The sequence below is a fragment of the Chiloscyllium punctatum genome, chromosome 14 (genome assembly GCF_047496795.1).
Source record: "Chiloscyllium punctatum isolate Juve2018m chromosome 14, sChiPun1.3, whole genome shotgun sequence".
NCBI classification, from domain to species: Eukaryota; Metazoa; Chordata; class Chondrichthyes; order Orectolobiformes; family Hemiscylliidae; genus Chiloscyllium; species Chiloscyllium punctatum.
In genome coordinates this window covers 17,457,726-17,597,216 of record NC_092752.1, presented here as the reverse complement: position 1 = coordinate 17,597,216, position 139,491 = coordinate 17,457,726, and the positions used below count along the sequence as shown (strand labels likewise).

General features: G+C 41.3%; 3 protein-coding genes across 5 annotated transcripts; 2 read left to right on the top strand and 1 right to left on the bottom strand.

The window, feature by feature from the left end:
- The first annotated feature begins 18,405 nt into the window (after nt 1-18,405).
- On the top strand, nt 18,406-23,617 carry hopx (HOP homeobox). 2 transcript variants are annotated; one of them, XM_072583989.1, is made up of 3 exons: nt 18,406-18,426; nt 18,844-19,026; nt 22,646-23,617. In XM_072583989.1, exons 1-3 carry the CDS (start codon nt 18,421-18,423, stop codon nt 22,721-22,723), a joined length of 267 nt encoding a protein of 88 aa, XP_072440090.1. In that variant the 5' UTR covers nt 18,406-18,420; the 3' UTR covers nt 22,724-23,617. The 2 variants fall into 2 exon arrangements, with proteins under 2 accessions (XP_072440090.1, XP_072440091.1); XM_072583990.1 differs by lacking the exon at nt 18,406-18,426 and adding an exon at nt 18,471-18,571.
- Nucleotides 23,618-34,309: 10,692 nt separating this feature from the next.
- Nucleotides 34,310-111,654, top strand: LOC140485634 (rod cGMP-specific 3',5'-cyclic phosphodiesterase subunit beta-like). 2 transcript variants are annotated; one of them, XM_072583988.1, is made up of 22 exons: nt 34,310-35,037; nt 49,354-49,506; nt 49,601-49,690; nt 57,785-57,925; nt 61,939-62,013; nt 63,120-63,184; nt 63,280-63,346; nt 64,736-64,783; nt 66,807-66,956; nt 67,067-67,210; nt 72,746-72,811; nt 73,587-73,733; nt 74,495-74,602; nt 76,002-76,111; nt 79,975-80,062; nt 82,675-82,775; nt 91,761-91,868; nt 96,434-96,497; nt 99,112-99,186; nt 101,821-101,904; nt 104,201-104,357; nt 106,663-111,654. In XM_072583988.1, exons 1-22 carry the CDS (start codon nt 34,573-34,575, stop codon nt 106,725-106,727), a joined length of 2,571 nt encoding a protein of 856 aa, XP_072440089.1. In that variant the 5' UTR covers nt 34,310-34,572; the 3' UTR covers nt 106,728-111,654. The 2 variants fall into 2 exon arrangements, with proteins under 2 accessions (XP_072440089.1, XP_072440088.1); XM_072583987.1 differs by having other exon boundaries at nt 34,311-35,037; nt 106,660-111,654.
- Nucleotides 111,655-118,219: 6,565 nt separating this feature from the next.
- Nucleotides 118,220-126,283, bottom strand: LOC140485633 (ATP synthase subunit e, mitochondrial-like). Its single transcript, XM_072583985.1, has 4 exons — nt 126,160-126,283; nt 121,016-121,070; nt 120,339-120,437; nt 118,220-118,652 (listed from the first exon to the last, which is right to left on the bottom strand). Exons 1-4 carry the CDS (start codon nt 126,193-126,195, stop codon nt 118,627-118,629), a joined length of 216 nt encoding a protein of 71 aa, XP_072440086.1. The 5' UTR covers nt 126,196-126,283; the 3' UTR covers nt 118,220-118,626.
- Nucleotides 126,284-139,491: the final 13,208 nt, after the last annotated feature.

The window sequence follows — 139,491 nt, the reverse complement described above, 5'->3', positions numbered from 1 at the left end:
GAAACTTCTCAATCTATGAATACTATCCAAATTGGAAATGTTCCCAACAAGCTTTATTCTTTAATTTGTAATGTGTTTTTTTGTTCTTCTGCTGGCAGACATTCCAATGTAAATTTTCCCAGTGGCATTCACCTCTTTTCATTATCACCATTAATTACCCACTTACCCTTGCTAAATGCCCAATTACAGTTTCTCAGTTTTGCAGTATTTTATTAAGTGGAGTTGATATATAGAAAAGATTGCCTGGGGAGGTCGAGGAGGTGGCTGGCATAAGCAAATTCTTGTTCAATTGATTAATTTTGGTACAATCATAGCAGAAGACCAATGTACTGGAAGTAATATCGTGGTGAATCTTGCGTAACATATCACCCACTTAATTGCTTAATCGGATGGTTTTAAATCTTTATCTGTTCCAGGATTGCATTAAGTAAAATAAAGCCATCGTACAGTGAGTTCAGCTTTAAGTGGGCAAGTTGCAATTCATAATTTTAAAATATTGAAGGTTGTGATCTTATGCTCATAACCCATGGAGCTGATGTGCATTGGGCCCTGATAACGTGGACCATCAGGTGCTAAGGCAAGCTAGGCAATCATTTAATTGGCACTGCGATGGGAATGTGCCTCTTCACCAGGGATTACGCTTACCAAGGCCCCAGACAAAATTTATAAATAAGACATCGTATTCACACAACGTAATCTGGATGTGGAAGGCACTGCTGTAGCTGAGAACCCACATAAAACAAATATTGCATGGTTGCCTCATTCATCTATATTTCAGCTCTTTATAGAGGAGTCCAGTTCCAGTGATTTATTGCAGGTTGATCCTGGCATTTCACTGCTTATTTCCTTGGGTTTCCACACTGTGCTATCCACACTCTCTTAGAGGTGGTCACCACTTGTAAGGTGTGAGCCAGTAGATTTCTGATTGAGCACTGCATCAGTTAAATTGATAACCAATCTGATGGACATGTTACTTTCACTTCAGGAATGATGGGATCAGAACAAACCGTGGAGGCTAGCTTAGATTTCCAAGTATGTTGCAAACTTAGTGTGGAGCTGCAGGAGATAGGGCAGACACTAAACAAGTATTTTGCCTCAGTATTTACTGTGGAAAAGGACATGGAAGATATAGAGTGTAGGGAAATAGACAGTGATATCTTGAAAAATGCCCATATTGCAGAGGAGAAAGTGCTGGATATCTTGAAACGCATAAAAGTAGATAAATCCCCAGGACCTGATCAGGTGTACCCTAGAACTCTGTGGGAAGCTAGAGAAGTGATTGCTGGGCCTCTTACTGAGATATTTATATCATCGATAGTCACAGGTGAGGTGCCAGAAGACTGGAGGTTGGCTAACATGGTGCCACTGTTTTAGTAAAGTGGTACGGTCAAGCCAGGAACTATAGACCGGTGAGCCTGACGTCAGTGGTGGACAAATTGTTGGAGGGAACCCTGAGGGATAGGATGTACATGTGTTTGGAAAGGCAAGGACTGATTAGGGATAGTCAACATGGCTTTATGCGTGGGAAATCACGTCTCACAAACTTGATTGAGTTTTTTGAAGAAGTAACAAAGAGGATTGATGAGGGCCGAGCGGTAGATGTGATCCATATGGACTTCAGCAAGGCGTTCAACAAGGTTCCCCATGGGAGAGAGGCAAGCAAGGTTAGATATAGTGGAATACAGGGAGAACTAGCCATTTGGATACAGAACTGACTCAAAGGTGGAAGACAGAGGGTGGTGGTGGAGGGTTGTTTTTCAGCCTGTGACCAATGGAGTGCCACAAGGATCAGTGTTGTGTCCACTACTTTTCATCATTTATATAAATGACTTGGATGTGAGCATAAAAGATAGATTAGTAAATTTGCTGATAACACCAAAATTGGAGATGTAGTGGACAGCGAAGAAGGTTACCTCAGATTACAATGGGATCTTGATCAGATGGGCCAATGGACTGAGAAGTGACAGATAACGTATAATGAAGATAAATGTGAGGTGATGCATTTTGGGAAACCAAACTTTAGTTTGCTTAATTAAACACTTAATGGTAAGATCCTAGGGAGTATTGCTGAACAAAGAGACCTTGAAGTGCAGGTTCATAGTTCCTTGAAAGTGGAGTCGCAGATAGATAACATAATGAAGAAGGCATTTGGTATGCTTCCAGAGTTGGGAGGTCATGTTGTGGCTCTACAGAACATTGGTTAGGCCACTGTTGGAATATTGCATGCAATTCTGATTTACAAGGATGTTGCCAGGGTTGGAGGATTTGAGCTATAGGGAGAGGCTGAACAGGCTGGGGCTGTTTCCCCTGGAGCGTCGGAGGCTGAGGGGTGACCTTAAAGAAGTTTACAAAATCATGAAGGGCATGGATAGGGTAAATAGACAAAGTCTGTTCCCTGGGGTCGGGGAGTCAGAACTAGAGGGCATAGGTTTAGGGTTAGAGGGGAAAGATATAAAAGAGACCTAAGGGGCAACCTTTTCATGCAGAGGGTGGTACATGTATGGAATGAGCTGCCAGAGGAAGTGTTGGAGACTAGTACAATTGCAACATTTAAAAGGCATCTGGATGGGTATAGGAATAGGAAGGGGTTGGAGGGATATGGGCCGGGTGCTGGCAGGTGGGACTAGATTGGGTTGGGATATCTGGTCGGCAGGGACGGGTTGGACCAAAGGGTCTGTTTCCGTGCTGTACATCCCTATGACTTGTTGACTCTATGATGCATGATGATGCCATTCAGCAGGGCATTGGAATAGAGGAGTGTAAGAAGAAAAATTGGCTTCAGTTTGAATCCCAGATGGACACAGCTATCATCCACCTCATGAGAACCTGTGAACATGCAGTAAACAAGGTGACGTAGATGTAAAGAGGAGAAACTAGTGAAGCTCAAGGTCAGCATGAAATAAACAATGTGCATTGCTGGCACAGGCCTCTGACCTGCTGTGTGAGTGCTTCCAGTATTTTCTGTTTTGTTTATAGCTACTTTTGTTGTTGACTGTGCTGTTTGTTTTCTGCTACGTTGCATGGCCACAATGAAAACTGAGTTGACACAGCAGAAAAACAGAATACAATGCTAAAGCTTAGTACATCTGCAGATTTGGTATACAATTAGACAGCTGTCAGAGAGCTAAGTGATCACCCCCTGCATTGCTGTGTCAAACTATCAATGAAGTGTGGTTAGGAGGCATTGCAAGGCAACACAGTAGTGCTAACCAAAGTTTGATTCCATATATATTGGTGACCTTCCAGAGATCAGTAAGTTTGTTCCACACCTACTCTTAGGATCAGTGCTAGGCATTCACTCTTTCTGCTCACCCCATCTATTCTAGACACACTCCAAAGAGGGACCCACTCTAGTTCAAAACACCATCCCTCCTACTACACTTCTTCCAGAAAAAAAAACAGCTTTGAAAGGTTCATTGTTCTGACATTGTTGCAACCATTTCTACCACTCAGCAGAGGCACCATGTTGCAGACTGCAAGTCACGTAGCTCTTTGTTTCATGTACAATATACAATTTAAATATTGTTAAGGCAGTCATAGATAGATTCTGATTACCAAGGGGATGGAACATTGTCAGGGATATAGAGTTGAGGTTAAGATCAGATCAGCCACAATCTTATTGAATGGTGGAGCGGGCTTAAGGGTCAAGTGACCTAGTTTTGTTCCTTGTTTGTTTTTATGTCAGGGGTGCTATAACAGGATGCAAAATTGTTGCTGTCATATTTTTTACACGAGGACAGCTCATAATATGACAGGTGCATACAACAATGTCCCATAAAAGGGTAACTTGGCTCTCTAACAATTAGAATCCATCCAAGTGAAAATTAAAATATGGCGTTGACATTATGTCATATCACTGGGATGCAAGTGGTGAAGGGCACTTAAAATGTTCTGGACAGTGCATCGATTTTGCATAGATGACATGATGGTGACTTTTCTGTGAAAATTCATTGGCATAAGCCTGAAACAAAATCTGGAATTTATCAAAAAGGGCTAGTCTAATGCTGGATAAAGAGTGGAGCTGGAAAAAAACACACAGCAGGTCAAGCGGCACCAAAGGAGAAGGAGAGGCAATGTTTCAGGTCAGAATCTTTCATTAGGACTGGGAGAGAGGAAAGGGGGGCTGAAAAATAATTAGAGGGAGGAGGGTAGGGCTGGGAGAAAGGTAAGCAGGATGGTGATTGGTGGATGCAGGTAGGAGGTGGCTGTGATTGGTCAGTGGGAAGGGTGAAGCTGACAGGTGGGAAGGAAGATGGACAGGTTAGGTCAGGTCAAGAGGGTGTGGTGAAGAGGGAGGGCTGGGCCTGGGATGAGGTGAAGGGTGGTGGAGATTTGGAAGCTTGTGAATTCTATATTAAGGTCATATGATTATAAGCTCTCAAGACAGAAGGTGAAGTATTCTGCCTCCACTTTGGGTGTAGCCTTGTGTTAATGGTGGAGCAGGCCCAGGATGGACATGTTGTCGGGGGAGTTGAAATAGCTGACAACCAGAAGGTGGGATTGATTGGAGTGTACGGGCCATAATGTTCCCTGAACCAGTTCCTGAGTTTGCGCTCCAGTGTAGTGTACATTGGGAGCAACGGATATAGTAAATCAGGTTAGAGGAAATGCCGGACTTGGAATGATCCTTTGGCGCCTTGGACGGAGGTGAGGTGGGGGGTGTGGGGTTGGTTTTGCACCTCCTGCAGTCGCAGGGGAAGGTGCCAGGGGTGGAGGAGGGGTTGGTGGGGAGTGTTGATCTAACAATGGAGTTGCCGAGGGAACGGTCCCTGCGAATTGCAGGTAAGGGTGTGGAGGGAAATATCATTTTGGTGGTAGGATCAGACTGCAGGTGGTGGAAATGGTGGAGGATGATGCTTTGGACTTGAGGGGAGATTAGTGGGGTGGAATGTGAGTACTAGTGGGACTCTATCCTTGTTGTAATTGTGGGGGGGGGGGGGGGGGGGGGTGGTGTTTGGTTGGAGGGCAGAGGTGCAGGAAATGGAGGAGAGGCAGTTGAGGGCATTGTTGATCACAGGAGAGGCAAAATTGCAGTCCTCAAAGTAGAAGGACATTTAGGATGTCCTGGAGTGGAATCGCTCATCCTGGGAGCAGATATGGCGGAGGTTTAGGACAAGGAGAGGGGCTGATGCTGCTTGGCCTGCTGTGCTTTCTCCAGCTCCACTCTTTATCCACTCTGACATCTCTAACATCTGCAGTTCCCACTATCTCCTAGTCTAATGCTGATCATGTAATCATTGTTGATTGTCGTTTAAAAAAATCTGTCTATTTCACTAATATTCTTTATGAAAGGAAACTTGTAATCATTCCCTGGCCTAATCTACATATGACTCCTGGCACATAGCAATATGGTTGACTCTTAAATACTCTCTGGGAAACTAGGGTTGGACAACAAATGCTGATCTAGCAAGTGATGCTCTCAGCCTATGAATGAATTTCGAATGTAGAATGAATTAAGATCTCTCAATGATCATGAATTTGTGACTGGACCTGGGCCAATGAGACCTCACAATGCTGGGCAATGTCCACTGTAAGACAAATGATGCACGCACAGTTCCTCCGACATTCTGCACATGGCGATTAGCGTGTTAATGCAAATCACGGCTTTGATCGCGGTTCTGGAGGTTGCTGCCTTGTATAGAGAGAGGAAGTCCATAAAGAAGAAAAGATTGAGGTGGAAAGCTGGGGCTGGGTAGAAATGTACATAAGAACACAAGAAGTAGGAGGTGGGGTAGGCCATTTGGCCTATCGAGCCTGTTCCACCATTCAATAAGATCCTGACTGATCTTTTCATGGCCTCAGCTCCACTTACCTGCCCACTCACCATAACCCTTAATTCCTTCATTGTTCAAAAATCTATCTTTTACTTCAAAACATTCAATGAGGTAGCCTCAACTGCTTCACTGTGCAGGGAATTTGACAGACTTGCCACCTTTTGGATGAAGAATTCCTCCTCAACTCAATCCTAAATCTGTTCCCCCTTATTTTGAGGCCATGCCCCCAAGTCCTACTTAAACCTGCCAGTAGAAACAGTCTCCCTCCTACATATGGTGGCATTGTTGATTAAACCCATAATGCAATGTTATTGGAACTGTAGGCTGAGCAATCTGTTGTTAGATGTGATTCTGTAACAAGGCAGCACTAGCTGAACAAGCCTGAGTGTTCTCATAACTACATTGTAACCAATTTAAAATAATTATTTAACCTCCTAATATGGCTCATTTACAATTGTGATATATGTTCATATGTGAGGACCCATTCTTGGCAAATAAAAGGAATATATTACCAATTTGTATATCTTTTTTAAAAAAATAATCTTTGAGTTTGGGAAGCCTACAGCTAACAACGGTTTCTCCACAGCAAAGCTTCAGTTAACTAAATTAACCAGGCGAGAGTGAGCACTGCAGATACTGGAGAGGAGAGTCGAGAGAGTGGTTCTGGAAAAGCACAGCAGGTCAGGCAGCATCTGAGGAGCAAGAAAATCGACGCTTCGGGCAAAAGCCCTTTATCAGGAATTGAGTTAACTGAGTTAATTGAGTTAACCTGCCAACCAATCAACACTCTTTTCTTTTGCACTGTAAACTGTTATTATCATTAGAAATTTGGCATTCATGTAATTGTCGCAGTGTGTGCAAAGTTAAAAGCTTCGTAACATTTCTCTCTTTGCAGCAATATTCAGAGTTGTTACAAGGTATTGGTATTGAAACATTTTATACAATAAAGATAAGATGCAATCAAAATTAAGTCCTTTCTTTCTGTTATAATCATTAGTATTAGGGGTGAAGTTGTTTTGGTTTTCACTGTGACATCTCATCAATATTCCTTGCAGAACCATATCTACCTCATCACGTAGAGCCAATCAAAGACATCAAGGTGTGGAGTTTTCACTTGGCCGCAACTCTGCACCAAACCAAGTCCTGCAGGCGTGATGTTATGTGAAAGCTTCTGTGAGGATTCACCGTCCTAAACCTGCATGTACGATTTCTCATGATTCAAGCAACTGTGACTGGATGTGGGCCAATAGGGCCTCATGTGCTGAGTCAGGTTGAACATAAGGGAAAGGAAAAAGAATATTTCCTTCAGAGGTTTATAAAATAAGATGCTTACAATCGACTGCTAGTCACTGCTGCCTTCAATTAAGTAATTACTGCAGCAGGGTGGACTCACTAGTGTGGCTCCAAGAGGCTGGTGGACATAAGGTTGTGATGTACTAAGGGAAGATCAATTTACTGAACTTAAACTAAACCAAGGGAAGTTTAAGTAATTTGAAGATATTGCTACAGCAATGGGAGAACAGGCCTATTGCAGAACAGCACAAGAGCCTGAGTAACTTATTCCTATGTTTCCAGGTTCAATTGACTGCTTGTCACTGCAGCCCAGATGTTTGATGTGACCACTAGGAGAAAGTGAGGATGCAGGTGCTGGAGATCAGAATCGAGAGTGTGGTGCTGGAAAAGCACAGCAGGTTTCACTCCTGATGAACGGCTTATGCCTGAAACGTCGATTCTCCTGCTGCTCGGATGCTGCACACACACCCACACCACATGCTCGACTCTTACCACTGGGACCCTTGTTCACCCAAGGATCTGCGTACAGTGTGCAAAAATCACTAAAATCAGTAAAAATGTGTCATCCTTATTCAATAACGTGGGACAGTTTTAGGCATGAGGACTACGTCTGGTGAACGGACTTTTACAAGCCAATGGAAAAGAACATGGTGATTCCGTGAGGTGGTGGTATGGTTATACCTCACTTGCACTTAGAGGGCTAAAACCTTCAGTGTCATTTATTTGGGTTACACCTAGATTGAGAAGATATCCTGAAGGGAATCACAAGGTAACTTCAGGTCCAGCTGAGATAACAAAGTGCTAGTCTGAAAACCATCTTCCTCTTGGATTGAGTAAAGTTAAGTTGCTCAAGTTGTCTAATCATCACATTTATTATTTATTCCAATGTACATAGTTGAGAATATGTGGTTCCATTCATTCCGCTCATGAGAAAATGCAGCCAGGTATGGAAACGGGTCTGAGACTTCCAGTGTTAACCATCAGGTTCTTAAATGGAAAAAGAAAATGATGAGTGAGCGAACTTCCGGCAAATATATTCTCCTGTCGGCAACCCCATTATACCTGTGATTTATAAATCTTCCTGTGAATCAGTATTGTGCTGAGTCTGTACACGCTGCAGCCCCACCCAAGTCTGTACCTCACCCAATTCATCATAAGTCTTGATTTTTCAATCAGCACATCCCAATTATCCACCCTTGGTGTTTTGTACCGTCAAGAGGCACATCTGCTCCTTGTTAACGTGTTAACCTTAATTATAACTTCCTACTATGAGGTCTGCAGCTGTGATCCCAGGAGCCCAGTACTTGAAGATAATTATAGGCACATTCTTGGCTAAGAAGCCTTAATGATCAACCAGTCAAAAATTACTCCCCCAATATTAATTATTCTGTAGAACTCAATAGGGGTGCACCAATTCATATACACAAAAATACACTCCACAGCAGGGAGATGTTGGAAGTATTACAAGGAACCACTGAGAAATGAAAGAACTTACATTTATATAGCATCTTTCTTAACCTCAGAATGTCTCAAGTGCTTCACAGCCTTTGAGGTGGTTGCTGTTGTAACAAAAGGAAACTTATCAGCCAATTTATGGACCATAAGGCCCCAACAGCAATAAGATAAATGTATTGAAGTGTCAACTTAGATCATGTGTCAATTCTCCAGAGTGGAATTTGAGTCCATGACCCTTAGGCTCAGAGATAAGAGGTTACCCATGCTGGGTCAAGGTTGGGTCCTCATGAACCAAGTGCTTATGAAAAGATGAGAAATGTGCTGGAGAAAGGGGATTCAAGGAAGGACAAGCAAGTATAGAGAAATTAAAGCCAAAAGCTGCAAAGACAAGAATCAAGATTGATAGAAAGATAAATTTTAAAAACGTGACATAGGGACAAGAAATCAAGGAAACAAAGGACTAAAGCAGACAGTGCCTGTGTGTGTATTTGAAGTAGGCATCTTTATCGATATAGGGAGCAATGTTGATTTGTGTGATGTTGATCCACTGCATCAGTTCAAAAAGGAGTTGGATAAGTTGCTTATGTGGCTAATGGCACTGTCCACAAAAGCTCAATGCTGATGGAATTCAACGTGAACAAGTGCGAGGTCTTGCATTTTGGCAAAAAGAATAAAAGCATAGACTACTTTCTAAACGGTGAGAAAATTCGTAAAGCCAAAGTACAAAGGGATCTGGGAGTGCTAGTCGAGGATTCTCTAAAGGTCAACATGCAGGTTGAGTCCGTGATTAAGAAAGCGAATGCAATGTTGTCACTTATCTCAAGAGGGTTGGAATATAAAAGCACCGTTGTGCTACTGAGACTTTATAAAGCTCTGGTTAGGCCCCATTTGGAGTACTGTGTCCAGTTTTGGTCCCCACACCTCAGGAAGGACATACTGGCACTGGAACGTGTCCAGCGGAGATTCACATGGATGATCCCTGGAATGGTTGGTCTAACATATGAGGATCCTGGGATTGTATTCATTGGAGTTTAGAAGATTAAGGGGAGACTTAATAGAGACGTACAAGATAATACATGGCTTGGAAAGGGTGAACGCTAGGAAATTGTTTCTGTTAGGTGAGGGTACTAGGACCCGTGGACACAGCCTTAAAATTAGAGGTGGTCAATTCAGAACAGAAATGCGGAGACATTTCTTCAGCCAGAGAGTGGTGGGCCTGTGGAATTCATTGCCGCAGAGTGCAGTGGAGGCCAGGACGCTAAATGTCTTCAAGGCAGAGATTGATAGATTCTTGTTGTCTCAAGGAATTAAGGGCTACGGGGAGAATGCGGGTAAGTGGAGTTGAAATGCCCATCAGCCATGACGAATGGCGGAGTGGACTCGATGGGCTGAATGGCCTTACTTCCACTCCTATGTCTTATGGTCTTATGGGAAGTTGGTTATGTACATTCTGCTCACTACAATCTCTAGAGCTTGTTCTGTTTGTTTTAAAGAGATGGAAATTATTACCCAGACATTTTCTTCCCTTGAGTTGCTCTAGGCTAGGATGTTTCTCAACTGCCTTTGTTTCGCCTCTCCCAGGAGATCACAGTATATTAGTATGGATGGAATGAAACTGAAGGGTGTTGGTACACTTAGATGTGTTGTGACAGTCTGGGATAAGCCCAATGGAACACCCAAACTCATCCTGTACATGTCTTTGGTGTGTTTAATTCATCATATCAACGTGGTGCAAATAATTGCCTAAAGCTATATTATTCACAAGAGTTCTTTGCAATGAAGATTTGTAATACATTATTACTTGGAAACCAGAATGTGAAAGTGGAAGAAAAATAGACTTTACTTTTCAGTTCTGTGAAGGTAACTTTGTTAGAAAGAAAGGATCAGAAAGTAATTTGGAACAGTAACCCAAAAACATAATTTCCAAGAAAGCCCATGACTGAATCTAAATGGCTAGCAAACTACCAGTGGAGTTTAATTAAGTGTTATGAAACTTATGAACTATCACTGGGATCTAGCTTTTCCAGTATTACCATCAGCTGTGATCATGCACCTAGCTAATATCGATCCCTCAGTCAACATTGTTTGAACAGAATACTTGGTTTGTGGAAGTTTGCTGTGTATAAATTGGCTGCAATTATGATGGTACATTTAAAATGAAAGAACTTGCATTTCTATAGCATCTTTCATGACCTCAGGATGTCTTAAAGACTACTTTCCAACTGGTTTAACTGGTTGTAACCTGCTTGTGAAATCAGAGAGGTGATAGAAAAATTCCAGCTCTTTTATTTATTGCAATCCAATTACATTAAGAGTCCAAGTTAATATTTTCCCCTTGGTTTCAATTTACCTCCTACCTCAACTCTTCATCAGAATATCAGCAGAGTCACCAGACTCAAACCATTGACTCTGCTTACTTCCCACAGATGCTGCCAGGTCCACCAAATGTCTCCAGCAATTTCTGTTTTTGTTTGAGAATATTGTTAGGTTTGTAGTTGCTAATCTGAGATGATATTCCAGAGCATCTTGAAGGGTTGGCTGAAGTGGCATATTTTGTCCTTCAAAGAGATAATAAATTGGGGTAGCACAGTGGCTCAGTGGTTAGCACTGCTGCCACACAGTGCCAGGGACCCAGGTTCGATTCCAACCTCAGGTGACTGTCTGTGTGGAGTCTGCACATTCTCCCTGTGTCTGCATGGGTTTCCTCTGGGTGCTCTGCTTTCCTCCCATTATCCAAAAATATGCAGTTTAGGTGAATTAAACATGCTAAATTGTCCATACTGTTTAGGTGCATTAGTCAGGGGTTAATATAGGGGAATGAGTCTGGGTGGGTTACTCTTTAGAGGGTCAGTGTGGCCTTGCTGGGCTGAAGGGCCTGTTTCCACACGACAGGGATTCTATGTTTCAAGTTCCATTTGCCTATTCAGATTAGGATTGCTGGATGTCCTGGTGTTCTCAAGAATTAAAGATTAATCTTCTGCCTTTTGCTACAAGCAGAATAAGCAAAACTAAAAACAACTGGGGCATTGAAAAACATGAGCCCCTTTTCATTTTCTCTCATTGCTTGTGTACAGAAATATTGGCAAAGGGGGAAAATGCTGTTTTAGTGCTTCGGGTAATTGACCGAGAGATAAAATCACCAAAGAATACACTCAACTAAAGTTGGAAACAGTGATTCAGGTAAACCAAAATGGCACAGGGAAATCATGTGACTCCTGTTGTCTCAGCAATTTCCTGCTGAAAATTACCGGGTAAATTTGGAAGGATCCGCAGGGAAGATCAGTCCCTACTCTTCCTGTGAAAAGTGACCTTGTGGAACAATAAATAAAAATGCTTTGCACTGTTTTCCTGAGGGTTTACAAGTAGTGGATGAATACACAACTCAGTCAAAGAAGGTAGAACATAATTATTTCACAAACACAGCTGGGGAATGTCAATGTGCAAACATTTTTTAATTGCAATTTACGAGTCTAAACAAGGCAGAAATAGGTTTTCACCATCTCCGTCAACAAAAGGTTCTTTTGGAGATAAGAAATTCAGAGCAGATTTTGGCAGAATCATGAGAACCAAGAAGTTGCTGAAATTCATCTAGCTTTTGCACAATCTGGAACAACAATTCAATATATTTATACACCGATCAAATGGCATTCCAACTGAGAGCTTTCAATGCAAATTCCTGGCAGGAATAATGGCTTATCTACTATATATAAATAGAAGGCACAGTGAGTGGACGACCACCTGCTTCTCACAGAAGAAAGTCATTTGCAGCTTGATTCTGGCCTTATCTGAATAATTTAGTCTTGCTATTTAGGCAATCAAGATTCCTAGAATTTCACTCTATAAAAGGTCCTACCACTACTAGCTATATGTTTCTTGCTTGCTGTTTTCAGTGTGCATTCAGCTGCATTGCATATCTTAACCTGGAAATTGGAGCACTAGGCATTGCTGTTAGTTTTCTGCCAAGTGTGTGATGCAGCAGGATCTGCAATCGTAGATTACCTCACTCTGTGATCACCACCCATCAAATAAATCCCAAGCAGCGTTCACTGCTATAAATTAGATGAATGCCAAGGCACTGAAACTCTACACACGTGCAATGCACTGGAAACAGAATTTCTGCCTTGGATTTCCATGATTTGAGTGGATCAGGAATTGGAAGGAGTAGGGAGATTGTTTTATAATTATCTACCATAACTTCCTTGGAAGATCAGCAGAACTGGTCGTGGAGCTAGGAAAGAGCTCTTGGTAACTTGAACCTGGTCAGACACTTTGGGCCTCGGTTCATTATCGATCTTGCAACGTAAAATGTGCAGCAATGCAGTGGTTATATGAGTAACTGAAACCAGGGTCAAGACTGCTGCATAAGCAGCCCACCTAAAGGAAGGTGAGAGCTACAGGTACTTTCACTGCCACCTGTAAAGTTCGAGGCATGGAGGTTCCAGTCACAACAATGGAGAACAAGAAGCAACAGGGGATTAAAGAGACGTGTAAGGGTAGCATTTGAGGAGAATTATCCCTTCAAGTTTGAGTAGGAATTTATCTACTTACTTGAGTAGGGATTACTGCTCCCTACTCCTTGCCCCCCCTCCCCAACCCAAAAAAACATCATTTGGATTTCTTCTCTGACATTATCAGATCCTGAATGCCTTGAAAGACAGTGCATTTTGGACACATCTAAAAGCTTTCAAATTGTCCCTTTATTTTGTTCTTTCATTGAAAATGAGCATAGCTGGCTAGGACCACATTTATTACTCATTCCCAAATTCCCTTGAGAAGGTGATGGTAAGTTATATATAATGTTAGCCATTTTTGAGAAGATCTGTAGCCCAGGTTGTTATATACGATGTAGCTACCCTTCCAATGCCTTTAAGGAGTGTGTTCCAGGATTTTGTCCCAGCAACAATAAGGGAATGACAATATAGTTCTGAGTCAAGATGGTGGGGAGACTTTGCATCTGGTGGACATAGTAGTGCTCCCATATATCTGCTGCCCTTCAAGGGTGAGGTGCTAAGAGGTCATGGGTTTGTAAGGTGTAGCTGAAGGAGCCCTGATGAGTTGCTGCATTGTATCTTGTAGATGGTATAAAATACTGCCACTGTGTGTCAGTGCTGAAGGAAGGGAAAGTTAGTGGATGAAGTGCCATTCAACTGGGTTGCTTTGCCATGGATTGCCTCAAGAGCTGGACTCTATACTTGCACTGACTGGCCTTTGGCATCTTCTTCAGCATGAGCTGATGGAGATCCCAACAACCTCCATAAGTTCCAGTCTTGGCTCAATCATAGCACTTAGGCAACACTGCACAGAGCCAAGCACATAATCTATTCTGAATTCAGTGCATTAACATTGAAGGTGTTGTATTTCAGATGGCTAATGAAACCCAAACTCTATCTGTGTTTGCAGATGGACGTAAAAGGTCACATGAGACTATTTTTTAAAAAAGCAGGCAAACTACCCCAGTTCCCAGCCAATATTTATTATTCAAGTAATATCACTATCTGCTATTATGGTAGTTTGCTGTGTTACAAATGGTAGAAAGTGCTTCACTGCCTTGAAGATGTCCTGCAATTGTGAAAAGTATTTATTTCATTACAAGGTTGGTCTTCAGTCCAATGCAATGCCCACATTGGTTCCGACAGCTATGTTAAAGTTCTCTGACATTTCCACCTCACTGGGTGTGAACGCCAGGTGTCACAGCTGACATTTAATTGGCTTATACTTCAACTTGTGCAATCACTTTTAAAATGTTCACCACTTCGATTATTGACCAGCCACAAAACATTTGATTGTCACCACACCCAGTTCCTGAAATGGAGTCTCTGAACCTTCCTTTAAGTGCTTAACTTTTCTAGATATTTTCTATTTGTGACAAGATCCACGATCAGCCTGTACTGCAGGTTTTTCCACATAGCAACTTATTTGAACTATCAGACTTTGCATTTCACTGTTGGCACACCCTGAAACAAGAGAAGCAGAATAACTGGGTCGCATTTCTAACACTGCAGATTTCTGAAACATTTCCCAAGTACAATGGGTTTGATTTTCTTGTAAACATTCACTGAAAGTATGTCTTGGGAAAACTAAATGATCTAATGGCTATTCATTCATTGGATTCCGGAAGCTTTATGTAAAAACTAGACAGTTACAACACCATTGGCAGCAGATTTGTTCAATTGAAAGGATAATGCAGTCTTTCAAAGAATGAGAAAGTTGAAGAAAAACTTGTGATACGACTCAATGTTTGCAGGTTCTATTTCATATGCTTTAGATTCAATCAGCTGGACATCATCTCTCTCCCTCTCTCCGGCTCTCCAGAAATGCTTTTCAACTCAGAGAAACAGCCAAATGCATGAGGTATCCCATGGTCACAGTTTATACTTGAAAAATATCCCATGTCTTCGGAACTGAAGGCATTGTAGACCCGTGATGATGTGGGATGATGATTCTTCCACTAAAGACAACTTCTTTCAGTAAGTATGGGGAGACAGCTTCTGAACATTCACTTTATGGTTTCTATAGCAACTGTGGAATCTGCTGGGCCTTTACATAATAAATCCTGGGCACAAAGTCATAGAATGACCCAGAATAAAAAAAGTGTTTATTCAACCAGCCAAAGCAAGGAAGGTAAATGGATGATGTCCATGAAACCCAATCTTCTGCTGGATATTCATATCCCTTGAAATTCTTTATAACGCGACTTTCTAATTCCCTTTCAAAAGGTAACAGAAACATCTATTAACCTACATTCATTGCAAATAACACCACAATCTAACCTTGCTTTGTAAAAACAAATGGGAAAAAAAATGATATCAAGGTTGCTTTTCCAAAAGGAGGATCATACAAGTTTGTATTTAAACCCAAAGGGCAATCCTAGTCAACTAGTTACCTGACGAAAGAGCAGCGCTCTGAAAGCTTGTATTTCCAAATGAACCTATTGGACTATAAACTGGTGTTGTGTTTTCTTTAAACCCTGCTTCTCTCTTAACTATTCCCTTCATAACTTTATGTTTCTATAAGATCCCCCATCATTCTTCTAAATTCCAATGCGTATAGTCCCAGTCGACTCAATCTCCCCTCATAAGCCAAGCCTCTCAATTCCAATATCAACCTAGTGAACCTCCTCTGCATCCCCCTCCAGTGCAAGTACCTTCTTTCTCAAGTGAGGAGATCAAAACTGTACACAATACTCTGGGGGGGACTTCGCCAGCAACCTATACAGCTAGAAGATAACCTCCCTGTCTGCATTCTGCTCCTATGTGCTATTCTGGATTCGTGGTGCTGGAAGGGCACAGCAGTTCAGGCAGCATCCAAGTAGCTTCGAAATCGACGTTTCGGGCAAAAGCCCTTCATCAGGAATAAAGGCAGTGAGCCTGAAGCATGGAGAGATAAGCTAGAGGAGAGCTTCAGGCTCACTGCCTTTATTCCTGATGAAGGGCTTTTGCCCGAAACGTCGATTTCGAACCTACTTGGATGCTGCCTGAACTGCTGTGCTCTTCCAGCACCACGAATCCAGAATCTGGTTTCCAGCATCTGCAGTCATTGTTTTTACCTCCTATGTGCTATTGTCTATGAGCACAGGTCAGCCTCAACATCCAGCTTCTCCAAAAGTCTCGCTCTCTAAATATCTCCATATCTTCAGCAATTCTTGTAACCTCTCAATCCCGTTTGTAGGGACAGAACTGCTTGTTCTATGGCTGGGCCCGCTATATCACAACTCAAAGGCGGAAAGGCCAAACTAGAACCTTCATGGTCTTGCCACCGCTTGTGCTTACAACCATCTCAAGCTCACCTAGTTTTATCTCTTGAGGAGGCCACTCAGTGGATCAGTGAACAAGAGATTATTAACAAAAGTGACAGCTCACGTAGTTGGAGATGATTTTGTGCCTTGGTTTGGTTGTCGGGTATCAGAGACAGGGGGTGGAGATAAAGAATCATAGAATCCATACAATGTGGAAACAGGCCCTTTGACCCTACAATCCACACCGACCCTCCAAAGAGTAACCCACACAGACACATTCCCCTATTCTATATTAACCCTTTACTAATGCACTAAACCTACATATTCCTGAACATATGGGCAATTTAGCATGGCCAATTCACCCAACCTGCGCATCTTTGGACTGTGGGAGGAAACCAGGGCGCCTGGAGGAAACCCACGCAGACACAGGGAGATAAAGGGTTCATTATCTAATTGGCAGGTATGAAGTGATATACCGAGTAAACTGAGTAGTGCTCTCAGGAATTCATCATGCTTATTAATGGCTTAGATGAAGCAATAGAAATAAGATAGCACTGTACGTTGTGCAGAGCAGGAAGTAACAGAGCCAAAGACAAAATAAGTGAGTGGGCAAAACTGTAGTGATCGGAGTTCAATGTGGGGAAGTGGGAAATTGTCCAGCTTGATTCTGAGAATGGCATTTGGCATTATTTCTTCATGATGGAAGTTTGGGAAGTAAAAGGATTTCATACCAATGTACGGAACTTAACTCATCACTAAGATGCACATATAAAGGGGAAGGATAAATGAATCTAATTTCAGTCTATGGATATACTAGATGCGAAGTATCCAGCAGGTTCATTAATACTGTCGGAGCAAGTCAGCAGGTGGTAAGGTTTTCAGACCCTGCAAAGTATTCAGTAAATACTTCCAGCCTTTTAAAATCATTTTTGTTTTTTTCCAAATTATTTTCCTTCCATTTCTGTGCATGACATTTCCAATTGTTTGTCCGTGAACATCACTGTTCTAGAAAGGTACTGCGAAAGCTTTTCTTGAAAAGTTCTTAAGATGTGGGCTTGGACAGCTCACAGGGCCAATTCTGAACAGTCAAGACTAAATCACATTGCTGGGGGTCTGAAGTCACCCATAGGCCAGGCAAGGCAAGGTTGGCTGATTTCACTCGAAGGTCTACGAGGTGAACAAGATGGATATTTCCAAATATTTACAAGAATCTGGTTCACTAATGTGTTTTAGGGAGGAAAACTGCCATGCCTACTTGATATGACATACATTTGACTCCAGACCCACAGCAATGTGGTTAGGGTGGCATGGTGGTTAGCACTGCTGCCTCACAGCATCAGGGACCCAAGTTTGATTTTACCCTTGGGCATCTGTGTTGCGTTTGGACATTTTCCCTGTGTCTGCACAGGTTTCCTCCCACAGTCCAAAGATGTGCAACTGAGGTGGGTTGGCCAAACTAAATTGTCCATGGTGTCCAGTGACACAGGCTGGGTGGATTAGCCATGGAAAAGTTTACAGGGTGGGAGGTTGTTTGGAGGGTATAGGTGTGGGCCTGTTTCCACACTGTAGGGATTCTAAGACTCTGAACCACCCTCTTGACAATTAAATATGGGTAATAAATGCTGGCCTGCCCAGTGACATTCACATTAATAAAAAAACAAAGTTTTCATTCTAGGTCTATTAAATTTTGCCCTGTTGCCTCGTGGGATTTGAAGCCTGGTCTTCAGAATATTTATCCAGATCTAAGCAGTATCATTATTCCAGTGTAGTTTCCTTTCAGCAACTCAAAATGAAACACTGGTATTCTGGCCACTTTGGAACCTCCTATCGTCTTGAAAGGCGCTACATAAATGCAAGTCTGTCTTTTCACTTCAGGTCACTCATCGTTCAGCCACTGGGAGGAGAATCAAGGGCCTGGTGGAACGAATTGTATAATTTCTAATGGATGAGGTCCAATCTCTGATGAACCTGACTTCGCTCTCAAATTTGCTACCTGTGGTGCCGAGTTGTGCTCTAAGCTAGCTCCCCCTCACCCCATTCAATGTTGTATTGAAGCTTTGCAACAAACAAAAAAGTTTTGCCTGGTAACCGGAACGATCTGGGAATAGCTGAGGGAACTGTAGTCCTCTGCTATTGGCTTCTCTCGTGCTCTAGCAACGTGAAATGAAGGCAGTCGGTTTTTGTTTAATTGGGATGCAAATTTTGAACCAATTAACTTGTTCCGTGTCTGGACACTCTACAATATAGATTCCCACTCTGCTTGTTGTTATTATTGGGAAGGGTGGTTAACTGCGGAATTAAGCGGCAGAGCCAGGTAGCTGTAATTTAATATGTGCCTGTGAGATTCCGCCAGTAGTTTCTGGGTGGGTTTCAGGTTGGCTTCCCATGTCTCTCAATAAACACACACACACACACACACACACACACACACACGATATGAAGTATTTCGCCAGGTTGTGATAATTGTTAGTGTGGAGACTTGTCGCCAGACAGAGGCAGTCGGTGCTTTTGCTTTTAGGGCGGTGTCATCTGCTCAGTAAATACTCATCAGGGTGCAACCTTCCCCCTCTCTGTTCCCGTTCACAGACAGCCCCGATGGAGCAGCAAGGAGCAGGCACTGGTTCTGGACCCGCTTCCGCGGGAACTATGGACCTGAAAGAGGATCAGGTTCAACTGCTGGAGGAGACCTTCACCCGAATGAGGCAGCCAGACTCCTCGACCGTGATGCTGATTTCGGCGGAGACTGGCCTATCGGAGAAGGAGACAGCGGTAAGTGAACAGTCACTTCAAAATCCCATGGAGGGGGAGTGCTGGAAGTTCCCAATTAATCCAAGTCGAATACAGTTGGCTGTCTGTCCACCAACTTTTCTAGTAAACCTTTTCTAGCCTGAATTTTCATATTCAGTATTTAATTGGTCGATTAGATTATTGGTTGGCCAGTTTTAATTATTGGTCTTTAGAATCAACTTTTTTTTAAAAATCAACTATTTTCTTTCCCCAGTGAGTTTGAGTTTGGGATCTCGCACATTTTAAAGGATATTAGTGAACCATATTGGGGATGGGGGATCTTAAGATAACAGAAGTGGTCACAGAGCTTCCCCTAGGGAATCTTTTATATTCCAGATGGTTTATATAATCTGCCCTAGTGCATATCGAACCCATGTCCCCAGAACAAATCTAATGCTGATCGTGCTTTTTGTCTAACTTTGCATTCCTCGCTCTGTTCTATCGCTCTATAATCTCTATATGATATGCCTGTGCAAAACAGAACTTTTCACTGTGTACCTAGGTACAAGTGACAATAATATCCAATCCAATCAAAACAAAGCATTAGCTTCGGCTTCTAGATAGCTATTCCAGGGACTTTACCCATTTCACCACAACCTCTCCATTCCTTTTGAATTGTCAGATTTTTTTTTTACAGGAAGTTAAGCTTTAGCTCAGAATTGGTGGATACCAGGAACAATAAAATATCATGTTAAGTTTATTAAAACTCTCTTTCTAATATTCGAAAAAAATATTGGAGGTGAGGGAGAACTGACCAGGTCAGAGGTGGATAGTTTTGTGGTGATCTCAAGGAATGTGTCTTAGCCACATTTGGCTCAATGAAGTGGTCCCATTCTGCAAGACTCTAGCAAGACCAGCATTTGTTGCCTGTTTTTTTTTGCAAAAACATACTTGATTCACTTTTTTGGAAAAAAAGCATGCACAGTTACTAAAGATTTTTGTATAGTCGTTGCACATGAATATTCAGCAAACATTTGAGATTTGGTATTTCCTGCAGTTGAGGGGAAAAAAAACAAGGCACTTCTAATTATCCATTGAACTGAGTGACTTGCTAGGATTCAGGAGGCAGTTGCAAATCCATCACGTTGATATGGTTTTGGAGTCATTTGCAGGCCAGATCAGGTAAAGATGGCAGATATGCTTTCTTAAAATATGTTAGTAAATCAGATTTTTTTTAACAGCAATCAATAAGTGTTTATTGCTGAGGCAACTTTAAATCTGAGTTGTGAATCAATTGCTTTAGTGGGATTTGAACCCATAGGCCTTTACCACTCAGAACATCAGATGATGAATTCAGTGGCATTGTTCTATGCCACCTTTTTTTTTGTTCTAGCTGGTGTTCTTAAAACCATTGCTTACTATTAAGGTAAACTATTGCCCACAGTCTACAAAACCTGCATGGCATTTATGATTTGTAGCATCAAAGGAAGCCACCTTACTCAGAGGCCACTGTCAGTCCTCCAGTCAATCCCATTCCCTGTAACCCTGAAAGTTCACTTTTCTTTTGACTTAATTGATTGTCTATTTCCACCACCTTTTTTGAAAGGCATCAAGTTCAATAGATTTGCTACACTAGACAAAGACACTTTCTCATTCCCCTGCAACTTCTAATCAAAACATTAAATCTGTAACTTAGTCCTTGAACCAATAGCTAATGGGAACAGTCCACCTCCATGCTGTCCCAGCCATCACCTAGGTCCCTTGAATGAACAAAAAAAAGCTGTAATTATCCAGCCATTGAATTTTAATACATCACTTTTTTAGTGGACAGGAAACTATAGATTGCAGGCCTGATGTTTACCAAAGTAGGTGTTCCAAGTAACTGAATCACCCCATAGGTGGCACCAGAGGCTTTATTGTGCATATACCTACCAGGATAAAATATCTTCAAATATCCATGAGAATAAAGTTCAGAAACCTTCATGAAAGTTGAGAGAATCAAGTTGTTTAGAAAGTCTTAATGGCATCAGTATTAGATCTGAGGAACAGAGAAGGAAACTCTTCCTTTTAGATAAATTGGCAGTGAGTTAGGCTAGTAAACAGACACCAGAAGTGATGCAGGGAAGTGGTTTATCCAAAGTGCCTCTGTGGTTCACCATAACAGCCAGGCTACCATAGTATATTATTTAATGGTAAACTATAGGGTATGCCCAGCTATTATTGATTCCTGTTTAAACAAATCAATGCCTTATTCATTCATGTTTTTAATTCCTGTTTAAACCAGTAAGTACCAGAATATATACCCTATATGGGAGTACTGTTCAGTCTTCACAAGGAATTGTCTGAACTGGGTTACAATATATTGTTCAATTTTAATTTTTGACATGCAAACAAATTAAGTCAATGGGCATTGATTGGATTAATGATTTTAAAATATATTTGAGAGATTTCACTATCAGATTTGTAATACCTATAGATGGATTCAACCATGCAATATTGTCAGAGACCAAGTGTGAACTATCCAATGACTCCGTTAAACCTGAATCTAACAGTAACATGAGCTGTCAATTGATCATAAATCATTTAATCCTCCTCCTGCAACACTTCTTCTCCACTGTTATCTAACTCTAAGGGATTGCACTCACCTGGTTCCATTTTTTTCTTTAATTTTTAACTACAAAATGAACCACAAAGGCTTATTTTCTGCTTCAGCACTGTTCTATCTGGTGTCTCTACAAAGGTCAATACTTGGCTCCCTCCAGTTTCACATCTACTGCACTTGTACAACATGATCCAAAAGCATAACATCCACTAGACAGGTGACAGCCAACTCTGCCTCACTGCCACCACCTTCCCTCCACTATCGATAAGTAGTTTGACTGCTTGTCTGACACCTAGTCCTACTTTGGGAGAAATTTCCCAAACTAAATATTAGCATGACTGAATCCTTACTTTTAATGATTATTTGAAGGTAATTATTTGATGCTAAACCAGATTGTTCTAAAACTTGATGTCATATTTGAGATCTTGATCATCTATTTGCACCATCACACCATATTCGCCAATTCTGCTGCCAGCTAAGATCATTTGATGCTGAAATCTTGATTCATACCTTTTTGGCTACTTCTGGACATATCTCTTTGCCGTGTTCCTGCCTAACTTCCTCCCTAGCCTATGTAGATAAGGACAGCTAAATCACTGCTACCCACTTCATAATTCTCACCATTCCCCATTCACCTATTGGACCTGCTGCTGACCTAACTAAATAATGCTTCCCTTTTTGCAATTTTCTGCCTTGTTTTCAAACCTCTGAAATTTAAAATGCCCTTTCTCCAATACCCTAATGACCTACAGTCCTCTGATCTAATTTCCTCTAATTCTTGGCACTTGAGCATCTTTTGACTTTTAAATGCTCCACTGTTTGATAGTTGAGTTTTCAGCTACATGGCACTATAAAAGCCCCTCCCACACTGTTTGCCTTGCTACTGCTTTGTTATTTCAGGGCATGCCTTAAAACTCCCCTCCAATAAGTCATTTGCCCTAAGATATCCTTCAATGGTTCAGTGTTAAATTTTGTTAGCTAATGCCCCTTGGATTGTTTTACTGTGTTAATGGTGCTTATGCTGTTTAGAGAGTAACTGTTTTGTTTGTGCCTCTTCAGCAATGGTTTAAGGAGCGCTATGCAAAGTGGAGACAGGCAGAAGGATTACCTCCAGAGTGTGGATCTGTCAAAGACTAAAGACTGGTAAACACTGCCATCACCATGGAGTCAATTCCACTATGCTGCAGGCTACTTTCATTTCACTGGCTATATCCAGCAGAAATGCCTCCTTGGTTAGGTTCTGAGCTTAATACCTCCTGTCAGTGACTTTGGTTTACTTTTGTGAATTCAAAGTATGTTTTGATTTAATTTTTGCATAGTTTGAGTCTCATTATTGTGGATGTACTCACTTACATTATATGCTAACTTCAATTTATTAATGTGATTAGAGAAGTAAATTTGTTTATTGGGTTTAAGTGCAATTATCAAATCATTTTATCTGAGACATTAAATAATATATAAATTGAAGACAAACATGCACTCCTTTTGTGCCCTTTAAATAAAAAGCTTATGTTTTCATTTGCCAAGTCTACTTTGTTCAGCAACAGATTATTTGTCACCAAAGACCTACCTCTGGAAGAGTGGTGGAATTGGAAAGGAATGGATCCATGAGGTTAACACTCGAACAGTTCTAAATGAATGATTTGTCAAAGCCTGTGTAAAATGAGTGCTTCATCTATATATTTCTGGCTGGAAAGGCAGGGGATGCATGCTCTATTAATGACATTTGAGTTGTTAATTTATAAGTCTCTTCTGTGTACTAAAACTTGGCTGGCATATCCAGCAGGCTGTGAAGTGTGTGTTTTAAGGGGACATTGGGCCTGGTGAATGAGTTTGTTCTGTCTCAACAGTTGGATTCAGTAGTAGGATCAGAACTATTTGGGAGCTTGTCCCATCTTTGCCAGTGTTTGGTAAATGTGGCACAAACTAATCCTGTAGAACGTAGATGTTCTATCTTGGTGTGACCGCTTGAAGAATTCTTCAACTTTGCCTCTTCAAATGTATTCCATTAAACTTTTCAAGGAAAACTAAGTTTGAGTGCTGATCCCTTCCTGCCGTCTGATATTTGTAGGATGTTGCTGCAGGAATTGACTGCTATGCTGTAATGAGACTGTGTGCTCAGCAGATTCCCTACAAAAAATGCATATTAGAACTCAAGGTACACTATTTAACTCCCAGTAATTACTTTGTGTGGTTCTAATGGCATTGAATTGTACCCACAATGGGGAAATGGAAGTCACTGCTTTTGACCACACTGTTGAAATACTTAGCTATTTCCTGCAGTGAACTTGCTGGAAGTCCCTTCGGGCCCTTAGACATCTACCCTAACACCCGCAAATGAGCGAGTACATCAAATAACAATGGTAAGTACAGACAAACTGATGTTTCTCTTCTGTTGCCTCTTGAGATTGAAGAGTGTTTATCAAAGGAAGCAGTAATTTAGAACAGGACTTCCATATGCACTTGTTGTAAATCATTGAATCCCTCCAATGCAGATAAGACCATCTGGCCTATCAAGTCTGCACTGACCCTTTGAAGAGAATCCAACCCAATCCCTGCATTAATCATGACCAATCCACCTAATCTGCCCATCCTTGGACTGTGGGAGGAAACTAGAGCACCCAGTGCAAACCCTGCAGATGTGGGGAGAACGTGCAAATTCTGCACAGTCAGTCACCCAAGATTGAAACTGATCCTGGGTCTCTGGTGCTGTAAAGCAGCTGTGCTAACCACTGTGCCACCTTGTTAATGAATCCTTACTGAATATACAACAAAATTATCCATTTTGGTGACAGAGGTTCTGAACCAGATGTAAGCCTTCAGAAAAGAGTTAACTGACACACACCTGCCCAATTGCACCTACTGCTGCGCCTTCCCCAAAGATTTCAACTGAAGTAAGAAGGACCAGATGTCTCAGGAAAGGTTGTCTACCTTCCATTGTTTGCTGTTTTTTATTGTGAACTCTTATAAAAGACAGAGGCATTGAAAAGCATGGAATCTATGGTACAGTGCATGTTGGTTAATAAGTGGAAGAAAGAATTATGGTGCTCACTCAAAATCCAAGCCAAATTCTGCTGGTAAGTATTCAGATAAAATGATGCCCAAATGTTGGGATTTTGTTTGAATTTGACAGGAAGTAAATGAGATTTGGAACTTAAAGCAGGAGAAACCTCTGTTAAGGAGTTTGTGAAATCCCCATTTTTATGGAAAGTGATAGAGGCACAGAATTCTTAACATTGAGGCTTTATGGTCCATTTCAGAACACAGGAGTTGGCCATGTTGTTGAGAGTCTGGAGTCATTATGTAGGCCAAGCCAGGAATGATGGTTCATTCATTTATTTGTGGGAAGAAAATCAAAGTCTTTGTCAGAAACAAGAGAAACTCAGCAGGTCTTATAGGGAGAAAACTGTTAAATGTTTGTCAATGGATCACTGAACTTGAAACATTATGTATTTGCAAGTGTTGGGTTAGGATAGAGGATGTGACCCCGAGATTCTTTTTAGTGAATTCATAGCAGGAACAACTGAGTGTTTCACCAAGCATCGCTGAGGCATTAGTGTGTGAGTATAACTTGATGCATTCTGTACAACTCTGAAGGTAATTACTGAGAGTTAAGTAGTTCTGAAGAAGGGTCACTAGACTCAATGTGTTCTCTCCACAGATGCTCTCACACCTGCTGATTTTCACCAGCACTGTTTCAGATTTCTGGGATCTGTAGTCCTATTTTTATCTCTTTACCTGAATCTGTTAGCTTCATATTCCTGACAAGCTTTTACTTCCAGATTTATTTGGTTAATTTAGTTAAATTCCTTTGCTTCCACTGTGGGCTGTGAACTCTTATATCCAGATCATTACTCCCAGTTAGTAACTCAGTAACATAACCATCATGTGGTCATATCCCTGAGCTGTTACCATTGAATATTATATTGGATATTGGGACTGAAAGAAGCGGTGATGAATGGATATGGAAGTTGGGTGTTAAGGATGATAACTATTTTGCTTGCATGGTGACAGTTTGCTTCTAAGTATTTCTAATCACTTTAAGGAGTGAATTGCATTAATCTGGATTGAACACAACAAAATGCTTTCAAGCAGGTATGGATGTGCATTCCAGGTAATGGAGCACCTTATGATAATGAAGGTGTGATTAGTGTTCAGTGAAAGTGGAATCTACAGTCATGTATCCTGTTCAGCTCTACCTGGCTGTCACAATTGATTGGTAAGCTTCTGAGGCCTCAACATTTATTAAGCTTAAGGTATCATCTCAGTCTTTCACCACCCAAACCTCACCCTCCAGAGGGAAACCATCCTAAAACTAGAGGGGAAAGTAATTGAAAATGGGCCAGGGTTTGCGAATGACCAAAAACAGCCCTAGGAAATCTCAGGACAACATCACAGCTGAAGAACTTCAAAAGTGGCATTACCTTTTTGATGCAGAGGAATGAATGGCAGAGATGAAAGAAAGCTAGGTGTTTGATTACTTATTAAATATTAAAAGTAATAAGTTGATTAAGGAGAAACTGCAAAAGCAAAGTTAAGTCAGTAATCAAACCACAAACCCTCAGCTTTAAATAACTAGACAAGGTGATATATTGAGCAAAGGATTTAATGCAGTTCAAATTCAATCCATTCAATAACCATACACTTGAATCTGCACGAATGCTTAGTTTATTTTGTAAGTTATCACTGTATATCATATCGAAGTAAAATGGATACTAGTAACAGCGTTGGTTTGCTGGCTGGTATGTGGTTCAAAATGAGTGTAGGTTCAATTCCTGTTCCATCTGAGGTCGACTTGAGATACTGACTACTCACTCTGCCCGGAGTATGGGAGCAAAGTGCCAGTGACAAAAACTTAAAATAAAATTATGCAATCTTTGGTAGTAAAATGCATTTGCTATTTTTAAAAAATCTCTTTCACTTATTAGTGTGAACACCTTCTTGAACTTCCTCCATTCCTACATCCCAACTTTTGTGTAGATAGCCCATCACTTAAGGAACAGTTGGTTGATATTTTCTAATCAACTTCTTCAGAGATATTATAGGTCTCTAAACTGGGCCATCTACCTGAGATAGGGACACTACCACGGTGCTACAAGAGCACTAGGAACAGTTTACTTTCTCTTACTTTTGAGTCTTAGTCTTTTTAGCTTTCTTATTTATATTTTAATGTTTTGGAAAAGTTTAAAAAAAAACTTAAATACTGAAAAGTAGTAATATTGTACTATTATATTTCAGTAATGTTAATGATAAACTATCTACTAATCTCTGAGATACAATCCTCTCATTTAACCCAGATTAAAACAAACTCTAATTAAATGAAATAGTATTAAATTAAATTACAATCCAATTTAAATTTATCTTGACATTACATTACTCCACTTGCTGCACCTCCACCGAAGCAGAAGCAACAAGTTATTATGCCTGTATTTACTGGGCCTCATCCTCTGTGGGTCCCCAGACCACCACATATGGCCCTCAACTCTAAAGTCCCTAATTAGTACTGTTGATAGGTCCATGTCTATGTAATTTTGAAATGGCTGCCATGTCTTATAAAGTTGCTCTGTTCCATGGTGTACCATACTTGTCAAGTATTCTTGGGGGACATGCTGCATTACAAGTCTGTACCACCCTAAGACCTGGAGGTTTTTCTGATAATCCAGTTCATTAGAATGTTCTCTCTCTCGCACACTGTGTAAGAATGTTAAGTAACCTCTTCCTGTGCTTGCCCTAAGAGGGCAGATTTCAGTAGTCCCAAAAGAGATACAGGATCTTCCTTAACTTCAATTCCCAGGATCTTCTCCAGCTCATTCACTATGGCAACCCAGTATCCACAAATCTTGTAGCAGGTCCAAAAGCAATGTCAGGGTGCCTATGCTGATTTTTACATTTGGGACATTTCTTAAACTTTGCTAATCTCTCTGGTGCCATAAGGGCCCCAAGAAGGATCTTCAATTGCATAGCTTGTGCTTTATTGCATGTTGAAACTTTCTTTACATACCCTGCATACATCCTTCCATGTTTCTGATGCAATTTCTTCCCCTAACTCCTGATGTCATGAAGTCTGTCCATATTCCCCAAGGCACTATCTCTCTCTGCAGATGGTATATAGTACTAATTGATGAGAGCACTCTTCTCTCTATATATCTGACTCATAGGGCTGCTCCAAGACTGTGGTTGTCTTCTGTGTATATAATCCCTAACATTGGAAGTGTAGGAGAAGGTCCCTATTAGGAATCTTGTATTTCTGACTTAACTGGTTGGAAAAACATCAAGACTGCTCTCTCAAATCTCCGAACAGGAGATTCCCTTACCCTCCCAAGCTCTGAAGCTGGAGTCCATTGCCCCAGGTCTAAATCCTGGGGCTCCTACTAATGGGTTAAATGGCAAAGTCTTAAGCAAATTGCCCTCTCCTTACTGCATTATCCTCCATACTTTCACCATATTTATGATGATTGGGCTCTTACCGTATATAGCCTCAGCTCTTACCCTCCCCTTCACTGTTTTGCTCACACAGCATTGCCCTTTGATGAGAAGGGCAGTGCTTGTCACTGGCCACTCGGGTGTTTTTCCTATCTTCCTGGTGGTGGCAATTGAATAAAGAGTCGTGCACTTTGTGTCTTTCACTGTGTCTTACACACTGCACTTAGGCGGTAGTGTGGGAGTTTAATAAATAAATAAATAAATAAATAATAATAAAAAAATATAGCCTCAGCTCTCATCTTGTCCATAAAGGTAATGAGGGGATATTGTGCCTGTAAGGCCTCAACATCAAGCCATATCAACCTCAAGTTGTTACGCACCCAGTCACCTGTATATGACAGCAGGGTGCCTATGTGGTATCTCTTCAGATCTGGGAGGTCCACTACCCCACCCCCCCCAAGCCCACATATTCCGCGGAAGTTGCAGCTTGGTAAATTGAATGAGGGGTGTCTGGTACCAAATAAAGGATCCAAGCCAACCGATAAACCTCCATAGCACCTTTCTGGGGAACAACTACAGGAGCATCCTTATAGGATATAATAACCAAGGAAGAGCATTTATCTTAATCAAGACCATATGGCTGATATGGGTACCCCCTCCCACGGCTGCAAGTCATGCTTTATTCTCAAACAATTGTACAAAGTTAGCTCTGTACAGCTGACAGAAGGTAGGGAGGAATAAAAACTCCCAGATTGAGAAGACCTTTGTGACCACTGAAAAGAAAACTGCATTCTGTCCTCCAGCTTCAGTACTTCCACCAATTCCCCCCACGTGCATGACTTCTGACTTTGCAAAATTTATCCTGTATATTGAAAAACCACCAAATAATTTTTTGTATTGGCTGGGTATGGACTTTTCTGGATTATGCAGATGATGTCCTTCGGTTTCTGGCAAAAGAGTAATTTTTGTGTTTCCCCAATTCCCACCTTTGGTGCCACTATTTAAGGATCCTTTCAGATGGCTCAATTGCCAAGGTAAATAATAGTGGCAAGGGGGGACATTCCTGTAGGCTGCCTCTCCCCACAGTAAAATTGCTCAATTTGACACCATTTGTGATAACCACTGCCTTGGGGTCTCTCTATAACACTGCCACCCGCCTGGCCAAGGTCTGTCTAAGCCAAAGTGATCTAGAACAGCAGAGATGTGACCATTCCACCCAATCAAAAGTCTTTTCTGCAGCTAGGGACACCACCAAGCCTGGCATCTATCTCTGCTGCCATACTTGCACTATATTCAATACCCTCCTGATATTATTGGAAGACCTCCAGCCCTTGATGAAACGTGTCTGTCATCTTTTATAATAAAGGGCAACACCTTTTCCAAGTCTACACTCAACAATGAAATGGGTTGGTATGATGCACAATCCTTGGAGTTTTTCCCTTTCATTAAAATAAGGGCAATATTGGCCTCCCTAAGAGAGTGCATAAGGTGGTCCTGGAAACGGTTCAGCTAACCTGTATAAACTCCTTGTAAAACTCACTTGGAACCTGTCTAGACCAGGTGCCTTGCCACCACTCATACATCCTGTATCATCAGAAATGCATTTAAAAGGAAGGCCTGATTTGCATTTATACCAGGGAGGTCCAGGTTTTCAAAAAAGAATTCCATTCTCACGACTCCATCCCCGCAGCCCTCCGACCATATAACTCTGCAGAGAATTCCCAAAATCTGGCATTTATCTTTTTCAGCTTGCGAGTGATGTTGCCAGTTCTCTCCCTAACGGACACAATGGACCGTGGAGCACTTTTCGTCCTAACCGGATAAGCCAATCCATGTATTTGAACAGCCTTTGCAAAGGAGGCCCCTCTCTTTGCCGCTTGTGTGAGCCCTGAGTTCAGAGCAGTCCAGAGAGCCATACCCATTGTAACTTGACCACAGACGGTCTGTTTTAATATACCAACCTCAAGCCTCTGCTGCTGCTCTCCTCTCTGTGTCTTTCTCGTTGTTGAGTATGAAATAATCAGACCCCTTAAATATACCTTGGTGGTCTCCCAAAGCACCGCTGGATTACTGGCCGTACCCCAATTGATGCCCCAAAGAACCCTGAACTCCATTGTAATGTACTGTACAAAGGTGCCATCCTTCAACAGAAATGGATCCATGTGCCAATGCCATGTGTCTGTTCCACTACCCTTGGTCTTACCATCCAAGTACACTGTCGCATGGTCTGAAATAGTTATGTTCCCAATCCTGCAGGCCAAGTCCAACGAACCAACGGAACAAAGAACGTATCAATTCTTGTGTGGGTTAAAGTATAAGGTAAAATCCCTCCCATTAGGGGGAGACACCTCCACACATCCACTAGCCCAACTCCTTACACAAGTCCACTAACTGTCTAGATTGCAGAGGTGTACCCAGCAGACCCCTTGGCATCTTGTCTACCTCAGGGTACATGGATTAAAGTCTCCTCCTATAATCGTACAATGCACCTCAAGCGCCATAACTTTAGAAACAGCATCAATTAAAAGTTTGAGAGGATGCGCCGGGGACAGTAAACGTTCAGGATGCCATAATCGTCTCTGTGTATCAGAGCCTTGAGAATGATGAACCATCCATATTCATCCTTCATTTGATCTATAACATGAAATGGGAAGTTCCTCTGCTTTTGGAGTTGAAGGAGGAGAAGAATACTGTATTGTAGCCCCCCCCCCCCGCTGTAACTTCAGATGTTCCCTATCAGTTAAATGTGTCTCTTGCAACAGGGCGATATCAACCCTTCTTAAAATTTGAAAGTACCTTTTTCCTTTTAATGGGGGAGTGGCTCCCCCTTATATTCCAGGTGCACCACCTGAGCAGATCGCTTGCCATGACCGCACACTAAAGCCTGTGGTTCCCGAGCGGAAGAAGCCTATTCAATGTACGACAAGTGGAAAAAAAACCAGACTTTATCAAATCTAAAAACAATTCCGACAAACACTACTAGAACTCAGAAACTAACCACTACTCCTAACTTGAACAAATAACCACAAAAACCACAAATCTCCAGAGATCTCCCCCATCGCCCATAGGGGGCATTCACTCCCAACCTTATGGCCGTCCTGGCACCTTCCAGTTAAGGCCGTGCCCCAAACCCAGGCAATGGGAAAAAAAACGTTATTCACACTCTTGCAAGTTAACAATGGACGCCCTCTCCTCCCCCTCCATATTTCAATCCCACACATCTTTACACCAAAGAAGTAACCATCCTTCACAGAGAAAAACAGAACTGAAAAATAACAGGTAACTACCAAATGGATATAATGTGAAACAAACCAGATTTTACACCAAAGCAATGCGAAGCCGATAAGATCCAAGACCATGAAAGGGAAAAGAACAAAGAAAGCGAAGGTAACAAAAAATTATGCAATTGTCTGCACACATCTTTTCCTCTTTCCCCCTTGGTCCAAGTCTATTATTTCAGTGAGTTCACAAATTCGTTTGCTTTTTCCACCGATTCGAAGTTATAGACAGATCCACCATAATTAAAACATAGTATTGCCGGGGTCCTCAGAGAATATTGAATATTTAAGTTTCCTAATTTTTTTTCTGAACATCATCAAAAGTTGTCTTCTTATTATGGCCCAGAAATGTCTTGAAAAGACATTATCCATGAACCTTTATATACCAGAGCCTGTAGATCTTTTCCCAGTCTTCTAGATGTTTCTATTATTAATTGCTTTTCTTTATAGTGCTGAAATCACACTAGGACCTGGTGGGGCCGCTGATCTGTGCATCGTGATCCGGTTGGCCTGCTCCACACTCACTAGGCCTGACTCGATCTCCAGCCCCAGCAACTCTGGGAGCCACCTCTCAAGGAACTCAGCCAGGTTCTCGCCCTCCTCACGTTCTGGAAGACCCATGGCACGATAGATTTTTTTCTCCAACCTCGATTTTCGAGGTTGTCGACTGTTCCAGCAAGGCCTGAACCTGGCCTTCCAAGGTTTGGACCCACCCCTCGGAGTTCTCCATTGGGGTCTCCAAGGCCGCAGTCCTTTACTCAACTGCTTCCATGCATCAATGCCCAAAACTCCTGCTGATGCTTTGTCAGCACGGCAGTAATTGGTTCGAGCACCGGTTAGATTTTTTTCACGGAGCTTTGCAAACTCCATGAGTAGGTGCTGCTGCTCCACCGAGCTTAAAGACGCCACCACAGGAATCGAAGCGTCAGCTGTGCCAGACACAGCAGGGAATGCTGTGCCTGTCGCTCCCTTTCTTTTAGTCATCTTCATTTCGACTCCAGAGCTTCCAAATCCAAGTTTAAAGGGTGTGAGGTGCTCTGCCTGCTTTAAACTGAAAATTTTCCTTATGGGTGGCTAATGGAGGGAAAGGGGTAGGAGTCCACCTTGTCTGGGGTATGACACAGAGCCCAACACAGCAGACTTTTCAGACTGCCGTCATCTTGAATCTCCAGTCTTTTTCGCTTAACACCCGCTCACTGTAGTCTGAGGAAAATATGGAAGAACATAATTGCGAAGCAATTAGAGAACTGCAAGTATTATGGACTAGTTATAATGTGGAACATTTACTTAAACAATTATAGACTGGAATAGTCATGGAAAGGGCAAAGAGGGGCAAGAATTTCTATGTTGTGTTAAGGAGAATATTTCCAGTCCAATGAAAGCAAACGCGTTGCTAGACTTAGTTCTTGGGAATATGGTGGACAGTGGTCATTGTTGCAAATGATTTGGGTTGGTTATAAAAAAGCACAAGGAACAATCTAGGATCAGAATAACTAGCTCAGGCAAAGCCAACTTCAATGGGGGAAAGCATGGAGCATGGATCTTGCCTCGATTTAAATTGTAATCAAAGGGGGAGGATCAAAACTATAAATGAATACTGGTTGGCTTTAAAGAAGGGAGTTCAAGTACAGTCAAGACATATTTCCAAAAAGGGGAAGATAAACAATTCCAGAACTCACTGCATGGTGAAATTAGTAAAAACTGAACTGAAGCATGGCAGAATAGTGGTTCAGTGGTTAGCAATGCTGCCTCACAGTGCCAAGGACCCAGGTTCGATTCCACAGATGACTGTCTGTGTGGACTCCCCATGTCTGTGTGGGTTTCCTCCCAGAGTCCAATGATATGTGTTAGGTGGATTGGCTGTACTAAATTGCCCTGTAGGGTGTGGAGGCTAGGTGGGTTAGCCTTGGAAAATGTAGTTTATAGAGACAGAGTAGGGGATTGGGCCAAGTTGGAATGCTCTTCAGAGAGTTAGTATGGGCCAAATGGCCTGCTTCCACAGTGCAGGAATTCTAAGCTTGTTTTGGTTAGATGTAGGTGGATGATAGAACCAGGCTAATTATAGATAGTTCAGAGGGGAATGGAGAAAGCAAGTATGTGAAGAAACTAACATTTAACCTAAAAAAGGGGAATCCAACATCTTCTATGGCTATCTAAGGATACTGAGGAATGGGCTAATTAGGGATTTCAAGGCAATTTGTACCTTTTTGAAGTAGGTGGTACAGCTGAGATATTTAATGAGTACATTTCATCTCTCTTTACTAAGGAGGAAAATGCTGTCTCTGTCATGGTAAAAGAGGAGTTAATTCAGACAATTTGAAGGGATTAAAATTGACTGGGGGTTATATCTATTTTTGAATCAATGTGTTTAGATTATACACCTCTGGAACAGGTGGGACTTGAACCCAGGCCCTCTGGCTCAAAGGCAAGAATTCTACCACTGCATCACAAGAGCTCTATTAGGAGATTGTAATAGCCTGTCAATACTCGACAAGATACTTCTGGCTGAAGCACATGCGGCCATGTTAGTAAATTAGACAAACAGGAGGGTTACACCTGAAACGTTGACGTCTCCACCTCCTGATGCTGCCTGGCTTGCTGTGTTCTTCCAGCCTCCTGCTTGTCTCCTTTGGATTCCAGCATCTGCAGTTTCTTTTGTTTCTTACCATGTTAGTGAGTTAACAGGGCAATTTCCAATTTAATAAACAATGCTGAGCATTAGCTCTCCAATCTGGTAAAGCTAGAACTAAATGTCTAAATGCTCTGGTTTTTTTTTAACTATAGAAAAATGGTTTCTCTGCAAATGGAAGATTCAAACACCAATACACATTTAATACTCACTTTAAAACAAGGTTTTATATGTCCTATCAATGGAAATGCCAACAGACACAATAACAGGATTATGGAGATCGATTAATAGTTAAGATTTACCTCCACTGTCACAGTATAAAGGCTGGTCAGAATTAGTCATCCAGAAAAGGATCTTCTCTACTTAGAAATCTGGTAAGAGACACTAAAGAGAGACTAGGACTGGCTGTTACTGTGTCACATGACACTTGATCAGGTTTCTCTGAGACAATCTACACGCACAGCAGTTCACCTTCAACAGTATTAGGAAAATACTTTGCTGATGACTGTAGGACAGGAGCAAAGCAGTCTTCATAGTTGCAGATGCCGTACAATGAGCTAGCTCCAGTGTAGACACAGCAAACCTGGTGTGTAATATTTACCACAGTCAATTGAATTTATCAGAAATAGTGCAACGGTGCTTGAATAGTCATCAAAATGAATAGGGAAACTGCAGAAAATTTTCTGGACTCCAATCCGGAGTTTGCCAAGCAGTACTTTGAGAAAACACTTCGTCCAGAAACCGTGGCACAAGTGATGTCAAGGACTGACATTGGTGCTGATATCTCAACTTTCAGGGAGATTGGTCAGGTGGAGGAAAGTGAAATTCTCTTTGAGCTTATCCGAGATATGCAGGAGAGCATAAACATGGAAAAGGTGGTGTTTAAAACTTTACGGAGGCTTAGTTTCCTGATCCATGCCGACCGAATGAGTCTGTTTATGTATCGGCAAAGAAATGGCACAGGAGAGTTGGCCACCAGGCTGTTCAATATTCACAAGGATGCTGCCATGGAAGATTGCTTTGTGCATCCAGACCATGAGATCGTTTTCCCATTGGACATGGGAATTGTAGGAAGTGTTGCACAGACCAAGAAAACTGTAAATATCCACAATGTCGCTGAGGTAAGTTTGTGAACATGTTCACAAGGTAGATAATCAAAAGATCTTCAATTTCATAAAATATGGTTCAAAAGGTTGCTTGCTTTTGAAGGTTTTATTTTATACTTTCCAAGATTTTACTTGCCAGAGCCAATTGATTTAATAGGATTATCCTGTTCAATGTGACAGGTGGAGTTAAGGTTTAACTTCACTAATTGTATATTTAAATTGTAGATTCTATGTTTGAAGAGAATGAAATATCTTTAGAGACAGAATTCTATATATGTATTTGCATGTAAAGGTGGAAGTGAAGTGTTTAACACTAAAGATGGGAAATTATTATACGAGGATAGTTTAAATGTGCTGGCTCTAGTTTTAATACAAACTGTGGATGCTTAGCAACAGCTTCAATGTGAAAATGTATCCTAATGCACTTCATGGAATATGGTTAGATAAAACAAAACTGTCACTGGGCTAAAGATGGACATATTAGGACAGGGTGACCAAAAGCATTGTCAAAGTATAGATTGTAAGTAGCAGCAAAGAGTGAGAGAGTCTTTTGAAGGGTATTTGTCATATTCATTTGCGGGATACGGAAGTCACTAGTAAGGCTAACATTTATTACCCATCCTTAACTGTTGTTGAAGAAATGTATCACTTTACTGAATTTGACTGAAGTAGCTTGTTATGTAACTTACCCGAGCAGTTGAGAACCATGCAGGTCAGAAGTCACATATAAGGACATTAGCAAGCAAGACGAGTTAATAACGCTGTGGTACTTCCCTGGTTATTAGCATTAATACTGGCTTTATATTCTATATTTAACAAATTGTAATAGGAAGGCCACAGTTCTGTGGTGATTGTTTTTGTCTCCCTTGTCAGTTTGAGAGTCTCTCCACCAATGTTGCCAGACTTGCTGAGTTTCTCCAGCATTCTGCGTTGATTGCTGACACAACCCAACCATCCAAGAGCATAGGATGTAGACCACTGAAGGGCCACCTCCACTGGTGAGAGAAGAAAAAATTGGATTTACAAGAAGCTATGGTTGGTGGAACATAGAATTCTTGTAGTTTGCAAAGTGGAGGAGGAGAGAGGGGCAGGTGGATTTGAATATGAGGATGTGACAGTGATGCAATGGCAGCCAAAGCAGGTCAGCAAGGAAGAATGGATGAACAGGACTTGGTGTGCTGGATGAGTTAGTACCACCTAAATGCCAAAGTAAAATTCAAAAAAACTTTAGCACATCATTCACTCGTTAGTGACTTGCAGTTGCTTCGGATATATCTACATTTGGGGTTAGCCATGACCTGACAAACAATAGTCATTTTTAGTTCACTTTAACCTGTCAATTGCCATCTCACAGCCACTCTCTGCTGTTTTTCACATATCTGATAACTAAGCCAATAGTAGAATGCAAAGTTTGAGATGATATTCCAACTCTTGTTTTCAAAGATGTGCTTGAAGATGATTTAAATCCTCTTGATGTAATCCTGTGACCTGGTTATCATATCTGAGATTACCTTTTCAGGTTAAATCTTATTAATTCAATTCAACTTGGGTATCTAAGCTTGACTCCTCTGAAGCAGCACACTTGTGAATGTGTGTAACAGTATACTGTGTGAACAACAGGAAAGAAAGACTTGCGTTTATTTGGCTTTTCACAAACACCAACCATATCAAATGACTTTTACAGCTGATTAAGGAATATTTAAGGAAGACTTTTTGTGGACTCGCAGTTAACATAATTTGGAACTTGACTGTGAGGATGTGCAAGTTGAGTTAATTCATGATTTCAAAAGAAAGTTGGATAAACACTTGAGGGGAAATTGATTTTCAGGTCTTTGGAAATAGCATAGGGAAATGGGGCTGTCGGGATTACCTTACAGAAAGTTGGCATGCAGTTGATGGGTCGAAGTGCCTCCTGTGTTGTAATGACTTAAAGACTATGACAACATTGCTTCAATTTGTTACAATCATCATCTAGCCATTGACATTTAATTACAATACATAGTACATGTTGTGGCAAATTTTGGTCTCAATCAAATGAGAGCATGTTCCTTCATGATTTGCTACAATATAGATAAGGCCGAGAATAATAATTTGATAAGATTTGATTTGATTATCTCATTCAATTTTACATAAGTGAAGATAATTTTCACTTCTAGTAAGTGGCACAAAATAATCAGTAACAGATTGTAGAGTCACAGAATGTTATCACAGAGAAATGACCTTTTAGCTAATTGTATCTGTGCCAGATCTTTGAAAGAGTGATAGATGGTAGTGAAAAGGTAAATCTAGCCTCAGTGTATAATAGATGGCAGCAGATTTACCATCACCTTGTGTATGCTTCAGCTGCAAATGAAAGTTACCTTCTGGTAATAACCCTATAGAAAATATTCTGTATAGTCTAATCGTCCTGTTAAAGCGAATGATTTGGAGAGCTGCTTCATCTTTCAACAGATGAGTAAATTTTGAAGTTATTGTCCGTAGTGTGATTTTTTGTCCAGGTATTAACATGAAAAATTTCTAGAGGCAGTGAAAATACCAGACTCTAAATGAATGAGTAATGACTGAGCATTGTCAGTAAGATCGTTTGTTGCAATCACATTGGCTGTGCTGTATTCCAGTGTACAGTTGCCATTAATTGTCTGAAGATTTGATGAATATTCTCACATCAAATCAAGCTTTTGTATATTTTTACAGTCAATACAACTGTGATACAAATATGTGTACACATAATTATCAATGCCTTTAATCCATGTAGACTTTTTTCAGATCCTAATATAATTCATGCACTGTCAACAAGAGTTTCATCTGTAGGGATGAATATTGGATTAATTTAGAATTTAATTTCCAAAAATTGAAGGCCCAAACTTTGCATCTATAATGAAAAATTGAAATCAGAATAGCAAATGGGAAAGTGGCAGATTTTGAGACGCAAGCTTGCTTATTATTAGCTGCCTACACAAAATGACCATAAATGCTTACACACTCAGCACAAGATTCCATTATTTCTGTTAATTACTTAGGAGATAGCACATAGGTCATAATTATCTTCATTGCCCTTCTCTAGCTATCTTCTGAAAGCCATAAGTGTCCTTATTAGGATCAAATGGTAAATACTTCAGGCAAGGCATTAGCAAGGTCTTAAAACCCAATTGGGATCTTTTACAATAAATATGACTCAGGAGCAAGTTCACTTTGACATAGCATTCTGTTACTTCACTTGGAGCTTTCAGAAGTGGGCAGTACTGACTCCTAAGACTCCCTTCCTGTCACATTAACCTGTGTCTATCCATGTTATAGTATTTCCCTGGACAGTATGCTGACAGCATAGATTCAGTTCCCACATTGGCTGATGTTACCATGAAGGTCCCACCTTCTCAAGCTCATCCCTCGCCAAAGGTATAGAGGCCCTCAGGTTAACCACCAGCAGTTGTCTCTCTGTCTCTACTAAGACAGCAGCCTATAGTCTGGCAAAACCATAACAACTTTACCTTTATATCCCTGAATGCTGCATAACTGTGTGTGTAACTGTAACTGGAATGTGAAGGAATGCAAAAAGAGAAGCAACATAAATAGCCATATTTGTCTTCAAATAGTGCCATAATACTTTACACAGATCCTTTAATGCTTCTTAAATTGTATTAAACTGACACCTACTGCTTGATTAGCTTTGGCCTGCAGAATCCTAATGACTTAATCTGCATCTTGTGTTACCCTGTTCAACATAGAATAAATTTGTAATGTCCAGACATTAGCACTGACCTCTGGCTTTTCCAAATTTTTCCTCTGAATAACAAATAATGTCCACACATCCTCCTTGACTTTAGCTCTCAGAACAAACTGCTCGTCTAATTTTTCTGCCATGCTTTGTCCATCTATATTTCTGACCAAATCACTGTACAAGTCCCATGTGTTTTTTTTTAATTTTAGTGGACAGAAGCACATTCACAATATTCCAGCTGTGTTCAGATATATTGTTCTTTCTAAATTCACTTCAGGTTGTCTAATATTTGGTTTTAATTAGTGTAGCTGCTTTCCCTCCCACTTTTCCCAGTTGAAATAACCTTTGTGTCTTAAATAAAGCAATAGTAACATTTTAAAGAAACTCTGTGCTTCCTGTCTTGCTTTGTTGAATTCTGCCTTAATGAGCAGAACAGGCTTGTAGCCAAATATTGAAATCCATGATTCTGCTGTTTCACCTGGCAGCACTCTCTTCATCATAAAGTCACAGAGATGTACAACACGGAAACAGACCCTTTGGTCCAACTTGTTCATGCCAACCAGATATCCTAACACTTTAGTCCCATTTGCCAGCACTTGGCTCATATCTCTCTAAACCCTTCCTATTCATATACCCATCCAGATGTCTTTTAAATGCTGCAATTGTACCAGCCTCCACCACTTCCTCTGGCAGCTCATTCCATATACGCACCACACTCTGTGTGAAAAAGTTGTCCCTTGGGTTCCTTTTACATCTTTCCCCTCTTACCCTAAACTATGCCCTCTAGTTATAGATTCCTCCCCCCCTCCTCCCCGGCCAGGGAAAAGCCCTTATCTATTGACCCTATCCATGCCCCTCATGATTTTATAACCCTCTATAAGGTCACCCCTCGGCCTCCGATGCTCCGGGAAAACAGCCCCAGCACATTCAGCCTCAACCCGAACAAATGTTCTGGGTAGCACACCCTCTCAGTTTAGAGAACCTGACTTTTGATTCTTTTCTTTTTCATTCATTGATGGCATTAGTGGCTGTCCCAAACTCCCCTTGAGAAAATGAAGGTAAGCTGTTTGCTTGAATCACTCGTCACCTTCCTCAATCAGTTGCTTAGAAATATGATTGTCCACCTCGGAAATTCTGTGTCACTGGTTCTGTAGGTCTTTGTGTGGCTGATGAGTCTGAGCTTGGAACCATAATTCCAATCCCTTATTTGGGAAGACTTTCTGTGAAGTGGAATTGAACCTTGGCCTCAAGATCACTGGCATTCCTTTCTCCAGTACCTTTTCTGTACTTCCTCTTCCTGATGGGTGTTCTCAAAGAACTGTGTCCCTTCATACCAGAGTTTCCTCCAGGTGGGTTTCTTCTGAATGAGGGTCTCCTACGCATTGATATCAAGGTTGCATTTCTTGAGAGAAGCCTTCACATGGTCTTTGAAATGCTTCCATTATCCTCCTTATTTGAGTGCCTTCCTTGAGCTAGGCATAGGTGATCAGATTTGTTCACTGTTACATGTCTACAAATACAGCGAAATGTCTTGATTTGTGATGCCATGCACCAGCCCCAATTTAAAATACAGAAAATAAAGCAGTCAGAACTCGGGTATCCTACGCAAAGGGTAGCCTCAAGGAGTTGGTTTTGCATGATAGTGTCCTTGATGTTGGAGCTATTGGCTCCATTAAGGATGCTGATGTTCATATACCTGTCCTCTCAGCTGATGTAGAGAATCCATCTCAAACAGCGTTGAAGATACTTGTTCAGATGGCATCTATACATAGTCCAAGTTTCAGAGCCATATAGAAGAAATCCAAGAGGTAACACCGACAATGCTTGTGAAACTTCAGTATGCCGATAATGTCATCTCTGTTCTCTCGCAAGAGAATCTTCGAACTTCACTTAACACTTTTGCAGAAGCATACCAAAGAATTGATCTCAGCCTCAACCACATGAAGATTCAAATCCTTCACCATTCTGTCCTAGATCAAATTTGGGTCCTTGCCTCTCTTTAAATCAAAGGAGAAATCCTCCCAAATATGGAACATGTTCCCCACCTGGGAAGCTACCTCTCATCTAAGGCTGGCATCAATGCGGACATCCAACATTGCATCAGATCTGCAAGAACTAGCTGATGAATCCTAGATCTTTGATGATCGTGATATCTGTGCTGATACCAAGATCCTTGTGTATAAGGCAGTCATCCTTCCAAATCTTCTATTTTGAACCACTGCAGTAAACAGGGAATAGGTACACACATAGTGCTATTTGAAGGGAGTCCCAGGATTTTAATGTAGTGACAGTAGAGTCACAGCAATATAGCTTCAATTCAAGATGATATGTTTCTTGGAGGGGCCTTGCAGGTGGAGATACTGCTGTGGCCTTTACTATTCTTGACAATCTAGGTGGTAGAGACTGAGGGTTTGGAAGGTACTGTTGAAGAAGCCTTGGTGAGTTGCTGTAGTACATCTTGAGGGTGATACACACTGTTCTCACTGAGCTCTGGTGGTGGAGGGAGTCGGTGTTGGTGGATGGGGTGGCAATCAGGTGGGCTGCCTTGACTAAGGTAGTGTTGAGCTTCTTGAGTATTGTTGAAGCAGTACTCATCCAGACATAGAGAGTATTCCATCACCCTCCTTATTTGTACCTCATAGGCGGTGAACTTTGGGGAGTGAGGAAGTGAATTACTTCCTTTGGTGGTTGTAGTATTTTGTAAGTCTGGTCCACTTCATTTTCTCATCCCAGGATGTTGATAGTGGTGTTAATGCTATTTAATTATTTGTTTTCTTAAGACATGGGTGTCTCTGATAAGGTTATTTTACTTGGTCAGTCCTAGATGCTTGTTTACTAAGTCTTCTCCTGCATCCTTGCTGTTCTTCTCTGATTAAGCTCTTAAATGTAGTGAGTTCCAGTGTATTTGTTTAGTGATGATGTGTCACATGGGGGTGATGATATTCTCATTGCATGACTCCCCTTATTCTGCCTAATGGTAGAGATCATAGAGGAAAGAGGAACCCTCAAAGTGAGTTTTCTCAGTAGATCCTGTACATTGTAGGTACTGTAGCCACAGTGCATCAATAATCAGTCCAAAGGCAGGGGCATTAGAACATGGAACTGTATGTTGGAGATTAAAGTTGAGAGTGTGGTGCTGGGAAAGCACAGCAGGTCAGGCAACATCCAAGGAGCAGGAAAATCGATGTTTCGGGCCAAAGCCCTTCATCAGACCATTGACCCTCGATGTTGACCAGACCTTTTATACTATCTAGGATCAAACTAACCGATATACCCTTCATTTTACTATCATTCACGTGCCTAACCAAGAGTCACTTAAATGTCCCTAATGTATCTGATTCTACTACCACTGCTGGCAGTGCACTCCGTGCATCCTTACTCTCCGTGTAATGAACCAACCTCTGACATCTCCCCTAAACCTTCCTCCAATTACCTTAAAATTATGTCCCCTCATGATAGCCATTTCCATCCTGAGAAATAGTCTCTGGCTATCTACTCTGTCTATGCCTCATCATCTTGTACACCTCTATCAAATCATCTCTCATCCTTCTTCACTCCATTGAGAAAATCCCTAGTTCCCTCAACCTTTCTTCATAACACATGTCCTCCAGTCCAAACAGCATCCTGATAGGTCTCCTCTGCACCCTCTCTAAAGCTTCCGCATCCTTCCTATAATGAGGCGACCAGAGCTGAACACAATATGCCAAGTGTTGTCGAACCAGAGCAATATAAAGCTGCAGCAAGCCTTATGACTCTTAAACTCAATCCCCCTGCTAATGAAAGCCAGCACACCAAATGCCTTCTAACAACCCTATCAACTTGGGTGGCATCTTTGAAGGATCTATGGAAGTGGACCCCAAGATCCCTCTGTTTCTCCACACTGCCAAGAATCTTGCCTTTAACCCTGTAATCTGCATCCAAATTCAACCTTCCAAAATGAATCACTTCACACTTTTCCAGGTTGAACTCTGTCTGCCAATTCTCAGCCCAGTTCTGCATCCTGTCAATGTTCCTTTGCAACCTACAACAGCCCTCCACACGATCCACAACTCCACCAACCATTGTGTCATCAGCAAACTTACTAACCCACCCTTCCACTTCCTCATCTAAATCATTTATAAAAATCACAGAGCAAATGTCCCAGAACAGATCCCTGCGGAAGACCACTGGTCACCGAGTTCCAGGTTGAATACATTCCATCCACTACCACCCTATGTCTTCTATAGGCCAGCCAATTCTGTATCCAGACAGACAAATTTCTCTGTTTCCCATACCTCCTTATTTTTTCAATGAGGCTACCATGGGGAGCCTTATTAAACACCTTGTTGAAATCCATATGCACCACATCCACTGCTCTACCTTCATCAATGTGTTTTGTTATATCCTCAAAGAATTCAATCAGGCTTGTGAGGCCTGACCTGCCCCTCAGAAAGCCATGCTGACTATCTTGAATCTAGCTATGCTTTTCCAACTAATCATAATCAAGTTAATTTTAAGTTGTAGGCAGTGAAGTATTTCATGAGTGTTGGATGGAGTGGTGAATATTCCACCACCCATTCCAGCTTGAATCTTATAGATAGTCGGGGGGGGGGGGGGGGGGGGGGGGGGGGGTTGAGGGTTTAGGAGGCAAACCACTGACCAAATATTAGCTTTTGCACTGCTCCTGTGGGAACAGTGTTCGTACCTTGATCCAGTTAAGCCCCAATTCAATACTCAAGGTATTGACAGTGGGACACTTGCCGACCATTGAAGAACAATAGGACATGGGCGGCTTTACCTTTGTTTGAGCTGATTGCCATTTTCAAGCTGGATATCAGAAATTCTACCTGTCACATGTCAGGAGAAATGGAATGATGGGTTGAAGTTTACAGAGGAACCCATTAATTTGTAAAGTGTCAGCAAACTTGTAATTACCAATGTACAAAAGAGATCAATTTCTGTATTTGGATTTTAACAAAGATCAATATGGGCTATTTCATTATAGGAATATCCTATTTCCATAAATCACTTTTTCCCATGTGAATATAGTAGTATATCCTTTAAATAACCTTTTAAACTTTTCCCTTATTATCTGTTCATTTTTTCTTATCTGTACTAAAATGTTTTCTCATTTCAGTTTTTAGTTTTGATGACCAGCGATAATCTCTATTATTTGTGTTCTCAGTGCAGAGGTATTAAGTGTTCTAAGGCATGGTCTATTTTGTTTGATAGTGGGGGCATGGTGTATCCATTTAGGACGTTTTCTGTGGCACAGTAGCTCAGTGGTTAGCACTGCTACCTCACAGTGCCATGGAGTCAGGTTCGATTCCAGCTTTGGGCAACTGTCTGTGTTTGCACATTCTGCCGGTGTCTACATGGATTTCCTTCGGGCACTCTGGTTTCCTCTCACAGTCCAAAGATATGCCGGTTAGGTGGATTGTGCGAAATTGCCCTGTAGTATCCAGGGATGTGCACGCTAGGTGGATTAGCCACAGGAAAGGCAGGGTTACAGGGATAGGGCAGGGGTAGGGTGGGATGTCTTTCAGAGGGTCCACGTGGACTTGAAGGGCCAAATGGCCTGCTTCTACGCTGTAGGGATTCTATGACTTATGATGTACTGTATTTTGTTTGTTGGTGTGACCTGGGCACTGGAAACAATGACAGAAAATCTAGCCCTGTGGACCCTGCAAAATCCTTCTTACCAGCGCTCTAGGGCCAGTGTCAAATTGGGAGAGCTGTCTCCCAACAACAGCTTGGCATTTATACTTATGGAGTCGTTCCTCACATACAATGTCCCAGAAAATGCCATTGCCACCTCTGTCCCTCTAGTAGGACAGAAGTGGCAGCACAGTGCTATAGGTGCGCTCAGGAGAGAATTGCCCTGGGAGTCCTTAACATTGACTCTGGAACTCATGAAGTCTCATCACTTCAGATAGAACATGGGCAAGGGCGTCTCCTGCTGATTACTACATACGAGCCCCTTCTTAGCTGATGAATCACTATTCCCTCCCGACAGTTGAACACCACTTGGGGAAAACACTGAAGGTGGCAAGCTGTGAGACTGAGTTTATGTCAGGAAGGGACCCACAAGAGGAAAAAACATACTTGACTCATCCTCACTAACCTGCCTGCTGCAGATTCATCTTTCTGTTACTGTATCAGGCGCAGTGACCCATCGCAGAATCATTGTGGGAATTAAACCCTTCCTTCACATTAATAATGCTTTACATAGTATAGTTTGCGTGCTATCAATGGCATAGACCTCAAGCAGATATAGCAAATCAAGACTGGATGTCCCTGAGATACTGTGGGACATCAACAGCAGCAGAATCGTATTCCAATAAAACTTGTAACCTCATGGCCCGGTTTATTCCCCAACTCTATGATTTCCATCAAACCAAGGGATCAATGGAGAGTGCATAATGTCATGCGAGGAGCAGCATCAGGTGCACTTAAAAATGAGGTCTGAGACTGGTGAAACTACAAACAGGACCTACTTGCATGTCGAGCAGCATAAGCAGCAAGTAATAGACAGAGCTAAGTGTTTCCACAACTAATGGATTAGATCTAAACTCTGCAGCCCTGCCACATCCAGCCATGAATAGCAGTGGATGAAGAGGCTCCACATATCTGCCAGTCATTAATGATGATGGAGCGCAGCACATCAGTGTAAAAGATAAGGCTGAAGTATTTACAATGATCTTCAGCCAGAAGTGCTGAATGGATGGTCCATCATGGCTTCCACTGGAGGTTCCCAGCAAAACAGGTGACAGTCTTCAGCCAGTTCAGTTCACTCCACGTGAAATCAAGAAACAGATGGTGGCACTGGATACTGCCAAGGTTATGAATCCTGACAACATTTCAGCAATAATATTGAAAACTTGCGTTCCAGAATTTATTGCATCACAAGCCAACCTGGTTCAGTATAGTCACAGGTCTGGCATCTACTCAACAATGTAGAAAACTGTCCAGGTGCCTGCTGGACATAAAAAAGCAGAACAAATCCAACCTGACCAATTACTGCCCCATCAGTCTACTCTTGATCATCAGTGGAGAGATGGTAAGTATCATTAACACTGCCAATAAACAGCACTTGCTTAGCAATAACCTGCTTAGTTTTGATTCCACTTGGAATACTCGGCTTCTGACCTCAGTGTAGCACTGGTCCAAGCATGGTCATGAGTTGAACTCCAGAGGTGAGGCCTGAGTAATTGCCCTTGGCACCAAGGCTGCAAGTCTATGTCCAAATGCAGCGACACCAACTAGGTTTGGGCTAACAAGTGGCAAGTAATTTTCGTGTCAGACAAATACCGGCAATGAGCATCTCCAACAAGAGAGAGTTTAACCTTTACCCCTTGGTATTCATTGATATTATAATTATTGAATCCTCCACTATCAATATTGACCCGAAGCTGAACTGGCTTAGCCTTATAAATAACACAGCTGCAAGAGCAGATCCGAGATTAGAAACCTTGCAATGAGTAACTCACCTCCTGTCTCCCCAAAGCCTGTACACCATCTACAAGGTACAAGTCAGGAGTTTGATGGAATACTCCCATTTGCCTGATAAGTGCAGTTCCAACTATTTTCAAAACATTCGGTACCATCCAGGCCAAAGCAGACCAATCAATTGGCACCAGTCAACAAATATGCAGTTGCTACATCACCAATGATGAATAGCAGTAGTGTATATTAGGTACAAGATGTGTTGCTCTAAGGATCCATAGACAGCACCTTCCAAGCCCATAAATGCTTCCATCTTGAAGCACAAGGGCAGCAGGTATATGGGATCACCACCACCTCCAAACAACTCACCTGATTTGAAAATATGTTATTGTCTCTGTCACTGGGTCAAAATCCTGGAACCCCCACTCTAATAACATTGTGGAATACCTAAAACTCAACACTATCTTCTCAAGAATAAATAGGGATGGATAATAAGTACTGATCGAGCCAGTGATGCCACATCCCCTGAATGACTAGAAGTGATGTGGTGTGTTGAGTTCTGCAGGTGGTTTGGTGTATTCTGTTTTGTAGTGTGATGGCATGGTATATTGAGTTTGGTACTGTAAATTACATTTCTGATTTGGTGAATCATGTTTTGGCAGTGTGATATACGCCTTATGTTTCATAATGTGATAACATAAAGTATTGTGATTTGGTACTAGCAACAAACACTTTAGTAACTGGCACCTAGTGGACCTGCAATGTACTGATTGATCAATATTCCAGTTGATCAAGTGGTCCCCTTAATGTAAATACAACACTAAGTAACAGAAGCATGATGCAGGGACAACATACATCACTGTTATACTTTATTTAGTGCATAAATCAATTAATGCAGCTTTGTTTTAAAAAAAACTTACTGGCGGAGAGCCTTCTCACTCGCACCCTCAATTGACTAGTCGGAGATTGCAATAATGTAGTAAACTTCTGGTATTTTAGGGGTGTGTGTGTGTATATATATATATATCTGTGTGTGGGTGTATATGCTGGTTTATCAAGAGTTCCCGTCTTAAGGTGCCAGTTAAATCAGAAGTTGAACGCAAAAGATTTTGACATGGAGTGCAATGCTTGATAGTGAGAGAATATGTTTGATGGATCATGATAAATGTGTTATGTATTGTTGTGTGATGGTATAGTATATTAGAATCCCTATTGAATGGTACAATGCACTAGTGTTCCCCTACACTGTGGAAGATAATGCAGTCTAGTTAATAGACTTTATATTGACAGTTCTGTACCTTGTGCTACATGTGTTGAAAACCATTTGCTGGTCTCATACTATTACACAAGATCTTCTCATTCAAATATTTTTTGCATGCTTCCATCAGCATTTCAAGCAATGAGCCAATCATGATGCTCAGTGTCCAGATGTTCAGGCTATTGTAGGATGGCTGGCTGTCCTCAAAGCTTGTTATAGAAGAGAACAAATATGTTGTAGCAGAAATAGCACTTACAGCACTATTGAGTCACATTAATCCAAGTCCATGCTTATGCACTTGTGATCTTCCTCCTACTTGTCTTCATCTCACTCCAACTCAATCATTCTGTTACTTACCCTCTCATGTCCTTACCTATCTTCCTGTTAAACATATCGAAACTCTGTCTCAAATATCAGTGATACTGAAATCCGTATTCTAACCATGCTATGGAAAAATAACTTGACCTGAATTCCTATCTGATTTATTGTTAACTATGACTTTTTTTGGTGACTTGTATTTGCTCTGCACTGCAATAGGAAACATCTTATCAGCAATGAAAACCAAGTTTGTAAAACCCACGATTAGGTATTCCATCAGCCTTCCCCTTCCTCGAGAAAAGCTCTAGCCTTTGCAGTATTTCATGAGAACTTAGTCAGTTCTGATCTCATTCTTGTAAATATGTTTCTCCTTCTTCAGAATCTATATTCTCTTCATGATACAAAGTCCAACATTGTTGTGGTAAATCAATAATATTTTTTGGAAAAAGAGCGAAGAGCAATTAAGGAGGTGTTTAAGATTGGACCATAAGTGACTGGAATAATTTTTAGATATTTGAGCTGTATTCTGGAGTTTCCATCTAATTGAAATAGTTGGGCTATTTTGGTGGGCAGTTTGTTCATTCAATGTTTGGATGCAATGTTGTCAGTAGATAACATCTGCAGTATTCCTCATGGTGCTTAATGCTAGCGGATAGGTCTTTGGTTTCAATGCTAATTTAATGCTGAGATTTGTGATGGATCTATTGGTCAGATTAGATTTTTATCAGATTGTATTTATTGTCAAGTGTCCAGGAGTACAGTGAAACATGAGCACATCTGATTGCAATATTGCTGTCACATTTTTCCACTCAGTCATATGTTCATATGTGGTGGGTTATTGATTCAAGACCAGGCTTTAACCATAGAGTGTCAAATACATTGAGAGAACTGCCATTTTGCACTCATATATCAATACTTTCAGGGACCCTGGAAGAAACTGCAGAGGGTTGTGCGCAGTATGTGGAAACCGAAGAAATGAGATTGAACAAAAACACCTTATCTGTGAGGAATTATTAATAACAATGTAAATGCAGCAAATATGCCTTTCAACATGATTGCATTACTGACAGCTCTATGCTCAGTTTTATGATGTTGTGTTACTTCCAAAATGACAGCCTTCTTGATCTTTTTTAATAAGTGAATCATATGGTGCACTGGTAAGTTCTGGGTTCAAATCCCATCTGTCCAGAAGTGTATCATAACCGAAGAGTGTGTTGCTGGAAAGGCATAGCAGGTCAGGCGGCAACTGAGGAGTGGGAGAATTGACGGTTCGGAATTCCTAATGAAGGGCTTATGCCTGAAATGTTGATTCTCCTGCTCCTCAGATGCTGCCTGACCTGCTGTGCTTTTCCAGCACCACACTCTTCGACTCTGATCTCCAGCATCTGCAGTCCTCACTTGCTCCCTGTATCATAACCGGTTGATTTAAAGAAAATATAAAACAGAAGCTGTCATCAAGTCTAAACTTGAGATTAGAAAATCTAGCTTGCTTCATTTAAAGAAAAATGCAAAGCAAATCCATTTTCTCGTTGTACCATTTTACTTTCTATTTTCTCAGATTCACTTTCTTTCACAAATGTTGACATCTGTTTGTTTTCTTCTTGGGAATTAGTCCAATCTTTACAGCTCGTTTGTGGATGAATTGACTGAATACCAAACTAAGAGTGTTCTTGCTACCCCTATAATGAATGGTAAAGAGATGGTCGCTGTCATCATGGCAACTAATAAAACGGATGGAACTTATTTTACTGAACACGATGAGGATGTAAGCCTTTTTTTGTTTATACTTTGGAGTAGATTGATATATAGTAAAATTATGTTTGCAACAATTCACTGACCAATGGTCAATTCTTTTTCAGCTTTTCTTGAAATATCTCAACTTTGCCTCCTTGAACCTCAAAATCTATCATCTGAGCTACCTTCATAACTGTGAAACAAGAAGAGGCCAGGTAAAAATTCCTTTGGGATACCATAGATGTCGGCATATTAGTTGATCTTTGAAGCCTTGGAAAAATCCCTCCAAAAATTGGCACGGTTACTCAATGGTTAGCACCACTACCTCACAGCACCAGGGACCCGGGTTCGATTCCAGCCTCGGACGACTGTCTGTGTGGAGTTTTCTCATTCTCCCCGTGTCTGTGTGGGTTTCCTCCGGGTGGTCTGGTTTCTTCCTGCAGTACAAGATGTGCAGGTTAGGTGAATTGGCCACGCTAAATTACATGTGGTGTTCAGGGATGTGTAGTTTAGGTGCATTAGTCAGGGGTAAATGTAGGGTCAGGGAATGGGCTGGGTGGGTTACTCTTCAGAGAGTCAGTGTGGACCTGTTGAGCTATAGGGCCTATTTCCTCACTGTTAAAAAAAAAACTGAGGTTGACTTGCACGCCGAGTGTAAAGTTAAAATGCCAGTATGGGTGTGGGTGGTTGTCATTTGAAATGCCACCAGCATCCGATGCTATCAATGGACATGTCCTAAGCTTATGGTCATCTTCACAACACAATCTGCATTGCTTGTTTGATTCCTTGCACTCAGCTATAAGGGACTAGTAAGTAAAATGTTATGATTTGAAGATACCAGTGTCAGACTTGGGTGTAAAAGTTAAAAATCATACAACACCAGGCTTTGTTCAACAGGTTTAATTGGAAGCACTAGCTTTCAGAGCACTACTCCTTAATCAGGTGGTCCGATAGCTCGTGCTTCCAATTAAACTTGTTGGACAAAAACATGGCGTTGAGTGATTTTTAACTTAGTAAAATGTTAGGTTGACTAATGACTTTATAGCATGTCATGTGGCCAAAAAGGGGTGTCTACTTAAATGCTGAGTCTGTGTGTAAATTGAAGGGAAATAGAGTTGTCTTATCCGCCAAGTCTTATACAATATTATTTTGGTAACTGGATATTTGAGATATATCTACATTACTGAGGGATAGTTTAGGACATCTGGTGAGATTATGACATGTTTGCTGTTTGTGGTCAGAAAAATACATTGTGGATTCTTTTTTTTTACAAATATAGAAGAAAACTCAGAATCGAATTGGACGACATAACAATTTTTACAATGACGAAGGTAGCTATGGAAAATCCTCTATTTTACATCCTGGAATGTCAATTACATGGAATGTAAGCCCTAAGACTGCACAAAAGTATTCAATATACACCCAGCTCAGCAACTATGGAAAAATGAGCATTTCTATTTTGGCAGCCTCCCAGTTGGAATAGTAGGCCTTTTGAACCCTGACATAAATAACATTTTCATTCCAAGTTTTGCTAATCTCCCTTTATTCCTGAATGCCCTTATTTGTTAAATGAGTATCAGTCTCCATGTTTACACTCTGGCCTTGGAATTTGATGTTGCAAAATTTTGGATTTTACTTTCGAGGAGGTGACGTACCCAAAGACATTGATATTGAGCCTCAGCTTTCATTTTAATTGTGTGAAATATAAAGTAAAATCATGTAGCTGTTAGTGTCACAGCATAATTTATGCAGAGGGACTCTGAAATATTTTTGTTCTTCAGTGCCCCCAATCACCCACAGTCATTACTTTCTCATTGCATTGTACTCACTGTGATGATTCCTACGTATGTAATATATTATTTCACACTTGGTCTTGTTGGTAGTATTTGAGTTAAAAATTCAAGTCCTGTACCAGATATACAATCTCAATACAATTGAGAATACAATCTGGGCTGTCACTTCAGTACAGCCTGGGGGGATGTTGCACTGTGAGAGGCGCTAGGCTTTATTTTGAGAGATTAAACCAAGTTATTGTCTCTCTGCTCATGTGATTCGAAGTGAAGGCATGGTACCATTTAAAGAAAAACAGAAGCATCCTCCTGCTGCCCTGGCCCAAAATAATCTCTTAACCAAAACCACTAAAAATAGAGCCCCAGGGTAGTTATCTCAGAGTTCATCAGGCCTTGTCTACATCAAAACAATTATTACATTTAAAACAATTTGCTTTGAACGTGAAGCAAGTTGGAACATTCTGAGGTGATGTAAGGCACTATATAGAGTCATAAAGTCAACTAGTCCCACTTGCCTGTGTCTTCCACTAAACTTTTCCTATTCATATGTCAATTTGTCTTTTAAATGTTGTAATTGTACTTGCATCTTGTTGTTCCTCTGGCAGTTCATACCACCCTCTGTGTGAAAAAGTTGCCCCTCACATCCCTTTTACACCTTTCTCCTCTCACCTTAAAAATAACTGCAAGTTCTTTCTTGTTGGATGTTAAACTGCAAGTGTCATTATTCTATCTATCCACTTAAACGACACCCATTTGTAATTTTATGCTCTGACATCAGAAGAGCCTGTCATTTCCGCCATTACAGAAATGTCTATTTATTCTCATTCTTTGCTTCATACCATCCAGTTTTCTGAACAACAATCAAGATTATTCCTACATGTGACTCCAGACCCACAGCAATGTAGTTGACTCTCAACTGCCCTCTGTGCCATTATGGATGTGCAAGATTACTCCCAATTAAGCACAATGTTTCAGGTCCAGTGACCCTTCCTCAGAACACCTCATATTTACAGCATCTGCAGTTCTTTCAGTTTTTTTTAAAACAGCTAACAATCTTTTCATAGAATCATTGAACAGTACAGCAAAGGGGGAGGCCATTCAGCCTCTGAGTTGAGCTTGCATTTTGAAGAGCAATCCCACTTTCAGGCTATCTCTCTCTCTCTCTTTCTCTGTATCTCTACATCCCTGCAATGTGTTCTCTTTCCAATATTTACCTAAACCCTTTCAGAAAGCTGTTATTGATGCCACTTCCTTACCACATAATATATCCTAAATCCCAACTGGGGTAAGAAACATTTATTTGTCTCTGGTTCATTCACCTATTAGTTTAAATCTGTGATCTCTGGTTCTCAGCTTTTCACCTCTGGGACCAGTTTCACTTTATGTACACCACCTAGACTTTTCATCATTTAAACATTTTAAAGTTCCTTCAGAATTTTATTTTTATTTATTCATGAGATGAGAGCTCACCCATCTCTAATGCTTGTCTCGAGTTGCCCAGAGGGCAGTTAAGAGTCAACCATATTGCTTTGGGTCTGGAGTCACATGTGGGCCAGACCAGGTAAAGATGGTAGTTTCCTTCCCTAAAGAATGTTAATGAACCAAGTGGATTTTTTCTGAAAATCAACAATGGATTCAATGGTCATCATTAGGCTCTTAATTCCAGATTTTATTCTGGATTGAATTGAAATTCCGCCATCTGTCATGGCACAATTGGAAATAATGACGATACCTGGGTCTCTGGATTAACATTTGGGTGATAATACCATTCGGCCATCTAAAAATATGTGTTAGCTGGACATTCATTTACCTTACTTTATCACCAGCCTTGGTGACTGTCAAAGAATTTCAGGATTTTAGTCACACAAGATAGAATTTGAAAGTTATCACACCCAGTCACAGCAACTGATGGAGTGTTTGGGTAAAATATTGCTGCAAGTATAATATGACCAGAGCGTTCCCTATGTGTTAGCCCTTGTAACATATACCACAAAGATTGGGTTCTTGTTGAAACAGATGTCTTGACGTTTAACAGCACTAACCATTTTCACTGCTATAATATCTCTGATGTCCTTTTAACATGTGTATGATTACATAGAGCAAAGATACAGGAATTGTAAGCTTGTTGTAACTGTTATTACAACTACTGAAGGAGAGGCAGTATCTTTTTGCTGGAAGGTCGGTGATGTCATTTAACTGTCATTTATAGACTGGGATCCATGTGAATTGAATTGAATTGAATTGAATTAAATTTATTGTCAAGTGTACTGAGGCACAGTGAAAAGCTTTGTCTTGTGAGCAATACAGGTAGGTCACATAGTTAAGTAGCATAGATAGTAAATAACAGGTAAACAGTGGCAAAAACAAGAACACAGGTACAGGCCAATGTTAAGAGTTTGTGAGTCCATTCAGTATTCTAACAACAGTAGGGTAGAAACTGTTTTGAAACCGGCAGGTGCGTATGTTCAGGTTTTTGTACCTTCTCCCCGATGGTAGAGGTTGGAGAAAAACATTGCCAGGGTGGGATGGATCTTCAAGAATGCTGGTGGCCTTTCCTTTATTAATAATTATACCAATAATCATCAGCCCTGCCAAACAATGGGGCCCAAAGCAGGATCAAACTTGGTCCTAAGTCGCATGAATATTAACTGGGTAAACTACCAAAGCCTGAAATGAAAACAGAACATGCTGGAGGAACTCAGCAGGTCAGCAGCATTTGTAGAGAGTTAACCTTTTGAGTTTGATAAGACTCTTCATTGGGATCAAATGAACAATGGGCTGTTTGCTTTACTGACGGTAAGCCCATGATATGAATGAGGAGGGTGAGGGGTTTTTAGAGGGAAGAGGGGTGGGAAAATCAGTGGGGTACTATTCTATCAGGAAAGCATTCCTGCTCCTCTTGGCTCCATTGCAATGATTTGCGAAAATATATACATTTATATTTGTAAATACGTGTTAATTGTGAATTCTGCTGAGGCAACAGATGCCATCGATAACCGAAGGAACCCTGTACAGCCCTTCTCTTCTTAATTTGCCAGAGGTGTTCCCTTAACAGGCACTAGACACCAACATTAGGTGATCATCATAATTTGTCATTGTTTTGTTTGTTTTATCCCTGGAAATTAGGCAAGTAATGACCTGAATCTGTCATTCAGGGAACCATTCTTCCTGAACACATTCTTGTGAGAAAATGAGTTACTGGCGATGTTTAATTCTGAAGAAAGGACAGAAAATACTGCAAATACTCAGGCAGCATCTGTGAGGGAAACAGAATCAACGTTTCACATAATAAGCTCTCATTAAAACTGGGAAATGTTAAAAGATCTAATAGGTTTTATGTGCAAGCAGAGGTGGGGTACATAGGGAAAGAAGAAAAGGGAAGAAAGCAATAGGGTTGAAGATGCAAAATTATTTGATGAGCAAGATAATGGTTCAGCTGAGGCAAAGGGGAATGAAAAACAGACAACGAATGGAAGATTGTCCCTGGGGACAGAATAAATGGAGAAAGTGGGATCATTACAAATGGCTGTTGACTGAAGAAGTGAGGTTAAAGGTCATGATCAGAGATTGTTCAACTCAATGTTGAATCTGGAAGGCTGAAATGTACTGAACTAAAAGATTATGTAGTCTTTCCTGCACTTAGACTGGGCATCATTGGAATAGTGAAGGAGGTTGACCACATGGAGGTCAGAATGGGAACTAGAAGAAAGAATTAAAATCATAAGTAATTGGAAGCTTAGAGTCAGGCTTGCAGACTGAATGAACTTGTTAACCGATTGCCTTCCCCAGTGTAGACATGCGTTATGTTCTGAAGTGTCAGACATTCCAAAGGCCCTAAGTGTTTGGTGATATTACTGACTCAGTGTACCATATGATTTACAGACTGCCAGTCTTTTATAAAGTTACCACTAAGTCTCTGCACATATGCTTGTGGCAATAAACGTCTGGGCATGAATACTAGATCCAGTGAAGAAGATCTGTATAAGTCCTGAATCCAGTGAAGAAGACCTGTATAAGTCCTGAATCCAGTGATGAAGATCTGTATAAGTCCTGGATGACTTTATGGCCAATGATCTATGGTGTCTCTTTCATGCTGAAATAGTGTATCTGACACTGATCTTTTGTCAAACCCTTAAAATCACAAACATTTTGTACCCTCTAAAAAGAGACAAGAATGGATGGCTGAAAATTGTGTTATTTGCAAGATGACCATAGTCATTAATCATCCATACTCTGCAAGGATCTGAACTCTAAATATAGGTTGTAGGTAGGAAAAAGACATTGGTCATAACCAGGGCATTGGGTTCTGTCCTGCTGTAGTAGGGTTGGGAGTTAGGCCCCAGGCTGGGTGTATGGACAGGGAGTAGCTCAGAGGCTCTGTCCCTGTCCCTGCCCCTGCCCCCAGAGAAGAGTTCAATAATTCTTCAGCATGTTTTCCTAATTCACAACATTTGGATTGACATTAAAATTCTTGGTGTCCTAGACACATTACCGACCTGTTCTACACATGATACGTGCAGTTCCTTATAGTTCTAGCAGCTAATATTTGAACAAAGAATCTGTTCAGTGACTATGCACAGCAATCACTATGACCCTACTTCTACAATAAATAAGCCTTGCTCCCTCTTGTCTTTCATTGATGGGATGAGAATGTTCCAGGCATGCCCCTCATTTATTGTTCATTATTAATTTCCCATCACTAATTGCCTTTCTGAAAGTGATAATGAGCTACCAAATCAAACCTCTGAAGTCCATGTGGTGCAGGTACATCCACAGTGCTATTAGAGAGGGAATTCCAGAATTGTGACACGGCAACAGGGAAGGAATGATGATATATTTTCAATGCAGGATGATCTGTTAATTAGAGGAGAAGTTTCAGACGATTGTCTTTCCATGTATTTGCCTGTCTCCTTCCAAGTGATAGAGGTTGCAGGTTTGCAAGAAGCTCTTAAAAAAAAAGCTTAGTGACTTGCTACAGTACATCTTGGTATTGGTAAACATCCCTTTTGTGTGAACCACTCATGGGTAGCTTAAATGCTTAAGGTGTTGATATGGTGTCAAATCAGAGGACTGTTTTGTTTTGGATGATGTCAAGATTCTTACATATCATACTCCTGACTTGAGCCATGTACGTGGTGAACTGCTTTGGTGAGTTACTCATGACAGAGTTCTCAACTTCTGACCTTCTACTGTAGACAAGATATTTATATGGCTGGTCCAATTAAGTTTCTGGTAAATGGTAACCTTCAGGATGTTAAAGTCAATTAAAGTCAAGGGGAGATGGTTAAATTCTCTCTTGGTAGAGATGCTCTTTGCTGTGCATTTGTATGATGTGAATGTTACTTTCATGAAGGTTGAATTAGCATTTGATGAATTGCAAATGGGAAGGGGCACTGTACAAGCATCCCCATTTCTTGCCTTATGATCAAGGAAAGGTCATTGATGAAGTGTTGGAGATAGTTGAGCCATGAACCACACTCTGAGGAACACCTGAGTGATATCCTGAGGCTGAGACAATTGATCTCCAACAACCACAAGCCATCTTTCTTCGTGTTAGGTCTGACTCTGAGCAGTGGATGATTTTCTTCCTGATTACCAGTTAATTCAACGTTTTATTCCATATTTAGTCAGATGCTGCTTGAATGTCAGAGGAAGTTACTCTCACCTCAGCTTACGGAACTGGAATACCTGGGAAATTCTTCAGACAAGCACAACTTTGTCATGTCTCCAGAAGATCCTGAATTGTTAACATAGCTACCTGGCTTGTTTACTCCTGAATAACATGAGTTCAGAATGTCACTTGTTGTGCTGTCCTCCATGGTGTTGATATGTCCTCACAAAAATACTGAATAGTCACTTAAATTTATCGATAGCCCTTTCTGAAGTTCTAATGTCGGAAACACTGACACTCTCACGGTGTGTCATGGAAGGGTCCATTTCAAGATATTAATGAGATGAGTGAATTAATAGTCAAAGTTACACTCTTAATTCTCAGGCTGTAGTGTACACTTCACTGCATTCCACAGCTAACTTAATGGCCTTATGCCAGTGTTTCTTTGTTATTTATAGGTCTATGAATCTATCTCCATTCTGCTTTCCTGTGAATGCATCTTAGTTAAGTCCTGTGTTCAGTTCTGTGCTGCACTCGGACAAAACAAATTAATCAAAGCACAAAATTAGCTGCTTTATTGGGAAAGCAAATATGTCCAAAGCAGCATCATGAACCTGAATGCATCAAATTTGTTTTTTAATGCATCTGTTGTAAATGTACCATTGCTATTACATCATACTACACTAATAAGGCTGGGAAGAGGACACCCTTGGATCTAAGTCACCAACACCTTCTCAAGAGCAACTAGGGACGGGCAGTAAAAGCTGGCCAGCCAGCAATGCCCAGGTCCCACAAGTAAATAAAGAAAGAATAATGTTTGTGCTCCTCTTGAAACTTGGTTCAATGCAGTTCCACTGCATCGTGTGATGTCTTATGCTAATATGACTTTATCTCTTCTACTCCTGTAGGTTCTTTTATGGTCAGCAAACAAAGTATTTGAAGAACTGACAGACATTGAGCGACAGTTTCACAAGGCTCTTTACACAGTCCGAGCCTACCTGAACTGTGAGAGATACTCAGTAGCACTCCTCGACATGACGAAGCAGAAGGTTTGGTTCATGTTTTGTGTATGATTCTTGATCTAAGTACTTTATCCTTGTGAACCACTAGGTCAGATCTTGGTTATTGCAGAAAATAATTGGGTGGCATATACTGAATATTGGCCTCCAGTATTCTGGGATGAACAAATAAAATCCAGTCTCAGCATTTGTTCTACAACAACTGAAAGGTTTCTTTGCATTTCCAATGCAATTTATTGTGGACGTTTTGACACTCCAATGATTTGATTCCTCAGTTTTTTTGACCACTGGACATGCAGGAGGAATACTACTTAAAATGAACAGTTTGGTCATCAGTAATCTGAACTTAATTTGTTGGCTTTGTTGATTGTTTTAATGTTTTGAGTGTATTTCCTTGTTTCAAGCCACTTTTTCTGATGGTCAGGAAATTTGAGACCCAGTAGCCTATTCTAAAGTGATGCTCAGACAGACTGCTACAAGGACAGTAACTCTTAAAGGGAGTGAAAACAGGTGGGGACAATCACCCAATTAAGAGATCTTGATACAAGTGTGTGCAAGACAAAAAATTAAAACAAATATTTAGAAACACTAATTTTACTCGAGGAGTATGATTTAATAACCACGACTAATTCCTAGATACAAACTGGACTTCACTAGGGGTCAAATACTCAAGGATCTATAGGATCAGTGGATGGAATATGGAAATTGGGAAAAGAAGGATAAAAAAAAACACAATTTGAGCAGTCAAAAGAGAGGACCAAAATTTTGGCCCCAATGTGGAAGTGCGTACTAAATGGTTGGGCACATAATTTCTCACCATTTGTGCTAATTGCCATGATTTAGGTGTTGGGACCTTGGACCCAGAATATGGAGCACAAACTACAAACCAGAGTTTTAGTAAGGATGGTCCGTTACTGAAAACTTAACAGACAGTAAAAAGTACCAGTCCCAAATTGGGGTTATGCTTATAGACCTCCTGACCGTAATCAAGTATTGATGGAATATATAATTGTGGTGATCAGGGAAACCGTTAACAAAAAAATTGGGGCTTAATTGGAAGTTTTAATTTTTACACAGACAGGGAAAGGTAGAGCAGCTTATACTGTACTTGTCTAGTTTCATTTTCTGATGCTTTTGAAAATAGCAGACTGATGGGAGAACCTGACAGAGATCTTCACAATTATGAAAGCATTGATAAGGTAGACATTGAGAAAATATTTCCACTTGCAGTTGCGAACAATAGAATATGGTCCATCAATATAAGACAGCCACTAATAAATATAACAAGGAATTAAGGACAATAACTTCATCCTGTGAACAGTTTATGGAGCTCACTATCAAAAGGGAGAGATCAGATGAATTGATGGATACAAGGAGAAGGTAGATAAGAATATAAGGGAGAAAGGATTAAAAGGATATGATGATAGGGTTAAATGAAAAGAGATAGGAGTAGCCTAATTTGGATCATAAATGACTCAACTCTTTCGACTCGTATCCCTTTAGACCTTAAAATAATAAATCTCTGTTGATCTCAGTCTTGAAAATAGTAACCTGACATCCTTGGTTCACTAAGGGAGAGAACTCCAGATTTCCACAACATTTTTTTGAACAAAAGCTTTGAATTCACTCCACCCAATGGAATTATTTCATAATTTTAAACTCCACAATTATGCTGATTTCACCACCCCCAATGCTCAAGGGAATGCAAGCCACATTTATAGAACTTATGCTCATAATGTAACTATTTAAATACTGGTATCTTTCTGATGTTTCTGTGCCATAAACCTTTCAATAGTACCTAGCCAAGGTGGGGCCAATTTAATGTCATACATCAGATGGCATCTGATCAAGGACCTGACAAATCACCTCCTTCCCTTAATATTGCAACTTGCCCGATAAATGATAACATCTATTAGTCATTTTGATCATGTCTTTTGCATGTTTCTTGGCATTTTAGTGGGGATTTCGTAAATCCCTTTGCTTCTCCATTGTTCTTAGACTTGATGTCATTACAAAAATATTCTGATTCGATTTTGTTCCTTCGAGAGTGGATGATCTTTTCATTTTCCCACAAGGAATTCCACATAGTTTTGATCAGTCACTTAAGTTTATGATCCAGATCCCGTCAGCATTACTTTCGGTGACTACTAATGTTCTCAGCTCCAAACTTGGATACATGACTGAATTTCCTGTCACCAAATTCACTGACATATAGGGGAATACCTGAAAGCCTCTCATTCCCTCTCTTTGCAAGCTAAGGCACTTCTACTTGAGTTTAGGTAGCTCACCAGCTAGCTACAAGATGTGACGCCTATGTTAATGATGCATTTGATATAATTAGCAGCATGGTGAATGTAGATGAGGCAGTAATTTGATTGGTTATTTGCTACTACAAAGTCAAGCATTGCTGGAAAAAAGCACATTTGATCACAATCTTTTGTCTTGCCCTCATCAGGACAACTTGCAAAAATATCAAATCAAGGGGAAGAACCAACATTCACACTGCATGAGAGGAGAATGCTGATTGGCTGTCAGGTGGATTTTCCTCGAGGCACTGGTAGAGGCACTGCCCTGGAGAATGCACTCGTTAATGCTGTTTGACAGTTAACAGCCAGGCTTTGTTTAAATTTTAAACCAGACAGGTTGACATTAATTGGTCAGAGTATTGCACTGACAAATGAGCCACCAAATGGCGGAGACCTGTTTAGTTGAGTTGAAACAGCCACAGCGTATGGACATGTTCTTCTTGTCCACGAAGAACAGGGCCCTGTGCATTAGATAAGTAGTTTCCAGTACACATAAGTATGCCACACTGTGAGCCTGACTGACCATTCTAATCTGGTTTTCAGTGTAATTCTTTAGGATTATCCAGTAAATGTTATCCAATTGCAGAATCATATCTAGCATTCGTCACTGTGTTGCAGGCATGGGTTAGTTGGGTGATGTCAGTACCTTGTTTGTTGCAAAGGGATCTGCTGTTCAATGCAGTTTGCCAGTCTTTGGGACATATGACCAACATACCGGTATTGCACTTGCATTGAAATTCATGTACCACATTACTCTTTGTATGGCAGGTAGAACATCTTGCTGGTTTGTGGCATCATCCTGTTAATAGCGAATGCTACTCGTGTTGCTCCTGTATAATAGCACTGTGAAATAGCTAGCTTCACCTGTTGCTCAAACATTTGAGGTATGTTACCTTTCAAGGTAATCTAAGGTAGACAGGATACTTCTCAGGGCCAAGAATGATTTAGAATAGCCATTTTCCTGCAGGATGGCTTTAGTGTGCCCTATTTCAGCATTGAGCTTGCTGGCTGAACAAACAGCTCAGGCCCGACTGAAAAGATTTCCAATAAGACCAATCTCATTACATATAGAACTGGGAATCCCAATTGTACACTGACTAGAGAAGATAGATTTGCAGTGGACTGCAAGTTCCTGACCAGTTTCTGAATTAGGATATCGTGGAAAGCAAGCTCATTTGACTGTCTTAATTTCATCTGGGAATTTCAATGTCCTTTGGAACTAAGACAATTAAAGCAGATCTTACAGATTGTTGTAGATTCAAAAATATCACATGAATTACCATAAATATGTAAGAGATAGGAGGTTAGGTGTTGCCAGAGCGGACAGGTACAGCATAAGCAAGTTTCACAGTCAATGACAAGCCTTGACACTGGCATCCCAGACTGTGCCAGCAATTCTGAGGCTGGCACTATTCTGTACTTAATCCCAGTAGTCAATGTCAGTTCCTTGGGGGATACACTAGTGAGAACGTAAATACTTTTTATCCCCTTCATGTGGGGTGGGGCAACAGGGAGAAGTGGATTGGAGGCAAAGGCGGGAGAGATGCTTTCAGAGGTAACCCCCTTGCCCTTTTTCCATGCCCTGATTACTGGTCAACTGCGCCCTGGCACATTGCACCAGCAAAACCCAAGATTTGTCTGACTGTGCATTGTTCTCTCCACTCAGATAAACCAATGAATTTTATAACAATTGTGTTTTATAATAAGTGAATTGACTAATTCTTATTTCCTTTGCAGGAGTTTTTTGACCTGTGGCCTATACAGATGGGAGAGGTACCTCCTTACCAAGGTCCCAGAACTCCTGATGGCAGAGTATGTTTTAACCCAGTTCAATGTGAACGTTCAAGGATTCTGATAAAAAAAAGTGTAGCATGTTTCATAACCACAGCAGAAGTAACTTCCAGTCAATAAATACAGTCATTGTATTTGCAACAGAAAACCACAATGAGCAGATATATTGCTTTAGCAATAATATTGACGAGAACTCCCGTGTTCATCTTGGAATGAATATCATCAAATCTCGTTTTGTCTCATCAAGAGGTCACTCAATGCTCTGTCTTAACAGCTGATAGTATAGCCCTCTCTCAGCAGTGCATGAGGAGCATCAGCTTTGGTTTTGCATTCATGGGTCTGGGATGGGACTCGAACCCACAATCCTCAGGCAGGAACCTTTCAATCTTGCTCAGCCCTCTGCATGAGGCACTCATTTAATAGACTGTTATCTCTCTGACCGATTAGGGATGGCAGAGGTGCATATAGAATAGAGTTTGGGGAAAAGGGGGGTGCCAATCAGAAGACCAATAGAGGACTGAGCAGCAGCCCTGGGGGAGGGTGGTGGTGGTGTGGAGGTCAACACTGCACTGTGTGAGACAGAATGAGATGTCTCAAAATAGAGGGGCCCATTAAAAAAAAAGGTGTGGGAAGATTGAACAAAAGGTATCAAATTGTCAGGGCCATTGTTGTGGTGGAGGACAGCCTCCATATAATTGTGTTTGACCACAATATATCACTTTCCACCTTTGGGATCATTGAGAGCAACCTCACCTCTGACCTCCCTCTGTGAAGCCACCTCGAAAGCATTGCTGAGCTCTGGACACCTCTTGAGACCTGTGTGCTGACAGTGAGAGCAGGACAGCCTAGCTACTGCCTTCAAAAAAAAGCCCATGGAGGAGGCCTTCCAGAGGCACAGCATTCCAAATTTCCACAATCTCTTTCCCAATCCTCCATTTACACCAGCTTCACTTCCATGGGTTTGGGAACATACTGGACACTGACTCAGAAGGCAAGAGTGATCACAATTGAGCCAAGGCTGACACAAACTGTTACAGATTATAAAAGAATGGTGATAGGTAGCACGTCATTATTGTCAAGAATTTCATCTATATTGTCGATTCATTATCTATATTCTTATTCTGTAGGAAATAATCTTTCACAAAATCATCGACTACATTCTACATGGAAAGGAGGAGATTAAAGTCATTCCGTAAGTTTTCAATGGTATCTCAATTGAGAATTATTTCTCCAGTGATGGTAATCATTCTGATGCAGAATTTGTGATTTTCTCTGTATTTTCCTTAGAACTCCACCTGCTGATCATTGGGCCTTGGCCAGTGGATTACCAACGTATGTTGCAGAGACTGGCTTAGTAAGTTCTGCTTTCAGAACTGTTCAAACATTTTATTAAAGGAGATAAGTTGAAAATGTTCTGGAGGAGGGCTTTGAGATTGAACCTCAGGATAAGGACCATCAACTTCTTAGGTCAGAGAAGCACTTACTGGGTTGAGCATTGTTTGGTGTTCCTGAGGGAAACTCAGTATTGGAATGTAATGCCCCCCAAGAGGTAGGTTCGGATGTGGGAAATGGTGGGGTTAGATGGTGGGAGAGGGTGCATGTTATTGGCCAGGATGGTGCAGAGTGAAGATTCTTTGTATTTTCTTTAACTTTCACCAGGGCAGAAAGGGCCAAGGATGAGCCTCCTGCCTCAACGTCAGTTGAGGCCCCTTTAATATGCCCCATACATGACTCATTCCACTACGACTGAGGGTTTAACACAAGGCAACCCACCAGGTAAACCCTGGCATAGAAGTTTGTGTCTTAATTGGTGGATGGGAAAGGTTCCTTTATTTGGGCAGTGCAATGACCACTGGAGAGGGTGCAGGAAGGTACACAAGAGCCATGGGGAAACCTATCTAGTTGCCCCAATGTATAGATACCCCCAAATCCACCACACTCCACTCCGACCTTGGCAGAGTTTCCATGCTTGACTCCGATAGCCCCTCCCCAATCATCATACTCCTGGACTCCACACCTACGATTATGTTGGCTTTGTTAGTGGAGGACCACCATGGTTAGCAACTCTCAAAGGCAGGACATCCACCTGACGCTAGGACTGTCTGAGGAAATTCCTTTTAAGGGATCCAGTAGGCTGAAGTAACTGAACAGTAGGAAAATCCCGGATCAGGCCTTTCTTGGGAAAGTGACCACAACTGATTTGTCACTGTTTACCGAGCCAGAGGATCCTGTTGTGACTATTAAAGGCTGCCCAAAATTAAAAATGAGGGTTTTATCCACAAGATACATAGTATTGTTACTGAAAGATTTTGCAGTTGTCAAAAAAGAATGAGTGTTAGGAAATGGCAGGTTCTCGTGAAAGGATATGAGATTCTTCATGATTCTTTCCAAAAACTGGGAATGCTGAGAAATACAATTTGGATAGGACAAGATGTTCAGTTGGAAAATCTCCCAGTTTCCAATTTTATGCTTTCTTCCTTGGAGCGCCTGATCTATCAACAGAGATGAGGACATGCTACGGTTAAAGACGTTGCTAAGAAGATCGCAAAGTGACTCCCTTTCCAACTGTGCTTATTTACTCTACAGAGAGGATTAGAAATCCTTTCTGGATTCACCAGTGACAAAACCTCAAAAAGTGTGGGGAATGGCAATCTTCCCTGTCGCTCAATCTCTCCTGACTTTAAAAAGCATTCTCTGAACGATTTTCCTCCAATAATATGGTCTGAATTATTTATCTTCACAGATCTGCAATATCATGAATGCAGCAGCAGATGAAACATTTAGCTTCCAGGTAAAAGACCCATTCATTTAAAATAAAAACCTTTCAATATTAATATTCCAGGTACACAAAATGACAAAGCATCGACTGGATGATTCTGTTTAGTTTAATCAAATCTCGATGTAATAACTATTGTGCTTCAAATTCTCCGAACCAGAAAAAACTGATCTAAAGTAATTGCTAAATTGATAAATATTGAAAAGTCCTCTTGTCACCTGTAAAGAATGTGGATGGGGCCAATTATCAGTTGAGAAGAACATTGGGAATGGAGTGAGGTGACAACACTGTGTGGAGTGAGGAAGTAAAGGGTGGATGGAGGTGAAAGGAAGTGAGACAGATAGAATAGAGTGAGAAGGTGCGGATTGAACTGAGGTGAAGGGAAGTGAAGTTGGTCAGAACAAAGTGGAGGGAGGATGAGCAGAGTGGACAATGACAGAGTGAGGTGATGTGGCACAGAAACAGAATTTGCTGACTGCTTGGCCAGTGACACTGATGGCAGGCTAGTCTGTCTGGAGGGTGTTCCTCCATGATAACGACCCTTTACCACCCTTCCAGTGGTCTCTGGATGGAAACGCTGATTTATCTGAGGCACTGCAGTTTTAGGCATTCTGGAGCTGCCTAGCTCAGAACAGTAAAGGGTGAGGAAGTGGGGAGCAGAATGGGAAAGGGAAGAGGGTGAATTCACTGGTAGGATTTTTGAAAAAGCAGAAATCAAAATTGGTTTGTCAGGCCTTGTGGAGTACTCCTGTACTTAATTGCTCCACAGAATACAGAGATAACAGCTTTCTGTACATCTTGGCCTTTGTCTAGAATGAAGAGCACACTTCAGCTTGTTCTGTTCTAAAGTAGTAATTGTGGATCAATGTGCACCACAGGACCCTATATTTCACATTTAGAGGGTTTACCACACATATCAGGTGCTTTGGACAGCAGTGGCCAGGCAGTAACCCATTCCACCCCGTTTCAACAAGACAGAATTTGCAGTGTTTGCCAAGTAGCTAAGTTTGTAGACTTTACTGCATTTGCTGCGAGGCCATTTGAAAGGGCAGTTAAGAATCAACCACATTACTGTTAGTCTGCAGACACTTGTGCACCAGTCTGGGTAACGGTGACAGATTTCCTTCCCTAAAGGGCAATAGAGAACTACTTTTGATTTTAACAACAATCAGTGATAGTTTCACTGTCACCACTATTGTCAGAATGTAAATCCCACCATCTGCTGGTGTGGGATTTGAAACCACCACACTAGTCTGTCCCTCTAGGTTAACAGTCCAGCTACATTATTGCTGTGCCACCATCACCCATGTTTGAAAGGTGTACCGAGAAGTTGGGTAGGTGAGCCTAATCAAACAACTAGAAATGAGCTTCTTGGATTGAATAGACTTTTTCTGTTACTTATGTCTGTTATCTCCGATATCTCTCAAACCAGGGGTCATAGTCTAAGGATACAGGTTAAGCCATTTAGAACTGAGATGAGGAGAAATATCTTCACCAAGATTGTGGTGATCCTGTTGAATTCTCTGCCACAGAGAATGCTTTCAAGAAGCAATTAGTGTTCGGGCTAAGGAGATCAAAGAGTATGGGGAGAAAGTGGGAACAGAAACTGATTTGATCCTGTTCAATGGTGAAGCAGGTTCAAAAGGCTGAATGGCCTTCTCCTATTATATATGTTTCTTCCTGTGCCCCAGAGAAACAATAGATATATTCTATTCAATCTGTTTGGTGATGTCAAAATAAACCTCTGGAGCAGATGGGACTTGACTCCAGGCCTCCTGACTCAGAGGAATAGATATATCCACTGCACCACAAGAAGGCCTCTGAGCAACAGTCTATCATGGTCCTATTGAAGTACTACATCTGAGCTCTACTCACCTGTATCTGCAGATTATTACTCATTTCAATGCAGGATTGTGAATGGAATTTCAACCATTGTGCATAGGAGGGGGAGAGAGATCAGGACCTGTTATGTTCTTATGTATTGTACGATTGTGACAATTCTGATGTCTTTAAAAATGTGTTTATTCCTCACATGCAGACTGAACCCTTGGATAGTTTTGGATGGACGATCAAAAATGTCCTTTCGATGCCAATTGTAAACAAGAAAGAAGAGATTGTCGGAATTGCCACATTTTACAACAGGAAAGATGGAAAACCTTTTGATGAAATGGATGAAGTTCTTATGGAAGTAAGCCTCACACTCAGGGGCTTTTAATCTTATTCAGGCAAAGTCATTGAAATATTGACAATTCACTGCGTGCAGGCCAGCCTCTCATTTGCTTTTGTCTCTTGTTTCAGTCCCTGACCCAGTTCCTAGGCTGGTCTGTTCTCAACACCGATACATACGATAAAATGAACAAGCTTGAATACCGGAAGGATATTGCTCAGGGAATGGTTCTATATCATGTAAAATGCAACAAGGATGAAATACAAAATATACTGGTACGTCTTTGCCTGAGAAATAGAGCCATCGTTATTTCAAACAAAAGTATAAAATATCCTTTGGGCATGAGTGGCAACATTGAGGATTTCAGAATAATTATCACATCCAATGTCTCGCACTGTTACCAGATGGTTCTTTCTGCTTTAGATCAGCATGGTGGGCAGAGGGCTCCTGTGATGCAATGGTAATATCCTCACCTTTGAGTGAGAAGACCCGACTTTACTTGTTCCAGAGGTGTGCAATAACATCTCTGAACAGGTCGATTGGGGGGAAAGCTTTTTTAGTGCACCCAAATGAAATAGTTTGTTAAATGATTTTCTTTTCTCCAGAAGACTACATCCATTTGCGCTGTCACAGCTTGTAAAACCAAAGCACCAAATGGATGACATAACTCTTTAGACAACCAGTATGAAACTGCTATCTCCAGAATGCAACATTGTTTCTGGTTACCTGCCATTTCTAGATAAAGAGCAAAATTTTCCTGTTTGTAAAATCTGGAGCTTCCAGCATACAGCTGCCTAAAGATAAGACAGTCAACTACTTTAAGATATTTTATAATGAAGCAGCTGTTTAGGTACGATATAATAACCAATTAGATAGGAAAGGTATATAACCTATGACAACAGTTTCCTTCTGTGTCTTCCTCTATCTTTCTCACTCCATCTTCCAACTGAAGAAAGCAACACCGAACCTGAGGAGAAGAAACTGCTCCCTGTATCTGAGCACTGATACTCTTTCTAGGGGTTGGAAATTTACCTCCTCAATTTCTTAGCTAAATTCCTCCATCCAATGGATACCGCACAAGTATCCAGATAACAGCATGGTCAACTCCTAGATGGGGTTATATTCTGCAAGGGACATTTCCTGGCTCATTCTAGTAACTTACATTGATAATAAGCCACACCAAGTGCCATCCTACCATCCTACCTGTCAACATAGAAGCCTGAGACAAGTGACCCAGATCTTTCCATAGACTATCCATGTGTATTTCAGGAGAGAGAGATTAGATTAGATTACTTACAGTGTGGAAACAGGCCCTTCGGCCCAACAAGTCCACACCGCCCCGCCGAAGCGTAACCCACCCATACCCCTACATCTACATCTACCCCTTACCTAACACTACGGGCAATTTAGCATGGCCAATTCACCTGACCTGCACATCTTTTGGACTGTGGGAGGAAACCAGAGCACCCGAAGGAAACCTGCACAGTCATGAGGAGAATGTGCAAACTCTACACAGATAGCTGCCCGAGGCTGGAATCAAAACTGGGTCCCCAGTGTTGTGAGGCAGTAGTGCTAACCACTGAGCCATCACTCTGCACCTAAGTGTGAAGCAGCAAACTGTGGCTGCAGAATTATAGACCTGAACCGGAGTTCTCTATCTATTCTCAGTTTGCATTCAGTGTAAGGGTTTAGACTGGCAATAGAATCTGGCAAACTGTTCCTTTAAATAGCATGTTAATGCTTGGAGTTATTTCAAAGCTGCGTTCTTACTTTAATTCCATTTGTCAGCTTCAAACTGCTTTGTAAGTGTTGGCAGCCTTGAGCCATTTCAGGTGTGATTGTTCCTGGGTAGCTAATATTGTCTCTGTCACAAAGTATCCCTGTAACCCTGCATTTCCCATGGCTAATCTACCAAACCTGCACATCCCTGTGTCCCAATGAAGTCTGAATTATTCCCTCATACTACCATGTCTGTCATCAATTAATCAGATTATCTCAGTTAAACCATTTTGAAATCATAATATAACAGCAAATCCCAAATGTGAAGTAAACAACTCTTTAGGAAACTGTTACTGAGGGAATACGTTCTTAAATCAATGTTTTGCATCACACGCATAAATAATTGGATCTCGGGAATTGGTGATTATGTTGTTGATAACAAATTAGGGACATAAAGAGTAGGCCATGAGAACTCCATGAACTTGCTCTGCCATTTAGTTTAGCTAATCTGCACCTTAACTCAGTTTTTCTGCGTTATCTCCTCATCTCTTCATACTCTTACCATATAAAAGTCTATATATCTTAATGTTGATATTTCCAGCTGTCCCAGCATTCACAGATTCCTGAAGAAAAAAATTCAGATTTTTTTTCAGCTCTTTGCGTGGGTAATTACTTCCTGATTTCCTTCCTAATTGACTCAGAACTAACTTTAAGATTATCTGCTGTTGATTGATCCATCAGAACAAATCCTATCCCTGTAACTGTCCTATATCCTTTTATGATTTAAGCACCTCAAAACCTCTTCATCCTTCCAAACTGCAAGGAATGCAAGTCACATTTATGCAAGCCATCCAAATTTGTTCCACTGAACTTGCATGGCACCTTTTGCAAGGGAGTGTAAAACGTCTTGAAGTATAGTGCCCAGAATTGAACACAATATTCTGGAAGGGATCTGACCAAGGTTGCATACACTGAAATTTAAGTTCCACCCTTTTGATATCTAACCCCGTTGAAATAAGAGACTAATACATGAGCTTTAAATGATTTCTTTATCTGGAGTTCCAAATCTCTTTATCCTTCTGTCATTTCTATTTTCATATCAGTTATGAAATGCTCAGATTCATCATTCTTCAGGTCAAATATGGATGACCATAGGCTTAGCCACATTAAACACCATTCGTCAAAGTTGTAGTCACTCATTTCACTTGTCTGCATCACTCTGTAACTTCCTAGTGCTATTGGTTTTATGGACCAGACCAAACCCCCTCAAAATATATTCAAAAGGTAGTCTAGACCATAAAGTTTTCTTATTTTATAGGTAAGTGTAAGGTGTTGCTTTCCAGATGCAATTTGATTGGAAAATCTATCCGATGTTAAGCAAAACACACTTTATTCATACACTGTAGCTAAAATACATCAAAAGAAAAAAATAAGGAAAAGACTTGGCTTAACTATAATTCTATTAGAAAATTTAACAGAATAATAGATTATTTTGTTTTAAACAGTAACTATTCCAATATAGTAACATCCCATAAACACACCCTTGGAAAGGCAAAATCAGAAAAAAGTTCACATGCAACTCCAGTCCAGGAGGATAGCCATCAAAGGGAGAACTCCGTGAGAGTGTAGCAGGGAGAGATGTACTGCAGCTTCTAAACTCTGCTGAGACCCCAGCAACAATTGCTCCTGAAAAACTAAAAAACTAAAAATCCCAGGTCTGAGAGAGCTTGACCACAAGAGCTTGACCACAGCCATTCAGGCAGCTTCTATTCCAACTTTCAAAATAAACCCCAAGGCCTCACAGACTGATCACTCTCATGGCTCTGTGTAGTCTGCTCATCACCTCTGCCTTAAAACCTCTCTTCTAAAATAAATCTCCAAGCCATACTATTGTCACATTGGGATACACTGTTTATTGTCCCTGTTAATTTAGAGTAACCTGCAAATTTGAACATAATGTTCCTCTTTCCTGGAAAATGCTGAATGAATATGGTGACACACTGAACATCCAAATAAATGCCTCAGGAACACAAACTAGTCATGTCCTGAAGGAATGACTATTATTCCCAATTGTAATCACCCTCATCCAATCAATTTCCCCAATCCAAATCAAAAGGCTACCTTAGAGTCTGTGCTGGCAATGATTAGATTCCTTACAGTATGGAAACGGACTCTTCAGCCCAACAAGACCACACCAACCCTCCAAAGAGTAGCCCACTTCGACCCATTTCCCCAACGTTTACCCCTGACTAATGCACCTCACACTATGGGCAATTTAGCATGGCCAATTCACCTGACCTGCACATCTTTGGATTGTGGGAGGAAACCCCCACAGACACAGGGAGAATGTGCAAACTCCATACAGACAGTCACTCGAGATTGGATTCAAACCCAGGTTCCTGGTGCTGTGAGGCAGCAGTGCTAGCCGCTGAGCCACCATGTCACCCTATGTGAAATTTAATCAAATGCCTCCTGCAAGTTCACTTCAAGAACATTCATACATGTGCCATTGTCTCTCTGATTCTAGTTTCCTCAGATTTAAAATACTCAGATTTGATATGCTTGAGAAAGGCAATCTGGCTCATTTTAATCAGTGCAAGTGCTCGGTTACTCTATCCTTACAGTTGGAGATTTGATTAATAAAGCAGTACCAAAATACAGAAATAAATGGGTTTACAGAGTGGACATATGAATGGTTTATAAAATAAAGTATTGCCATGTTTGAGGTCATTCACAATAGTATGTGGTATGAGGAAGCTATATTCCTTGAATTGAAAGAGAGCAAAGAAAATGAGAGTACAGATAAATCATTAAAATTAGCAAATTGTAAAGACATGAATGTCACAAATGAAAGTGTTGCTGGTTCATCGCTAGAGGTTTAGAGTACAAAAACAATAGGGTAATATTCAACATCATAGAACCTTACTTACTTCACACTTGGAGTACTTTGAGCAGTCTTTAGTATTCATGCAAATATGTTAACAGTAAATAGTTGGCAATGTGCAGAAAAGATTTGTTAGGATGTTACCAGCATTGACAGAATGCATCAATCAGGAAAGATTCATCATTGGTGAGTACGGGGTGGTGGGAAGGAATGGAAAAATGATTTGCTCTTTGCTTTGAGAAAAGAGAGTAAAACACAACCTGGTAGTTGTCTTATACAAGTTGAAGATGTTTGATAGGGTGGGTGTGGAGAAATTGTTTCTACCTGTAGGTAAATCCAGAACAAGAGATTTTGTTGGGGGAGTGAGGGTGTGGTATTGAATCTAAAATAGCTGCGAACAAATGAACAGTGAAGAGTTTAGGAGGAATTTCTTTTCATATAGTGTGGTAAGAGTGTCAGACTCACTGCCTAACTGACTGAAACAGATAGTATTAATAATAACATTTAAAAGGAGGTTTATGGGGTTCATGAGGATGAAGTAAATATAGAAGCATAGGATTTAGGAGCAGGAATAGACCATTTAGCCCTTCAAGTCTGTTCTACCATTAATTAAGATCATGGCTAATCTGGATGTGATCTCAATTCCACTTTCCTGCTTGCATCTAGCACCATTCCCCCTCTCCTCTTTGAGTCTATTGTTAATCAAACATTTATTTGACTATGCTCTGAACACATTCAGTGCCACACCCAACAGTGCCTTCCAGGTAAAAGAATTTCACTCACTGAAACAGAAGGCTCTAGTTGGGACAGGGGACAGTGGAGTGGCATATTTGCCCAGAGACATTATTATTTTCCTTTTGTGCTCGCTCAGGATTAGATTCTCTTCATTCATTGAAACTAGATGTCAGTGAAATCAATATTGACCCGATGCCCCACAGGCTGATAAATAAAGTTGCTTAAACATGGTTTGCATCATATAAGTGGATTACACTACCTACATTGGAGAAGCAGAGACTTGCACCATCTCTGATACAAGTGATGTCCAATCTCACATCTTAACTAAGTTGAACCACCAATACAATTCTGTTATAACTGCACAAGGAGATGGCAGAGAAATATTGCAATGATGAATTCTAGTCCAATGTTCTGCCAATGTTTACCAGGGTTTACTTACTTGAGTTGTTAAAAAATCTCTCTTTGCTTCCAGCCAACAAGGGAAGTTTTTGGAAAAGAACCTAATGAATGTGAAGAGGAGGAATTACAAGAAATATTGGTAAGACAAGTAAAATTGTTTCTCCCCAGTGTAATCCAAAATTGCACTGATATGACAAAAAGGCATTTAAAATACTAATAAGTATTAAGTAATTTGGCAGAATTGTAAACCCCAAGTTGATGAGCACATTAATCTACATACACAAACCACCTGTCAGTTCTTCAGCATTCCTGAACCAGTTGATCGGCAGCTTATCCTCTGATTTTCTCTCCCTCCTTCAAACTAAACGCCTACACACCTCCTCATACAGCTCTCCACAGTGTTGAGGCCTTTGTGGAAAACATTAAACAACATGCCCTTGTGCACTTTAATCGCAATATGTTTTTCATGAATTTTCAGCAGCATTATTGAAACAATAATATGAAGTTTCTCTTAAGAACAAAGTTCGATATTTAGTGAGGAGATAGGTGATAACTTTATCTAGTAGCAATATAGATTTAATTGTGGTGGAGGTCCCTCGATTGTGTTTGTTATTTGGTAACAGTGCAAAATGTAGAATTAATACTTAATGACCGCGAGGATATTTTATGAATGTTTTATGCATTGGTGAGATTGTAAACTTTTCTATGAATGAAAATCAGGCTGTTGTGGTGGAAATGTTTCTGTTTGCATAATTTTGAATCTTGCAATTAGAAGTAATACTGCAAATAATCCTTTGGAAGCCCACTTTTCAGTTTTAAGAATAGGGGTATGGTGGTGGCACAGTCACATTCTCCTCTGGAGCGCACACAAACCCTGTCAAGATTAAACAGCTTGGCATCATCCTGTTTTTCAGAGTGAGCAGCTCCCACGTGCTTCGGACTTTCAACTTTATGAGTTCAGCTTTAGTGACTTAGAATGCGCAGAGATGGATCTTGTGAGATGTGGCATCCAGATGTATTACGAGTTGAAAGTTGTGGACAAATTCCACATCCCACGTGAGGTAAGTTTCAACAGAACAGGAGAAGCTTGAGCAGTAAATACCAGAATGCAAAATGCCAGGTGACCAGAGGTAGCTCTGGAGATACCAGAGTGATTTGCTGTGGTCTCGTTGAATAACCTGAACCCAATCCCAATGCCTTCCTTCTCAACCTTAGCTGTTAAGAGGAAAGTGAGTTTGCATCATCCAGGCTGGCAAACGAAGGAGATGCCAAATTTATGTGGGAAGATGTCAGGAGGAGATCCAACATTTTCCTGCCGCCATGGCATATTGGCAGTAAAAGTAACTTTGTTGGCACAACTGGTAGCTGCCAGTTGAGCCGCCTTAAGTGATAAAATAAGGGCTAAGCCCTCCTCAGCTCTGCCGGCATTCTGCCTATGTTGGGATGTGCATTGAATTCATTCTTGAAGGGCTACACTTGGAGGTTGGTTTGGGAAGAATGTGTGTGCTGGTCAAATTGGACAGTTTGGATTCAGGTGGGCAGAGATGCCTTTAGTTTTGCACTGATTGGTTCTCTTAATCTAGAATTCAGAAGTGGCCAGACATGAGTAAAATTGTCATTTATTTATACCACCCAAGCTGATGTGTCGCACCTGGTCTTTGGTTGTTATATGATTATTCGAGAGAGGAGGGTGGAATGACTTTAAAGAAGAGCTCCAGCACATCCTATTACCTTATTTCTTTTAACCATAAGATAAGTACATTTCATTGAATGCCAGATTCAATCTCCTGCACTAACTAGGTATTCTATGGCTATTTGTCAGGTTCTGGTCAGGTTTATATATTCCTTAAGTAAAGGATACCGAAGAATTACATACCACAACTGGCGTCATGGATTCAATGTTGGGCAGACCATGTTCACTCTTTTGATGGTAAGATTATCCTGCTTTTCAAATTTGCATTTATATTATAGGCCCTTTTCCCTTCTTGTCTGTTAAGTGGTATGCTGACATCTAAAATTTAACTGCATTGGGGTCCATTTTTGGAATTCAGTCTTTTCCATCTTCATCCCCTCACTCTTGTTTCAATATTATATGCATCAACAAAAATCTCTGGGTCAATCTACCTGCAAAAATAAATCCAGTGTGTGAAGACAAATGCTTCCAAAGTTACTGGAGCCAAAGGAGTGAAATTTTTATTATAATCATAATTGTTGGTATTTTGAAACAATGCAACAGTTTCATGGTGGTTTTTACTGATACAATAGCTTAATGTTTCCAAATTGAATTCAGGTTCACAGATTTCCACAGCTGGATTTGACCTCAGCATCTCTGATTTGTTCCTCTAACTAATTATAAATAAAGACAGAATATGCTGCAAATGTGCAGTAGATCTGGCTGTATCTGTGGAGAAAGAAACCGAGTTAGCATTTTAGTAGGCGCCCCTCATTTTTCTGATATAGATCACGGAATCCCTACATTGTGGAAGCATCAAGTCCACACTGACCCTCCAACTAGCATCCCACCCAGACCCACACCACTACCGTGTATCCCTGCATTTCCCATGGCTAACCCACCTAGTCTGCACATCCCTGGACATAGGGGCAATTTAGTATGACCAATCCATCTAACCGGCACATCTTTGGATTGTGGGAGGAAACCTATGCAGACACAGGGAGAACGTGCAAACTCCACACAGGCAGTCAGCTGAGTCTGCAATCAAACCTGGATCCCTGGTGCTGTGAGGCAGCAGTGCTAACCACTGAGCCACTATGCTGTGCTGTGTAAACTCTGTTTCTGTCTCCATTTGAGGATAACTGAACTGCTGTGTACTTCCAGCATTTTCTGCTCTTGTTGTAGATTTTCAGCATTCTGCAGTATTTTTGGCTTTGTGCCCTCATGACTTTGGTTCAGTAACATGATCCCTCCAGTACCTTGGCACTCATAATACAAACTAGGCCTCTGTGAAGCATGTTTGAGGTATTTTCCCACATAAAAAAAAGCTAATTGCTGATGGATTTCCAAAATTGCAAGCAACCCAACTGCACAATACTAGTATCATGTGAATGCAAATAACTTGAATTCTGAAAATCCCAATGGGATCGTATGTGAAACTGCAGCATAACTGAAATCCATCATATTATTTGTAAGAGCGATGAAACACAGCCACTGTTCTGTGGTTCCTTCAATTTTGATTAATATTTTAAAACAACAGATAAGTAAATTGCACTGTTCTAACCAGACTCAGGATTTAAGATGTATTAACAAACCCGGTTGCCTCCCATGTTCTGATCAAATGTGGTTAATCTCACACGTTTCTATGCACTTGCAGACAGGTAAATTGAAACGCTATTACACAGACCTGGAAACAATGGCTATGGTCACTGCAGGGCTCTGTCATGATATTGACCACAGAGGGACCAACAACTTGTACCAAATGAAGTAAGTTCTTAATAAACAGCTGCCATCCTTCTTTAAATCAATTGTCATTGGTAAATAAGAACTGAAAAATATAGAAGGTGTTAGCATTTTTGTTTGAAAACAAAACACATGTTTAATTTTCTGTTCTTGTCAACTTTTTCAATCTACATAGTTTTGGCTTTAGCTCATTTTATCACCTTTTATGAATATTCATAAGAAATGTGTTGCATAATGTAAAAAATGGGGAACTCTGAAACTCTGAAACTAGACAGGACGAAAGATGGATTCTGGATTAGTGGTGCTGGAAGAGCACAGCAGTTCAGGCAGCATCCAAGTACCAAACCATCATCTCCCAGACCACACAGAACCTCATCACCTCAAGAGATCTCCCACCCACAGCTTCCAACCTCATAGTCCGGGAACCCCGCACTGCCTGGTTCTACCTCCTTCCCAAGATCCACAACCTGACCACCCTGGCCGACCCATTGTCTCAGCATGCTCCTGCTCCACTGAACTCATCTCTACCTACCTCGACACTGTCCTATCCCCCCTAGTCCAGGAACTCCCCACATACGTTTCAGACACCACCCATGCCCTCCACCTCCTCCAAGACTTCCATTTCCCTGGCCCCTAACGCCTCATTTTCACCATGGATATCCAAACCCTCTATACATCCATCCGCATGACCAGGGCCTCCAAGCCCTCCATTTTTTCCTCTCCAGACATCCCCAACAGTACCCTTCCACCGACACTCTCATTCATTTGGCCGAACTGGTCCTCACCCTTAACAATTTCTCCTTTGAATCCTCCCACTACATGCAGACCAAAGGGGTAGCCATGGGCACACGTATGGGCCCCAGCTATGCCTGTCTCCTTGTTGGCTACGTAGAGCAGTTGATCTTCCGTAATTACACCGGCACCACTCCCCACCTCTTCCTCCGCTACATTGATGACTACATTGGCGCCACCTCGTGCTCCCGCGAGGAGGTTGAGCAATTCATCAACTTCACCAACACATTCCACCCTGACCTTAAATTAACCTGGACCATCTCTGACACCTCCCTCCCCTTCCTGGACCTCTCCATCTCCATTAATGACGACCGACTTGACACTGACATTTTTTACAAACCCACCGACTCCCACAGCTACCTGGATTACACCTCTTCCCACCCTACCTCTTGCAAAAATGCCATCCCGTATTCCCAATTCCTCCGCCTCCGCCAGATCTGCTCCCAGGATGACCAGTTCCACCACAGAACACACCAGATGGCCTCCTTCTTTAGAGACCACAATTTCCCTTCCCACGTGGTTAAAGATGCCCTCCAACGCATCTCGTCTACATCCCGCACCTCCGCCCTCAGACCCCACCCCTCCAACCATAACAAGGACAGAACGCCCCTGGTGCTCACCTTCTACCCTACCAATCTTCGCATAAACCAAATCATCCGCTGACATTTCCGCCACCTCTAAAACAGACCCCACTACCAGGGATATATTTCCCTCCCCACCCCTTTCCGCCTTCCGCAAAGACCGTTCCCTCCGCGACTACCTGGTCAGGTCCACGCCCCCAAACAACCCACCCTCCAATCCTGGCATTTTCCCCTGCCACCACAGGAACTGTAAAACCTGTGCCCACACCTCCTCCCTCACCTCTATCCAAGGCCCTAAAGGAGTCTTCCACATCCATCAAAGTTTTACTTGCACATCCACTAATATTACTTATTGTATCCGTTGCTCCCGATGCGGTCTCCTCTACATTGGGGAGACTGGGTGCCTCCTAGCAGAGCGCTTTAGGGAACATCTCCGGGACACCCGCACCAATCAACCACACCGCCCCGTGGCCCAACATTTCAACTCCGTCTCCCACTCTGCCGAGGACATGGAAGTCCTGGGCCTCCTTCACTGCCGCTCCCTCACCACCAGACGCCTGGAGAAAGAACGCCTCATCTTCCACCTCGGAACACTTCAACCCCAGGGCATCAATGTGGACTTCAACAGTTTCCTCATTTCCCCTGCCCCCACCTCACCCTAGTTCTAAACTTCCAGCTCAGCAACTGTCCCCATAACTTGTCCGGACTTGTCCTACCTGCCTACCTTCTTTTCCACCTATCCACTCCACCCTCTCCTCCTTGACCTATCACCTTCATCCCCTCCCCCACTCACCCACTGTACTCTATGCTACTTTCTCCCCACCCCCACCCTCCTCTAGCTTATCTCGCCACGCTTCAGGCTCACTGCCTTTATTCCTGATGAAGGGCTTTTGCCCGAAACGTCGATTTCGAAGCTACTTGGATGCTGCCTGAACTGCTGTGCTCTTCCAGCACCACTAATCCAGAATCTGGTTTCCAGCATCTACAGTCATTGTTTTTACCGAGGACTAAAGATGGGCACAACAGGAAAACCTATGCCAGTGAGTGGGTTTTTTGTGATAGGAACCTAACAAGCAATGTAGGCATTTGCTCATATTTCTGTATACGTCTTACAGGATTATCAACAGGAATACATTTATCTCCCGATTGTTAGTGATTCCAATATAAAATCTATATCGGAGTCTATATTAATACAGTCATAGCTTATTAGGCCCAATGCTTTTTAACTTGCCTAATTTATTTATATCTGATTCATATAAATACTAAATGCAAAAGAAAAACTGTCTCACATTTATCAAATTATTCATCTATCTAAATACATAAATGCATTCATGTATGAAATAATTTTGCAAGAGTATTAAGATAGCCACATAAACACAATGGCAAATCTTAATTCAATATACAGCTACACTCTGAATTTTTGGGCCTAATTTTCATGTGCAAAAAGAAAATATGAACATGTGTTTACATTTATAATGTACAACATATTTGAACATTGCGCTAAAGGTGAATTAAGTGCATGGACTATACATGTCATGGCTCCTTAATGAAAGGGGTTGTTTTAAAATAGGTGTCTCAGGACTGATGCTTGCCCAGGTAAGATGACAGTGATGCAGTGGCAAGAATAATAAATAAATGGGAATGTAGGATGCAGAATACAAACAGATCAGCCATGATCTTATGGAATGGCAAAGCAGGCTTGAAGGACTGAATGGTCTATTTTGGTCTTGTAAAAGCTTGCCCAATTCCATGGAAATTGCAGAGAACTATTTGATACCCCACAGTTGACCTGACCAAGCAGGAGTGCATGGTGCGGGTTTCTGGCCCAAACCAATCCACCACCATAAAATGCCTTGGGAAGAATTAGAAATCCTGTTATCACGTCCTGGCTGCCATTTTCACATCTCCATGGAATATCCCCATCCCCATGAAAAAATCCGACCCAAGGTCTCAGTTCTGAACTACAGGTCTTTCGGGAAACTTTTGTATTTTTATCTCTCTAGCTTTGCATGCAGGCTTAAGTAGTTCTATTCAGTGTACATTGATCCATTACCAGAGTAACATAATCATTCATAGATCAGTCAAACCATTGAGCACACGCTTAGCAAAGCCTTGACAAGTAAAAATAAATATTTTCTTTCTTTTTTCTTCATTAAGGTTGTAAGAGGCAAATACATTTGGGAATTCAGAATGGAAATTGGATATTCAGGGCTGTAGGGAAAGAGCAGGAAAATGGGATTACTGAGTCATCTTACAGAAAGCCAGTCAGGGAAGCTGATAGGCTGAATGGCCTCTCTCTGTGTGCTGTAGCTATTCTACAATTGATAGGTTTTTGATGGTGTAGAATTATTTCAAGCAAAGCTAGAGTTATACTTTTTATACTTCCTTTATCTCTTTTAATTTCCTTCAATTTGTGTTGTAACTACTGAGCGGAAGGCAATATGGTCCCACACTGAAAATGTACTGTTGTCTTAGGCAACAAGTATTTGTAATGGTCAATTTATCTGTTATCAGGTCCCAGCACCCATTGGCAAAACTACATGGCTCTTCAATTATGGAACGTCATCACTTGGAGTTTAGCAAGACTTTACTTGCTGATGAGGTGAGACTCTAAATCACATGGGCCACTACAATTAGATGGAGCAGTCTTATTAATCACAGCACTCTGCCAGACTGATAAATTCAATCAAAGGCTTGAGCCAGGAATAAAGCTGTGAGTGAAATAGAACAGAACATAGCTAACAGAGGCTGGCAGTTGAAATACAAGTTGCACAAAGTGAGTGATGATGGTTCTCGTGATGCACTAATAGTGTCCCTGCCTGTGAGCGAAGATGCCCAGGATCGAGTCTGATCTGCTCCAGAAGTGTATAAAAGCATCTCTGAACTGGTTGATCAGGAAATAAAGAAATGGGTGATACCATCGCAGCTCCTGTCACATCCTATTGCCTTTATTTTCCATTTATTGTGAAATCAATTTCACTTCTTTAACACTAACAGGAGAACAAAAAACACTAATCAACTGAGGGAACTGAAGATATATTTTAAATCATACAACATTTGAATATGATAATAAATGTAAGAATAATAAGGTAATTCTGGAAATGTGAAATAGAAACGTAAATGATTTCTAGATTTTTAAAGAAACCTAAAGCTGCTTGACATTTGGTCAGGATCTGGACCCAAAAGTTTTGTACACCTCCAGAGCTGTTCTGAGAATGAATCAGTGGATGAGCTGCAAGTTGGGTTCTGTGTTTGCTCCTGAATGTACTGCAGGGCTTTATAATGGTACCAGTCACAGTCTCACTGATCCAGGCAACAAAGACAAAGCATCAAAGTTCATGATGCAGGGTCCCATAATGTGGAACAAATTACTGGATAGGCTGCAGAAAATCAGTGCATTTAACTCTGTCACATTATCTTAAATTTTTATGATGAAATTTACAGGGTCAGGAAAGACTGAACACCCGTATTTGCGTCTGAACGTTGATCCAATCATATTGCAGTGCTTTTTTTTTCTGCTGCCTGTTTTAAACTGCTTCAATGAGCAGGAAGGTTCCTTCTTTAAATATGCCAAAATATAGCATGTACCTGATGATATCATCTGGAATTTTATGGGCTGTTAGGTATCATTGAAGGTAAAAGGGGTGATTGGTATAAACGCAGCCAATGGAACGTTTTGGGCACCGAGGAATGTTTTTACATTGGAAGCTGTTAACTTTGCATCGACTCCTGATGTTAATTCCTGTTTAAACATTTCTGGGCATTGTTTTAATCTTCCGTAATTATGCTAAAATTGGTGAATACAATCTTAAATGACTGATGTCAAGGAATCAGTCCTGATGAAGGGCTCCTGCCTGAAACGCTGATTTTCCTGCCCCTTGGATGCTGCCTGACCTGCTGTGCATTTCCAGAACCACTCTAATCTCGACTTTAATCTCCATCATCTGCAGCTCTCACTTTCGCTTAAATGGCTGATGCTGTGTCATAACCTAGGAAACCTGTTAGATTAACTACTACTTAAAAATCACACTTTATGGCCATCATGTAATTGTTTTCCATCTTTGAGATTTTCCACACCATTCAATGGGCTGGAGTCATCATTTCCCTTGCTGACAGGTTTGGAGGCAAAGGAGCAGAGGAATGTCAGTGGCCGTCTGATTGCCACCCACTCATTTGTCCCTGCCTCTGTTGTACCTTTTATCTGGTGGGGTTGGGGAGGGGAAGGAGGTTTAAGTAGGGGTGAAGGTGTATCAATTAGCCAACCCTGGGGTTACTTACGTTGCCATTTAAAGGTCTCATCCTGTTGCTGCTGAGATTCAGTGGGAGAGGCCTGTGCCAAGAGGGCAACCCAGGAGCCTCATTCACTATGCAGGCTGGTGGTAGACAAGTTGGCCCCCCCCCCCCCTCCCAAACTTTACCAAGGTGTAATCGTCATCCCTTAGATTCACCTCTCTGCCCAATCGGTCTACCCCACTTCTCAATCCCCGAGTGCCCGTTCACCTTCCTGCAGGTATGCTGTGTGATTCAGTGGAGCTAAATTCCTTTTCCTTCTGGCAGTCTCTCTGGCAGCAAGGAGGATGTATGATGGAACCCAGGCTGAGGCCAGAACATGCACGTAGAGTCTTTTAACAGAGGAGGGGTGCTGCACTGCAGCTGTCACATGGTACTGGCTGATCTGTAGGTGACTTTCCCCTGATACCACTTGCCATTGGCATATCTGTAGGATGTTTAAAATGTTGGCCATGTTATGAACCCGCACTCCTTGGCCATCAAGTCCTGGGGTGGGACTTGAATCCGGTGCCTCTGGCTCAGAGGCAGGGATGTTACCCACTGGGCCACAAGACTTCTCCTGGTGCTGCCAAACTGGAGAGCTACCAGCCTCTGATTGGCCAGGAAGTTTCTCAGGGTTGATATCCTGATGTTGAAGACTGGAAATTCTACCTCAAGTCAACTAACAATCAGTCAGCTGCTAAATAGCATTGGGTTACTGTGGCAATTTATCACCAGGCTTGGAAATGTATAAAGAAAGGAGGTTGTGTACTTTGATCCTCCAGCTGTACCTGTAAAGAAGAGCTTTAGTCTGACTGCTGATTCACTCCCCTCCCTCTCAACGTAACTAACTGCTGATACTTTCTGTGAAAATGAAAGGTGTTGTACTCATTTACTTTATCACTGGGTAACTATCTCAAATTTGTCTTGTTGGTTCTCTTCCAGACTTTGAACATTTTCCAAAACTTGAACAGGAGGCAGTATGAGCACGTCTTCCATCTGATGGATGTTGCAATCATTGCAACAGATTTGGCGCTCTACTTTAAGTAAGGGACAGTGAGTCTCCTTTATAGACAAACAGCTTTGTAGTTATTTAAGTTGCAGACAACTTATACCATAAGACCTAGGAGCAGAAATTAGGCCATTCAGCCCATCAAGTCTGCTCCACCATTCAAATATTGGCTGATGTGCTTTTCATCCCCATTCTCTGCTTTCTCCCTGTAACCCTTGATCCAATTGATACTCAAGACACTATCTGTCTCAGTCTTAAATATATTCAATGACCTAGCCTCCACAGCCTTCTGTAGTAGTGAATTCCATAGATTCAACACTCTCTGGCTAAAGAAGTTACAGAATAAAGAGAAAATCAAGTTAGGCAGGATCCTGTCTGAAGCACTGAACAAAAATATTTTGGAGGAACCACATTCTTAAACAATATGGGGAAAATTACTTGTTGGTTCTATGGGATGAAGTTCTTCATTTGGACTCCAATAGGTTTGCAATCATGTTACACATTCAACCCAGCACCAGGAAATTGTCAAACAAGGCTAGCGCTTGGAGATCAGCATTGAGAATAAAAATGTAATTTTCCAAAATAGCCCTTCTACTCAGAGCAGTATCTAGAAGGAAGTGAGAGTGGAAATTATGGAGGCACTACCCATCGTTTTTCAGTCTTCCATAGACTCAGGGGAGGTGCTAGATGACTGGAGGATTGCAAAGATTATGCCCTTGTTTAAAAAATATGTATGGGTAAGCCTAGTAATTATAGATCAGTCTGTTTAACATCCGTGCTGGGGAAACTTCTTGAAACAATCATTCAGGATGGAATTTAGATAGACAAATCTGGGTTAATTAAGGAGGGCCAGCATGGGAAAGTCATGTTTCGCTAACTTGTTGGAGTTTTTCAAGAGAGGTCGATGAGGTTAACGCTGTTGACGGACTTGTAAAAGATGTTTGATAAAGGGTCACACAACAGAATTGTGTCAAAAGTTATGACTCTTTAAGCAAAATAGTAGCAACTGAGACACAAAACCGAGTGATAGAAAACAGCAAGTAGTGGTTAATGGAAATTTTTCAGAGTGGAGTTCCCCAGAATGGGCCCATTGCACATTGAAGAATCTGCACAGAAGATTTACATGAATGGCTGCAGGGAAGACAAACTTAAGAGGATAGAATTGAAAGATTGGGACTCGAAGGAAGGAGGTTAAGAGGAAATCTGATAGATTTTTACAATCATGAGGAGACTAGATAAAGTAGAGAGGAGAAGCTGTTCCCACTTGTAAAGGGAGCAAGAACAAGATGGCATAGATTTAAAGTGATTTGCAATAGAAGCCTTTTCACACAGCAAAGGGTATGGTATGTACTGCCTGGAAACATGGTGGAGACAGGTTCAATTGTGGCATTCAAGGGGACATTAGATGACTATTTCTACTCACATAAGGAGAACATTCCAGACCTGAAACATTCGTTGTGTGAAAAAGATTTTTCTCATGTAGCATTTGCTTCTTCTGCTACTTTGAATTTCCACATTCTCAGTTTTTTCATATGTTGGAATAGTTTCTCTCTATCTGTTGTGTCCAAGTCACTCAATATTTGGAATTATTCCACGTGGATTTGAAAGGGTGTGATAAGCATCACCAATGTTGTGTGATTATGAGATAAGGAGGCGATGGAAGAGTAAAGCACAGTTTTGTGGGAGATGAATCAAGGGCTATTTCCTCCTATTCTACTGTTTTTGTAGTAATGGTAGATCCCATAATTATAAATAGTTGCAGAGCGGCAATAAGCAATATCCTTTTCATTTGACAAGAGACTTCTCATTAGACCACCAGGTGGCTATTCTTGCACATAGTTGACCATGTAAACCCTTAAAGAACCCACACATTTAGAAAATATGGACGGCAGCCATTATAAATGCCACTATCAAAGTTCCACTCAGCCTTCTCTTCTCCAAGAAAAACAGTTTTAACTTTTCCAATTTATCTTCATAATTACTGTTCCTCAGCTTGAAACATTCTTTCGAATTGTTTTTTATCCTCCATCCAAATCCTTTACAAAAAGTGTGGCACTCAGAACCGGACACAATACTGAGCTGAGGTTGAACCAGTACCTTATCCAAGTTCGACATTGCCTCCTTGCTCTTACACTCTGTGTTCCTCTTAATTCTCCATCTTTCTCCAAGTTCGGTCTCTTCCCAGTTACATTCATGATCTTCCAACATTTTCCATCAGCACTACAATATCAACAACTCTCTGTTGCATTTGTTTGATAACTTGCTTGTCTTGTTGCTGCTTTCTGTCACTCAACATCACCACATAATCATCATCATTGGAGTAAGAGTTGTAGCGGGGGGGCCCAAGTAGAACAGAAAATAGGTACGTTCCACAGACCCCACAAAAAGACAGGAACGCCTGGGCTCCAGGCAGGTACCTTTGAACTTGGCAAAAGGGAGCCAAGTTAAAGGAGAAGCCGCTCAAAGTGAGACTGAGATCAGCTAGGGGGAGGAGGGTAGCAGTGGATAGGGACTAGTCTGGCCTTTTTGCAAGGAAGAAGCAGACACCCTTCAATCCCTCATGGCGGGGACAGATGTGTGGAGGGATTGCACATTTCTGGTGAAGAGGAGGCAACTAGAAATTAGAGTGTTCCTGCTTATTCTCTTTGTGTCTGATTGGTGTCCTGTACATTCGTCTGAGCTGGCTTCTGTTCCTTTGCAATGTAGTACTGTTATCAATATTCACTTCATATGATCATCTGGACTGCTTACATATTTTAGAAACCTTTGCTGCTGCCCAATTAGTGAATTGGATTTCTAACTCACACTGTCTGCCCATTGCATATGCCTGGGAGCTGTTCAGCTGCTTCTTACATGATTTCAAGGAGCTGTATGCATCACTTGGGGATCAAAGGATATGTGGGAAAGGTGGGAACATGCCATTGATTGAATGGCCAGCTATGATCATAATAAGTGATGGAGCAGGGCTGAATGGCCTCCTCCTGCTCCTATTTTCTATGTCTTTATTTCTTATATTTGTAAAGAAGCATGTCCTATATCTTGGGACTGTTAGATTTAATAATTGGGGTGGCTGTCATGCAATGGAGTCTGTTAATCCTGAAGTCAACTCTTACCTTGAGCTAGTCTTTCTAGGGGTGGCACAGTGGCTCAGTGGTTAGCATTGCTGTCTCACAGCACCAGGGTCCCATGTTCAAGGTCTGTGTGGAGTTTGCACATTCTCCCTGTGTCTGCGTGGGTTTCCTCCCACAGTCCAAAGATGTGCAGGTCAGGTGAATTGGTCATGCTAAGTTGTCCATAGTGTTAGGTACGTTAGTCAAAGGGAAACGGGTCTGGGTGGGTTACTCTCCAGAGGGTCGGTGTGGACTGGTTGGGCTGAAGGGCCTGTTCCCACACTGTAGGGAATCTAATCTCTTTTGAATCTTTTTGGCCAAATATGTTAATTTTGTGAAATGCTACCTTACTATTAGCAAGGAAAATTTTACGAGTTCATTTTTTTTTCACATAATCTACTGTTTTGTCTGTAAAATAGAACAGCATGCATTGTTTGAGCAGTTGCAATTCAGTAAGATTAACAATGGATGCCCATTCCACAATGAAGTTTCTGCTATCCCTGGTACAACTTTAAAAATATTGAGCTGTACCTTTAAGTGTAAGTTTTAAAATGCCCCTTGATCTGTAGAAATAAAAAAGGTCCTTCTTTAACAAATGTTAAGAAAGTTTGCTCATCTCATATCAACTTTCAAAAAGAAAGCACTCAAGAGTCCCAGCTCTCCATAGTGTGCAGTATTGTGTGTCAGCTCAAAAGTGGAATGCAGCCTATTTTTATTTTTAATTTAGGAAATCTTCAGAATTTATTTTGTCTTGAAAAGGTTTACATTCTAATAAAATAAAATAGCTCTGTCTTGGTGGTGGTTAATGCCTTATTTATAGATATATAATCATAGAAACTGATGCTGCTGATTGTCTAAAATTTCTGGTGTCCCAACCCGACGTTGAGTTTTGATTAGTTTTCCAAGTATCTACATCAAGATATTGGAGTTTTATTTTCAGAGCTGAAAATGTGTTGCTGGAAAAGCGCAGCAGGTCAGGCAGCATCCAAGGAGCAGGAGAATCGACGTTTCGGGCATGAGCCCTTCTTCAGGAATGCATTCCTGAAGAAGGGCTCATGCCCGAAACGTCGATTCTCCTGCTTCTTGTTTGCTGCCTGACCTGATGCGCTTTTCCAGCAACACATTTTCAGCTCCGATCTCCAGCATCTGCAGTCCTCACTTTCTCCTCGAAGGTTTTATTTTCATAGACAGCCACCACTGGAAATCACGATTTTGCTTCTAGTGTTTTACTTGATGCAGTGATACATATGTTATCTCTCATAATATACAAAACTGGGCATGGATATTGTGATACTGAGCAATCCAACAGATGTGGGACACTGAGGGGTGACCTTATAGAGGTTTATAAAATCATGACGGGCATGAATAGGATAAATAGATAAGGTCTTTTCCCTGGGATGGGGGACTCCAGAACTAGAGGGCATAGGTTTAGGGTGCAAGCAGGAAGATTTAAAAGAGATCTAATGGACAATTGTTTCATGCAGAGGGTGGTGCGTGTATGGACCGAGCTGCCAGAGAAAGTGGTGGAGGCTGGTACAATTACAACATTTAAAAGGCATTTGGATGGGTATATGAATAGGAAGGGTTTACAGGGATATGGGCCAAGTGCTGACAAATAGGACTCAATTAGGTTAGGATATCTGGTCAGCATGGGCGAGTTGGACCGAAAGGTCTGTTTCCATGCAGTACATTTCTGTGACTCTATGACTCTATGTGTATTCAGCTGAAAATGATACATAAACTTTGGATTGCAACAGAGCAGCATGCTTCCAGTAGTGCATCATGCTTCAAGTGATCCCAGCTACTACGGTGTGTGGATCTTTACACCCTCGAGCTACTTGCTATGAAAAGGTGTTGATATTGTGAGCATGACTCTTAAAGGTATACTGACATAATGTCCATGAGATATTATACAACAGAGGACACCAGGGCAGCAATCCCAGCTCAACCATGGGAGTTATGGGGCTTGCCTCACTGATTTTTCAGAGCCCGTGCATCATTGGCCTTCATTTATTTGTGTGTGTGGGAATGTGTTTGTGGTATGTCAGCATGCATTCACATCTCCTTGGATGTGTGGGTGCATTTGAGAATATGTGTGAATGACTTTATCATTTATAACTGGAAACTGGTGAATCCAGTTCAAAAGTAACGATGAAGTAAGTGTATGTCTTTAGGGGATAATCTAACACTATAGTGATTAAAACATAGAAACATCGAAAATGGGTGCAGGAGTAGACCATTCGGCCTTTTGAGCCTGCAACACCAGGCAATATGATCAAGGCTGAACATGCAATCTCAGTAACCCACTTCTGCTTTCTCTCCATACCCCTTGATCCCTTGAGCCACAAGGGCCATGTCCAGCTCTCTTTTGAATATATCTAATGAACTGGCCCCATCTCAGTCCTGAATGGCTTACCCTTTATTCTTAGACTGTGACCCCTTGTTCTGGACTTTCCCAACATCAGGAGCATTCTTCCCGTTTCTAGCCTATCCAGTCCCATCAGGATTTTGTACGTTTCTATGAGATCCCCCTTCATTCTTCTAATTTCCAGTGAGTACAAGCCCAGTTGATCCAGTTTTTCCTCACCCCTCAGTCAGGTGAACCTTGGCCAGACTCCCTCAACAGCAAAATGTCCCCCCTCAGACTATGAGACCAAAACTGCACACAATACTCAAGGTGTGGCCTCACTAAGGGCCTATAAGTTTGAGGCAAGCCCAAGGACACCATTTTCCTTAAACTATTATCCTTTTTTGTTGTAGAAATCATGAAATTCAAAAAACAAATTGTATCTCAGTACACTTCAGCTTTAAGGTAAAAGAAGCAATCCTAAAGATTGTAAAACTGACATCATAGATTAAAATAAAACCAAGAATTGCTGATGTTTAAAGGTTTCTACTTCAGGAAAAGGGTCACTGGACTCAAAATGTTAACTCTGTTTTCTCTCCACACATGCTGCAAAATCTGTTGAGTTTCTCCAGCAATTTATGTTTCTGTTTGTGACATAAGAGATTGTGAACTCTGGTGAATGTATGGACTCTGGCACTTCTTGAGAAAACATTAATTTTTTTTTAACCTCAACTGCTTTCTTAGAGTGCTAATTATACAGGCTCACCACTGTCTGGGTGAAAACATTTCAGCTCATCCCAGTCTTAGATGGCCCACTCCATACCTTTAAACAGTGAGCACCCGGTTCTGAAATCTTTAAGAATTTTTCAGGGTGACTAGTTTGAGACCTTTCAGATCATGTGGTGGAAAGAGGTGGAAATATTAATTGTATAAATTAAGGTGAAGTAAGTATAATGGGAGGTGGAGCTGTCTGTCATTGGATACGTGTTATGAGGCGCTTATTGACACTGGTGGTGAGTTGTGGAGTTTGGAACTATTCATGTCTCACTCTGAATGAAATCTGAAACTAAAATAAGGACTGACGTCTGGTCTCCTCCCTCACCAATTCACTGTTGGATCTAAAATGGCAATGTGTAGCTTTGAAGCTAAGAAAGTATTTTAAAGTCAGCAGATTACAAACTGTTACATTTGGGCATTCATGATGAGTTACCTAAATATAGGTAGTTAACTATCTGTAAGCAATTTTCTGGCGGTTTGAGTTAATTAAGAAGCAGCAGTTTAGATGTGATACATTAAGCTAATTTGATAAAGGGGACTATGCAAGTGTGATAATTGGGAATGGTTCACTGACACCAGAGGACACATAGGCTATTGTTGCAGAATTTGTCAGTCTTGTTAAAGTTGTGCTCCATAAACAAGATGTTAGGGTCATCCTCCTCTTCTGCTGGTCCAACTTCCTTCTGAAGAAGACAGCTCCCCTCTCGAGGTCTATCATCTACAAGAATGAGGACATTTCTCTGCCCCTGAGCTTGTCTTTTGTTGATGCACTTTAGTTCAAAGAAGCTTTCAGCTGTCAATGGTCTGAATCCCTTTGGCCAATGGCCATGGGGCAATTACTCATGATGTCAGAATGACCTTTGACCCATTGCTCACCACCATTTGAAGATTCATTGTCTTTCCTTTCAAGAACAAAACTTAGTTTTAAATAGCCTATTATAAAACCAAATCTATTTTACCAAACACTGGATTGATAGTAATCAGTGAGAGTTTGTTAAGTCTCTGACGTCATTTTGATGGAAGCTCAATGATTGTTGTGACCGTTCTTTTGTATCCATGAGTTGGAAATTTGTTATGTTGTTGCAGAAGGCTTGTAACTACTATAACGCTGTTAACTGGTTCAAGAAGACAGCTCACCACCACTTTCTCAGGTGCAAATAGGGACGGACAATAAATGATGGCCCTGTTGGCGATATTCACATTCCACCAGTGAATAAAACAAAATATCAAACATACTATTAAATACTTGTGGTTGCCCCACGATGTTACAGTTTAAAAACATGAGCTGTGCGCCTTCTTGCAGTACCAAAGGTTTAATTATTTATTAGACATTAAAAATATACTATAATCTCCTTGTCATTATACATTCTGTCAACATAGATATAAGAAAAACTTTCTGAGAGCAAAAATCTTTCAAATTTGTTTCATTTGCAGTTGTCAGGTTCAGACAATTTACTTTTGTAAGGGAGTGCCACCTAGTGGTCAGGAGTCATGTGCCAAGAGAATACCATGGGCTGTTCTACGAGCCGGGGTGCATGTGACAATAGTGGAACTGAACAGCTTTTGACTTCATTATTGCTGTTCACTTGACATTATCATTTAATTGTTAATCATGTACTTGAATTAATTTTCCTTTTTGTTTGTTTTTGGTCACTGGACTTCTTGAAAGCAGTTTAAATTTAGAGCACAGGAGGCCACATAAATGTTGGATTTTCACAATTATTCTCATTCTCTGAGAGGACCTCTTTATTCTCATAAACAATGATGTAATTAAAAAGCAAAGTTGTCCTGGGAAAGTTTCCATCTTTGTAAATGTAGGTGGTGATCTCCCTGATGCAAAACACATGTATAGTGCTACAACCTTGATCTACATCTTGAATTTGTTCTCTGTCGGGTTATAGACTTGCAACCTTACTGTTACAACATAAAGCTACCAGCACAGAAATAGGATATTCAAGCCAGTTTATACTCTGTTTAAACATCCTTACATTCCCATTTATCTAACCCTATTGGCATAATATTTGATTCCCTTCTCCCTCGTGCATATTTAATATTCCCCAGGAATGTCTCCAGATTCCCACAAGTCACTGTGATACCAAATTGCTGCAATTTATCAATAAAGCAATACAGGTATATTCTCTCAAACCAGCAGCCTCTGTGCTGAGATCTCACCAGATTTTGGACTTTGCTACGGTGGTAGAGAAAAGTCTCTCACAATGCAGTACTTGGACAATTTTGTGTCGGTAAGTTCATTAGAATTGAGTAAAAAGTAAACAAAAGAAAATCATGGTCAAGATTAGAGTGGTGCTGGAAAAGCACAGCAGGTCAGGCAGCATCCAAGGAGCAACAAAATCTGAGGTTTCGGGCAAAAGTCCTTCATCAGGAATAGCCCTTCCTGATGAAGGGCTTTTGCCTGAAATGTCGATTTTCCTGCTTCTCGGATGCTGCCTGACCTGCTGTGCTTTTCCAGTACCACTCTAATCTTGAGTCTAATCTCTAGCATCTGCAGTACTCACTTCTGCCTAAAAGAAAATCACAGTACATTCTAAAAAGATATGTTTTTCGCTAACTCCAATTTTCAGATCGCTGGTTTTGAGAGACTGCACTCATTTTATGGAGAAGTAAAATCAGAACCACTTTGATAAAGGTAGAAATTTCCAATAAAGTGAGAGAGGAGGCCGGGTTAGAGTTCAGTTTGCCGGGGAATGGCCCTTATCTTACTGGAGTGTATGTGAGGTTCATTGTAAAGGCACTTTTATAATACACAGGTTATTTTTTCCTACAGAAAAAGAACAATGTTTCAAAAGATTGTCGACCTGTCAAAAACCTATGAGGATGAGAAGGCCTGGGTGGAATATATGTCACTGGAAACGACCAAGAAAGAGATTGTCATGTAAGCAAAGCCTTTTAAGATCTTATAAGAGATGTTGCTGGATGAAATAACTCCACAGTCACTATTTATTTTCACATGCATAGCACTTGACACTGGTCCAGCTCCCTCAGAGTCAGCTTTCGGAGTGAACAGAAGCACTGACACTCCTGTTTATATGTATCAGTCAAGGCTTCCTGATTGGACCAGGTTAGCAGCCCCAATCAGGGAACTCATATTCTATGAGGTCCACCTGGCTGACCTCATTACGATCACTCCATCCCTCCCGCTCTGAGCCCAGGGATGTAGGCCGGTTTTTTCTCTTGAAGCCTCTCCTGGAATGTTTTTGCACTGGATCTGGTTCCTCCAACTCAGCCATTGGATGTGGGTGCATGTACCTGACTGCAGCCCACCTCTTGCACCCAGAGTATCTCGGAAGAAATTCATCTTGTTCTTCAGGTGGTAAAGGTGTTGAGGCTGTGACATAGGCCATGCCCATCTCAGACTCTAAGGTTTCTTCAGTGCTAAATGGAGGGTAAGAACCCATGGGTTCTGACAGCCTCTCCGGCTGTTCTGAGGGGTCAGGCATGATTTGCTTCTATCCCGTTTGTGAGTTTGCAGCTTTCATGTGGTCCATGTGCTTTATCAGGACTGCCTTACTTTGTATGTCCCAGGAGCGGACCTCACGTCAGCCATGCCGCTTACCCATGCAGGCCCATTCCGTGCTTTGGCCATTTCCAAACTTCATTCCCTGAAACAAACTCTCTCACTGGGGGGAGACTTGTGTCCAGCACTGACTTTCCTGATGCCATTTCACCCCCTCCCTCCAAGGCCTGGAAAGATCAGATTTAAACTGGTGTGGACTCTTCTCCCCAATAGCAACTCTGCTTTAGTTGCAAGAAGAATGCAAGAATCAAACAGGAGCCAGGACATTTTGGTATCATGTGAAGCTGTAGGCTGTTTCTTTAAGCCTGCTTTCAAAGTTTGCACTGCTTTTTCCACCAGTCCATTTGGTGATGAATGGTGTGGAACTGTTCTTATATACCAAATCCCCTTCCACTTTAGGAAATAGTTAAATTCTCTGCTGGTAAACGTTGGCCCATTACATGTGACCAACACCTCCAAGAGATCCTATATTGCAAAAGATGCTCACAACTCTTCTATTGTCAGCCCTGTGTTTGACAAATGAACCCAATGCACATCCAATTACTCTGATTGGGCATCCACAATGAGTAAGAACATTGAGCCCCTGAAAGGGCCGGCATAGATGACATGTAACAGAGTACAGGGTTTATCTGGTCATTCCCACGAATGTGGGAGATTTGCTGGCGGTAAATTTTGTTCTTTTTGGCACTCTGAGCACTGCCCCACCAATGCAGCAATGTCTACATCCAATCCTAGCCACCAGACGTAATGTCTCGCCAACATCACCATTTCGGACACGCCTAGATGATGCTAATGGAGTTCAATCAGTATATTTAGCGGCGAACTTTAATCGGGACAATTACTCTTGCTCCCAATAATAAAATGCTGCCCTCCACGTTGATCTGGTCTCTTTTTGCTTCCACAGTCTGATATTATCAACTGTGACTGCAAATCTTTTCAGAAAGTTTAAAACCAGAATGAACTCTTCCAATGGTGGCTCAACCTTTGGTGTATCTGCCCACAGGAGGCGACTCAAAAAATTCACATTTGCTACTTGGCCTCCTATAAGGTGTTCCAACGTATAATTATATACTCTTAGTATTAGAGCCCATTGCTGAATTTTACCTGAAGCTATATTTGGACAGCCTTGGCTTCTTTGAATAGCCACAGCAGGGGTTTGTGGTCCATTATTATTGCAAATTTAAATCCATAAGGGTTTTGGTGCAACTTTCTCACACCAAAGATGACCGCCAAACCTTCCTTCTCTATTTGGGTGTATTTACGCTCTGCATCAACCAAAGTCCAGGAAGCATATGCTACTGGGCATTCCTCTCCATTGGGACATCTGTGAGACAACACTTCCCCAATACCATACAGAGAGGGATCACTTATCAGCACCAGAGCTCGCTTGGGATCATAGTGCGCCAACACCTTAGACAGTGATAGCTGCTTCTTCAATTCCCTAAAGGCTATGACACTATTTCCAATATGAGATCCTTTTTCAAAAGCAGATATAAGGGTGCCAGGACGGAGGCCAGGTTAGATATGAACTTTCCATAATAATTCACCAGCTCAAGGAAAGGACCTAAGCTCCACTATGGACGTGAGAGCCAGGGCATCTTTGATCATCCTCACGTTATCGTCCAATGAGTGTTGATTCTGTAGCCCAAGTAGGTCACTTGGGCCACCTGGAACACACATTCTTCCCTTCTAAGGTGTATGTCCATGACGGAGAAACGTCTAAGGACTATGCCCAAGTTCTGTAAGTGCTCTTTATTGGTCTTCCTTGTTATCCAGATAGATGGCGACCTGGAGTAGACCTTGTAAAATGTTCTCTATTGTTCTCTGAAAAATGGCACAGGCTATAGATAACTCAAATGGCAGTCTTGTATATTGTTACAAACCCTGATGGGTTCTAATTGTAGCATTTTCTGGGAATCCTCATATAACCACAATTGCAGGTGCACATGGCTCATGCCCAGCCTTGTATAGGACAGCACCTCCCTCTGCCAGCTTTGCATATAAATCCTCTGAACAAGGGATTGGGTATTTATCCAACTGTGAGAAGTAGTTTGCCGTTTGTTTAAAATTCCCACAAAGGCAGACTGACCCATTAGCTTCACAATCAGTATGAGCTGTGCTGCCCTTTCCACAAATTGTACTGGTTTGACGATCCCTTTATTCTCCATCCTCCTGGTTTCTGTCTCTACTTTTGCCTGTAAGGTAAATGGCACTGAAGCGGCTTTGCAGAATCATGGAATTGCTTCCTGGTCAATGTGTAAGGTGGCCTTGGTTCCTTTGATAGTCCCTAGACCTTCCTGAAAAATATCAGGTATTTAATAAGGACTTCACTCAAGCAGCCATTCCCTAATCTAAAAATGTTGAGCTAATCAAGGTGAATCTTTCTCAAATCAATTTTACCCTATCAAGCTTAGACCTGAACCTTCTACTATAATCAGTGGTATCTGACCCCAGCTGCATCTTATAAAAGACCAAAACCAAAGTTGTACTCTTAATTTTTAGGGTTTCCCCAGTACAGGTTCTCAGTCCAGCCAAGGGCTTGCACAGACTTAAAGATCGGAGCTCAGAATGAATTTTGTTACAGACTGGTTCTGCAACCAATGATACAGCTGCACCAGAATCAAGCTCCATTAGAATTAGGTGAACATTTAATAAAACATTTATTTTGATTGGTTCTGATTTGGATATTGCAAAGTAATTTTATTGTTCCCAGATGTAGCTGGGCTTTCCGGTTGTGCACTCTCCAGGGTACCAGCCTATGAGTTCTCTTACTCAGTTCAAGCCCAGTGGGACTCTTGCTGTCTCGAGTCCGTATACCGGCAGCAACTACAATGACTTGCTGGCCTGGAAGAAAATGTTAACTATGTGGCCGAGGCTTGGCTTTGTTTTTCTGTTTTGTTTTGACCAACCTAGAGTTCAGGATATGTCCTGAGTGTGAGGCTGTGCAATAATCTTCACTCAAGTGGTGTTCCTCAAGCTCAGTCAGCCTGGTGAGGGTGTCCATTTCCATTAGAATATTCTGTAGCTCACATACTCCACTTTCCACATTTTCTAGTGGGAAAGCCAATTGTCGTGCCTGTTTGAAGTCCAGTTGGCTTCAGCTACTAGGTGATTTTGCATGGTTACGTCATTAATCCTACATACCAAAAGGTGTCTCAGCGTCTCAATAAAGATTAAACCAAAGTCACACACCTCTGTCTGTCACCTTAACAGCATCAAAAATCAAAAGCACAGATTTCCCTGGTTCTCAAATGGCCAAGTAAAACTGACAACATCTCAGGATCAGGGGAGGCTTAGGATTGTAATATTCCTTAACTAAATCCCTCAATACTTTAAAGGTCTTAGTATCCGGTGCTTCAGGAGACGTCAGGCTCCTAATAACCAAAAAAGCTGCGGGTCCACAAGCTGTCAGGAGATTGCTCGCTGATTTTCACCTGCCCCAATATCATTTGCCCAGAGAATATAAAGCATTCTTTCTGCGTACTGGGCCCAGTCTTCGATGGCAAGATCAAAACAAGTCAAGCTTTCCAAATAATGGCATGATGCCAAAAATGCTTACCCCATCTCAAAGACAACTGTTGTGACTGAATTTCTTTAGGAGTCTTTTTTTTCTCTCATTGCCACTGCAGTGACTCCACAGAGACCAGTGCCCCATCACCATTGTACTTACATGTGCATAGCTCCTGACACTGGTCCAGCTTCCTCAGAGCCAGCTCTCAGTGAACAGAATCTCTGACGCTCCTGTTTTTGTCTGTCAGCCAGGGCTCCCTAATTGGATCCGTTTAACAGCCCCACTCAGGGAACTCATTCTACACAATCACTACACTGGTGACTGAGGAATTGTAGCTGGATTCCAGTGCCATGATGATCTAACCCTGTGTAAAGATATCACTGAACTTTAATCTTGCTCTTGTTACATTCAGGGCCATGATGATGACAGGGTGTGACTTATCAGCAATTGCTAAACCCTGGGAGGTTCAGAGCAAGGTGAGTTCTCAGATGAAACAATATTGCATACTTTCCAGAACTCAGTGTGAGGCCACCTGATTGGATGCTGCTTGTAATTTGTGAAATTTGGATCTTTAATGGACCTGTCATGACTGGGGCTTTAGTCCATCTGATGTTTTACATAAGTGATGAAAGAGAAAGTGAGGACTGTACATGCTGGAGAGTCAGTCGCAAAGCCTGGCGCTGGAAAAACACAGCAGGTCATGCAGCATCCAAGGAGCAAGAGAGTCGATATTTTGGGCATAAGCCCTTCATCAGAAATATGATAAGCCCTTCCTGATGAAGGGTTTATGCCCGAAATGTTGACTCTCCTGCTCCACAGCTGAATGATGAAACCAAAGTATAACTGCAAATCCATCCCATGCGTCTGAATTTGCATCTTTATGTTTTGCAAACTCTTTGCCAATGCATCACAAAATAGTTGACAGGTTGAGGGTTAACTGTTTACTCATAGACAGACCTAGGTGAATATTTGAAAGAGGGACAGGAAAATTATATCCTTATCACCTCTTTAAACTATCATCACTTCATGGTTTTGATAGAGCCATTCTTTAGGACTGGAAAGCATTTTCCATTGTTGTGCATTATGCATCTTACAAACCTGAGCTTAGAACTGATTACATTCATTAGTCAATAACATTTCAAAGGGGGGCTGTTCCAGCAACTCAAAATAGGCTTGTAGCCAGGTAACAGCTGAACTTTCCACCACACTTGATCCTGTTTCCACTGAAGACCACAGAATGGTTGTCCAAACCCTTTTTAAAGACTCATTTCCTCGTCCCACTCTCACCTTTACTTGGTTTGAAAGTTTTAAAAACAAGTCTTGGCAATATTTTCTGACTCAATAGGAAAGAAAGGCTGCCGCAATCTGAAAAGTTGTGGTCATTAACTTCAAAGTGGCTAAAAGACACTTCTGTGTCTGCCGCATTAACCAAGAAATGATTCCACTTTTTTTCAATCGGTTCATGAGATTAACATCACAAGCAGTTATTTCTGAGGGTTTAAGATTGCTGTCAGGATTTTTAGCCTGTGGAAAATTTGTTTCATGAATGGTAGTTTGAAGAAGTAGATTAAATAAGATTGAAACACAATATTTCAATAGCCCATAATGGAGACTGTCAGGTGCTGGGTAATTAGTAAGAGGGAGGGTGACAGAAGGTACCAATTTGCTTGAAGCAGTGCAACTTAATCATTGATTCTTAGGGTACCCATCACCAATCACTGGGCAGAAATGGTCTACTGCAATGAGAGAAGGAGTGGCGGGCTTTGAATTACAATATGTATCAGTGTAAGTGCAAACTGTGAGGTACACTACAGGGGAATCAGGCAGAAGACTCTTCCTATGAATGTAAGGCTTCTGCTTGGCAATGTCCCTCACATATTCATTAACACATATATCCACCATGTACTTGCGGACCTTATATTGTTGGAGTTTTCATCCTTAAGTACAAAGGTCCCTCAGTGACGACACTCCTCTTATAGGCTGTTAGCTTCTAAAACCCAGCCCTTACTTTGTAGAACACTTTGCAACCTACCAGGCAATGAGGTCAACTCTCAAGTGCCCTTTGAAATGACTCAGTTGTACCGAAGTGTTACTGAAAACTCAATTGTGGTGGAGAAAGTGACTCTTCACCTTCTCAAGGGCAATTATGGATGGTCAATAAATGCTACGCTTGCAAGCTATGCCCACATCAAATGTGGTTGGAAGGATTGGATTTGCTCATAAGGAGTAAAGGTCATAAGACCAATCACTCCAACCAGCTTCTTGCACCTCACATGGAATAGTTTGTTCGTGATCTGGGAGTAAGCTCTCTGCCTGTATTTTATTCTGAGGCATAAACTGGGGAGGGCTGAAAACGAGAGAAATTTTTTTAAAAACTTTTTAAAAATCACACACCAGGGATTCATCAAACTGTAATTATTTTAATCATCCTGTTTAGATACATTATGACACATATCATGGCCTGTTGGGACCATAACCCAGCTCTTCTGGCTCAGAGATAAGGGCACCACCATTGTGTTGCAAGACTCTCTTTTAAGTTTCCTTTCCTTATTGTGGGAGAATTTGAACCCTTGTCCCCAGAATATCAGGATTAAAGCAAATTACTTCAGATGCTGGAATTCCTTAGCACAAATCGAGGATGCTCGAGACATGCAGCAGATCTAGCAGCATCTGTGGAGAAAGGAACCAAGTTAATGTTCCCCGGATCATTAGCCTGGCCCTCTGAATTTATTTTATTACCACTACACTACCACTCTTTAGCTTTTTAAAAAAGTTTTGTCAGTGCTACAGTAGCTAACCTCACATAGAAAAACACAAGCAAAAATGGAGGTGATTTCAGTCAGAAGAGGGACAACCCGTCAGCCAATTATTTCCAATCCTGATTCCTAACTAGTAACTATCAGTGAATGAGCAAAATTTGCATTGTTCTTAGTATCTGCTATCAAATTACCCACCATTATGCAGGCTGGCTTCGGGCTAGAATAGAAAGCTAAACAAAGGAAAGCGATGCTAAGGTAGAAAACAAAGGTAAATGTGTTTATCATGTGGGACCCTTTCCGAGCTGTACTGATACAGAGTGTTGTTTCACAGGTGGCTCTGTTAGTCGCAGCTGAATTCTGGGAACAGGGTGACTTGGAAAGAACTGTCTTACAACAGAATCCCATTGTGAGTATGAAGCAATGTTTAAACCCTTCAGCTTAACAGCACAATAAGACCCTTCAGCCCACCTGGTCTGTTCTGGATGAATCCACATGTTTCTTCCCATCCTCCTTCGTTTCACTCTTTCAATATATTTTGTTGTTCTTTCTCCCTTACGTACTTGGCCTAGTTTTCCCTCAGGCGCATCTAGACCAGGTAGGAAAGCACAAGCCCTTGGGTTGCTTCTTGAACTGACCCTAGACCCTGACCCAAAGAGAGCACCCCTGGCCCAACATGAAACTAGTGGCCTTGCCTCTGAGCCAAGCATAATGCCAGTGGCCCTTCCCCTAGCTCAAAGACACAGGCCTTTGATAACCCCACAACTACCATCCCTAGCACTGATCCACACTGATTGTGTAAGCACTCCATGTGGCTGTAAGTTTCATATTCTAAGAAATCTCTACCTAAAGAAGTTTCTCTTGAATTCCCTCTTTAAACCTTATGTTTATAACCCTTTTTGAGTATGTACCATTTCAAATCCCTTCATCATTTCAAAGACTTATTATAAGTTATCATCTAAACTGAGAGCCTGGCTCCCAGTTTCAGTCCAGATTTGTGTCAAGTCAGAAACAATTTAAGTAACGTAATTATTGAGTATCTACTGACTGGATTTAGAAATGATAGGTTGGGTTTTACCAGTCCTCTGGGTGATGAAGGTTGAAAGGTGGGACCTGTGAAGTGGTGCCATCTTGCCCAGTGGACAATTAAGCCAAAGGCCTGTTAGCACCAATGAAATCAGGAGGTTGGTCGGTGAGTGCTTCCTGACCAGTTACTCTTCGGCCCATACAGAGATCTCCAGCAGCCCCTATTGCAATGTAGCCACATGCCCTCACCAGCAACACCCACCCCCAACCTTCTTACCATGGCTTGCCTCACCAACCCAGACCCCACTTCTGTGAGGGTGCCAACCCTTCTGTTTTGTCCTGTTCTTCCATGTGCAGTTCCAGCAGTGGCCATCATCTGTAGGTTTGATATCCAGACGTTTCATTACCTGGCTAGGTAACATCATCAGTGGTGACCTCCAAGTGAAGCGAAGCTGTTGTCTCCTGCTTTCTATTTATATGTTTGTCCTGCATGGGGTTCCTGGTGTTTGTGGTGATGTCATTTCCTGTTTGTTTTCTAAGGGGTTGATAGAGGGTATCTAGATCTATGTGTTTGTTTATGGTGTTGTGGTTGGAGTGCCAGGCCTCTAGGAATTCTCTGGCATGTCTTTGCTTAGCCTGTCCCAGGATAGATGTGTTGTCCCAGTTGAAATGGTGGTTTTTTTCATCCGTGTGTAGGGCTACAAGGGAGAGAGGGTCGTGTCTTTTTGTGGCTAGCTGGTGTTCGTGTAACCTGGTGGCTAACTTTCTTCCTGTTTGTCCTACATAGTGTTTGTGGCAGTCCTTGCATGGATATTGTAGATGACGTTGGTTTTGTCCATGGGTTGTACTGGGTCTTTTAAGTTTGTTAGTTTTTGTTTGAGAGTGTTGGTGGGTTTGTGTGCTACTAGGATTCCGAGGGGTCTTAGTAGTCTGGCTGTCATTTCTGAAACTTCTTTGATGTATGGTAAGGTGGTTAGGGTTTCTGGCTGTGTTAGGTCTGCTTGTTGTGGTTTGTTCTTGAGGAATCTGCAGACTGTATTTTTTGAGTTTCCATTTATCTTAAATACGTTGTATTGGTGGTTCTCCTCTGTTTTCCGAAGTTTGTCTGTGCTGCAGTATGAGGTGGCTCATTGGAATAGTGTTCTGATACAGCTTCGTTTGTGTGTGTTGGGATGGTTGCTGGTGTAGTTAAGTATTTGGTCAGTGTTTGTCGGTTTTCTGTATACGCAGGTTTGTAGTTCTCCGTTGTCCTTTCTTTCGACTGTGACGTCCAGGAATGCGAGTTTGTTGTCGGTTTCTTCCTCCTTGGTGAACATTTTGCCTGTGAGGGTGTTGTTGATGATGCTAAATGTCTCTTCTATCTTGTTTCATTTTGTGATGACAAAGGTGTCATCTACATAGCGGACCCAGATTTTTGGTTTGATGGTTGGTAGGGCTGTTTGTTCTAGTCTTTGCATTACTGCTTCTGCTATGAATCCTGATAGCGGAGATCCCATGGGTGTGCCGTTGGTTTGTTTGTAGATTATGTTGTTGAAGGTGAAGTGGGTGGTGAGGCACAGGTCCACTAGCTTCAGAAAGCAGGAGACAACAGCTTCGCTTCACTTGGAGGTCGCCACTGATGATGTTACCTAGCCAGGTAATGAAACATCTGGATATCAAACCTACAGCTCAGTGAACAAACCTACATCCTAAACCTCAACCTGAGCTACAAACCTTCACAAACCTTACAGTGGCCTTCATGTCCAGTGGTGCTGTTGAGGCTAATGACCCTTCAATTAACAGGCAGCTCCAGGGAGGGAAGGCAAATGTGATCATGGGGACAGCTGCTAAGAGTTGCCATCCTCTCTCAGCAGACTGCAAAAGGGGTTTGCCACATGGTTTTTGGCCTATTCACAGGACCTGGCCATGCTGACTAAATCTGTCCAAAGTGTTTCATGGATTCCAAGTTACCTAACACTTCTGTATTCAATGGTCACAGGTTATAACTTTTTTCCCTTTTTGTTGATTCAAATCCCAGCCAATGATGGACAGGAACAAAGCAGATGAACTCCCCAAACTTCAAGTTGGTTTCATTGACTTTGTGTGCACATTTGTCTACAAGGTATGTATTTCAAATATGTTTTATGATACATGGTATCACTTCTCTTGTAACATCTGAGAAGCTTGTATTGAAAGTGTTTTGCCATTAATGATTCCTTTCCAGTTACTGTCTTAAAAATGTATTTTTTAGTGAACAAAATGGATTCTAGATGTTAAAAGGCAAACTTTCAGCTTTCGTTTATGATGTGAACCAAAACATTGAAATCTTGTTAAAGATCAATTTTTGAAAATACATCATCAAGAAACAATGTTTGGAAATTAGTTTATTTAAGAACTTGAAACTGCTATTTGACATCAGAAACATAAATGGACTTTTTTTGCAATAACTAGTTCAATCATGGATGCAGCTCTATTAATTTAGATGTTGCTCTTGATACTTTTAATCAGACACAATAGGACTGATGGGACTTGAAACATATAAAATAGAAGCAGGCCATTCAGCCTTCTAGCCTGCTCCACCATTCGTGGCTGATCATCCAACTCAATACTCCAATTCTGATCCAACTCCTGTTTTTTCCCCATTACCTTTGATCCCTTTAGAACTAAGAATTATATGAAATGCCTTCTTGAAAACATTCAATGTTTTGCTCCTGTTGAACATGAGTCTTTTGGCCTACAGGTAGGCATATTAGCATGTTGACACAAAGCAATTACAAGCTCAAAAAGGTTTGAACTCAACCTCAGCATTTCAATCACCTATATAGTGCCATATGAGTACACACACAGACTGATTTGTGTCATTTGAGAATCTTTTATTCTAATCAAACTGTTCACACTTACAGATAGGTGAGATTTGAATATGGGTCTTCTGGTTCAAAGGTGGCGACAATACTGCTGAGACCAACAGCAATTTTAACTCAGGATGATTTAACTAGTCATGTTGACAAAACCCTTGTGGATGGCATTAATATTTATTGATACTGACACATCTGCCCCATTGCAGTAACTCAGGATAATGTAACACTACCGATCATAAGCAAACCAAATAATTTTCTTTCTTTGCCAAAAAATTTACTTTTTTCATAAAATTTGGGCAGAAACATCAAATAACAGGACTAAAGTGCAGCATGTGACACTCTGAGGCACTTCACTATAATTACAGTATCTATTTCATGTCAAACATATAGCTAAAGGAGACTTACATGGTTCCAACCTCTCAGTTTACTACAGGTACAGGAAGGGCCTTAAGGGGAGTGGGCTTTCCCACTGAACCTTTGCAGCAGCTGCTCCTCCAAGCTTTGGTGTGTACTTCAACACAGAGTCCTAGGCCTTTGAGAGTGCCAGGCTGCAACACCTGGTAATGGACTGCAGGTTTCAGGCAGTGAAAGAACATTTTTCACTGAGTTGATGACTTCTACTGGAAGTTGTTATTTATCTTGGTGTTCATCCCTGGGAATAACCTGTACAGCACAAAGTACTGCGTCATGAAAATGAACTCCGACAAACCACTGTAAGTCTTTCTAGACTTGCTTTGCAAAGGCACATTACAGAAGGAGATAGATGATGGTTTCTTCCTTAGCACAGTTAACTTGAAGGAGCTGACAGGGAGGGTCCTTCTGACTACCAGCCAAGCTGCACAGTAGCACAGCAACTAGCACTGCTGCCTCACAGCACCCAGGTCACGGGTTTGATTCCAGCCTTAGGCAACCATCTGTGTGGAGCTTGCACATTCTCTCCCAGTCTGCCTCCCACAGACCAAAGATGTGCAGGATAGGTGGATTGGCTATGTTAAATTCTCCTGTAGTGTCCAGGGATGTGCAGGCTAGGTGGGTTACCTATGGTGAATGTGAGGTTCTGGAGAGACAGTGGGATGCTCTTCAAACAGTCATTATAGACTCAATGAGCCAAATGGCCTCTATCTGCGTTGTAGGGATTCTAAGCTACATTTTTTTGGCAGAAATGATGATTATTAGCATCATGCTCTGATATTATAGCAAAATCTTACATATTTTATTCTAAGCATTGGAGTGAAAGCTATGGTTTATTTTGGAATGAGTCAGAGGAAATAATTTGGACAATTTCAATTATTTTATTTGCTGATATATTCAAGTTAACACAGGAAAATATTTAAATATTTATTTTCAAAATTGAAAAAAGTGATGAAGCTTAGGTGTGCAATTTTAAGGATGATCTAATTGGATGAACGCAGAGTTTTAACAAAGAAGGAGACATTTTTCTCAATTTCAATGTTTTAGTTTCTTCCAAGGTTAATGTATTTAAAAGGAAATCTCAATGCAATAGCTAGTCAGGTGCTGTAGTACCAAACTAGTATTATGGCCGCACTTGCTTTCTTATAGGAATTCTCTCGCTTTCACGAGGCCATCACACCAATGCTTGATGGCATACTCAACAATAGAAAAGAATGGAAGCAACTTGCTGATGAACATGAGGCGAAGGTGAAGGCTTTGCAAGAAGCAAGGCAGAAGCAAGAAGAAGAGCTAGCAGCAAAGAAAGGTTAGTGGGAAAACACTTTACAGCTTTGGGAAGTAAACAGAAATAGGAAAACTTTGGCTTTCCATGTGGTTTCATTCTAGAGCTTGTTTCAGCGAGTGACTGAGTCATTCATTGGGGCTTCTCTTCTGAATCTCATGTTCAAATCAAGCTGAGAGTAACAATATGAAAGTCTGCTTACTTTTATATGAAACTGTCAGTTCCTAAGTGAAGTGAAAGTTCTGTTTTGTTTACTGAAGCTTTTTTTCTTGTATTTATATTTGTTGTTAATGCTACATTGAACGTGTTTGTTCTCTGATGGGGTTGGGGGAGGGGGGTTGGTGTGTTACACTTTACTCTGGGAGTCCATGTTGATGTAGCAACATGTATTTTGTTTATATGCTGCCTGTGTAGATAGTGACGGTCTTTCTATCATGACCAGGAATCTCCTCCTCTTACTACAAACCAATAGCATAATTTTAAAATATATTTTTTAAAAATATTTCAAGGCATATGGGTGTCACTTGCAAAGCCAGCATTTAATGTCCATCCCTAATTGCCCTTGAGAAGGTTGTGGTAGCCACTTTCTCAAACTGCAGATCATGGGGAGAAAGTGAGGACTGCAGATGTTGGAGAGTCAGCGTCAAAAAGTGTTTCAAGGATAAGCCCTTATTCCTGATGAAGAGGTTATGCTCAAAATGTCGACTTTCCTGCACCTCGGATGCTGCCTGACCGGCTGTGCTTTTCCAATGTCACACTTTTTGACTGAAGACTCAGTTATTACACTCAGAGTGTTATAAGGAGGGAGTTTCAGGATTTTGACTTCAGAGAAGAAAAAGCATTAGAGTTCCGAGTTGGGCTGGTGTGTGATGTTGATCAGAATTGCAGGCAGCTATTCCCAATGCCTTCTACCCTTGTCCTCCCAGCTGATAAAGGCTGCAGTTCTTAGAAGGTGCTGTCAAAGGAGTATTGGTGAGTTGCTGCAGGTGCCACACACTTGTCGCTGTTGTCGGTGATGGAGGAGTGAATGTCGAAGGTGGTGGATGGTGTACCAGTCAAGTAGGCTGCTTTGTCACAGATAATGTTAACTTCTTGAGTGTTGTTGAAGTTGCACTCATTCAGGCAAGCAGAGTATTCCATCATACTCCTGACTTGGGTCGTGTAAATATGTGTAGATGGGCATGCTTTGTGCAGTCAGATAGTCAGTCACCTGCCATAATATTCACAACCTCTGACCTGCTCCTGTAGCTACAGCATTTGCAATCAATTCAGTTTCTGGCCAATTGTAACCCCCAGAATGTTGATAGTTGGCCAGTGGTGGTAGTGCCATTGGACATTAAAGAGAGTTTGGCAGATTCTGTCTTGTAGTAGATGGTCAGTATCTGGCATTAGTGTGGCATGAATGTGAATTGCTACTTATCAGCCCAAGCCTGGATAATGTGCAGGTCTTGCTGCATATGGATATGGACTGCTTCAGTCATGAGTGGTGCTGAACATTGTGCAATCAGTGAACTTGCCCACTCTGACCTTTTGATGGGAGGATGGTCATCGATGAAGCAACTGAAGATGGTAGGTTTGCATGTTGATGCTCAACCTGTTTGGCCACACACTGAACACACCTTCCTTAGCCACCATCAAATCCTGAGATGGAACTTGAACCCAGAATTCCTCACTCAGCAGTAGGGATGTTACACACTCCACCACAAGACATCTGGTTGTTCTGGAGTTGTGTAATTTTAAAATTATATTGAAATGCACCCAGTACACTCACAGGTTGTAGGCAGCATTTAATCCCCATTCCTAATTGTTCCTAAATTGATTGTTTTGTTAGACATTTCACAGAGCAGTTAAGAGGAACCACTTTGCTGTGGGTCTATATACAACACCGATGACTTCGGAAATACCATTGATTGCTGCAAAGGCCCATCTGGTTCCTTACTGTTCTATCCATATGGAAATCAGCCATCCTATCCTTATCCGGTTACATGTCAGACCAGGCTCACAGCAATGTGATTGATTCTTAACCGACATCTGAAGTGGCTGAGCAACATTCAGTTTGAGGGCAATACTGCTGTCCTATTTTTTAAAAAGTGGACATTAAAACATAGAAGAGTATGGACAATGTAGCAAAATGAGGAGACAAAGAACGTGATGATAAATGGCACATTGGTCCCTAAGGCTCCTTTCATAGTTGACAGCTCCTTGAAGCACTTGTTTTCTTCCAAACTGTTTATCTTCTCTCACTCCCTGACCTCTCATCATTTTAACCTCTCTCTCTCTCTCTCTCTCTCTCTCTCTCTCTCTCTCTCTCTCTCCCTCCGTGTAGCTGCTGCTGCTGCCGCCGCCGCTGCTGCTGCAGAGAAGGCTCAGTCCAAAACTTGTTCTGTGTGTTAAACGTTGTGGTTCCTGGGCTGCCTCGTTCCCTTCGGTGTTCACGATGACATTGAGACTGCACAGACAGTACAGCAGCACTGACTGCATCAGGCAGCAGAAATCAAGAGGAGATGGCATGACGTCATAATCATTGAACTTCCATTGGGCTTGGAATCCACTAGTGTTTGAAAGGTAGACCTTGGACGGGGTGGTGACAACCTGTATTAAACGGGTGCACTCATTGCAACAGATATTCTGTTGTTTGTGATACTTGTACGTAATGTCCTCTGTAAATAACACTACTGTAAACCAAATCATTCTGAGAAACTACCTGAGTTCTGTGGTGCTTGTAAAATATGGTGGAGCAGAAATTAATCTTCCGCAGCACAAAACTGCGGTAGAATATCAGCTGCCTGCTAATCGGCCCATCCAATATTCAGTTTTCTTGGCATAATTGGAGTGGAATTTCAAGTGGGAATGTAACAAGAGGCAGGTGCAATCAAGCCCTGTTTCCAGTGCTGAGGAAGACCAATTTCTACTGAGAATTTCAATCCAGGAGGTGTACTTTTACAATCACAAACTGATATTTGTACATTTGAAGATTGAACAGAATAGACCTCTCACAAGCGGCAACCTTTCACTATTATTTTGCTTATATGGTTTTGTCTCAACTTAATTTTCATAAAATTATTTAACTTCACTGCTCAAATAAGAATGCAAAATAATGTTGGGATTTGAATCATAATAAAACTGGAACACTTTCTCTGGGAGTGCATGAGCTTAATCTCATCATTACTGTGTGACGCTTCATACAATTACTAACATAGTGGGCAGGCAGCAATACAGAATTGATTCAGTTGATGTATTGCTAATTCTGTCTGATCCCCTTGATTGTGTTATTATCTTGTATTTCACGTTCCCTCAGGTGAACTTTTAAAGATATGTTTTAAGGATAGTAGTTATTAATCACTTGGGATGCTACCTGCTATCTCTGGCCTGCTGAATATTATCTGGCAAGGTAGAAATTTTTATATTCGTCCACTCAGAGAAGCTGGAAAAAGCATGCTGTGCATTTCCATGCTTTGAGCCACAGAGAGCTTCCAGTGAGTGACAGACTTTTTACATCTTGATTTTTTTTTGGGGATGAGTCAATGAATTATTTATATTTTGCATGTTGCTGAAATTCAATATAATCAGAATTCATATAAAAACGCAAGCCGACGCATATTAATATCAGACAAAAATTGGTGAGTTCTACCTTTTAAAACTTTGGGAAATTGAAAATGGAAGAATTGAATCAAATAAAAGATTGTATTAAATACTTGCAAACAGTGACATACTGTAATAGTCAAGTGTAGACCTGGATACATTGGATTCAAACTTTAAATCTGTATATATGGATCAGTCAGGATCATCCAATTTCTGTATTGCTATGTTTTCACACATGACTACCCAAAAATGTTTATATGTTTTCACTACTGATTACTTAGTTCCTGATGGCAACTTCAGAGCTGTAGAGTGTCTACTGTGAATTTGTATCGCAACTGGTTAGAATGAGCTATTCCTTTGTATCATGGAATCTGCACATTAACATAAAAGTGAGATAGTCATTAAGGACAGTTAAGCATTTCCTGCAGACAATGTCTATCTATCCAGGTTTTATTGCACAAAGGTGCAATTATATTCCAATATAACAAGAATAAGAACTGTTAATCCACATCGAAGTGTAGAATTATCAAATTTCCAGTAAGGTTTCTTAGATATTCCCAACAAACCAAACTGTGTAACTTAAAGAAATTATCATTTGAAAGATATCTGTCCAAAAGCTGCTCTTTGAACTCTCTGATCATATTTAGTCTTTTATTCATTGAATCTATTGTGTACTTAATTGGTACGACATCAATGTCTATTATAAATCTATGGTGATCAATACATTTTTAATGTTGAAACAAAGTGGGTTAACTGTTAAGAGTACTATAAGGTATCCATAATGAATTTTTAAACACACAAGCCGTACCATTCCTCTACCAATTGTAAATGGATAGCAAAAAAAAAGCCAAAGGTTCCTGACTTTATTTCATATACTGTAGTTGGGAGTCAGTAATACCCAAAAGAAATAAATAGGTTTATAGCAATATATTATTGTGCACTCGAAACAATCTCAAAATTTGATGATCATACAAATGCAGCACATGGGGACAGCAGTGACAAAAAACATCAAAGAATTCAGGAGGGATTAAACACGATGAACAGTGAAGAAGCCAACGGAGCAAATGTAATTCAATATGGAGAAGTCTGAAGTAACGCATTTTGGGAGGAAATATGAGTAATGATTAAATATCCAATTCCTTGAAAAGAGGGAATGGCAGATTAAGCAATAGGAAAACCAGTGTAAAATGTTACTGTTATAATTAGGGATCATAAACTACCTGGTTGGTGGTGAATGAGAGATCAAAAGCTGGATGTGTGGTGTCTAAAATGAAATTTAATACAAATTTTAAACAGAAATTTGAATTTATGTAGCACCTTAAACATAACATAACATCTTAAAAGTGCTTCACAGAAACAGATTCAGGTAAAATAGAATAATCAACCAAAAAAAAGCAAATATGGAATTTAGTGACTTAAAGCTTGGACAAAGGCACAGGCTTTAGGAAACTTCCCTAAAGAGGGAAATTAAGTAGAGAGGATCAGGGAACAGGTTCAGAGCTGAGAGCCTCGAGGCTGAATCCATGATCACCAATGTTGCAGCAACATGATTAAGAAGAGACAAAACAAGACAGCAAGAAGTGGAGGAATGCAGAATTTTCAGTATCTTAGTAGGCTGGAGAAGATTGCAGAAATAGGAGTTATAGTCATAGAGTGATAAAGTCTTACAGCACGGAAACAGAGCCTTTGATCCAACAAGTTTCCCAAAATATTACCCACCACCGATGTCAGACTCACCAGTCTTTAATTCCCAGGCTTCTCCTAAGAGCCTTTCTTAAATAAAGATACAACATTAGCTACCTTCCAGACCTCCAGCACCTTGCCAGTGGCAGTAGATGATACAACTATCTCTGCTAGGGGCCACACAATTTCTTCCCTAGCTACCCACACATACTGGGATACATTTGATCAGATCCTGGAGATTTATCCATCTTTATATTGTTCACAATTTTCAGCACCTCCTCTTCTGCAATGTGGCCTGTTTTCAAGACTTCAATATTTATTCCCCCGAATTCCCTCGCCTCCACGTCCTCACAGTGAATACTGACATGAAACATTCATTTTGAATTTCTCCCGTTTCCTGTGGCTCCACACGTAGACAACCTTGTTGACCTTTAAAGGCATCTATGACTAGAAGGGATCCAGGAGTTAATGTAGCCCAGTCAGCAAAGAAATATTGGATGACCAGGGCTTGGTGGAAATTAGGGTTTGTGCAAATGAACTTTGGATGATTTGAGGTTTGTTGGAGGCAGATAGGGTGGGACAGTCAAGTCTGAAGGTGGTTAACGCATGGATGAGGATTTCAGCAGCAGATACTATGAGGTAGGGACAGAAATGCTTGACGTACAGAGGGGAAAGAAGATGGTGATTATGATATGGACAATTTGCAGGAAGAAGCTTCTAATCAAGCAGCCTGAGTAGGTTGTAATAGTCCGATTCAAATCGAGCCAGTAGGCAGACTGAGGAATGAAATCAGCAATGACGCTAATGAGTTGCTGGCAAGGTCTGAAGATAAAGGCTTCAGCTTTTCTAACATTTCGCTGGACCGAAGGTTGGACAAGCAAACTAAAAATATAGAGGCAATGGAGGTGTTGACAGCAGTAGGTGCTGATTGTTATCAGCATGCATGCAGAACCCAGACTTTGTATCCTCAGATTTTGTGACCAAGGTGACAGGTGATTTTAGGAAACTGCTGAGTGTTTTGCTAGATAAGGTGAGAAAGAGGAAGGCGCGATGAAATATTTCTGGAATGAGAGATTTTAGAGGTAGCAGTGCAGGATCAAGAAGAGCAGCTATTGCTACAATTGCATTGAAGATGGTGAAAAATTTAGGAAAAAAATTGAAGTCCAACAGATTTACAACAGCTAACAAATTAGCGGAATTTGCAATCTATCAAACCTTAAAACGACATCTTTCAACAACCATTCTTGTGGCCAGTGCCAGTCTGTGATTGATGCTGTCTTTGCAAAGGCAGCTCTATTTCTTCCCATAAATGAACAAAAATTGAATAAGCAGCATAAATTCCAGTTTATGAATAGCTGGTATATGTGACTAGCACCAAATTTATGTCACACCATGGAAAGTTGGATATTAAATATGAAGCTCTAGTGAAAGTCAGTTTGTGTTTAAGAAGTCTGAAGCTGAATAGGTAATACTCCATTCTTCTAAGGGGTTTGATGGTGATTAGATTGGACAAGGTAAGCATAAAGGAAGGGGGAGGGGGGGGTTGTGCAAGAGACTTTTACAGTCTTTTAAATGGTATAATTATCATTCATATTAGATTACCATTATATATATTGAGAATATATTAACTGCATTGATTCTAAGTGCTTGTTCTTACCACATTTTTTTAAAAAGCATGAATAATTTCTGACAGCTCTCTGTGTTTTAGGTATTATAGCACTTAATTCAGCACTTAACAAGGATTACCAGTACTGTTGTATAATAATGCACTCCAGCATGTTCCATTTAGTACAGATTAGTAACTCATTGGTTAATCAATCTTCTTATCAAGCAGAAACACTCAGCAGTTTCCCAAAATCACCTGTCATTTCATTAATGCATATCAAGGTCAATTTGGATTTCATTTTTATATATGTAATTATTGGACATTATTTCTATGAAACATATTCACCTTACTTATTCATTTACTACATGATATGTACATGTTCATTGTATATAAATATTGTGTATACAAGAAAATTTGATGTATATAAAATACATTAAAATTTCAAAATTAGTTAATGTAGTTCTGCTTCACACTTTCTTATGGGCATTAGTTTTACTTATTGTCTGAATTCTTTCAAATAAAACATATCTGGTTTATGGTTAGAAAATCTTTTAACATATCACTCGACAACTCATTAATTAATCTATTAATGTACTGCAGATATAAGGCTAAGGCAATCTTTACACTAAACTGCAGTGTGTCGCAGTATCTAATGGTTTTACGCATTTCACCTTCCTGCTATTTCCATCTGTGTGGTTAAATTTATCCAAGTACAGTTGCTGAGCGATTTTAAGCTCTGCTTGGCCTAATTCTCAGGATTTATCTTGAGATTACAGGACTTTTCTTCATCTGTTGAACAAGGTGTACTATGGCAACTTGCAATATCTTCATCAACTGCGTCTCCCCAACCTGCAACCTTTACCACCTATAGAAATAAGGGCAATAGGAACATGGGATTAGCACTACCTGCAGGTTTGCCTCCAAGTCACACATGGATCTTGATGAAGATAAATATTTGAATTTTGATTTTGTTTGCATGTGTGCTCAAGTACAGGAGTACAGGGAATGCACACAAGGCACCATTTTAGGTACAAGTACCTACATATGGAATCTTAAGAAAAATTTAGAAAGAAAGATCAAAGTTAAAAGTTGAACTTTACAGTAATTATAGTATAGTGTAAAACACACAAACTATGGTTAAAAGTTACACATTTCAGACTTTCTTTGTGTTAGCAGAAAGTAAATAAAGTTGAAAGTTCAAACATTACGTTACTATTCTTTCATCATTGCTTGGTGGAATTCCCTACGTAGCAGCACTCTACAGTAAATTCATCTCATTAACTAAGACAGTTCGCAAAGGCAGCTCAGCACTACTTGCTTAAGAGCATTAAGCATAATCAATAAATGGCAGTGATCAAATGAGTGACACCAAAATTGGTGTAGTGGACAGTGAAGGTGGTTACTTCAGAGAACATTGGGATCTTGATCAGATATAACCTCTTTCTTTACAGACCACAACTTCCCTGCCCATGTGGTTGAAGATGCACTCAAACACATCCGATCCACGCCCCGCACCTCCGCCCTCGAACCCCACCCCTCCAACTGCAACTAGGACAGAACCCTCTTGGGTCCTCACCTTACATGCCACCAACCTCTGCATAAATTGCATCATCTGTCAACATTTCCACCACCTCCAAACAGACCACACCACTAGGGATATATTTCCCTCCCCCCCCTATCTGCTTTCCGTAAAGACTGTTCCCTCAGCGACTACCTGGTCAAGTCCACGTCCCCTGAACAACCCACCCTTCCCTCCTGGCACCTTCCCCTGCCACCGCAGGAATTGCAAAACCTGCACTTCCACCTTCCCCCTCACCTCCATCCAAGGCCCCAAAGAGGTCTTCCACATCCATCAATGTTTCACCTGCACTTCCACACATCATTTATTGTATCTGTTGCTCCCAATGCAGTCTCCTCTATAACATGGAGACTGGACACCTTCGCGCAAAGCGCTTCAGAGAATATCTCCGGGACACCCGCACCAATCAACCCCACTGCCCCGTGGCCAAACGTTTCAAATCCCCCTCCCGTTCTGCTGAGGACATGCAGATCCTGGGCCTCCTCCACTACCACTCCCTCACCACTCGGCACCTAGAGGAAGAAAGCCTCAGGACCTTTCAACCCCATGGCATCAATGTAGACTTCACCAGTTTCATTTCCCCTCCCCTCCCCTCCCCTCCCCCCTCCCCTCCCCCCTCCCTTCCCCTCCCCTCCCCTCACCCCCACCACCTTACCCCAGTTCCAACCTTCCAGCTCAGCACCAACCTCATGACCTGTCCCACCTGCCAATCTTCCTTCCTGCCTATCCACTCCACCCTCCTCTCCGATCTATCACCTTCACTCCAACCTCCAGCCACCTATTACACTCTCAGCTACCTTCTCCCCAGCCCCAGCCCCCTCCCAATTATCTCTCCACCCCCGAGGTTCCCGGCCTCATTGCTGATGAAGGGCTTTTGCCTGAAACGTCTATTCTTGCTGCTTCTTGGATGCTGACTGACCTGCTGTGCTTTTTCAGCACCACTCTAATCTTGACTCTTGATCAAATGTGCCAGTATGCCAAGGAGTGGCAGATGGAGTTTAATTTAGATAAATATGAGGCGCTGCATTTTGGAAAGGAAAATCAGGGCAGGACTTATACACTTAATGGTCAGGTCCTGGAGAGTGTTGCTGAACAGAGACTTTGGAGTGTAGGTTCATAGTTCCTTGAAAATGGAGTCACAGGTAGATAGGTTAGTGAAGAAAGTGTTTGGTATGCTTACCTTTATTGGTCATTGCATTGAGCATAGGAGTTGGGAGGTCATGTTGCTGCTGTAGAGGACATTTGTTATGTTTTGGATTTCTTTGTGCAATTCTGATCTCCCGGCTATAGGAAGGATGTTGTGAAACCTGAAAGGGTCCAGAAGTGATCTACAAGGATCTTGCCAGGGTTGGTGAGTTTGAGCTTTATGGAGAGGCTGATTAGGCTGCAGCTATTCTGCCTGGAGTGTCAGAGGCTGAGGGGTGACCTTACAGAGGTTTATAAAATCATGAGAGGCATGGATAGGGTAAATAGACAAGGTCTTTTCCCCAAGGTGGGGGAGTCCAAAACTAGATGGCATAGGTTTAAGGTGAAAGGGAAAAGTTTTAAAAGGGACATAAGGAGCAACTTCTTAATGCAGAGGCTAGTGTGTGTATGGAATAAGCTGCCAGAGGAAGTGGTGGAGGCCTGTATAAGTACAGTGTTTAAAAGGCATCTGGATGGGTATATGAAATAGGAAGTATTTAGAGGGATTTGGGCCAAATACAAGCAAATGGAACAAGATTAGATTAGGATATCTGGTCAGCATGGATGAGTTGGACCGAAGGGTCTGTTTCTATGCTGTACATCTCCATGACTCTATACAACAGTATTTCCCTAGTACATTTTTCTCCACCCATAATACCAATACTTTTTAATGAAACCCTTTAAAAATAAAACTGCAGATACTAGAGATCTGAAACATACAAAAAATGGAAATTGCTAGAAAAACTCTTTAGAACTGATAGCAATGAGGAAAAGGTAGTATTTATACTGCTAAGTAGGGTTGGGGAGAAAAGAAGTGAGTTAACAGATGGCGACTGAGCCCAGAGAAAGTGAGATTAAAAAACGTTAGGCAGTCAAATGGATTTTTAGAGAAGAAGAAAAGCTAGACAGGTGATAAAGCGAGCTAAGAGTAGGTAAAACTTATTTGATTGTACTGAAAGGAATCCATGTAATGCCTGGACCTAGGCTGAGGGGCTAGGCAATAGACGTGGAAGGAGGGGTCCAGGTTCTAAAATTGTTAAACTCAATGTGGAGTCCTTAGGTGCTCAAGCCGAAGATGAGGTGCTGTTCCTCCAACCTCACAGGAGGACTGCAGCAGGTCTGAGACTGAAATGTTGACATAGGAACTTGAGGTGTTTTGAAGTGGCAAGCAACTGGAAGCTTGGGGTTAATTTTTACAGAGAGAATATAGGGTCCTCCGCAAAGTGGTCACCTAGTCTGCATTTTGTCTTCCCACAGTAGGGGTGTTGCATTTTGAAGATCAAACACAGCAGACTAGATTCAATGAAGTGTGGGTAAATATTTGTGCTGTGTGTCTGTCTGTGCGTATGTTTAAAGGGTTTTAAAAAGGGGTCAGAGTTCCACTAGGAGACTTAAGAACAAAGAAGCACAGGAACTGGCCCTTCGGCACTCCAAGCCTTCGCCAACACATTTTGCCCTTTCATATTAAAGCTGTCTTCACTTACAGTATCCATACTCCTCTATTACTTTCCTTTTCATGTATTCGTTCAGGTGCTTCTTGTGTCTGCTTCCACCAATTCCTCCGGCAATAGGTTTCAGGCACTCACCACCCTTTGTGTGGAGGAAGGTTTTTCACACATCTCTTTTAAGCTGCACAACTTGCGCCTTGAACCTGTATCCCCTAATTGACCCCTCCAGCCTGGGAAAAAGTTTCAATTTCCACTCTATTCACAATCATATAAACTTCTATTAGGTCGGCCCTTAACCTCCTGTGTTCCAGTGAAAACAAACCCAGTCTATCCAACCTTTCTACATACCTAAACTCCCCCATACCAGACAACATCCCAGTAAACCGTCTCCAACTGTTAATGGCTCAAAGTTTCATTTATCCACAGCTAAGTCTTATCTATTTGTGATAAATACTAGTTCTTGTTCAGTACGGGAGCCTTGTCAGTGTTTTTGTCCATCTGAATCCATTAGGTAAATTGGGGACTTTGAATACTTTGATTAAATCATTAGCATTTATGGTTTGGGGACTCATCTTGGATATATTTTGAAACAGAGACAATAAGGATTTGGGTGTGGTGTTAGTAACTAATAAAAGGTAAAGGAAAAACAACAGGTTCTGGATCGAAAATAAGAAATGCACTCAAAATTGCAAAGAACTTCCTGAAGGTGGCAGTGTCATCCCTGACAGATTTAAATGAAACTACAATGCCCAGGTTGGTTCATTTGGTAGTGTATTTGCCAGTAAAGTTAGGAACGCAGATATAATTGAAGTATTAGCACTATATTTGGGTTTGGTAGAAGTCCAAGAGAAAGCAGATACTCCTGATTTGTGAAATTAGGTAATATTGCTATATGATTAAAGGAACATGAAATTTAAAAAAAAAACTGGAGATGGAATTTTAAAGGGAAGAAAAAGACAAGGGAAAAGCAGAAAATAAAGGGAACTGAGAAAACTAGAATTAGAATTGCAAAGGGAAAGATAAGCAAACAAAAGAGAGAATGAGTGAGAACACAAATCAGCTTAAAACGGTGCAAACTGACTGGAGCTCATGAGTCCAAAAAGGGAACTCAAAAACAAAATTACAACAAATCAAACTGTAGTTTTCACTCCAGTTCAATCTGTTCTAAGGCGGCTGATAAGTCCAGTGGGTGATTTGCAGACTCTAAAACATGGCACAGGTGGTGCTTGAAAGTCTGGGGGAAGTAGCTTGCTTGGGGGCTTGTGTGGATTGACTCTTGTCTTTCCAAATTCCCAACAAACTCTCTCTATGTGCTCAAGTGAACCTACTCCATTTTGGTGAGTCACAGGCCAGGATTCCCATGAGTTGGTGGGTGTGTTTGATCTCTTTAAGGATATCACCAATGCACGCTTGAAGTACCACTTCTGCTTTCACAGGAGTCTGCTACAATAATGAGCTTTACTCCTGGGTGGCAGAAGGGGCAAAGCAAACAATGTTGCATGGGATTTGGGAGGGGAAACTCCATAGTCTTAATAATGGAAATCAAGTGGATTATGAAGCTTAGGGAAACGCTGACCAGGATACTGAGATATATTTAAGAAAATAAACCAAGGATGAAATTGTTGGGTAGAAAAGATGTTGAATTATGCTCAAGTTGAGCACATTTTCAGAAAATTACAGTCCATGCAAAGAATCTGCAAATAAAGAACACAGATTGCATTCAGGACTGAGCTAGATAGATCTTTCATCCAGGAGTGAGGCAAAGGTTATGGAGGACAGACAGGAAAGTGGAGCTAAGACCATGATCAGATCTCATTGAGTTGTAGAGCAGCGAAGGGAAACAGCTTCCTATTGTTCCTGTTCTTATTGTTTTATGAATGGAACAATGATTATTGTGCAGGATAGAACATGGGGTGACAGACAACATTGTGCCATTGGTTGGCAGCAAGCAAAAGAGAACACAGGTTGAATACTATTTGAAAGGGTGTTCATTCATTAAGCCTGCACATTAAGATTTGGAAGAACACTGCCAGGTATAGCATTGGAGCAGGTTCTGCTCCACAAATGTCACTTTTCTGAAATCACTGCATAAACCAATTCTATCAAACCTCCAGCACCAATGAAACTTAGACTTGTTTATGGCACTCAGTTTTATATTTAAGTAATGTCAAAATATGAATAGAATTTATTTCAGTTTGTATTCCTCATATTCTAAATGAAAGCTGCAATTGCTGTAACCTACATTCAAATAGTGCCTATAAACACATCTGAGGGGCAAACAGATAAAAATGGGACACTGTGCTCAAGTAGGGATTTGACAAAGTGAGGTTAATGAGCTGGATTTTGAAAGTTTGTCTTACAAGAGGGAACATAAAAATACATGGTTTATGATGGGACAGTACTACAAAACTCCATCCATACTGCTCCCTGCCTCAAAGGCAGCCAACATAATCAAAGACCCCTCCCATCCTGGTTATAACTCCAACCTCTTCCATCAGGCAGATGATACAAAAGCTTAAGTACAGATCAACCAATTCAAAACAGCGCATTCCCCATTGTTATTAGACTTCTGAATGGAATTCTCAAATTTATGTTGCCCTCACTTAGTGTACCTTCTCTGCAGTCATAACACTGTATTCTATTACTCTTATGCACATTGTATGATATGGTCTGTTTGTACCGCACACAATAAAACTTTTCACTGTACCAAGGTACAATGTGACAACAATAAATCAAACCAAAACACATGCATTCACAGGAATTTAGTGTAGATTTGTCTGACAAACTAAAAACACAACCAAAATAAATTACTGAAAATATTTTATTTTGGCTTTGTTAACAGAACACACTGGTCAGTATTCAGAAAAGTATCTAGGTGTGATGAACTACAAACTGTTGTTAGAAAACAAACTTTAAGCTTTTAAAGATGACAAACATATCTGCAAGTCAGTGATTCAGTCCTGAAATTCAAAAGCATACATCAATAGATAATGTTGACAGTTCATTCACAAAACCAACTTCTCCACAGTCGATTACAAAGAAATTAAATTAACAAAAGACAGTTGTTGTTCAAATAAAATTTATTCTCTCACTGAAAAAAAGCACACCACATTGTGTGTTGAATAGATACATCTGATAACTCCATTCTAGCAAACCGTAAGGGCAGCATGCAGATTCTTCATCTGTACTTTTGTTTTTAAAAAATGGTCATCATTTCAGAATAGTGTCTTCATTAGCTGAAACGAGAGATTCATTTATATTTTCTCCACCTACTACAGTGTATACACACACAACTTTGGAATTAAAATTAATTTACATTCAAAATAGGGAATGGAAGCACTGGAAATGGCACCTCTGAAGTAGAACACTCAGTAACAGGAACAAACTCTGCTTGGACAAATACTGAACAAAATTCCTTTTCTTCCAAATCCTACCCAGTGTCATTCCCTGCCTCACACAAACTCTACCGTATCTTCTCTAGTCTCAAGAAGTCCTCTATATGCACCAACATGGCTTTTGACAGCACTCAATTCTATAACTCTGACTGATGGACAGCATAATGCTGTGGAAAATAGCATAATCAGACAGATGACTTCCATTAGCTGAGGTCAGATTCAAATCCTTACAAGTACAAACATCGTTAGAAATTTTCAATCTTTTGGGAGGGAGTCATAAATAGGATCTTAAAAGGAGAGGGAGTTGGAGACAGATTTTCAGTTTACGGCCAAGATTTCTGAAATCAGTCACTGATGGCATAGTGAAGGGAGTGTAAGAGGCATAAAAGGCCAAAGTTGAAAGTATGCAAAATTCTGGGTGGGTTCTCTATGAAGCTGGCAACAGTGACAAAAACAGAAGGGGTGAGGTCAAGAAATGATCAGAGACAGAGAACATTCCAAAGAGAATTACAAGTTTAAGCTGAGAAAGAGTTGGGAACCAATGTTTGTCAGCTAACACAGAGCAATGACTGAATGCAATTTGGTATAAGATAGATGTGGAAAGCAAAGATTTGGATTAGCTAAAAACTATACAGCATGCAGGCGGGTTCCAACAGATGATGGCTTGATTCAGGGTGGAAGCAAGCCATTTTTATAATGGAGAAATTATGGGGTTAAAGCTCAGTTCAGGATCAAATAGAATGTTGGGATTATGAACAGGCTGGTTCAAACCATGGTGATGGACAAAGAGAGATGGAATTGATGGCAAAGACACTGATTGATGCACAGCGCCAAAGGCAATGTGAAAAAATTATAATTCAATAGTACAAAGCTTTAGTCAGACAATCTGGTTGAGTTCAAGGCATCAAATCTCAGGATGTACTGGCTTAAAATGGGTGCAGTATAGACACAACAGAATTATACCAATGCTTAAAGAGTTAATCTGTAAAACCGGTTACATAAAACTTGACTTTAGGATCTTAAGTTTGAAAATTTGAGGTGATCTAATTGAAGCGTTTAAAATGATAGGCTAGACGTATAAAGGCTGTGACACCAACCATCCAGAATAACAGAACATATAATCATAAAGTTAGAGGCAAGTCATACTGAATAAAAACAGGAGGGCAGCACTTATCCCTCCAACGCAAAAGTTTATGGAGAAATGGAATTTGCTTCCAAAAAGCTTCTGGATTTTCAGTCAACAGAAATCTTAAAAGTTTGAAATTGTTAGATTTTTGTTAGGCAAGGAGAGACAGGGTATCTCTCCTGTGTCTCTAAGTTGGGTAAATGGAGTTGAGGTAATATTATAATATAAGAGGGAATGATAGAAAAGGCTCAAGGACTGAATGACATACCCTTGTCATTATTTTCCTACACTAGTTATGAGATACATTTGTCATTACAATGTATAATTTACTCTCCTTTGATAGACACCAAATACAAAATATTGTTTCTGTGCTATCACAGAATAACTTATTTTTCAAATACCTTCCGCCAACTGTTTTGCAATTCGTTCAAGCTCATCCCGTTTCTTTTTCTCTTCAGCCTCAATTCTCCTCTCCTCTTCAGCAATAGGCTTCAGATAATCTTCATTATAAATGAAACATAAACAGTGAGTCTCTATAGGAACTGGTGAAATTAAAAGTTATTTACAGCCTGTACGCTATTGCCACTTTCATCAAATGTAATCATTATTTTCTGGGTATTGCGACAAGTTGTTTGATTATCACCTAAGGAATACATGGAAGTAGTTCAGCTAGAGCTGACATATGGCAAAGTTTATCATTAACTTTTAATTATTAATTGCTGAATCCTTCAGACAGGTTGTGAACGGCACAGTGGTTAGCACTGCTGCCTCATAGCGCCAGAGACCCGGGTTCAATTCCCGCCTCAGGCGACTGTCTGCGTGGGTTTCGTCCCACAGTCACAAAGATGTGCAGGCCAGGTGAATTGGCCATGCTAAATTGCCCGTAGTGTTGGTAAGGGGTAAATGTAGGGGTATGGGTGGGTTGCGCTTCGGTGGGGCGGTGTGGACTTGTTGGGCCGAAGGGCCTGTTTCCACACTAAGTAATCTAATCTAATGTTAGAAAAAGCCAGTAATTTGTTCCAGACCTTTAAAAAAAATGCAATATTGCCTACAGGACAAGATCACGTCTAACTCTTACCATATCGCTTCTTCCCGTAGATGATACCAACCAGCAATGCCGAGTACCTAGCCATCTGCAACAGAATGGAAAACAGATTTACTAAGATAGCATCATTCTAGTCCTCAGAAAGACTCCTGTCTGGAGTGTGAAGGCATGACATGTGTAATCAAAATAGGCAAGGATTTGCTGCAATGGAACATCTGTGTTTTGATTGTCAGAATTCAACTCAAAACAAGTTTTGCCCACAAGAGTGGTTGAAAATACAAGCTACAAAAGATGCAGTGAGGGAAAGAGAGCATCCAGGATCTGAGACAGCAGAGCAAACAACAGGAAACTGAACTAGCCACATAAATATTGTGGGTACAAGACTTGGAATCCTGCAACAAGTAACTCCTCTCCTTCCTCCTCAAAACCTATTCACTGCCTACGATGCACAGTTCACAAATGAGGTGGAATACTCGCCACTTGCCTCGAGTGCAGCTCTAACACCTGAGAAACTTGATACCATCCAGAACATCGTAGCTCAACTGGCACCACATCCAGTCACTCCACCACTAGCAGTAATGTGTACCATCTACAAGATGGACTGCAAAAATTCCTCACAGATCATCACTAAGGACTCGATTCAAATACTAGTTGTCTCCTGTGTCTACAATAACTCTGAACTCACTTGATCAATCTGGCCTTGATAGAAGAGATTTTACTGATTGAAAAATAAACTGCAAGATATTTGAAGTAAGCCAGTCAGCACATCAAGCTTGCTTTACCATTCAACGTGATCACGATTGATCAGAAAATCCTCAACTCCACTTTATTGCCTTTCCCCTATAACCCTCAATTCCAACACGGATTAAAATTCTAGCTCAGCTTTGAATACACTTAACCCAGCCTCAAACAACACTCAGTGAATTAGTGGAATTCTTTGCCACAATCTTCAAGAACTTTCTCCTCATCTGTTTTATTTTGAAATTATGCCCTTTGCTGACAAACTCTCTCACAAGAAACAACCTTTCCACACCTACCCTTGTCAAGCACCCTATGAATCTTGTACATTTCAATAATTCTAAATTCTAATGAATACATGCCCAACCTATTCAATGTAACTTTGTAAGACAGTCCCTCGAGATCTAGTGAACTTTCTCGGTCTCCATTGTCAATATATCATTCCTTAGATAAAGAGCCCAAAACTGTTCAGAGTATTTCAGTTGTGGTCTGACCAATGCCTTATAGTTTGAGCAAAACCTGCCAACTTTTATACACTATTTCCTTTGAAACAAAAAGGTCATTTCATTTACCTCCTCTACTACTGAACTTGGATACCGGCTCGAGATTCATGTATAAAGACTCTCAAATCCCTCTGTTCTGTAGTTTTCAAGAATTGTTCTCCAATTAAATAATATTCAGCTCTTCTATTCTTCATGCTGAAGTGCATAATATCATATTTCCCACATTATACCCCACCTGCCAAGTTTTTGCGCACTCATTAACATGCAAAATGTGTCACTTGCCTTCCCACCTAATTTTGTAATATTTGCAAACTTCGTTACAGTACGTTCACTTGCCTCATCCAAGTCACAAATATATATTGTAAATAATTCCGGCTACAGCACTGATCCCATTAGTTACAGGTAACCATCCTGAAAATGCCCTCCTCATTCCAACTCTATTGATTTGTCAATCCTTTATCAATGTTAATATGCTAGATCAACACCATGGGCTCTTAGCTAATTATGTAGCCTAATGTATGGAATCTTATCAATCATCTTCTGAAGATCCAAACATATTAAATCCACAGCTTTCCCTTCTTCTATCCTGCTTGTTACCTCTTCAAAGGTTTCTAGCAAATTTGTCAGGAATGATTTCCTTGTCATGAAGTTACACTGACTGTTCGATCTTAATGTCTGTTTTGAAATGTTCTACTTTTACATCCTTTATAAGACTCTAACATTTCCCAATAAAAAGCTAACAAGGATGATGAATTGCAGCAGATGAATGAAATGTCAAAATCAGATATCCAGAAAGGAACAGGGGAGAGAAAGCATGCAAAACACCACAACAATCCACCATGAGTGAAGGAGAGTCCATATATTTAGTTGTTCACTGAATCAGAACTTAAGAGTCATAGAGCTGTACAGCATGAAAACAGACCCTTCAGTCTAACTTGTCCATGCCGACCAGATACCCTAAAGTAATCTAATCCCATTTGCCAGCATTTGGCCCATATCCCTGTAAATCCTTCCTACTCATATGTTATTATTGTACTAGCGTCCACCACTTATTCCACACATGCATCACCCTCTGCATGAAAACATTGCCCCTTAGGTCCCTTTTAAATTTTTCCCTTTCACTTTAAACCTAGATCTTCTAGTTTTGGACTCAGAGGAAACTGCCTTACTATTCACCCCGTCCATGCCCCTCATGACTTTATAAATCTCTACAAAAAGGTCACCCCTCAGCCTCCGATGCACCAAGGAAAATCGCCCCAATCTATTCCTCTCCCTACAGCTCAAACCTTCCAACCCTGGCAACATCCTTGTAAATCTTATCTGAACCCTTTCAAGTTTCACAACATCCTTTTTATAGCAGGGAAACCAGAATTGAATGCAGTATTGCAAAAGTGACTTAACAACGTACAGCCACAACATGACCTCCCAGCTCCTATACTCAATGCACTGACCAATAAAGGCAGGCATACCAAACGCCTTCTTCACTATCTGGTCTACCTGCAACTCAACTTTCAAGGAACTATGAACCTGCACTCCAAGATCTTTGTTCAGCAACACTCTCCAGGACCTTACCTGTATAAGTTCTGTGTGGATTTGCCTTTCCAAAAATGCAGCACCTCGCATTTATCGACATTAAACTCCATCTGCCATTCCATGACCCATTGACATATCTGATCAAGGTCCGTTTGTACAGGGATTTCTTCGCTGTCCACTACACCTCCAGTTTTGGTGTCATTGGCAAACTTACTTTCCATACCTCTTATGTTTACATCCAAATCACTTGTATAAAGTGACAAAATGCAATGGACCCAACATTGATCCTCGTGGCACACCACTGGTGACAGGCCTCCAGTCTAAAATAAGAGACCTCCACCACCACCCTCTACCTTTGAGCCCGTTCTACATACAAATAGCTAGTTCTCCCTGTATTCCATGAGATCTAATCTTGTTAACCAGTCTACCATGAGGAACCTTGTTGAATGCCTTACTGAAAGCCATACAGATCATATCTGCCCTCATCAATCTTCTTTACTACTTCTTCAAAAAACTCACTCAAGTTAGTGGGATACGATTTCCCATGTACAAAGCCATGTTGACTATCCCTAATCAGTGTTTGTTTTTTCCAAATAGATATGAATGCTGTCCCTCAGGATCCCCTCCAACAACTTGCCCGCCACTTATGTCAGGCTCAACAGTCTGTGGTCCCCTGGCTTTTCCTTATCACTTTTCTTAAATAGTGGCACCACATTAGCCAACAGCCAGTCTTTGGGCAGCTCACCTGTGGCTATCATGATACAAATAGCTCAGAAAGGGCCCAGCAATCACTTCCCTAGCTTCCCAGGGATTTATCCACCTTTATGCATTTTAAGATGCCCAGCAAAGCATCCTCTGTAAAATGGACAGTTTTCAAAATGCCACTATTTATGCCCCCACGTTCTCTACCTTCCGTTATCCTTCTCTACAGTAAACACTGATGCAAAATACTCATTTAGTATATTATCATCTCCTGCCATTCCACACGTAAGCGGCCTTGCTGGTTGTTAAGGGGCCTATTCTATCCCTTTTTACTCTTTTGTCCTTAATATATTTGTGGAATCCCTTTAGATTCTTCTTAACCCTATTTGCCAAAGCATGCCAATTTCCCTCTTAAGTATACTTCTACTGCCTTTGCACTCTTCTAGGGATTCACTCGATCTGCACTGTCGATACCTGACATATGCTTTCTTCTTACTCTTGACCAAAACCTCAACTTCTCCAGTTATCGAGCATTGCCTTCACTTACCAGCCTTGACCTTCACCCTAACAGGAATATATTCTCTCTGGATTCTCATTAGCTCATTTCTGAAGGCTCCCCATTTTCCAGCCATCCCTTTGGGAGCAGATGTTTGCAGGTAATCAATTTTTGAACATTCTTGCCTAATACTGTCAAAATTGGCCTTCCTCCAATTTAGTACTTTTAGATCTGGCCTATCCTTTTCCATCACTATTTTAAAAAGAAGAATTATGGCAACTGGCCCAAAAGTGCTCCCCCACCGACACCGCAGTCACTTGTGATGCCTTATTTCCCCCAGGGTAGGTCAAGTTTTGCACCTTCTCTAATAGGTACATCCACAAACCTGACTGGAAGAAATAATATTAAAAGAGTATTCTGTGCTATTAACCAGTAGGACTTTTAACTGTCTATGGTGAGTTTTATGGGCAATAAACAATTCCACAAACTTCATGAAAACATAGTTAAAGACTAGATGTAACTTCTCCAAAATTAAGGCACAATAGTGCAAATTGTCATGATGTGCATTTCAAACTGCATCAAGAGATGGAGATAGAACTGAGAATTATAAACTGCTTGTAATTTACATATTAATAACAGCTTGCAATAGTGTTACTTTGTCATTTTAGCAAACCAGCTCAAGGGTCTAAAGACTGGCCTACTGAAGACAATTCGCAATTCAAAATGTCACCTTGCATTATTTCAGGACTTGAGGGGCAGAATCCTAAATGTGCAAACCTAATGTCCAAATCACAATTATTCCCATCATTGATCTGGAGTGCTGAACATTTATTGTAGTCAATTTTCTACAAAACATTAGGTTGGAAACAGACTACAATACCATAGAAATAAAGACTCTTAGAAAAAAAACCAAACCTGAACCAATGTTATTTCACACCACACCCTCCCTCCCTCCTGCCGACCCTTCAGTCCCACACCCCCCTCGCCTTGACCATCCCCTCCTTGCCCCACCAAGCCTCCCCCCTCCCCTCCCCTCCCCTCCCCTCCCCTCCATGGCCCAAGGTCCTGCTTTGACCTTAACCCAGGCTCCACTAGGCCTCAGGCACAGAGACATCAGCCAGTGGCCCTCCCCAGGGGGAACCTCGCCGCCCGGGAGCCTGGCGGCCGATATGGCCGGTCCTCCCAGAGCCCCGGACACCCTTTACCTTGATCAAAGGCGAGACCTGCACCGGAGGGACCATGATGACCGACAACGCGTCCTTCTCTCCCGGAGACAGGAGCCAGCGGGGAGATGGAGGCGAGCGTCTTACGTCACCACGCCGCGCCCACCGACGGCACGACGCCTGACGTCATCGCGCCGCCGTTCCGGAGACATCTCCTGATTGGTCAGAAGTTTTACTCCCAGGGAGTTGGCTGAAAACTTTCTGCCAGGGGAAAGTGAGCGCTGCCGATCAGGGAGTCAGAAAGTGTGGCGCTGGAAAAGCACAGCAGGTCAGGCAGCATCCGAGGAGCAGGAGAATCGACATCTCTCGCATAAGCCCTTATGTCCGAACGTCGATTCTCCTGCTCCTCGGATGCTGCCTGACCTGCTGTGCTTTTCCAGCGCCACACTTGAAAACATTCTGCTGTGCAGTATGCACCCTTCCAGCAGCTGGGATGGTACCTTTCCTAAAATAATACAGAACTGCGGCTGCTGGACATCTGAAACAAGCAAAAATCAGAAAGTGCTGGAGAAACTCAGCAGGTTTGGCTGCGTCCTCCGTGGAGCAAAAACAGCTTTAACGCATTCATTCCCTTTCCCTCCTGTTTTCTCTCCACGGATGCTGCCAGATCCGCCGAGTTCCTATTTTTGTGACACCATTAAGAAAAAGTGAGGCGTCAACAATCTGTCAAAGCGTCACCAACGAACTTAGAAGTTGTTTTAACAAACACAATGCTGGAGAAACTCAGGTAGGAGCAAATTACTGCAGGTGCTGGAATCTGTACTGAAATTAACAAATGCTGGCGATCGCAGCGGGTCAGACAGCGTGCTAACGTTTTGAGTCCAGATTACTCTCCATCATCTGGATGCTGTCTGACCCCCACCCCCAGCTGTGATCTCCAGTATTTGTTGTTTTCAGCCTTGTTAACTGATCTCTCATATTAGAATTGATCTTTCTCTGCACCTTCTCTGTAGCTGGAACACTGTTCTGCATTCTTTTGTATTACCCTGATTTACTTATGTAAGATATGATTTGTCTGGATAATACGTAAAACAGTACTTTTCACTGTTTCTCAGTGCATGTGACAACAATAAATCAATTTAAATTAAAGTATTGTCATTTACATAAATGATTTGGATGTGAGCATAAGAGGTACAGTTAGTAAGTTTGCAGGTGACACCAAAATTGGAGGTGTACTGGACAGTGAAGAGGGTTACCTCAGATTACAACAGGATCTTGACCAGATGGGCCAATGGGTCGAAAAGTGGCAAATAGAGTTTAATTCAGATAAATGCGAGGTGCTGAATTTTGGGAAAGCAAATCTTAGCAGGACTTATACACTTAATGGTAAGGTCCTAGGGAATGTTGCTGAACAAAGACACCTTGGAGTGCAGGTTATTAGCTCCTTGAAAGTGGAGTCGCAGGTAGATAGGATAGTGAAGGAGGCGTTTGGTAAGCTTTCTTTTATTGGTCAGAGTATTAGGTACAGGAGTTGGGATGTCATGTTGCGACTGTACAGGACATTGGTTAGGCCACTGTTGGAATATTGCATGCAATTCTGGTCTCCTTCCTATCGGAAAGATGTTGTGAAACTTGAAAGGGTTCAGAAAAGATTTACAAGGATGTTGCCAGGGTTGGAGGATTTGAGCTATAGGGAGAGGCTGAATAGGTTGAGGCTGTTTTCCCTGGAGCGTCAGAGGCTGAGGGGTGATCTTTTAGAGGCTTACAAAATCATAAGGGGCATAGATAGGATAAGTAGCAAAGTCCCTGGGGTCGAGGAGTCCAGAACTAGAGGGCATAGGTTTAGGGTGAGAGGGGAAAGATATAAAAGAGACCTAAGGCACAACATTTTCACACAGAGGGTGGTACGGGTATGGAATGAGCTGCCAGAGGAAGTGGTGGAGGCTGGTACAATTGCAACATTTAAGAGGCATTTGGATGGGTATATGAATAGGAAGGGCTTGGAGGGATATGGGTGCTGGCAGGTGGAACTAGATTGGATTGGGATATCTGGTCAGCATGGGAGGGTTGGACCAAAGGGTCTGTTTCCATGCTGTACCTCTCTATGACTATATAATTTAGGCACTTACAACATCAAAAAAAAACCTTTTAGTCACAATCAACTGTTTGGTTGGAAGTGATATGAGTGTCAATTTTAAATGTGACTTAAATAAATTCTCACCATTCTATGGTCACTGCCGACAGAGCTAATGAGGTGGATTTTGAAACTTATTGAAAGACTTTTTATATCATTTTGCCAATTCTACAACAATACTTGAATAACATTTATTTTGGAATTAAACACCCCTAGGAAATGATAACTTTGATAAATATCACTTCCCTGTAAAGCACTGACTAAAATTGACCTTGAATATATTCAATGAACCAGCCTTCATTGCTCTCTCACTTCAAAAGTTCCCTACTTGTTGATAATTCCTTACTCTCTGCCTTGTCCTACCCTTTTTCATGGCCATACATTCGTTTTTCTGAATTCTATGAGATGACCACTTCTTGGAACCTACAATGTGGAAAAGAAATGGATGCCTTGCGGATCGGGCACAAAGCTTGGAAACAGCTAGATGATTCAGGAAGCATTCAGTCACCATATGCCCTACAGTTGTCACTGAAGCTAAAAAAAAACACTCTCATTGTGAGTTAGAGCAGCTGGAAGTATTTCCTGCAAATGTGAGCCTTCAATTTGAAGCATCCAAAATTCCTACATGGCTTTAGAGCTGTAGGTTGCAGCTTGCCCTCTATTTCTTTTAGAAATTTTAATTTGCTGATGTAAAATGGTTATTTATATAATTGTTTAACTATATCTAACAACACTTCTAATTTTCTATTTGACCCTGAACAAAAAGGAGTGGTACGGTGGCACAGTGGTTAGCACTGCTGCCTCACAGCGCCGGAGACCCGGGTTCAATTCCTGCCTCAGGCGACTGACTGTGTGGAGTTTGCACGTTCTCCCCGTGTCTGCGTGGGTTTCCTCCAGGTGCTCCGGTTTCCTCCCACAGTCCAAAGATGTGCAGGGCCAGGTGAATTGTCCATGCTAAATTGCCCATAGTGTTAGGTAAGGGGTAAATGTAGATGTAGGGGTATGGGTGGGTTACGCTTCGGCGGGGCGGTGTGGACTTGTTGGGCCGAAGGGCCTGTTTCCACACTGTAAGTAATCTAATCTAAACAATATTCCCTGTTTTGTGTTGGGTGTGTGAATGACTTCCCCATCGCTGTTGCTATTTTCTCCATATTCTCATCTTTTGATCTGAGTGAAACTCACCGAGCTCGAAGCTTTGTGCCCTATCCACAAGCCATCCATTGCTGTCCCATGAAGAAAGTCTATTGTGGTGGAAAACATGTGTCAGGCATTACTCCAAGCCTCTATTTACATATTGTTTATTTCTCTGCTTTCCACTAAAACAACAGCTTGTATATATGTAGCACCATTAAACTAGTAAAATGCTCCAAGTTGCTTCACAAGGGCACTTTGAAGCAAAATTTAGCACCAAGCCAAGTTAGGTGATATTAAGGCTGATAAGCTAAAAGCTTCACAAAAGATATATTTTAAATAAGGGAATAAGAGATAGAGGAATATAGAACATAGAAGAGTACAGCACAGTACAGGCCCTTCAGCCCTCAATGTTGTACCAGCCTTCTATCCTACACTAAAATCAGACTAGCCTATATTCCCTTCATTGTACTATCTTCCATATGCCTATCCTAGAGTCGCTTAAATGTCCCTAATGTATCTGACTCTACTACCACTGCTGGTAGTGCATTCCATGCACCCACTACGCAGTAAAGAATCTACCTTTGAAATCTCCCTTGAACCTTCCACCAATTATCTTTAAAATTACACCCCTCATGATAGACATTTCTGCCATGGGAAAAAGTATCTAGCTATCCATTCTAACTTTGCCTCTCAACATTTTGTACACCTTTATGAAGTCACTTCTCATCCTTCTTCGTTCCAATCGACAGTGAGGGCGGAGGCCACAGGAAGCTGAAGACATGGCCTCTAATCATGTGGAATGATTAAAATCAGGGTTGGTCAAGAGGGCATAATCAGTGGACAACTGATATTTCGGAGGATTGTGAAATTAAAGGAGATTACAGAGAAAGAATGACAGCATAGATAAACTCTGAATTGCTGTTGCAAATGACACTGGGGTGTCACAGATTGGAGAGACAAGACAAGAGATTAGGAAGTCTTCGTGGAGACACAACTGCCTTCAGTTCAGTTGAGGGCCTGTTATTGATCACTTCCTAGAGAGCTAAACGTTTGAGGTAGTTGGGAGTAATTCAGCTGCAGGTGGGGAAGCTTTGTAATTCATCCTGCACTGGCCTCAATGAGAAGTAAACAGAACACTTTCAATCATGGAACCCCTTTCCACATCATGGTGCTACTGTTCTGCACCATGTTATTGCACCTCTCCCCTCCAATGCTTTATGTGCTCCCTTCCCTCAGACCTCAGCTGGCTTCTTCCACTGTGAGAGGACACCCTACCTCACTCTGACTCAGCTTATCCTGTTCCTAGAATCCCAGGTCTCTGAAGCTGGTCACTGATTGCAGTCCCAGTCTTGACCACGGGCACTGCTGAGACTACAGAGCTCTTTGTTTATACAGCAGCTTATTGAGGTGTGACTTCTGCCTGAGTGAGTGATGAAAATCTAGTCTCCAGTCAATTAGCACTCCCCAAAGTATGGCTGCATGGCTTCTATGGTTGGTGGGGTTGCATTACTCGCTAACTCTTTAGGTAAAGTCACCATAGTCTTACTGGACCATAGGGCTGTTTTGTCCAGTAGATAGAGACAGCTGATGTTGTTGAACCTGAGGGTCACTGTGCTTCAGACAAGGGAAGACTTTGAGAAGGGGACCACTTCATGGTAACCTCAGCAGGTGCAGGATTTGAACCGATGCTGTTGGCATCTCTCTGCATTACAAACCAGCCAACTGAGCTAACCAACTTTTTGTCAAGTGGTGTCGGAAATGCCATTGTCTGAAAAATCCTGATATAAACTGCTGTTCTGGAAATGTACATCTCATTTATTCAAATCAAAGTTTGGTAGACAGCTATACATGTGATGCTGTAGAGAACAATTTTAATGCTTTCTTTAAATTTCTGATATTCAATAAGTCCTGAAGGAATAAAACACTTAACATTACTAAAGGAAAAGTGGATTTCTGTGGTATTTCTTGCGCTCTAAGCACGGTGCCTGAATTTAGATGATAAGCTGCAGTTAGTCCTGTAGGCAATTAATAGTGAGACTCAGCTGTCTGTATAAATATAACTTCTCCATCACTTTGTGCAGTGATATTCTCTCTGGGATACTGTCAACCCATTAGGCTCTACTTTTAGCTTTTGCTGTTACATACTTGATACTTCCCTCCACCTGGCCAACTTATAAAGGTTTTCTAACAAAACTACTCGCTCAATTACATGCAAAACCTTTGACTATTTTACAGTTTCTATCTGTTGCTTCTAAACAGTGTAAATATTTCAAACTGATTCAATAAATGTGTTTGCTTTTTCTATTTTATTGGAACCAGAGTTGTTCTTCTCATTTTTGTAATGTTAATGTTAATCTTATTCTGTTCTAGAGTTCTGTCATTAATATATTGTAACTTATTTGCCTGTATAATTAGATGACAGGATTTCATGGTAAGAAATTTGTTCTGCTCAATTCACACCCTTTATAAGTATAAAAATGTACAAAATTGTAAAACATTAAACCCATCAAACCAGATTTAGCTACAAGAACAGATCACGGAGGAGCACAAAATAATATGGCCTCTCAAGCTTATTCTACTATTCAATTTGATTATGGCTGATCTTGATCTTTAACTCCACTTTCCCGTGCTCACTCCAAATTTCTCAATGTCCTGAAAGAGCTAAATGTATTCAGCTATTTGCGTGAAAAAATGTTTCCTCATCTCAGTCATAAATGATCGTCCCCTTATCCTAAGAATTTGGCCCTATGTGTTTTAGATTCCCTACCCACTGGGAATAATCTTTCAAAGTCTAATGCTTTTAGAATCTTATAATTCAGTTTATATCATAGGAATAGCCTCCCATCCAAACAACCAACCTAATGTACCTTGACTGTACAGCCTCCAATGCAAGTTTATCAGTCCTTAAATGTAGAGATCAAAGTTGTGAACATTATTCAAAAGTGTTGTCTCACCAAAGCACTGTACACTTGTAGCAAGACCTTTTTATTCCTGCACTCCAATCCCCTTGTAATAAAAGCCAACAGGCCATTTGTCTTCCTAATTGCTAGCTATAGCTATGAGCTGGTTTTGTGTTCTATAATGATCTCTGTCAACTTTATGTAAGATCGAGCTAGGGACCAATAACTTTATTTTTAATGTAGATAAAAGTGAGTTCTAGAGATTTACTAAGAGAATAAAGACACAATATTTCACAGTTTTGAACAAAAGACATTCACCATACAAGTTTGAAAGTAATACAATAACAATATATGTAAAACTTATTTATAGCATCCAAATATGGTAAACATGAGTAATATGCCTTTACAGAACATTCCAAAACACATATCAAATAGCATGTACAATGAAGACAGATCCTGTGGATTTGTCAGTACCTCGCTCCCTCACTTCAAACTTCTATAAATCCCCACAGTCTCCCTCCCAATCTTAATGATATGGTGGATCATCAATTCTCATTAAACTTCACAACGATTACAATTCTTCACTTTGCTGATCTGATCTTGAAATTCCCTCTCAAGATTCATTTCATGAGAGACTGTATTAGTGACAGTTCCTGTTTGAGTACATCACCCTCTTAAGTCATACAGCACAGAAACAGACCCTTTGGTCCAACTTGTCCATGCCAACCAGGTATCCCAAATGCTACTAATCCCATTTGCCTGTGTTTGGTTTTAGATTCACTCTCCTTGATTTCAAAACTACTCTTCAATACTTACTCACAAACACAAATGTAGCTCTTCAGACATAGCTTTTCAGGAGTCATGTCTCTGGGTGTCCATGAACACTGCTAATGGACTTTTCATTACCCCCTCACCCAGCTGTACTGAAGTGTAACGCTCACAGCTTCTTCAAGACCCTCATGGCTTCCCCAACACACGGCCAACAAATTTCTCACTTTCTCAGTTCCCCAGGACTTCTTCTGAACACCTTGATTCCAGTTCTTAGATGCTTGCTAATTCCTGGAACTTTCTGCTGAGTTTGTTCTAACTGCACAGAGCTATCCAATTGCTCTTGCCTCCTCACTTCAGCTGTCTACAAATTGATTGTACCTCTGTCTCTATTCCTTCCACCAACTATCCTGGAACTGCTTTATAACGACCCCTCCAAGTGTTCTGAGTCACTTATTGAAACCTTTGTGATAAGCACTGACTCTATCATTGGACATAATTGAATGTTGCCATCCAAGTGCTTTTGGAATTTTCCATGTTCTTGAAAGTTCCAGTGTTCACATTTCCACAGAACGCTGGCTTTTGGTGCAAAGAATACTTACAGAAAGAATTCATCACAAGCACATACAAGTTTCAGTACTTATAAGGTTCACACCTTAAAAAAAAGTCTGATTTTCTGTCTTTATCACCAAAGTTACTCATTCCCACATTATATTCCAAGTGCCATCTTGTTCACATTCACATAACTTGTCTATATGTTTTTGCAACCTCTCTGTATCTGTGGCTCACATTTCCACCTAGACTGGCAAATAAACTTTTATAATTGTTTAAGAAAAAAAAACACTCTTTTCTGAATATCTCCTTGAAGTAGCAGATATTCCACAATCAAAGTCACTCATAGTTGAAGGTCTCTCAGCTTCCGTTAACTCCAAGCCAAGTTGGCATTGTGTAAGTTGGCAGTGAAAGCCTTTTTCCTCAGGTGGCAATAGCTTTAAATTGGGGGGTAATAGATATAGGACAGATGTCAGAGGTAATTTCTTTACTCAGAGTAGTAGGTCGAACGTGCTGCCTGGAATTGTAGTAGACTTGTCAACTTTAAGGGCATTTAAATGGTCACTGGATAGGCATATGGATGAAAGTGGAATAGTGTAGATTAGATGGACTTCAGATTGGTTCCACAGGTCAGCGCAACATCGAGGGCCAAAGGGCCTGTACTGCGTTGTAGTGTTCTATGTTCTATGTTGTAAGGTATAAATGTGCTAATCAATATTAACATTACTAATATGTTTAAGTGAATCACATATAAATACTTTAAAGTGAAAATGTCAAATATTAGTACATTAAAAAACATCACAGGGGTGACTTCTGTTTTGTTCACCTTGCTTTATACTCATTGCTGTTCAATTAAATTAATCCAGCAAATGACCGTCACCAAAACTGAATCAAATGCTGCATTTTTAGATTAGATTCCCTACAGTGTGGAAACAAGCCGTTTGGCCCAACAAGTCCATACCAACCCTCCGAAGAATAACCCACCCAGACCCATTTCCTCTGACTAATGCACCGAAAACTACAGGCAATTGCGTATGGCCAATCCACCTGACCTGCACATCTTTGTATTGTGGGAGGAAACCCACACAGACACAGGGAGAATGTGTAAACTCCACACAGACAGTCACCCGAGGCTGGAATAGAACTACGGTTCCTGGTGCTGTGAGGCTGCAGTGCTAACCACTGAGCCACCGTGCCACCGTGCCACCATAGTGCTGATTGAGTTTTGACAAAGCATACATTATTTTCCCTTTGCCTTCTTCTCTGGGCAGCTTTTCTAAAGATAATCTGCTAATGTAAACACTATTCATCCCAGCAGAGATCTATGTGAGAAGAGTTTTCAAGTTTGGCATTTCAACTCATGACTCCTAGTGGGGGCCAGTTATTGAGCCTTGCATCTTCTGGGTCCCTCATGAAAGCTACATTTAATTGTTGTATTTGGCTTGGGGAAACTTCAATATTGTTATCTGTATTATGTTGTAAACTGTTTGATTTATATATATTTTTAATATCATTGTTACAAATTTGCGTTCTTAGATTCTGGGTTAATGAGAGATATGGATTTTTCTGTTTGTCTGAAGTTAATAATCAATTTGTAAGTATTTCTGTAGGTATAGTTATTTCTATTAAAATAGTTTTTATGCATAACTTTACAATTAAAGCATACTTTGTTTTAACAAACACCTTATCAACAGACTTTTTTTTACCTCAAATATTGCAATCTACCATGATGTCCAAGTATTTATGCCAAAGGTAGAGCATAACAGTGATGTGTATACCCAAATTACGCACCACCCACTGTGTGAAAATGTTGCCCCTTACGTCTCTTTTATATGTTTCCCCTGTCACTCTAAACTTATTCCCTCTACTTCTGGACTCCCCCAACCCCAGGGAAAAGACCTTGTCTATTTATCCTATCTATGCCCTTCATGATTTTATAAACCTCTATAAGGTCAACGCTCAGCTTCTGACACTCCAGGGAAAACAACCTCAGCATATTCAGCTTCTCCCTTTAGCTCAAGCCCACCAACCCTGGCAACATCCTTGTAAATCTTTTCTGAACCCTTTCAAGTTTCACAACATCCTTCCGATAACAAGGAGACCACAACTGCATATAGTATTCCAAAAATGGCCTAACCAATGTCCTGTACAGCCGTAACATGACCTCCTAATTCCTATATTCAATGTTTTGACCAATAAAGGAAAGCATACCAAATGCCTTCTTCACTATCCTATCTGCCTGCGACTCTACTTTCAAGGAAATATGAACCTGCACTCCACGGTCTATTCATTCAGCAACACTCCCTAGGACCTTACCATTAAATGTATACGTCCTGCTAAGATTTGCTTTCCCAAAATGCAGAACCTCACATTTATCTAAATTAAACTCTATCTGCCACTCCTCAGCCCATTGGCCAATCTCGTCAAGATCCCATTGTAATCCGAGGTAACCTTCTTCGCTGTCCACTACACCTGGTGTCATCTGCAAACTTACTAACTATACATAGATCAAGGAGCATAGAAGATAGAACAAAACAGAACAAGCTCTTGATGTTGTGCCAACCTGTGAAATAACCTAAGCCCACCCCCCCACACTATTCCATCATCCATATGCTTATCCAAGGATTGTTTAAATCTAATGTGGCTGAGTTAACTACATTCCAAGCCCTTACCACTCTCTGAGTAAAGAACTTGCCTCTGATCTGTCTTAAATCTATCACCCCTCAGTTTGTACCTCTGCCCCCTCGTACAAGCTGACATCATCATCCTAGGAAAAAGAATTTCACTGTCTACCCTATCTAATCTTCTGATCATCTTGTATATCAAATCCCCTCTTAGCCTTCTTCTTTCCAATGAGAACAGACCCAAGTCTCTCAGCCTTTCTCATAAGACCTTCCCTCCAGTCCAGGTAACATCCTGGTAAATCTCCACTGCACCTTTTCCAATGCTTCCATATCCTTCCTGTAATGGGGTGACCAGAACTGTACACAATATTCTAAGTGTGGCCGCACTAGCGTTTTGTATAGTTGCAACATGACATTATGGCTCTGGAACTCAATCCCTCTACCAATAAAACCTAACACACTATTTGCCTTCTTGACAGCACTATCAACCTGGGCGGCAACTATCAGGGATCTATGTACATGGACTCCAAGATCCTTCTGCACATCCACACTACCAAGAATCTTTCCACTGACCCAGTACTCTGCCTTCCTGTTATTCTTCCCAAAGTGAGTCACCTCACATTAAGCTGCATTGAACTCCATTTGCCACCTCTCAGCCCAATTCTGCAGTTTATCCAAGTCCCCTTACAATCTGCAACATTCTTCCACACTGTCCACTACTCCACCGACTTTAGTGTCATCTGCAAACTTACTAACCCATCCACCTATGCCTGGGTCTAAGTCATTTATAAAAATGACAAACAGCAGTGGTCCCAAAACAGATCCTTGTGGCACACCAGTAGTAACTGGACTCCAGGCTGAATATTTTCCATCAACCACCACTTGCTGCCTTCTTACAGAAAGCCAGTTTTAATCCAAACTGCTAAAATGGTCTCAATCTCATGCCTCTGCATCTTCTCCAACAGCCTACTATGTAGAACCTTATCAAAGGCTTTGCTGAAGTCCATGTATACCATATCAACTGCCCTATCCTCATCTACATGCTTGGTCACCTTATCAAAAACCTCAATGAGGTTTGTGAGACATGATCTGCCCTTGACAAAACCATGTTGACTATCTGTAATCAAATTGTTGCTGGCTAGATGATTATAAATCCTATCTCTTATAATCCTTTCCAAATCTTTTCCTACAACAGATATAAGGCTCACTGGTCTATAGTTACCTGGGTCATCTCTACTGCCCTTCTTGAACAAGGGCACAACATTTGCAATTCTGTGGTCCTCTGGTACTAAGCCTGTAGACAATGATAGCTCAAAGATCAAAGCCAAAGGCTCCAAATCCTCCTCCCTAGCTTCCCAGAGAATTCTTGGATAAATCCCATTCAGCCCAGAGGACTTGTCTACTTTCACTCCTTCTAGAATTGATAACACTTCTTCCTTACTAACTTCAATCATTTCAAGTCTAATATCTCGTAACTCATTCTTCTCCTCTACAATATTCTCCTTTTCCTGAGTGAAAACTGATGAGAAATATTTGTTTCGCACCTCGCCGATCTCCACCAGGTCCACACACAACTTTCCACTTCTGTCATTGACTGGCCCTATTCCTATCCTATCGAAAGCTTTAGGGTTTTCCTTTATTCTACCTGCTCAAGACTGTTCATGTCCTCTCTTTCTTTTCTTAGCTCTCTCTTTAAATCCTTCCTAGCTAATCTGTAACTCTCCATTGCCCCTCCTGTACAATCTCACCTCATCATCACATAAGCCTCCTTCTCTTAACAAGAGATGAAATTTCTGTAGTAAACCATGGTTCCCTTACCTTATCACTTCATCCCTGCCTGCCAGGAACATACCTATTAAGGACACGCAATATCTGTTCTTTAAACCAGCTCCACATTTTGATTGTCTCCATCCCCTGCATTTTGCTACCCCATTCTATGCATCCTAAGTCTTGCCTAATCGCATTATAATTGCTCTTGCCCAACTGAAGACTCTTGCCCTGTGGCATGCATCTGTCTCTTTCCATTGCAAAACTAAACGTAACCAAATTATGGTCACTTCCTCCAAAGCTCACCTACCACTAATTCAAACACCTGGCCTGGTTCATTACCAAGCACCAGATCCAATGTGGCCTCCCTGCTTGTCAGCCCTTCAACATACTGTGTCAGGAAACTCTCCTGCACACATTGGACAAAAACTGATCCATCCGACGTACTAGAGTTATAACATTTCCAGTAAATGTTGGGGAAGTTAAAGTCCCCATAACGACCACCCTATTCCTTTCACTCCTACCCAGAATCATTTTGCTGATCCTCTTCCCCCACATCCCTGAAACTCTGCAGAGGCCTATAAAAAACTCCCAGCGGTGTGATCTCTCCTCTCCTGTTTCTAACCTCAGCCCATACTACCTCAGTAGACGAGTCCTCGTCAAAAGTTCTTTCAATCACCGTTAAACTGTCCTTGACTAACAAGGCCACACCTCCCCCTCTTTTACTGCCTTCCCTGTTCTTAATGAAAGAACTAAACTCTGGAACATGAACATCCATTGCTCATCCTGCTATACCCATGTCTCCGAAATGGCTGCAACATCAAAGTCCCGGTACCTATCCATGCTGCAAGCTCAGCTAGCTTATTTTGGATACTTCTGGCGTTGAAGTAGACACACTTCAAACCAGCTTGCTGTCTGCCAACACATTCCTGTGACCATAAAATCCTGTCCATGCCCTCCCTACTCTCATCCTCCTGTGCACTGGAACTACATCTCAGATTCCCATCCCCCACTGAACTAGTTTAAATCCACGCAAATAGAATCAGCAAATTTCACACCCAGGATATTGGTATCCCTCTGGTTCAAGTGATGAATGTCCTGTTTGAAGAGGTCCCACCTTCCCCAGAATGAGCCCCAATTATCCATGTACCTGAAACGCTCCCTCCTGCACCATACCTCTTAAGATCACATCAAAGAGATAGAAGACAGAGGGTTGTGGTGGAACGTTTTTCAGATTGGAGGCCTGTGACCAGTGGAGTGCCACAAGGATCGGTGCTGGGTCCACTACTTTTCGTCATTTAGATTAGATAGATTCCCTACAATGCAGCAGCAGGCCTTTGGGCCCAACAAATCCACACCAACCCTCCAAAGAGTAACCCACCCAGATCCATTTCCCCCTGCCTAATGCACCTAACACTGTGGGCAATTTTGAATGGCCAGTTCACCTGACCGGCATATCTTTGGATTGTGGGAGGAAACCCACGCAGTCACGGGG

Bases quoted from the DNA above. Each gene is read 5' to 3' on its own strand.
- hopx (XM_072583989.1), top strand. The intron at 19,027-22,645 runs GTAAGTGAACAG...GTGCCTCTTCAG, and splicing joins TATCGGAGAAGGAGACAGCG to CAATGGTTTAAGGAGCGCTA.
- LOC140485634 (XM_072583987.1), top strand. From the start codon at position 34,573: ATGAATAGGGAAACTGCAGAAAATTTTCTGGACTCCAATCCGGAGTTT. The intron at 66,957-67,066 runs GTAAGCCTCACA...CTCTTGTTTCAG, and splicing joins TGGATGAAGTTCTTATGGAA to TCCCTGACCCAGTTCCTAGG. The intron at 82,776-91,760 runs GTAAGGGACAGT...TTTTTCCTACAG, and splicing joins GATTTGGCGCTCTACTTTAA to AAAAAGAACAATGTTTCAAA.
- LOC140485633 (XM_072583985.1), bottom strand. From the start codon at position 126,195: ATGGTCCCTCCGGTGCAGGTCTCGCCTTTGATCAAG. The intron at 121,071-126,159 runs GTAAAGGGTGTC...ATTCTGTTGCAG, and splicing joins AGGTCTCGCCTTTGATCAAG to ATGGCTAGGTACTCGGCATT. The intron at 118,653-120,338 runs GTATTTGAAAAA...CTCTCGTTTCAG, and splicing joins TGCAAAACAGTTGGCGGAAG to CTAATGAAGACACTATTCTG.